The 144,179-nt window shown below is 40.3% G+C and overlaps 1 protein-coding gene across 1 annotated transcript; it reads left to right on the top strand.

Annotated features, from left to right (window-relative positions):
• Nucleotides 1-76,867: 76,867 nt before the first annotated feature.
• On the top strand, nucleotides 76,868-121,206 carry LOC137503267 (zinc finger and SCAN domain-containing protein 12-like). Its single transcript, XM_068230812.1, has 6 exons — nucleotides 76,868-76,974; nucleotides 81,411-81,571; nucleotides 86,213-86,305; nucleotides 89,062-89,157; nucleotides 109,993-110,075; nucleotides 120,969-121,206. The coding sequence occupies exons 2-6, from the start codon at nucleotides 81,476-81,478 to the stop codon at nucleotides 121,204-121,206; spliced, it is 606 nt and encodes a 201-aa protein (XP_068086913.1). The 5' UTR covers nucleotides 76,868-76,974; nucleotides 81,411-81,475.
• The last annotated feature ends 22,973 nt before the right edge of the window (nucleotides 121,207-144,179 follow it).

The raw sequence follows: 144,179 nt of genomic DNA, 5'->3' as shown, positions 1-144,179 counted from the left end.
GGAAGTAAAATATTATAATGTACGTGTTTTCAATTAAACTCTACCTTATGTAGTGACTAAAGACCTGAAGAACAGTCAATACCAAAAATATTGCCTCCTCAGTATAGCCTAGTCCCTATCAACCACTTTGTCGCTGAAAATCTATTGACATTACGGTGTTAATATACGCGGAGAGAAATTGTGAATTTTCACGTGAGTTCTGATACGCTCCACAGGAAACACACGACGGCCGGGTACAGATACATAACTTTCGGAAGAATCATTACTGCGAAGGTATTTTAACATCATGCCTTTTACAAAAGATTGACTGACGAAAGAACTGCAAGATCCGGTGTCCATCACGCGTGAACCACGAAGAACCTTGGCGCAGGGTGAAGTTGAAGGAAGTACGCAAATTTCACGATGCGAAAAATTACTAGGCACCAACGGTGAGCCATTACGTCGGTGCGAGGTTAGTTTCCCTGGTTGGTATTGCGCCGCGGGCATATGTGGCGGTAAACGCCTATCAAGCCACATGACTACACTTCCCAAACGATTTTGGCCTGCAATTACGAGAAACATGCCGGTCATTCCCACAATTCCTACATTTAGTAGTAATCGACACCCTACGGTGAGACCAGTCTGGACTCAAAAGGGCATTTGTGCGACGATCTGGGTGATGATGTGATTCTAAAATAAAGGCCAAAAGGCTTATTAGGATCTCAAACACGGGCAGGCGACCTGGCGAAGGAAACGGTTTTCGGCACAGTATGGCAAGCAGTATCAGGGATTTAGCAGCAGAAGGGGGAACTTGATGCAGGTTGTTAAGGTGCAGTGTTGATTGAAATCCACAACCAAGATAAATGATATCATAGACGCAGTTCACATCGGAATTCTTTATAAATAATTTGTATCGAGGGGCTAGATTTCAATATAAAATGTAAAATATTTCATATTCGTGGACATTAACGTCGAGCCGATTGAACGGGGTTAAAATACCCGTACCATATTCATCAATGGGCTCTTCCTGATCTTGCGGCCTTCTGAGTATGTATTGTTTGAGAATGAAATCCATATTCGAAAAACCAAACCTAGTCTTGAGTCCATTTGCAAAATCAGCTCAATGTCGAATTGTATATTTCCATAGATTGAACCATTTGCGGGCACAACCTTCTAACATTCCAGGAATGACGGAACAAACAGGTCTAAAGACACTGAGGCACATCCTGCTATATCTTAATCTATCCCTAAAAATTGTATGACTGAAGGCCCTTTCCTTTCATCCAGAAGAGTTCAAGTTCCATTAACGGGCGATGTCCAGAGCAAGACTAATAATAATAATAATGCTATTTGTTTTACGTCCCACTAACTACTTTTCAAGGTCTTCGGAGACGCCCAGAGCAAGACTAACATGGGGTGACCTATCCGTAACAAAATGTGGAATCTGGCCCTTTACATTCACATTGAGATCGGATACAAGTTCATTACCACCATTTCTAATCATTAATCTTGATTGTGAATATGAATCAACACTGCACCTTAACGGCCTGTGTCAAGTTCCCCCTTCTTCTCCTGAATCTTCTTTCCCTGATACTGTTTGCCATACTGTGCCGAAAACCGTTTCCTTCGCCAGGTCGCCTACTTGTGTTCGAGATCCTAATAAGCCTGTTGGCCATTTACAACCACATCATCACCCAGATCGTGAGATACGAAAGAGTCGTTATCATGTGTTACGTCGTTACCCTTGTTTGATTCATAACTGGGAGGGTTATCTGACGTTATTTCGTTATCACCGCATGCATTTCTATTAATTTCATGATCCATGGTATAATGATGGAGTAGATAACGTAAAGGAGAATATCTTAGAGCAATCATCAAAATCAAGAATGAAATCACCAAGATTTCGCCCTAAATGAAATTAATAAAACATAATAGGGAAGTCGATATTGACCGTAGAAGGATTAGAATGTCAAATAATGCATACAATGGCAAAGTGAAGTCAAAATATGGGGTTTAAACAAGTTCAGCTCTGTTCCACCAAAATGATGTTTTGATGAAACATTTCGATCAAACCACGCTCTGCCACTATTTGAAATCAATCCCCCCCCCCCACACACACAACTAGAGGTAGCAAAGTGACGCATAAAGGGCGATAAAAGTAGATAGTATTCGAAACTGAGAGGAAGCAGTCAGCAGCCGAACTTGGCTTCCGATACCAACAGACCAAGTACAGGAAACAACACTAAAATCGATACACAAACATTGAAACAGGGATAATCTTGAACAAAAGGAAGTTTATTCAAATGAAAAGGGAACACAAAATAAAAATTGTCTTAACCTCATAATAGTGAATAAAGGAATACAAAGGGATACATACATACAGGTACATCAGAATATGTACGATTGAGCCACGTCACGCTTTCTCTCCCCCCCCCCCCACCACTTTCTTGTTTTACAACATTATCAGAATGAAATGTAAATGCCACCAAATTAGGAAGTCGCCTCTCTCATCCAGAAAAAGGCTATTAGAACGCGATATTAAAGTATTCCCCTTTTATGTTCGAGTCAATGAATTGACCTCGAATCAAAAAGTGGCTTCCTCCTTTTTACCACATTACCTCTCCGTTTATGTGCGACAAAAATTTCCAAAGAGAAAATCTCTCATCCTTCAGGCACAAAGAAAACATTATCAAATAAGAAGTAAGGCGAGGGTAGGTGGGCGAGGCAAGGAAGTGTGCATAGAATACATACATGGAAATAATAAAAAATGCGAAATTTCCATGGTTACCTTCAAAATACATCAATGAAGTTAAAAGATGGCAGAGCCAAAAATAAAACGAGAGAATGGCTGGGGAAGCCAGAAACAAGAGTGAAATAACAAAAGATACTGGGAATTGGACATCCAAAAAAGCAATGTAGATCCAGATATCAAAATCATTCACACGAACACACGTAGAGACCAAAACACAGGAATGTAGGACAGAGGAACAAGCCGGTAAAGCATGTCGTAATAGTACAAAACAAGTATAATTAAAACAATCAATATGCTCATGAATCCTGTCTGGTAAAACAAACACAGAACCAGACCAAAGGGAAAACGTGCACCACACCAGTAACAACGAATCACGCAGGTAAAACCCTCGTTATCAGTACACATCCATAGCACATACCAAGAGTGGGCGAGCGAGAAAACACCAAAGGGTGTCGGAATCGAGCAGAATATACAGGTCTCCACACATGTATACATACACACCAACCAATCAAACTCAGCAGAAAGCATAACGGGATCTACACTACCCTTGGTTTCCGAACAGAACATTGGCAAACTTACGATAATATAAGGTCAATGAGAAACAAGTCTGCAATAGAATTAAAGTAGAAGAAATACATAACCCCAGAAAACACTCAAAAGCAACCACGACAAGTCTTAGGATTAACAAAAACTAGGAAAATAATAAGTAAAGGGAAAAATTACTTAATGAGTATTAAGAACAAGAAGTTTCTCGAAGGAACCCAGAGTTTCGAAGTACCATGTTTAAAACGGTTAAAGTCTCTTTTAAAGGATAGGAAAGCCATGTGAGAAAACTCAGTCGCCATTTTCCGTTTCAAAACTGAACAAGAATAAACGAGAGGGCAGATAAAAAGCACAAGACTAGGCATAAATAAAGACGAATCTGAGAGCGAGAGTCGCCATCTGTCTACATAGAGATGAGTCGCACGTCAAAGAAGGGAAGTAGTGTAATGAGTATTAAGGTGTGGTTGAGGCCACGGCCGGTTCCTTCGCACTCCTATCCCCTTGCTGCCCATCGTCGACAGTATTTCACATCATGAAATGAAAAATACACAACCATAGGACACTGATTCAGAAAATACAGTTATGAAGCACGTTCTGCTTTTCTCCGTTTACTTTCCATCGCTTCTGCTAACTCCGTACATAAGAAATTCTTTCGGAGTATGTATTTATGAATGAAGTTATATTTTTCTGTTTGTTTGAAATTATTATTGAAAACTGTGGACATAAGATTAGTGCGGAAAATGCATTCGAGAAACAAGTTCCATTACTAATATTGTTAACATATAGAAATGATTGTATTAATAGTCATTCATCATTCCACATGCCTGTCTTCATGTTCATCTTGCCCCACCCCTTCCCAATAATTACCCTAAATCGGCGCGCCTGCTGTCCTGTAGTCTAGAGCGATAATTTTAGCAGGATAATACGCTCTTTAGAGATAATTGACAAGCATTTGCGATGAACAGTTTGGAGATGATCACTGCAATTCTGAGACTACTTCTAGCAACTAGTGTGTGATTGGTGAGTATGAGCAGGTAGAAATTTTTTAAAGATGCTAGGTTATTTTTGGCACATTTAGAAAAAGCATTACCTTGATGTAAATACCATATTGCACACAGGAGCTCGTTTGGTAGCACCACATTTTAACACTTTATAGTACTTCCTTTTTTATCAGTGGTTATGTGATATAAAACCAGAATATTTTAAACGTTTTAAAATATTTTAAGAATTTTAGCATATAAAAATATTTTTTCGTATGTTTAACACATAAAAAGCCGCTCCTTAGTTGTACCATCGCTACCCTAACGATTAGCGGTGTTCGCCGTTGATGACCGCTTTGCTGGAACTCGTAGACTGGCAACTAGAGTTTCTTTAAACTTTTTAGGCATTATCGGACATATTTAGATTTCTGTGAAGAAATGTAGTAATCTGGAATATTTCATTTAATTTACCATTGATCTTGCTCGTGTGGCATTTGTTTACTTAAGAACGCATACTTGCCCATATTTGTCCTCCTGAATTATGGTTATTTGCACTGTTATTCGTCTACTCATGCCACCATCCCATCACCCCACTCACTTTCTTAGGAACACCAAGACCATGACGTCGGTGTGGGAGCTTGATCCCGAGGACTTACCTATGATGGATTGGCCTCAGACTCGAGTTCCTTGAGACATTCTGTACTCTTTCTCTTCATTTGCTTGTCTGACCTTCTTAAATTTTAGTTCTCTGTCTCTCCTCGGGTTGTAAGGTTGTACGGAGGTACCCTCCTCCCCCCGCGCGGCTACTGGGAGACTAGTCGCACCCGGCCGGCCGCCATAGAGCGGACGCCCTCTGCAGTATCCAGCACTACCTCGGCATGCGAGCGTTAGTCCTGGCATTGCTGCAACCTACTTGTGTAAGGCTCCTCATTTTCATCCGACCTCCCTTGGTCAACTCTTGTTCCTTTCCGAACCCGACGGTGTTAAAGCACTCGAGGGCTAGGCAGTCTTTCATTTTCATGCCTTTCGTGGCCCTTTCCTTCCTTTGCCCGATACCTTCATTTTCGAATTATCGGTTCCCTTCCATTATTTTCTCTCTGATTAATGTTATATAGAGCATGGTTGCCTACTTGTACTTCCCCTGATATGAATAATCACCACCACCACTCTCCTTCCCCTCAAGTGCTATAGAGTGCACTCGTGCTGTACAGGGACACAGCTCCTAGCCGGACAAATTTCGCAATCAAATGCTTAAACATTTGAGCGACTGATGTCTCAAGAATATCGTCACCTTATTCAACAGAATATGCAGTGAAGGAGTGTTTCCCTGTCAGTGGCTTGAGGGCATTGTTATATCAGTTCCCAAGCCAGGTAACGATCCAAAACTTATCGATAATTCTAGGCAAATATGACTTACAAATGGCCTCTGTAAGCTGTTTTAAACGATGGTGAACCGGCGACTTGTGTGAGTCATGTAAGAGAGACGTTTTCGGTCTTCTCGGTCTGCCACCGATTATTTCGTCAGACTGGATGAAGGAACACCTACTGCCGGATTCTTTTTATTATGGACACTCGTGTTTAGGCGGCAAATGAACCAACAGTCTTATTTCAAAAGTAGTTATGCCGATATTTTTCTTGTTTACGTCTGCATTAGAGCGTATAAGACAAACTGTTTTTGAATTTCATTAATTATTCTTATTTGTGGTTGTAAAAATACTGTGCGAGTTTTTGGCTTCTTCTCTAGGAACCGCAATTAAAAAATATATGCATGGAAACTACTTATCAGGTGGTAATGAAATTTTTATATGTTATGGCCACATGTGTTCGTAGTGTAATACTCAAGTTTCAATATTTTTTCAACTACCCCCAAAAGAGTTATTAACATTTTCCTAAATGAAGTTTTCCTAAGCCCAGTATAAACGTACAAGAGGAAACTTGGGCTTGCTTTGAAGTACTCAGTCGTCGTTATCAGACACCACAACCACTGTAACCGTATAGTGTGATACTGAATTTATGAAGAAGTTTTCTGTGCTCTGGATCGTGGGTGAAGGGTTGCCGTGTACACGCGCCCAGTGGAATGCCGGAGACTTCGATTTCTCCGCATGTTATGTCTGTGTTCTTCATATGAGGTACATCGCTTGAAGAGGCCTCCGAGGTCAGCGTTATCAGAGAGCGAATTTGGAGTGGTTCTGAGCGGTACTTGTTTCCTTCAAAGTGAGGGGGAAAATTAGGGGACACGGGTTCTGATAGTCTTTGATTATCGTCAGTGAAAACAGCTGGAGCCGTTTCAAAGGAGAATGGTAGAAAGATATTATGCAGGTCAGGAATGAAGCTGGGGCGTTGATTTGACCACTATACGAAGAAATATAAGCGATTGTTATATTTCCCCGCGACGCTACAGATGTGGGAAAAGCGGTGGGAGAAGGAGATACGCATAAGAAACACCCCGCAATCAAACTCCTCTGACTGAACTATTGGTATATATTGGGTATTTTACTTATATGTCAATTTCTACGCTTTTGAAGCTCTGGAAACTATGTAAAAAAAAACACGCTAAGAAAATCGAAGACCAACACTGGGAAAATGATGGACTGTGTAAAAATGTCCCTCGTTCCCAACCGGTCGCAATGAACATGAATGACAGCAGTTCTGATTCATCGTAACATAGTGATTTTTTCAGACATAATTCAATAATAAATAAAGTACATAGAAGTGTAAATAACACCTCTAACACTGCGGCAGTTCTGAATTAGGAAGAGAACCATTTCTAAACCTGCATTTGAATGCCCAAAGTCCGTATGAGAAAAGGTGATGGGAAGTGGAATTCGTACGAGGAAACAAAATCAAAGATTGAGAGTAAACAAAAATTCTGCATTCATTGCGTGCTGTGTTTACTACTGAGCGCCGCAACACCGTACGCGATTTCACCACCCCGTCTGCTGTTAATCGCACCGTCCAGTGCTCGTACGATTTCCCATCAATATTACTCTTCATAAATTCAGTATCACACTGTACGGTTACAGAGGTTATAGTTTCTGGTAACCACGACTGAGTGCTTCAAAACAAGCCCGAGTTTCCTGTTGTTCGTTTATCCTGGGCTGAGAAAACGTTGCTATAGAAAATTGATAAGAACATTCTTTGAGGCTACTGAAGAAAATGTAACTTCAGTATTAAACTGCGAATACAAGTGGCTATAACGTATGAAAGTGTTATTACCGTCACACAAGTAGCATCGCATGTATATATTTTTATGTAAGCGATTCCTAAGGAGAAGCCAAAAAATCCGACAGCAGTCGCCATGTTTTTAACCTGGATATGACCTGACGATATGGGGTTATACTAACACCAGTAGAGCCTTTCTAGTCCGAGTAGGGAATGCTTTTACTCAATATTACCACGGATCTGTACTGAGTGGCACACTGACGTCAATCGCCATCAACGGCATAGTTGCCGCTGCTGGGCCCGCAGTATGTTTCGGTTCCGGAAAGATGGTTTCTGCTGTGAGACAGCTACATCAGGTCATTAACAGAGTCCACTGATGGGCCCTGCAACATGGCGAAAACCTCAGTTGTACACTTCTGTCGACGTGCATCCTGAATCAGAGCTCGCCTTGTGTGATGCTGCGATCGTTTAACTCTGCTCGCCGAATCGGAAGTTCCACCGTTACGAATAAGATACCTCACACGTACGCTACCAACATTCCTGAAATGCCGCAGTAATCAAGCTATCAATGCATATTTAGTACCCAATACCACCAGAGGTACCAAAACCGGCCAATGGCCCACACCGGTTGCGATTCGAGCTGTTACCTTGGGTCGTGAGTTAGATGTGGCTGTCGGTGGTTGTCTTGAATGGACCCCTGGCGAGCTACTCTGTGGTTAATTCTGCGACTGGATATACTCAACTACGTCGAGACGTCTTGGCGTCCTGGGAATTGGAGTCCCATTGCAGGTGGGAGACGGTAGAATAACACCCACGGTATCCCCTGCCTGACGTAAGGGGCGACTAAAAAGGGCCCAAAAGCTCTGAACTTTGCAGCATGGGTTGGCGACCTCGGGACCCTTAGCTGAGTTCTGGCGTTGCTTCCACTTACTTTTGCGAGGCTCCTCACTTTCATCTACCCTATCTGACATCCCTTGGTCAACTCTTGTTCTTTTCCGTTCCCGACTCTATTAGGTTTTCCAAGGACCAGAGATTCTTTCATTGTACGCCCTTTGTTGTCTTTGTCGGTCTTTGACCGATACCATCATTTTTCGAAGTATCGGATTTCTTCCACTTTTCCCTCTGATTAGTGTTATATAGAGGATGGTTCCCAAGTTGTACTTCCTGTTAAAACAATAATCACAACCACCACCTTCTCTACCATTTGTTTATTTATCCGTTGCCACTGTTGAGTCTCACAGACCCATGACGTTATTAATTCTTGTTTTTGAACATGTTGGCAACAGTGGACACTCTAATCTAACATTATTATTAGTAACAGTTTGCTAGTGACTTTACACTCCAGCTTTGTTTTAATCGTTTAGGGGTCAGGTAAGTAAAACAGGGGTTCGCTAGACCCAGGGTAGGAATACTGGCGTTTTGTGTATCTCCACCGCAGTACGAACACAACCTCGGTCTATACAGGAAGCGTGCATGAAACGGAATGTCCACGTATTCTTGAGATGATAAGGATTCCTACCTTATGAAATCAGATGAAGATTCTGAAGCTGATCCTGAATTTTTAAATATGCACTGAACGTGAAACACAGAGAGGAGATATTGCAGCAGAAAGTAGTGCTACATTATTTCTTGGGAAGGACAGGGTAATGGAGTGGAAGAAAGAAATGCCCAGTCGTTCAGTTAGAACTAGATCACATAATAATTCCTGGCGTAAAAGGAATTTTAAAACAGTGAATTCCTCGTATGTCCCAAGAAACATGCCAAGTTCATTTGTAGAGAGCGCCTACCTACAGTAAGAATTCTGACAGTGATTCATTCTTCAGATTCTCATCAGTGATGTTATGTTTTCTGATGTCCTTGGGACTGAAAAGTTATAAAAAATCATAAACCAAAACAAAATATTTCTTAAGTGTAGGCTACATGGAACTTCAAGAAACGTTACAATGGACAACTGGTTTACGAGCTTCAAGTTAGGAAACACGTTGTTGACCGGCTAAACCATGACTGTAAAAAGGAACAAGAAATAAATCACACCCGAATTCAGCAACAATACACGTCGACAATATTTTAGTAGCACTTCTTGATTCCTAAAAGACTGCACAATAATCAGTTATATGCCGAAGAAGAGAACCATGCACCACGATGATAAATCTGGCGAGGCACAGACAGACAACGATCCGTGCTCGACCAAATGCGTACTTTATGTGACGTAGTGTGACATTTTCCTCAGATCGACGTCTTTGCTTCACGGAGAACGGAAACTGCATCTGTAATTATCTTTGAAACACGACGGAAAAACGACATTTCAGTATGGTAATGTATTTAAATGAAAGAATTAATTATACAACTTAAGAAAATGGAGCAATAATAGACGGCATGATTCATAAGGTAATAACGAGAAAGTGGGACACGACAGACGCGGCCCATCACTCGCTCTCTTGTCTTGGACGTGGAAGGAAGCAATCGTATAAGCTGAGCATTTATTAATATTACTATCGCCTCAGGATCGTCGCCGATGTTCACGACACACGCGACCGGTATTCTGTCGTACGGTCGGAGTTATGGAATTTAATACTAATCTGAACTGCTTGCTGTTAATTTCAAGATTGGAATTACAGTTTCTCGATCGTATAAATATTGATTTTATTAACTGTAATTTATGCTTGCTTGGCCAAGAAGCCCCAGCAGCTCTGAATTTTAGAGCGTGGATTGGCGATTACGGGGCCATTAGCTGAGTCCTGGAATTGCTTCCACTTACTTGTGTCAGGCTTCTCACTCTTATCTATTCTCTCCGACCTCTCTTGGTGAACTCTTGTTCTTTTCCGACCCCGACGCTATTAGGTTTGCGAGGGCTAGGGAGTCTTTCATTTTCATAACCTTCGGGGCCCTTGTCTTCCTTTGGCCGATACCTTCATTTTTCAAGTGTCGGATCCCTTCCATTTTTCCCTCTGATTAGTGTTATACAGTTGTTGCCCAGTTGTACTTCCTCTTATAACAATAATCACCACCACCACCATCACTCCACAGGCAATAAGGCGCACTCGTGAGAGCTCCACCATCTTCGGCTATGCTTGGACACAGTGTGACCAGACGTTCCCGACCACCGGTGGACTTCGGAATCATCTACAATGGCACCATGACCAACAAATTCGCAGTCAGAATAATGTGGTTCTCCCGAAGCCGGCCGCGAGGAAGACTCGCAGAACGAGGGGTGGTGGTCTTCAAAATTCAGATCTGGCTGAAGTCCTAGCCGTGCCTGCAACGGAACGGCTGTATTCCTAGTTGTGCCCGCACCAATCCCGAGCTCATCCTATCTTGTGGACATCGGGTTGGGTGACGTTCCTGTGGACTATCTAACACAGAAGGTCTGTGATAATGACAGCCATCCGGTGCCAACAACGTCTGGACTGGCCACGGCTCCCTCGAGTAACTCTGCTGACATCAATGTCGGTCAAGACGGCGATCTGATTCCAAATCAAACTCCTGACATTGACGTCATTTTCAATAATTCAGAAAATACCACCACTTCTGAAGATGACCTGACCTTGAGGGAGTTGCGTGGTACACCTCCCGATTCTCTGACTCTCCCATCTTCTAGCGCCCCCGAGGAGAACGCCTTACCTCGAGAGGGTTCAGACTCTATGGCTGCTAATGATGACATTCACGATCTTAACGGTGACAATCAGCCTGGCCAAGAAGATTTTTTCCTATTGGCGTGGATAACAAGTCACCTTTCTACGTCCATGTTCCTGCTTTGGATGCTGGAATCTTTGACACCAACTGGCAGAGATTTGAAGGGAATCTTCAAAAACGTCACCGAGGAAGCTCAGAACGTGGCCAAACCCCAGTCCACGAAGGCGACTCATCAGAAAATAAAAGGACCCAGAATACCCGAAGTATATTCAATCAGTATATAGGAACAACAGAAGGAAAGCTATGCGGTTTATCCTGAGAGACGAAGTGCGGAGGTGTAACATAGATAATGAGACTGTGACTCAGCACTTTAAAGAGACTGCTGAGGGAAAAACAAGCAACTTATCTGACTTCCATTCTCGACCACCATAGAGTACCCCATGCGTGAATACCACCAGAATTACGCCACATGAAGTACAAAGTCGCCTACAAACATGTGAAAACACAGCTCATGGGGACGACTGTATTACTTACAAACAATGGAAGGTGGTCGATCCTGCCTGTACACTGCTGGCCAGAATATTTAACAAATGACATCACCAACTGGCGACCCACTGCCATCATGCGGACCATTTATAAGCTATACTCAGGTGTGTTAGCCAAGAGAATAACCACCTGGATGATAGACAACAATGTTTCAGCGCCAGCACAGACAGGTTTTCTGCCACATTACGGAGTTTTTGAGCATAACTTCACACTCAAAACGAAATTTGATAAGGCAAGATGTGAGAAAGGCCAGTTCCTAGCAGCTTGGCTGAATTTTTCTAATGCCTTCTGCTACGTGCCGCATGACGCAATGTTTTGCGGCCCTTGGAAGAAGTGGAGCTGGCACTAAACTAAAGAAGATTAGTAAAGATATGTATACGGGTTCTTCCACCCGTACACAGACTGGAAATCGGGTCACAGAAAACATTTACACCTAATGTGGAGTAAGGCAAGGTTGTCCTTATGAATGGACTTCTCTTTAACCCTTTTATTGACCCCGAACATAGAGCTATTGAGAGAGGGAATACAGACCATCAGATTCTGGCCTATGCTGATGACATCGTGCTATTATCCGACGACTCGATAACGCTACAAAACAACATTAATGTCATCAATACTATGTCAAAGAAATCAACACAAGTCTTACAGGTTCAAAGTTCTTCAGCCTACATCTGTCTGGTGAGACCCCTGAAGGAAGGAGAAACTCCATTTTTAAAATTGACAATGAAGATCTAAAGGTTTTGAAAGATGGACAGCTTGAAAAGTTCCTTGGGAAGCCTGTTGGATTCCGCATCTCATCCGATACGAAAAAACTAGCTGACCTCATCTTTATGGCACAGAAGATCTTACATTCCAAGTTAGAGTTATACTATAAAGGCCGAGGTTAAGAAGTCCCTATACCTATCCCAGGAGGCCTCTAACGACTATTTATATGGTCCTACAAAGGCAGATTGTCTTGGATTACCTGTTGCAGAGAATGATTCAAATTATCACCTGATCGATAATGCCTTCAAGGTTCTGACTTCAACTTACATCTGTACTGCAGAGCCTTTGAGGACCTGAAGACCTTAGTCCAGAAGAGACTTTAAAGACTTGCCCTTTATGAAGACGTATCAGCCTTCCTGAAAGGCCATAACGAGGGCGAGTTCAGATGGAACTCTAATCCATTACAATATGTCTGAACTCAAGCTCGCAAGGCCTCGAGAAGAAATCAGATTATATGGAGAAAGGAGGACTTCGTACAATCGGTTACCATATATGAAAAGACCATGTTAAGCAATGATCGTCATAAGGCGCTAAAGACACTCAGAATGAACCTTCAGTCTAAGCACTTTAATAGATTGATCAGCCTGCCCAATCAAGGTAAAGTAATGGAATGCGAAGCCGCAGACACAGCTAGCTCCCACTTCTTGAGAACCGGTCCGCTTACCAGATTTGCAGACTGGAGATTTATCCACCGAGCTAGGCTGAATTTACTACCGCTCAATGGGAGTCGCCGTTCTGCATCTGATGGCAACAAGAAGTGTAGAAGATGCGGCTACGGGAATGAGACTCTGCCTCATGTAGCTAATCATTGCATGAGATACTCTGCATTTTATCTGCGGAGACACAATGTTGTAGTCTCCAGGGTCAGAAGGGTAGCTGCTACAAGATACAGTATCTTCAGTGATAACCAAGTCGTGCATGACAACCTACGCCCAGACCTGGTTAGTGTCAAGGATGGTAAAGCCTTAGTGCTGCACATTTCAATTCCATTTCAGAACAGTCAATATGCTTTCGAAGATGCCAGACTGGCCAAAAGAGAGAAGTACGCGACCTTGGCGACGGCTCTTCGTACACGTTTTACATCGGTGGAAGTCACTGCCATCTTAGTAGCACTTGCTACTTGTATACGGACAGTAAGTCTCAGCTTTCAAATGTTAAATGCAAGAAGTTCATATGTCTGCAAGGTCATTTGTAGAGAGCGCCTACAGTAAGAATTCTTACATCGTTTCACTCTTTACCTTGTTCTCACTGATATTTACTATGTTTCCTGATGTCCTTCGGAGTGGAAAGTGTGAGAGACTAAATTGCAGACGCAGTGTGACACTAAATTTGTAGAAACGTATACATAATATTTAGTAGTGTAGATTAGCAATTTTATTCTGTAAATTATAAATATAGTAATAATAAACGAGAAAACATATGTCTAAAGTACATTTAAATAGCCTACGTCATTTTAATATCCTGAACCGTAGTCCACAAGAAAGTTGGGGGGGGGTGCACCATGAGGGTCTCAGGGTAGCAATGGCGCCGGCAGGGGCTACCTAACCCACATCTACAGAGGGATCAGCTCTATAACACAAGGTAACTTATAACAAGTACTCACCAGCTCCTTTCGCTTCATTTTTCTTCCAACTGTACTCTTCCGTTTCTCAGCAACGATCGCAGATTGTTTTGCTACAGAAATATTTAGAGAATACGGTAATTCGGATGTTGTTTATTTGGTAATAAGTCCCTCGATGTTGTTTTCCAGGTATGAAGACGCTTCAAAATGAATTCTTTATGAAAAGTTCGATATCAAGATCATCGCAACTCGTAGAGGATGACAAATTGACTTCCTTCTTGAACTTCATTTTCCTGTCTTTCCCGATGCATGGGGACGTAGACTGATTCTTTCCCTCAATAGTTCATTATTTCTGTTCATTTTCTTGAGCGGACTCTATGTCATGCCACCTATACTACTTGAGCCTTCATTTCAGCTTCGAAATGTTAATAATGTGTAGATTGCTGCAGAAGTGTAAATTTGGGAGTTCTGACGCCACCTCCACGTCCGGCCCACTGTACGAGGCCTCCACCTCATTGACTGTGCTGACTTAGAGTCACATGACCTCACTAGAGGGGCTGGCTACGTGTCCAGGCTTAACCTTACAGACCTCGTTCTCGACCCTGGGCTTAATAGCATAAGACCCAAGTTCGATGCCAAAAAGTGCAAGCTTAACCTAACAACCACCGTGATTAGGGTTAAGAGGGGAGCTTAACCTAACAGGCATGACGTGTCCTAGACTTAAACTCGCAGATCCCTGGTTTGACTCCAGACCTAAGGGCGTTAACCGTACAGAGCCTAGTTCGAAGCATAAGAGTGCTAGCTTTAAAATAAGAACTCAAATATCAACACACGCGCTATCCGCATAAGAGAAGAAGCTTCACCTAACAGACTTCAAGTTCTATACGCAGGCTAACTGCAGGCTTAACGTTACGCTGACCACGCGTTAACCTATCTTAACCTCCTAAGACATGGAGTTGAAAGTGGATCAAGATGGCTGATCTAAGGCTTCATACGTATGATTTTAGACATCAAGTTCTATGCCCAGGCTAACTGCAGGCTTAACATCACGCTGACCATGCGTTAACCTAACTTAACCTCCTAGGACATGGAGTTGAACGTGGAACAAGATGGCTGCTCTAAGGCTTCATATGTATGATTTTAAACATCAAGTTCTATACCCAGGCTAACTGCAGGCTTAACGTCACGCTAACCATGCGTTAGCCTAACTTAACCTCCTAGGACATGGAGTTGAACGTGGAACAAGATGGAAGCTCTAAGGATTCATACGTATGATTCTAGACTGCTAGTTCTATATCCGGGCTAACTGCAGGCTTAACGTTATGCTGACCACGCGTTAACCTAACTTAACCCTTCCAGATCTTGGAGCTAAACTTGGAAATAATGGCGGCTATAAGGCTTAATAGCGTGCTTTATTCATAGGGGCGTAACATTGGAATACGACTTAAGGGAGCTTGGAGCTGAACTTAGAAAAAGATGGCGGCTATAAGATTTAATACATATGCTTCATTCATACGTGCCGAACCATTGGAGAGCGATTTATGGGAGCTTGGAGCTAAACGTGGAAGAGTATGGCTACTATAAAGCTTAATAGGTATGAGTTTATACTTCAAGATCGATACGCGGGCTAACTGCAGGCTTAAGGTTACGCTGAACGTGGAACAAGGTCGCTGCTATCAGGCTTAATACATATGCTTTATTCTTAGGAGCGTAACATTACAAAGCGACTTGAGGGAGCTTGTAGCTGAACTTCGAACAAGATGGCGGCTATAAGACTCAATGCATGTGCTTTATACATGGGGGCGTAACACTTGAAAGTGATTCAGTGGTGCTTGGATCTGAACTTTGAAAATTTTGGCGGCTATAAGGCTCAATAAATATGTATAAATCATAGCGGCGTAATATCGGAAGGTTACTTCGAGGGCTCAGATCTGGACTAAGAACAAGACGGCAGCTGCACGTGGTGTAATATTTAATATATGTACTTTATTGACAGTGGTGAAACACCTTTGGGACTCGAAGCTGAGCAACTGTATAATTATTCCTCCTCATGCTCCTCCTCCTCATAGCCTTACACATCCTCCTCCTCATACTTTTAGATTTCCTGATTCTCCTCCTTCTCGTCATAGACTTAATAGCGAATGACTATCTCGCCTCCTCCTCATAGACGTAACCACCTCCTCCTCCTCATAGTTTTAGATTTCCTGATTCTCCTGCTTCTCATCATAGACTTAATAGCGAATGACTATCACCCTTCCTCCTCATAGACATAGACTTCTTCCTCATCCTCCGCATAGACTTAGACTTCCTACTCCTCCTCCTCATCATCATCATCACAGACTTAATAGTGTATGACTATCTCCTCGACTTCCTCCTCCTCCTGAGTGCAAGCTTAACCTAACTGGGCTGAGCATGTAACATAATAAGGCCACACGGTTTTTGACACGCAGTGATCACGTGGTCATGGGTATGCATGTGTAAACTTGTCCGCTATTAGGCCCTCTCTCTTGCAAATTCATGTCTTTATGTATGCTATGAGTAGACATTGTTTTATTTAGTCGATAAGATACTGTAACATAGAGTTGATCGCTTTTAAGTTCATCATGACAAGGACATTGACAGTTGATGTTCAAGGCTTTAAAGTGAACGGAAACAAATTCGTGTACAGAGAGGTGGCTGTGTTGGACTGCACAGTGTTGTGGGCACCAAAAGTCGTGAGTTTAGTATTTAGCCCAGCTTCTTCTTACTGCTTGCAAAGGGTTGAAGATAAAAGGCTAACACAATGGGTGAAAAACATTTAGGACTTCCCTGGAAAGAAGAAGTAATTCATCGCTTTCTACCTATGATAATGAACGCTTATTTGTCAAAAGAGCCGACTTTGTTTTTCTACTGGTTGTGAAAAGAAGGAATGGTTGCGTGAGTATCCACCATCAAAATGTGAAATTATCGACATGCATGAATTAGGATGTCCACCATTTAAAACTTTTCTCAAGAAGCATAGTGGAGAAACAAGTAAACAGTCTTCACGACATGTGTGCTTGCTTTTGATTGGTTGTGTCGTAGTGCATGCCCGGAGGTGAACAACATATGTAAACTGCCGTTTTTTCGACTACGGTGACGTAGTATACAGTGGCATGAACGTCTCACTTTCCATCAAGCTCCTAAAGGCACATAACGCATGTGTTCGATTTATTTCAGATATACCAAGGTTAAGCCATATTTCTCCAGCATTTGATAGACTTTCATGGCTATGCTTAAGAGAGCGACGAAATTTACACACTGATTCCCTGTTACATCGTATCCTGAACCTGAACACCCCATCACCTTCTAGTATTCCTACCAGATCATCATCCACCTCAGTACTAAGCATTCCCATTCGCCGCTCAACTGGCTACAGTAGATCATTGGTAGTCGCCGCCAGCCGTCCCTACCTGCTGAAATTAGGAGCGTGTCAAACCACCTCCGCTGTCAAACCTGGTTAATAACTAATAATAATAATTATTCGTAACATAGTAGGATTAGATCATAGCTAAGTTATTAGGTTAATTAAAACATTTGATTGATACCTTAAGATATTAAATTATAGATGATTGAGTGTGTATTTAACTCTTCATGTAGGTGTATGTATGGTTGGACAGAATAGCAGGCTTCATAGCCTGAGTCCCGCCATATAAAACGAGACAATAAATAATAATACTAAGTGTAACGAAGTTGAAAAGGCAATCGTACAGCTTTGTGCTAGCAAAAGGTAACTAAACACTTTTACTGAAGAAGTTTTGAATGCATTAGCAAAGGCATTTTTGGTCAATGTAGCTGCGAATACTGTAAAGAAGATCTGGGATAAGGTGCCTGGTGAGTGAACTCAAGATCACGTTTTGTCAGAGATTCAAAAGTGTAGTTTACACCACGAATATGTGAGACTTTCAGTGAGACAGTGCCATAGCTGTCAACTGTATTACGGACCTAAAACAAACGACTTGGCTTCTCACAACTGCGGAAATATTAAGCAAGCAAAGGTGAAGAAACGTGATGGAAGAGATGTGAGGAAGCATGGACTCATCAATAAGGTGATTGATCTCCTCACTTTTGAGCTTCATTTTCCTAGTTACCACACTGTGGCCCTCGAACTCGACTTGACGTCTGCTTACCACGCGGTGGTCCTGGTACTAATATGTTAGATGCTGCCTACAAAGAGCATGGCATTGCTTATCGTCAAAATAAACATGAAATAAGACGTGTAACTGCTAAAAATCTGCTTCGTAAAGTTATGGAGCCTGTGACGTCAGCTAATGCTACAGTTGCTGAGAAGAAAGCAGCACTTGTCGTTGCCGTGGCAATGAAAGGGAAACTGTTGCTGGATAGAGGTCTTAAAAGACAAAAACGGCCGAGAAATATCTAAGGACTAAACAGGTTTACTTTGGTGAATGAAGAAATTGTACATATGCGCTGAATAAATAACATTTGTAAAACATAGTGCACGTGTTGCATGATTACTCTTTTAACTTCTCTCTTGTCCAGCACTATTCCAAGTCCTAACTTAACTAGTAGTAGTGATGTTGACCACTAAGTTTATGAAATAGTAGGGAGTAGAGGAGAGGTTCTACAGCAAAAAAGAATATTAAACAAACGTTTTAAAATACATCCTCTTTATTAATCCACGAATTGAGTGTGTTATAAAAACCAAGCCATTAGACATACAGTTTATTACCGCGACAACGAATAACACGTTCTATTGGATAGTGATTAGGACGTTTCGTTTCCTGAAGCTCTGCTATGTAGAATCCTCCTTTGGTAAGCTGTCGTGAAAGATCGTGTAGTAAGTTGGTCACTGGATTAGTAAGCTTAACTCTGCAGATTTGAAAATTTTCTGTGCTCCAGTTAGGGTTGTATGCTTTGGCGAAAACTGACTTATGTTTGCTGATGGGAACATAATCACCTTTTTGATAGCGATGGCGATGTGGATCAGCTGTTTTGATTATGAGATGAATAGCGTTTAACCGTTGTGTATTGTTGGTAACATGACGTGGCTTGCAGATAGTGCGATGAGGCGTATCGTTGTAAGTAGACACAAGTCTAGGTAGGAGATCAAATCCATCGATGAGAGCATTGAGGTATAAATTCTCGCCACATCATAGGCTTGATTGTCCGATTAAAGCGTTCCACAAGGCTAGCTTTGAGATTGTTGTGCGTAGAATCGTGATGAATGCCGATCAGTGGCGTATGCTGGTATTAAGACGTGGGCTACAGTAGTATAATACAGGGATTCGGCGGCCACCTCCACCTCAGGCTCCCAGAGGCCACCTCCACCTCCACCTCAGCCAGAGGCCTCCCAGATGCCTCCTCCACCTCAGCCAGAGGCCTCTTCCAGTGCTGCCAACTTAACCTAACTAGCGCGAAATTTGAATTTGTAAACAAAGCCACGTGCTTTTTGACAGCTGTCATCAACAACAACGCATCGCTAACCTCAGTACTGCCATCTTGACGGGCCTAAACCTCACTAGTGCCAACTTAACCTCACTAGCGTGAGGTAAACAAAGCCACGTGTTTTTTGACAGCCACGTGCTTTTTGACAGATTTGTAAACAAAGCCACGTGCTTTTTGACAGACAACAACGCATCGCTAACCTCAGTACTGCCATCTTGACGGGCCTAAACCTCAGTAGTACCAACTTAACCTCACTAGCGTGTAGTAAACAAAGCCACGTGCTTTTTGACAACCACGTGCTTTTTTGACAGCTGTCATCCGCCATCTTTGAGCACTGTGCTGCCCTCTTTCGTCACCTGTCATCGGCAGTGCTGCCATCTTGACGGGTCTAAACCTTAGTGCTACCAACTTAACCTAACTAGCGTGAGGTAAACAAAGCCACGTGTTTTTTGACAGCTGTCATCCACCATCTTTAATCTATAGAGCACAGTGCTGCCCTCTTTAGCTACTTACCTTTGAAATGTGGTGGTGGATAATTTGAAAAATGCTTTTTTGACAGCAGCCATCTTGCATCGCAAACCTCAGTGCTGCCCTCTTTAGCTAGATACCTGTGGTGGCAGACAATTCCACGTGACAGCAGCCATCTTTAATCAAGAGAGCACCGTGCTGCCCTCTATGTGGTGGTGGTAAATTCCACGTGGTCTTGTTTGGAAACAAACTCACGCGCTTTTTTGACAGCCGTCATCCGCCATCTTTAATCACAGTGCTGCACTCTATGTGGTGGTGGCAAATTCCACGTGCTCTTGTTGGGAAAGAAAGCCACGTGCTTTTTTGACAGCTGTCATCCGCCATCTTTGAGCACTGTGCTGCGGGCAATTTCGTCAGCTGTCATCCGCCATCTTTGAGAACAGTGCTGCACTCTATGTGGTGGCGGTAAATTCCACGTGCTTTACAAACCTATGCGCTTTTCTGACAGCTGTCATCCGCCATCTTTAATCCAGAGAGAACAGTGCTGCCCTCTATGTAGCGGTGGCAAATTCCAAGTGCTTTACAAACCTATGCGCTTTTCTGACAGCTGTCATCCGCCATCTTTGAGAACAGTGCTGCCCTCTATGTAGCGGTGGCAAATTCCAAGTGCTTTACAAACCTATGCGCTTTTCTGACAGCCGTCATCCGCCATCTTTGAGAACAGTGCTGCCCTCTATGTGGTGGTTGTAAATTCCACGTGCTTTACAAACCTATGCGCTTTTCTGACAGCTGTCATCCGCCATCTTTGAGAACAGTGCTGAACTCTATGTAGCGGTGGCAAATTCCAAGTGCTTTACAAACCTATGTGCTTTTCTGACAGCTGTCATCCGCCATCTTTAATCTTTAATCACCGTGCTGCCGGGTGACAGCAAATTCCACGTGCTCTTGTTTGGAAACAAAGCTTTTAATCCAGAGAGAACAGTGCTGCCCCGGTGGCGGCAAATTCGACGTGCTTTACAAACCTATGTGCTTTTTTGACAGCTGTCATCCGCCATCTTTAAGCTGTAAATCCCCGATTCTCATGTTAGAAGTTGTAAAACAGATTCTTAATCCGAGTTCTTTGACGTCAGGAAGGGCAACCGGTTGAAAACCATAGTGTATGAGGCTAGATACTGCCAGTTTTGCATCAGGAAGGGCGACTAGTCTTAAAACAAATTCTTGCGATTTAAAATCTTAGTTTTGCGTCAGGAAGGGCATCCGGCCGTAAAACAATAGTTCGTGATTTAAAATCTAAGAAGTGGATCTAGCTGTAAATCCCCGATTCCCCGTGTTAGACGTTGTAAAACAGATTCTTAATCCGACTTGTCAGGAAGGGCAACCGGTCGTAAAACTATAGTGTATGAGGTTAGATACTGCTAGTTTTGCATCAGGAAGGACAACTCAACACATTCATGCGATTTAAACACATTTTTATTCCCAAGAGAATCGAACCCGAGACTACCGGGTGAGAGGCATGCATACTGTAGGCTATAGATTTGTTCTACAGTCCTCGAAGTATCGGCACAGTCATTCTGAGCGAGTTGTGTGGAATGCGTGTGTTAGCTGAAATTGTACACGTATCTTCCGGCTCGACCTTGAACGAGGACACGGCATGCTGATCAGCGGCTTGTAACTCGCGAACGTCTTCTTAGCCGAGTAGCATGTAAGCTCTTAAAACACAGTTCCAATTAAGGTTGTAAAATATTCTGAAATAGTCCTCCTCTGTGGTGTAGTAGTTAGTGTGATTAGCTGCTACCCTCGGAGGTCCGAGTTCGATTCCCGGCTCTGCTACGGAATGTGTAGCATTATCCTATGTAAGTTCCTAACGTAAACTATCATGATTGTACGGAGAGGTTAAAACACATCAACAGCCCTTACTTATAGCTAGCTTTCTTGCACACCCCGCCTCACACCATAGTTTTACGACCGGCTGCCCTTCCTGACTAGGATTTTAAATCGCAGTATACGCGATAAATTTGTTGTAGCGGGTTTTATAACTAGATATCCCAGTACCAACACATAGCCTACTCCCGCTGAAGAAGCCTGCACAAGGCTTATTGCCTCCATCCGACAAATGAATCACCGTCAAGTCTTGTACTCAAAAAATCATTTTCGAAGGAGTCTGCACAAGTTTTAACGCTGCTAGCTTTCTCGCACACCCCGCCTCACACCATAGTTTTACGACCGGCTGCCCTTCCTGACTAGGATTTTAAATCGCAGTATACGTGATAAATTTGTTGTAGCGGGTTTTATAACTAGATATCCCGGTACCGACACATAGCCTACTCCCGCTGAAGAAGCCTGCACAAGGCTTATTGCCTCCATCCGACAAATGAATCACCGTCAAGTCTTGTACTCAAAAAATCATTTTCGAAGGAGTCTGCACAAGGTTTAACGCTGCTAGCTTTCTCGCACACCCCGCCTCACACCATAGTTTTACGACCGGCTGCCCTTCCTGACTAGGATTTTAAATCACAGTATACGTGATAAATTTGTTGTAGCGGGTTTTATAACTAGATATCCCGGTACCGACACATAGCCTACTCCCGCTGAAGAAGCCTGCACAAGGCTTATTGCCTCCATCCGACAAATGAATCACCGTCAAGTCTTGTACTCAAAAAATCATTTTCGAAGGAGTCTGCACAAGGTTTAACGCTGCTAGCTTTCTCGCACACCCCGCCTCACACCATAGTTTTACGACCGGCTGCCCTTCCTGACTAGGATTTTAAATCGCAGTATACGTGATAAATTTGTTGTAGCGGGTTTTATAACTAGATATCCCGGTACCGACACATAGCCTACTCCCGCTGAAGAAGCCTGCACAAGGTTTAACGTCCCCATCAACAGCCCTTACTTATAGCTAGCTTTTTTGCACACCCCACCTCACACCATAGTTTTACGACCGGCTGCCCTTCCTGACTAGGATTTTAAATCGCAGTATACGTGATAAATTTGTTGTAGCGGGTTTTATAACTAGATATCCCGGTACCGACACATAGCCTACTCCCGCTGAAGAAGCCAGCTTAACAACTCCATCCAACAAATGAATCACCCTCAAACACTCTTCAATCATTCTCGCTACTTCGGAAGATAGCGGGTTCGAACTAGAAGCCGTAAATGCTAGGCGAGGGGCCTGCGCGATCGTCATTACATGATCTAGCTTTAGCTCAATACCTACAGGTAAGGAATACCGCGGATGTACCCTCGAGAAGTCGAGGATCACACGCTAACTTTCCAAGGATCGAACTCTTAAATTCTAACACCTCGGCATCAACAGGAGGTTCGAATACGTCAGCCTGCGGGACTATAGGTGGGAGATCTTGTTGCATTCGTTCCGACTGTTCTGCAGTTGTCAGCTCAGCGATTTTTCCACATCCGCTTGGTAACAAGCAGAATATTTAGCCGCTGCAGTCTGCGCGAAGTGCTCACAGTTCTCTGTATGCGTTTATTACGTACACACACATCTCCCGTCTGCTGTGAATATTATTCTTCAGCCTTTATCTTAAGGTAAGGTAGAACTGTTAGTTACTTTTTTTTATTTGCACAGCAACTTCTACGCTAGACATCTACATTCATATATGTTTATTCTTTTTTTAGGTACCGTTCGAAAGTACGCAATTTTATTCATCCCAGTAACAGCCTGCAGCACGTGCATTTTTTTTAAAGGTATGTTTTCGAACTTTGAGTTGTAAAGATAATTAGGTTAGATGATGCACCCTACACTACATTCATATATGTTTCTTCTTTTTTTTAGGTACGACCAGAATATTATCATTCGAGTTTCAGGCTTGAACGCACGCATTTTATACATCCGAGTAACAGTTCGCAGCGCGAAGATTTTAAGGTATGTCTGACCTCTATTCGTTGAAACTTGGTTTCTTCTAAAACATCGTAACTTTAGTCTATTGAAAAATAGTTGTTCTCTTTAATCCTCACGCGAGGTACGTACATAGCTATGTCCGCCCTCAACAGGCTGAAACTTGGTTTCTTCCGTAACTTTAAGCTATTCATAAATAATTGTTCTCTTCAACCTACATACTATAGACGTGGTATAATTTCAAACACGCACACATAGCTATGTCCGTCCTCAACAGGCTTAAACTTGGTTTCTTCCGAACATCGTAACTTTAGTCTATTGATAAATAGTTGTTCTCTTTAATCAACATACTATAGACGTGGTATAATTTCAAACACGTACACATAGCTATGTCTGCCCTCAACAGGTTGAAAGTTGGTTTCTTCCGAACATCGTAACTTTAAGATAATCATAAATAGTTGTTCTCTTTAATCCTCACGCTATAGACGTGGTATAATTTCAAACACGCACACATAGCTATGTCTGACCTCAACGGGTTGAAACTTGGTTTCTTCCGAACATCGTAACTTAAGTCTATTGACAAATAGTTATTTTCTTTAATCTGCATGTCATAGAAGAGGTTAATCTTATAATTTCAAACATGCACGCATAGCTATGTCTGACCTCAGCAGGCTGAAACTTGGTTTCTTCCGAACATCGTAACTTTAAGCTAATCATAAATAGTTGTTCTCTATAATCAACATACTATAGACGTGGTATAATTTCAAACACGTACACATAGCTATGTCTGCCCTCAACGGGCTGAAACTTGGTTTCTTCTAAAACATCGTAACTTTAGTCTATTGACAAATAGTTATTTTCTTTAATCTGCATGTCATAGAAGAGGTTCATCTTATAATTTCAAACATGCACGCATAGCTATGTCTGACCTCAGCAGGCTGAAACTTGGTTTCTTCCGAACATCGTAACTTTAAGCTAATCATAAATAGTTGTTCTCTTTAATCAACATACTATAGACGTGGTATAATTTCAAACACGTACACATACCTATGTCCGCCCTCAACGGGTTGAAACTTGGTTTCTTCTAAAACATCGTAACTTTAGTCTATTGACAAATAGTTATTTTCTTTAATCTGCATGTCATAGAAGAGGTTAATCTTATAATTTCAAACACGCACGCATAGCTATGTCTGACCTCAGCAGGCTGAAACTTGGTTTCTTCTAAAACATCGTAACTTCAGTCTATTGACAAATAGTTATTTTCTTTAATCTACATACTATAGACGTAGTATAATTTCAAACACGCACACATAGCTATGTCTGCCCTCAACAGGTTGAAAGTTGGTTTCTTCCGAACATCGTAACTTTAAGCTAATCATAAATAGTTGTTCTCTTTAATCCTCATACTATAGACGTGGTATAATTTCAAACACGTACACGTAGCTATGTCTGTCCTCAACAGGTTGAAACTTGGTTTCTTCTAAAACATCGTAACTTTAGTCTATTGACAAATAGTTATTTTCTTTAATCTGCATGTCATAGAAGAGGTTAATCTTATAATTTCAAACACGCACGCATAGCTATGTCTGACCTCAGCAGGCTGAAACTTGGTTCCTTCTAAAACATCGTAACTTCAGTCTATTGACAAATAGTTATTTTCTTTAATCTGCATGTCATAGAAGAGGTTAATCTTATAATTTAAAACTCACAGCAATGTCTGACCTCTATTCGTTGAAACTTAGTTTCTTCTAAAACATCGTAACTTTAGTCTATTGATAAATAGTCATTTTCTTTAATCCTCATGCTATAGACGAGGTTAATTTTATAATTTCAAACACACACATAGCTATGTCTGACCTCAGCAGGCTGAAACTTGGTTTCTTCTAAAACATCGTAACTTTAGTATATTGACAAATAGTTATTTTCTTTAATCTGCATGTCATAGAAGAGGTTAATCTTATAATTTCAAACACGCACGCATAGCTATGTCTGACCTCAGCAGGCTGAAACTTGGTTTCTTCCGAACATCGTAACTTTAAGCTAATCATAAATAGTTGTTCTCTTTAATCAACATACTATAGACGTGGTATAATTTTAAACACGTACACATAGCTATGTCTGCCCTCAACGGGCTGAAACTTGGTTTCTTCTAAAACATCGTAACTTTAGTCTATTGACAAATAGTTATTTTCTTTAATCTGCATGTCATAGAAGAGGTTAATCTTATAATTTCAAACATGCACGCATAGCTATGTCTGACCTCAGCAGGCTGAAACTTGGTTTCTTCTAAAACATCGTAACTTAAGTCTATTGACAAATAGTTATTTTCTTTAATCCTCACGCTATAGACGAGGTGCGTACATAGCTATGTCTGACCTCAGCAGGCTGAAACTTGGTTTCTTCTAAAACATCGTAACTTTAGTCTATTGATAAATAGTTATTTTCTTTAATCCGCATGCCATAGGAGAGGTTAATCGTATAATTTCAAACTCACAGTCATGTCCGACCTCTATAGGTTGAACATCGCAACTTTAGGCTAATCTCTATTGGTTGTTCTCTTTTCAGATGTTTCCCTGCTCGCAGTGTGATATAACTTTTACAAGAAGAGATGCCCTTACACGGCATTTACAAATCAAACATGGAGAAGCGTCTACGTTCACCTGCGAGCAGTGTGAGACATCGTTTACAAGGCGAGATAACCATGCGCCATATGAAATCAAAACACCCTAGCATAACATCTGCTTTATGTGATGTTTGCGGGCTGTACTTCGCTAATGTAGAGCAATACCAGGCTCACTTAGCAGAGGTACATCAAATATCTACTTGCCCTCAGGTAGTAGTAGGGAAAAAGCGTGCAGCTACTGATGTAGCTGTAGAAAGTACTAGTAGTAAAAAACCTAGAAAAAATCATGAACTTCAAACTATTCACTGCGAGCACTGTAACACTGATGTACCATCTTCGCATTTTCAGGGGCACTTACGGAGTAATGCGCATAAAAATAATGCGTGTAGAAGTGGTAGTAACGCAAACATCGAGGAAATTAATACAGCATTTAAAAGTAGGATTGCTAGTTACCGAATTCGCACCAGTCAAAAGTTTCAGAGCACTTCAAACTTTTTAAATTGCGTTCAACCGGATGTACAACAGCTTCTTGCTAAATCTTTGTCCAATCATAGTTTATTTAAAGTTAATTTTGAACTTTTCGCCTTGTACATTAAAAGCACGGATGAATCCGAAATAACGGACATTAAATCATTTAATACGAAGAATTTTATCATAAGTCAGTCGACTAATTTTGGCGATGTACTTAGGGATGTCTCTAACATTGTTTCAACTAAGAGCGAGGAATTTCAGGAAAAGGAATCAGGGTGGGCTTTAGTTGAGATAATGTATCTAGAAGTTAACATCAATAAGTACAATCCTATGCGTGGATCTTCGCACATTGAGCTGCCGACATGGATTCAGCGAAAAGAAGCTGTTGTAAACATCCAAAACAATGACGAAGCATGTTTTGCATGGGCGGTGATGTCAGCTTTAAATCCTGCGAAATCAGACGTAGCTAAGAGAACATCATCGTATCCACACTATTCAACGCAGCTAAATTTCGATAGTATAGAATTTCCCGTACAGATAAAGGATATTAAGCACTTTGAGGAACTAAATAACATTAGTATCAATGTGTATGGTGTAGAGAAAAAGTCTGTAGTAGGTCCTCTGTATTATACATGTCATAAGAAGAGTACTCACGTTAATTTACTCTATATTGAAAACAGTGAGAATAGCCACTTTTGCTGGATTAAAAATCTGAGTAGACTTGTTGGCAGTCAGTTATCCAAAGAAAGGTGTAAAAAGTGGCTATGTGATGGATGCTTGCAGTATTTCAGAAATGAAGATCAGTTAACGAAGCATTCCAAGAATGACTGCAATCATGTACGTACAGAGATACCTACTACAAGCAATAATGTTTTAAAATTTACAAATTTTCACAAGCAGATGTGGGTACCGTTCGTGATTTATGCAGACATTGAAGCCATCCTCACGCCATGCAACACATGCTCACCTAATCCTGACAACTCTTTCACTAATACTACGCACATTCATGTCCCGTATAGCTTCGCGTATTACATCAAGTGTAGTTACGATAGTACGCTTAACAAGTTAGAGCTGTATCGAGGACATGATGCTGCTAAAGTATTTTTAGAAAGACTTGAAAGTGATGCAGTTCGTCTCGGTCGTATTCTGAATAGTAATATTCCTATGAAGCCACTCACCGACATTCAGTTAAATGATCATGAACGTGCTACAAAGTGTAGCATTTGTGATGGGGAATTTTCCGAAAATGACCCTAAAGTTTTTGATCATGATCATTTAACTGGTTTCTACAGATGTGCCGCTCATTATAGCTGTAATCTTAAGTATAGAGTTCCTAAATTCATCCCTGTAATTTTTCATAACTTATCTGGTTACGACTCTCATTTCATCATTTCACAATTTGGAGCTTCAGATGAAAAAGTAGATATAATCCCTCAGAATAAAGAGCGGTACATTGCGTTTGCAAAGTCTGTAAAAGTAGATGCTGAGCATTCTATAAAACTGAGATTCCTTGACTCGTTTCGCTTTATGGCGAGTAGCCTCGATAAACTTTCTAGTCATTTACAGCCTGAACAATTTACGGAAATTCGACGCGTTTTCCCCGAAGAAGCGCAGTTTAATTTACTTCGGCGTAAGGGTGTTTTTGTTATGAATATCTCGACTGCTAAGACCGCCTCGAAGAACGTGCCTTACCATCGAAACAATCCTTTTACAGCTCGCTGAATTCAGCAGATATTAGTGATGATGACTATTTACATGCACAACATATCTGGGAGCAGTTCCACATTCAAACGCTGGGTGAATACTCCGATTTATATTTAAAGACAGATGTACTTTTGTTAGCTGATATTTTTGAAAATTTTCGCTGTGTTTGCATGAACACCTACAGCCTTGACCCATGTCAGTATTTTACTGCACCTGGGTTAAGTTGGGACGCGATGTTAAAATACACGCGTGTGAATTTGGAACTGCTAACCGATATCGATATGGTGCACTTTATAAAAGCATCCATTCGAGGCGGTCTGAGTCAGTGCAGCGGCCGACATTCGAGGGCTAATAATAAGTACATGCCGAGTTTCGATTCTAGTCAGGAATCTCGGTATATCGTTTACCTCGATGCTAATAATCAGTATGGGTGGGCGATGAGTCAGCATCTACCGGTGAGTGGTTTCCGCTGGCTGACGCAGTGCGAAATTGATGCTTTACAGCTACACGCCCTAGGTGATGAAGCTGATAAAGGTTATTTCCTCGAAGTTGACTTACAGTATCCTAAAGAGTTACACACTTCTCATAATGACCTACCGTTCTGCCCTGAAAATATGAAGCCCCCGTACATTGCATCAACGACGAAAATGCTCATCGCTAATTTATGCGATAAATCTAAGTATATCATTCATTACCGAAATTTAAAACAGTGTTTGCAGCATGGTTTGAAGTTATCCAAAATTCATCGCGTACTAGAATTTAATCAGTCACCGTGGCTAAAGCCATATATCGATCTGAACAATAATTTAAGAACGAATGCGGTTAACGAGTTTGAAAAAGATTTCTACAAGCTCATGAATAACAGTGTGTTTGGTAAGACTATGGAGAATGTTGACAAACGCGTTGATGTAAAATTGATTACAAACTGGGATAATATTAAGAAAAGGTATGGTGCTAACTATTTAATAAGTAAACCAAATTTCCACAGCTGCACCATCATACACGAGAATTTATTTATTATACAGATGAATCGTGTCAAGGTTAAGTATGACAAACCTACCTACGTCGGCTTTGCAGTACTTGAATTGGCTAAAACACTCATGTATGAATTCCATTACGATTATATGATGAAGAAGTACGCGCATAATGCGCAATTGCTCTACACAGATACCGATTCGTTTATTTATCAAATCAAAACTGATGACTATTACAATGATATAAAGCCTGACTTGGGTAGGTTTGATACAAGTAACTATCCTGCAGATAATCAATATCATCTACCGCTAGTGAACAAAAAGGTTCTAGGTAAAATGAAAGATGAATGTGCTGGGAATATTATCGATTCATTTGTAGGTACTAAATCTAAGTCATATTGCATAAAACTCTTAAATGAATTACAAATAAAGAGATTGAAGGGGGTTAAAAAGAATGTCGTTCAGAATCAGCTAAGTTTTGAAAACTATAACAATTGCATTAAAAGTAATCCACCTGTTTTGCATAAGCAAATGTCTATCATTAGAAGCAAGAAGCACCAGTTGTACACTCATTTAATTAGTAAGGTAGCCCTTAATAGCGATGATTGTAAACGGTTTGTCATCCCAAATTCTACCAACACGCTAGCCTGGGGGCATAGTAGTATTGATAAGTACTACTTTACATAAACATTATGCTAGAGGTGTGTGTACTTACGTTACGCTGTCTTACATCACAAAGAGGTACGCTGAGAGTGTAGTACGGCAAGTTTAAACTTGTACATTCAAGAATTGCATCGAGAAGTACGCAAACATCACTGGGGTAAAATGATTCAAGATAAAACTTGTACATACAAGATGTAAATAAATAATGTAGAATTAGCATATTCTTTTATTTTAGGTTAGGTATCACCTTCCCCCCGCTCCTTATTTGCAAGATAGAGTTTTTGTTTATTACTCATAGAAGAAGAAAGAAGGTGATGAGCAGTTTCGTAAGTATAGTTCGGTAAGTATCTCGAGAGCAGAATTTTTTTTTGTCAAAAAAGCACATAGGTTTGTAAAGCACGTCGAATTTGCCGCCACCGGGGCAGCACTGTTCTCTCTGGATTAAAAGCTTTGTTTCCAAACAAGAGCACGTGGAATTTGCTGTCACCCGGCAGCACGGTGATTAAAGATGGCGGATGACAGCTGTCAGAAAAGCACATAGGTTTGTAAAGCACTTGGAATTTGCCACCGCTACATAGAGTTCAGCACTGTTCTCAAAGATGGCGGATGACAGCTGTCAGAAAAGCGCATAGGTTTGTAAAGCACGTGGAATTTACAACCACCACATAGAGGGCAGCACTGTTCTCAAAGATGGCGGATGACGGCTGTCAGAAAAGCGCATAGGTTTGTAAAGCACTTGGAATTTGCCACCGCTACATAGAGGGCAGCACTGTTCTCAAAGATGGCGGATGACAGCTGTCAGAAAAGCGCATAGGTTTGTAAAGCACTTGGAATTTGCCACCGCTACATAGAGGGCAGCACTGTTCTCTCTGGATTAAAGATGGCGGATGACAGCTGTCAGAAAAGCGCATAGGTTTGTAAAGCACGTGGAATTTACCGCCACCACATAGAGTGCAGCACTGTTCTCAAAGATGGCGGATGACAGCTGACGAAATTGCCCGCAGCACAGTGCTCAAAGATGGCGGATGACAGCTGTCAAAAAAGCACGTGGCTTTCTTTCCCAACAAGAGCACGTGGAATTTGCCACCACCACATAGAGTGCAGCACTGTGATTAAAGATGGCGGATGACGGCTGTTAAAAAAGCGCGTGAGTTTGTTTCCAAACAAGACCACGTGGAATTTACCACCACCACATAGAGGGTAGCACGGTGCTCTCTTGATTAAAGATGGCTGCTGTCACGTGGAATTGTCTGCCACCACAGGTATCTAGCTAAAGAGGGCAGCACTGAGGTTTGCGATGCAAGATGGCTGCTGTCAAAAAAGCATTTTTCAAATTATCCACCACCACATTTCAAAGGTAAGTAGCTAAAGAGGGCAGCACTGTGCTCTATAGATTAAAGATGGTGGATGACAGCTGTCAAAAAACACGTGGCTTTGTTTACCTCACGCTAGTTAGGTTAAGTTGGTAGCACTAAGGTTTAGACCCGTCAAGATGGCAGCACTGCCGATGACAGGTGACGAAAGAGGGCAGCACAGTGCTCAAAGATGGCGGATGACAGCTGTCAAAAAAGCACGTGGTTGTCAAAAAGCACGTGGCTTTGTTTACTACACGCTAGTGAGGTTAAGTTGGTACTACTGAGGTTTAGGCCCGTCAAGATGGCAGTACTGAGGTTAGCGATGCGTTGTTGTCTGTCAAAAAGCACGTGGCTTTGTTTACAAATCTGTCAAAAAGCACGTGGCTGTCAAAAAACACGTGGCTTTGTTTACCTCACGCTAGTGAGGTTAAGTTGGCACTAGTGAGGTTTAGGCCCGTCAAGATGGCAGTACTGAGGTTAGCGATGCGTTGTTGTTGATGACAGCTGTCAAAAAGCACGTGGCTTTGTTTACAAATTCAAATTTCGCGCTAGTTAGGTTAAGTTGGCAGCACTGGAAGAGGCCTCTGGCTGAGGTGGAGGAGGCATCTGGGAGGCCTCTGGCTGAGGTGGAGGTGGAGGTGGCCTCTGGGAGCCTGAGGTGGAGGTGGCCGCCGAATCCCTGTATTATACTACTGGCTACCACTGGACTTTTCGATAGTTGGTTTAGGGAACGTCAAGCCTTAAGCTTTCGCCCTCTCCTCTGCCACCGCCAATACTCACCCCTGATCAATCGAGTTAGTAGTCTAACATTTAGCAAGTTGAAGTCCAGCTTTGAGGCTAAATGGATAGAATGCTTGCCTTTCGTCCGACGGCACCGGTTCAATTTTCAGAATCAACCCCCTCATACTGTTAATTCCCCTGGCTTGGGGACTGGGTGTTTATGACGTCTTCGCCATTCATCCTTATCAGGTCACCACCAAGCCTATTCATATGCCATGCACCATTATTATTATTATTATTATTATTATTATTATTATTATTAATATTATTATTATTATTATTATTATTATTATTATTATTATTATTATTATTATTATTATTATTATTATTAAACACATCATCATAATCGTTAAATAGAAATGTTGAATTTTACAGTGGTCGCACCCATCGTTCACTGGTTAATTATCTTCCTCGGAAGATCAGTGGTGGTGTACGACCCAAGATCACGGGTTCAATTCCAACCATCAAAAGAGAACACTAAACCTAAAAGATTGCATTTCATTTTGGCAGATCCGCCTATAAAAATTAAACTATATTACTCGTATAACAGCAGGCCTGCAGTGTCTTCCTACAAGGATGTAGAAGTAAACGGGAGTGAAATACCAGCACTCAGTTATCTATATAATGAAGTCAGAAGGATGAGGTGAGGGAGTATATACGATGATTAACGCATCGTTGATTGTTAGCAGTGGCGATCTGACGGACCGAAGCCTAGCACACCCAGCCTCCGCCGGTCCCCGCGCTTATAGGCATACAGCAGCAAGCCGCGTGAGGCGTGTCGAGGGTCTGGGCTGCAATATCTGTCTCCGAAGCCTTGTTCTCAGAAATACGTGCGACGTCTTTTCTCATTGCTTTCAAGGTTTGCAAATGGAGCAATGTGTCGGATGCTTACGATATAATGCGCTTTAGATTTCCATCGCTCGCATTTGAGGTTTGGGCTTCACTGATAACCTTGGTAGCCCTCAGTATACGCCACTGATGCCGATTGACTTGAGATAAGTAGAAGAAACGTTGTTGTAAAACTCTTTACCATGATCAGTTTGGAGAAGCCGTTGGAAGCATTTTGATTGTTGAACAATACGTTGAAAGGCGTCTTTGACATGAGCTGCTGTCTTAGAACGCACCGGTTGTACGAAAGCGAACTTAGAGTAAACATAGATGACGGTAGGTAGGTACTTAAACTGTTTATTGCTAGAGGCATACGGAATTATTTCTACTAAGTCAGCTTGCCATAGGTCATACTTTCCACATGTGAAGACACGTCTGCGACGGTAGGCGCGACGAGCTGGTTTGTGTAACTCGTATGCGATGCTTAGTTTTAAAGGCGAGGTCTTGCTTTGCGGAGCCATTATTCGATAATGCCAGCATGACGTAATTCCTCTTCTACTTCTAGAATCTCTAATTCATGACCTGTGTGACCGGCATCTTGAGAAGTTGCAAACGTTGTACGAGTAAGTTAGGGTCGTTCCAGTACATTAGGTCTACACGGGGTAACAGAGGCTTGTAGACAACATTAAGACCATGTGCACACAGTTGATTCGAAAAAAACCGGCTTAGATGTAAAATCGCGATACTTGCGACTCTTATTTGCTTTTACAGCTTCTGTCCCCATTTAATTACGTTGAGTAGTGTTAGTAGCAAAAAGTATTTAGATAATCTTGCAAAATTATATCTTTGTCAGGTATCCGAGATAAAAGGTGTTCTAAAAGATCTTTAGTAGGTTTATAAGTTACACATTTTACGATGAGACTGTTAGCATTAATCTTGACATTTGCATTACCTATCCGAAAACAGTCGTTTTCATAGCGAACACCGTAGGTTGTATCGGTTTGTCTTGTAAGGAATTTTTTCTGTGTTAGGTGCAAAAAGTGTACCGTAGGTGTTTCGAATAAAAGTCACCAACTGATTATGATACTCCGGTGTGATTAGCACCTCAGATAAGGAAGGTAAATCGTGTTTTGATGTATTAGGTGTTTCAGCAACAACGTCTGTAGTTAAAACTTAACTCGCTTGCGTGGTAAAGAGACGTCAAGATCATAATCTTCGTCCTCCTCTTCCTCATCCTCACCCTGCTTCCCTTCATCCTCATCTTGCTTCTCTTCTTTTTATTGTTATTTTTATTCTTCAGGCTTTACTTCTGGCTTCTCGTTGTTTTTAAATATTTGCATAGTACCACAACTTGAAACAGACTCAGACGATGACGTAGAATTAAAAATTACTTTTAGTGTTGCACGGAATTGTGTTTTCAAAAAGAAATCAGTGTCAGCTTGAATACGTTTAAACTCTTTAAATGTTAGTCGAATATTGTTTCGCGCATGGATAATAGGTTGAGAAATCTCTTAACTTGATGTGGGGTTTAGATCAAGTGCAGTGTGTAGCCGCTCTCTTGATGCTTGTAAAATGATAATGCGATGTTCATTACTCTCTTTATCAATAACTAAGAAGCCGTAACGTTGCGATGACCAATATGTAGCCCACAGTCGTTTGAAGTAAATGAATGTAACATCAGTGTTAATATGATCGTCATACACATGATGTCGCATAGTGAGTTCATCTTGTCGAAAAAGCACAATAATATTAGCGTTGTCACGTATCAACTGCTTAGGGACACGAGAATAGGTTTGGCATAAATAAAAACAATCTACATATTTATGACGTCGTTCACTAATGTATACACGAAAAACATTCTGCCGTTCTCTAGTGACATCGTCAAAGTTCATAAGGGAATTTGGTAGCAAATCATCTGGTGGCAATACTTGCTCACGCGCATTTAATTGATAATATTTCAAACTAGCTTTTACGAGATCTTGCATAATAAGTTGTAGACTAGTAAAAGGTGTTTGATAGAGTGACTTTGCGAAATTGTAAATGTAAATGCCATTTAAAGAAGTAATAATTATAAGTAAAGCATTTGTCTAGCCGCATCCTGATGACCCAGTTATCAACATCGAACTCTAGAAGGAAATAATGCTCCATGACGATTTTGCATAGTTGTAATCCGTAGGAGATGTGACACTATGTCACTGACAGGTACGGTAATGTGTCTTGCTGCTTTATAATCTTCATGCTGACTGAATTAATAAGTGGCACATCACAAGAATACATAACGAATGACGTAACACAAGTAACTATCAGTTCATAAATCGCTCTTGGCAAGAGAAGTCGTGTCGAGAATGGTGAAACAAAGGTATCCTGATATTATGAAGAATAAAACTGAGACTGTTGGATGGAAAGAAGTTGTAAAGGCTGCGGGAAAAGCTACTCGAGTAAAACACAATCCACGAGTACCTGTTACTAAAGCACTACGTGCAGCTAGAGCGGGAAATTCTCCTAAGAGTAAAGCAATGTTTAGAAACCATGCTCGAATTATTCCTGCACCGAAACGAGGTGGATTCCTTCCAGGGCTGTTTTCTGGACTAGCAGCTTTAGGATTCCTGCTAGGTGGTGCCAGTGCTATAGCAACATCTGTTAAAGCTGTGAAAGACGTGAGGCAGAAATTGAAAGAAAGTGACCGTCATAATAAGACGATAGAAGCCGTTGCATTGGGAGGTAAATGTTTGCACATACGCTAGCGCCGTACAAGATAGGCTAGGTCTTGGTATCTACATATCGCCATATAACGCCTACTGAATGCACTGCCACATCGAGCTCAGTCCCAGGAAGTAGGTGCTACGTATACTAATCAACAAGGAATTCACGATTTTCGCTGTGTGTATATGCGTGATGACCTACCAGCATGCCCTAACGGAACCTTGAGATTGCTGTAATCAACTTAGATGACAGTCGTGGTCCCGGAACTCATTATGTTGCCTTCGTAAAACATAACTGTAAATTGTGGTATTTCGATAGTTATGGAGACTCACCCGCTCCATCTGAGATCATACAATATTTCGGAAGCAGTGCAGACATTGTTAACAATAAAGGCGTGTGCAAAAATTCAATACACGCATCTGTGTGCAGTAATGTCCAATGTTCTCGTATTAAACCCAGACTGCAGACGAAAGGCATTAGTGTGCACATGATGATAATCGTTGCAAGAACCTTTACTGTACCGGTACGTGGAGAAGGAGCGTAAACAACTGACTATTTTAAACCACCGATTGAACTCAATCATCGGCTACATAGTCTTGGGCTAGTATCATCTGAAAGCTACAATAATATCTATAACGTGCGACATGGCAGAAACAAGTTCTACTACGATGAGTAAGTCCTAAAACAAGTTCTACTACGATGAGTATGTCCTAACCCTACCGTCAGGCACTTATTCATGAATACATTGAAAGTGTGTTGATTGAACCGTTTGGTGATGAGAGTTTTAGTAACTGTTACGGGGATACCGTAGTTCACAGAGGTGCGGGCAAGAATGGGTGGATATAAGAAAATCGAAAGATCGATTTAAAACTTTAAAATTGGCAGTTTTATTTCATTCCATGACCTTTCCTTTTTAAATCTGTGATATTTACACCTTGCTGAGCGAATAACAGTAGACAAGGAACGAGGCTAGCTCGTAATCTTGCGTGACAAAATTGACAAAAAACCTATATTCAACATGAGCTTGAAGTTTCCATGCCGAACTAAAACTATTGCGGGCGTGTTAACCGTGCGTTTAGAGTCGCAGGAGGTAGTGTGTTCGAACCCCACTGTCGGCAGCCATGAAGATGGGTTTATTTTGCGTGACTCCCCTTTTCATATAAGGCAAATACAGAGTCTGTACCTGAATTAAAGCTACGACTATTTCCTTCTCAAGCCTAGGCCTTTCCTATCCCAGCGTCGCCAAAAACCCATCTGTGTTGCTACGACGTAAAGCACATAGTAAGTTGACAAGGCAAAATTGCTAACTATATATTGAAAGAGTTCACTAAAAACAGACTGGACCGATTTGGTTCATGTTTGTTGTATTCTCTCCGGAGTTACTTGCCGGATAATCATGAGACGTTGATAGGTTTCTAATATCAACCAACTATGGGTGGTCATAAAACCAAATCATTAAATGATCACTCCAGTAATTGCAGGGGGAGACTTACCCTAAACCGCAATAGAAATATTATAGGAAAATTAATCTCCACAATTGACAACTGTTTTCACAACACCAAGTATGTCATACTTTTTACAAGAATCCAATAAAGATTGCACAATTACATCTTCAGACAGGACACACTTACATTCATTGAATTCATCTATATCAGGAAGTGTATTTTCAGCTCCCGCAGTGGACTTCAACTCCGAAATCTGTGTCAATCAGCGGTAAAGGTCTAAGAGGTCCTTGTTCTTTTCCTTGGAAATCGCAAGTGCAGTGTTGTAAAAATATTCTGCTGTAGTTTATTCGATACAAACAGGTTTGTGTCATCATTCAGTGTGTATTCTGATTTCAGTCGAACTGAAGGATTCACCTGATGAAGGGAAATTTCATTTCTGATTGCTTTTTCTTCTTCATCCTTGGCTAGCTTCAGTTTCATTCGTAGAGTTCCACACTTGTGACATGTTTGAAAGATATTCCCTATAATATAGAGTGCGAGTACATAGTGTTCTTCTTGTGTAATGAGAACGAACCTCAGCCACACATCGCATCACCAGGTGACTTTAATATTGAAAACATTTCTTAGCTGACAATGTGGGGGTCCCCGGAAAAGTATGCAATTTCCTCAGTTGTGCCGGGAGTTGAGGGGCTAACGTGTTATGCTGTGAGCACTGTAGAGCTCTATGAAGCTAAAAAAGCAAATTTTGAAAATCACTTCTAGCCCAAAATCGCTTGGTTCGTTACTAGTTTTCTTTCTTATTCAAATCCTAGCCGAAATATTATTTCTGTAATGCGTTCCTTGGTTCAATACCCTCAGGGATTTCTGAAATATCCGCACCGAAGGCTTAAGTGAAACTGTGTATAGCCACCCATTAGCGCTCGTAGTGGTAGAAAAAGGCAAAATGCTAATCTAATCGATCGGATAACGATGATTAAACAAAGGGTTGCAGTTTTCAGGAATAAATATAGAATATATTCTCATAGTTTATTATATTTTCTTTACTTAAAATTCGTATCTCATATCCCTAGGATGATTTCACTATCGAGCTGCTTGCTTGAAGGCCCATAACTGTGGATTTTTCCTCTGTTATCTTCTTGCGTTATGTCAGATGTAGAAGTATTTGTGTTCATTACTACCAATGTGTTCATGAAACACCCCCTGGACACTTTTACTCATACCCTTTCTGTCTTAAGATATAAAGCATATGGCAGGATCACCTCTTCAGTATCAACACGTAGTGTTGTCTTATCTCTGCTGCCAAGAGACTAATATTCTTTCAATAATCATTCTCGTATGTCTTCACGAAGTCTCTCTTTACACTTTGCTCGACAGTCTCTACTGTAAGTAGTTCCATTACTCTGGCTCTAAAGTGGTATAAGATTTTCTCTTTCCGCTGATTTCAACCAGCGAGCAGCATTCTTCTGGCGAGAAAACAGATGGAAAACATTAACATTAACATATTCTCCACTTGAGCTTTCCACTTACACAGGCGAAAATGTGGATGGTTTCACTACTGTCATTCACTTCTTCACTTTCATCTCTGGCCATTGGCTGCAACACCGCCAAGCTCAAATGACCATTGTTATACTCCTGAGCACGTATGCCCATACACTAAGGGTACAATCTTACTCCTGCTCGCCTGTAATGTAAAGGTAGTAATTTGTAGTTACTTTTCTAACTGTTGGGTTTGTATGCAGTGTCGCTAACCACAACGATTAGGGACCCTACTTTCCGATACGACGTCTGGCACGTTGGCACTATACAGTCAGGATTGCCACTGCAGTTACTAGGGTATATTGTAAATCTGTTCGGCTAATACCAGGTGGCATTTGATAAACTACTTTGTGACAAATGGCGATCGCATTATTTTATTAATTTTGGTTTTATTTCGTCCAATACTTACGTACAGAATTCAATTAGGATGTCTGAGGAGCACGAAATGTCATCAAGGACTCCTACGAAATGAATGCAATGTTACCTTGTTCACAAAAAAAACTTCAGACCGTGCTACGGGGTATTGAAAAAGGAAGGCGATGAGTTGTCGCTATTAGTGATGTGGACCTTATGGCAAGAGTTTCCCAATTAATTAGGGAAAGTGTTAATTTTAACATTATTTCTGTGATTAGTTTCTGATATTGAGAATCAGTTGAAATGGAAAAATATATTTATGAACCTGACCTAAACATGTCTTGTCTCGACTTCGATACGGTTTGCAGTCCTAGCCTTTGTGCATTTTTATTGACTCACGGTATATATGTATGCAATATACTTGCTCATGTGTATTATTACATACATACATACATACATACATACATACATACATACATACATACATACATACATACATACATACATACATACATACATACATATCTTTATTACCCACCCTAGAATACACCATCGGCTTTACAGGTAATAAAGACAGACAGAGCGAAACCCAAAAACAAAAAGAACAAACAAACAAACACTAGGCACTACATCTCTCCTAAAACTACTTAGCTAAATTATTTACCTCTAAATCTAATCAGTGTCCTCCCACACGCACGCGGATAACCGGCAAACGTGCAGGAAGCACCGCACTACAAATTACCCTATTTCCCTATTCCCCTATTCCTACCAACCACCTAGAAAAAAAAGAAAAAAATAGTAGACTGGTCTCTGCATCAGCCCTGGTATGGAATACATGCCCACCAACCCCTTTGATCGCAGGGACCAGCCTCGCCACGTGAGAACTGATCTTATTTCTCACCTACACCTGCTGACAATGTATTCCTTACCTACCATGTGTGTCAAGCCAGCTTGGCGGAAACCAGACCCATCACATGGCTTATCACACACTTCCGCTATATACGTCACACCTTCTCTGTTCATTGTCAACTCACTACCTTCCCTCTTCTTTTTCTTTTCTTGCCGTGCAGACATGCTAAAGCCTAGCATCTTTGGGCTGGGTCAAGCCCTAACCCCTCCCTCTTCCTTTGATACGCCACCTTCTCCTCTCTAGCACTATTCCCGCCCACTACATCTCACCTTCTTGAACTTAAGACTTAAACATCAACAATTTTTTTTTTCACTTACACACAAACAGACAGTTTCCATTCCAAGTCCATCAGTTCACTCAGTCTTCACAATCTACAACACCACACTTGCCTCAAACTGTTAGACTTAATTGTTATACTTCCAACATTTTCTCCTTAACTACTGTCCCCCTTAATCTATCTAAATTACTATTACACATTAAACTTAATACATAAACATCAAGAATCCCTCAATTTTACACCCTTCATCAATGCATCTACACCATTTAAATTTTTTTTACCTACTTTCATAATTTCCATACTGCCAACATTTTCTCCTTAACTACATTCCCACTTAATCTATCTCAGTTCTATCACATATACCTTCTTTATACTTCCTCCTCACAAACAATCCATTTTTTTTCACTCCTCATTTACACACCAACAGACAGTACTCCATTCCAAGTCCATTAGTTCACTCAGTCAACTCGCCTTTTTTTTTACTAAGCTTTACACTACCCTCAAACCTACTCAACCTCCCCTTTTATCAACGCTTACCTAATTTTCTCGGGCTTTCCCTTTGCCCCAGGCGGATAACCTTTCCACAGGCCAAGGTGCTCTCCCCCTTTCCCTAACACTACAGCCCCCTCTTCTGATATCATGATTACCATGATACCCTTCCCGCATTTGCTCAGGGCGGATATCCATTCCTCTGAGCAGAATGCCTTCCCCCTTTCTCCCTCAGCACGAACCACATTATCTGCACAACCCCTGTTACTCCCTCAATTTCTTTATAAATATAGCTCTGGCCACATTTAAGAATTTCGTTATATTCGTTCCTTTCTCCCACTCTCTACATAACCAAGATGTTATCTTATAGCTTTCCCCTACCATATGCAGCTCCTTCTTATTTAGTAGTTTTATCTTTATCTCCGCCAAAGGTCGGCATTGATTAAAAATATGCAGGTCCTCCCACTTCTCTCCACATAACACACATCTATCCCTATTCTCACTACCTACCCATCCCCTATTCCTCGGAACACCCAATAACCACCAATACAAACCTCTCTTATACCTTCTACCCTCAAACTCCGTTTTCGGGTTTATTACTTCCACCAATTTATTTAATACTGATAAAGAGACTCTCTCTCTACATTCCCCTATTAAGCTCTGTCTTTCAATATCTAGTAGTCTTCCCTTTATCCTTTCCCATACCCATTTATTCCTACCATCCCCCAGACCTCTCCATATACCCCCAATCCAATCTTTTGTAACCATTTTTTGCACTTATTCACCCAGTAACCTTCATTCGTCATACCTTTCTGAAAATTAAACGTTTCTTGTACTAACGCCCCACCCTTCCCTTCCTCCAATCTAATCCAGTACTTGAACACCCTCTTAGCTATTTCAACCTCTATCGATTCTTTACAGACTAATCTGGCCCCGGCATTGGCTGTACAGTTCGGTAGGTCCATCATGATCTTGCTAAATTTCGCCACCACCTGGTTAAGTTCACCCCTGTCTTCCTCCATTCCCCATACTTCAACCCCAAATAGCATTTTGCCCATTACCAGTGATTTAAACACCGTTTTCTGAATTTTGTATTTAACGTCTGGAAATTTCTTTTTTAATACCCCTACTACCGCAAGCGCTAGTCTTCCTTTAAGTTTTGCCTTCTTACACTGATTTTTCCAAGAAGCATTCTTACTAATTATTACACCTAGGTACACAATTTTTCCCCCTGGTTTAATTTCTTCCTGCTCCAGCCTCCAAACTTCCTTATTCTTTCTCCCACCCCTTTTCCTACACACCAATATCTGAGTCTTTCTTACATTTACTCTGAGAGTATATTCAACTACCTTGTCCAACCCTTTTTGCAACCCATTTGCCGTCAAAGCCAAAATCAATAGGTCATCCGCGAATAGCAACCCCGGAACCTCCATTTTCCCTACCCAAGGGCATTGCCATGCGTCTCCACCATGACCCTCTAAAATATTATTTATAAATAATATAAATAATATCGGGGATAGCTTACATCCCTGTCTCACCCCGCTTTTCGATTCAAAACACTTACTCAACCTTCCATCCTGCAATTTAATCATCACAAACACTTCCTCATAAATAGTTTCAATTGCCACCCTCATTTTTTCGACATTCCAACCTCTCCTATTCTCAAAAATAGCGCCTCCCTACTGACCGTATCAAAGGCTTTTTCTAAGTCAATCGCTGCTATAAATAATTTACGCCCTGCTATCCTCACATACTTTGTAATCAAAGTGTCCAGAATCCAAACATTATCAACTGTATTACATCCTTTCCTATATCCATTTTGGAACTCAGATATCCTACCGTACTGTTCCGCCCAATTTGTTATCCTATTCGCCAAAACCCCTGTGTACACCTTTGACAGCGAGTCTAGGAGTGTAATTCCTCTATAGTTGTTTGGATCACTACTAGCTCCTTTATTTTTATAAATAGGGCATAATACCCCCATCCTCCATTCTCTAGGAAATTTCCCCGTTTCCAGCAACCTATTAAAGAATTTCACAATCCCTCTCAACATCGGTTCATTTGCCCCTACCTCTTTCCATACACTATTGGAAATACCATTCACACCTCCTGCAGCCTTGGGTCTAGCATTTTTTTAATACTGTAATTACCTCCTGCCTTGTTATCTCCCCATCCAATATTGTAATGCCTACTTCCAGTTCCCTTCCAATTTATGACTTGTCTATTTCTCTACCCAATTTCCTCTCCCCTTCTAAAAGCCTTTTAAAATGCCTAACCCACTCGTTTTCTCCTATTTTATCCCCCTTCCCCTCTGGTTTCGTTCTTCTGATCTTGTTTATTGACTCCCAAATCCTCTCAAATTTCTTCTCTCTACAATATATATTTATTTTTTCAGCTTCCGCCTCCTTCCATCCTCTTTTCTTCTCATTCAATACCTCCTTATATTCCCTTCTCAATTTACAATATTCCTTCCTTTTTTCTTGCATACCCTCCTTCCTAAACTCCGCTAGGGCTCTCATTACAACCTCACATTTTCTCGTACAGTCTTCATCAAACCATCCATTCATTTTATTCTTTTTTCCCTCTACCCTTCTCCTCACTTTCTTCCCCACCCTCCATACAGGGAGTTCAATTAATTTTAACACGTTATCCATATCATTCCCTTCTACCGCCCTTTCAATTCCTACCCTTAATATATCTCCCTCCTCTTTCAAATGCCGTCTTAATTTCTCTTTAGTATTATCATCCCATACATACTTCCATCCTCCATTCCTATACCTCTCCTTACTTTCCTCCATCTTTCCCTTCTCATCAACAACCAAAGTTCTCAATTTTATTTTGATAGGCATATGTTCTGTCAACCCATATTCTAACAGCTCAAAACTTATTATTCTCCTTAACGCTATCTCTGAGCTTATTCCTATGCCCACCACACTCCCTCCATTTGTTGTAATATACGTCAAATCACCCACACTACCCCCCTTCATCCACCCATTTAAAAAAAAATGTTCTAGAGCACATAACTCTAATAACCTTTCTCCATAACTATTTACAACATTATCCTTACTCTTCCTTTGCAGTATCTCGTCTACTTTTACTTCTTTCCCGTATACCGGTACTCTATTGCTCACTCTCGCATTCCAATCCCCCAATAAAATCATCCCATCTTCTACATATATTCCTTTAATTGTGTTTATTTCTTCAATCAGTTCGTCAAAAAATGTTTATTTGCATACACTGAATCGCTCGGATGGTTATATAGCAGTGCCAGACAAATTGCTTCCGCTGCCCCCTTCCCCATTTTTACTCTCAACCACACTACCCCTTCTACCCTAGTCTGTAACGTCTCCACCCATTCAGCTATCTCATTTCTTATTAAAATTACTATGCCCCCTGGGTTTCGGCCCCTCTTCCCTATTTTTTTCCTTAACACGTTAACTACTCTATAACCGTCCCATGTAATTTCAACCCCCTTCCCTAACCACGTCTCTACTAGAGCAATAATCTCAAAATCTTTCACTAAATCCACAATTTCCTTATTCCCTAACTTCCCCATCAACCCCTCAATATTCAGCATCCCTATCACCGTATCTAGTTATTTATTTCCTCCCCCTCCCTCCCGATACTTCTGCATTTCACCACTTCCCCCCTTACTTCTCGTGATTCTTTCTTTTGGCTCCACCCCATCCCTCTCTTTCTTCTCACCCCCATCCTTCCCCTTTTCCGTGCCAGAGCCTTTTTTCCCACCCCATAGATCTTTTAAACTTAAGGATCTCGCCTTATTTAACGCCTGCTTTCTCTCCAGGTTTATTTCTGCATTATTCCTATTTGGGGAGGTTAAGTCACTACCCTGACTCCTTTCCCTTCCCGTCACCTCTTCACTACCTGTATCCACTTCACTTCGGTCTAGTGTCCTACTTGTTGATTCACTCCTGCTTGGGCTGTTCTGACTCACCAAGGACTCTGCTGTCTTCGCTACCTGCCCGCTGACACCGCAGTCCCCTCTTTTCTCTTCCTTCTCCGTACTGATGTCGCCCTGCTCTCGATTTCTGTAACTCATTTGCTCCTCACATTTTTCCATCCTCAGCAGTTCCTCCTGTGTCCACGATCGCGACCAATTTCTGCCTGAAGTAACCAGACACCTCCCCACTATCTTGACTCGCAATCCCTCCGCTCTAGCACGCCACATATGCCGCTTATAGACATCCAACCGCATCCTATCTTCTTTCTCTATCTCAGCCTTCAAATAAATGTTCGATCCTTTCAAATTTCCAGCATTCCTCAGAAGTATATCAGCCATCAGGGTTAATATTAATCTTAACTTCACCGGCCTATGTACCTTGTTCCTTCCCACTCTATATATATCATCTATATCAACTTCAGAAAAGTTTATCTTCATTTTGTTCGAAACTATGTCCACCACTTTCAATACTAATTCCACTTTTGATTCTGTTCCTTCCTCAGGTACACCATACACAAACACATTTTTTCTTGCCGATTCGTTCCTCGCTAACCTCACTTCTCTCTTCATTGCTGTTAATTTCTCTTCCAGTACCACCACCTTCTTTTTCAAGCTCCCTACCTCATCTTCTATCTCCGCTAACTTGTCATTTACACCTCCAATTTCTTCTTTTATAAAACTTTTTAAGTCATTCATCTCCTTCATTTGGGTTGCCCGGTGTTCCTGCATCATTTCCTTAATTTCTTCTCCTTTGCTTGCTTCCTTCACCACTCTCTTGATCTCTTCTTGTTCCTCCCAGCCGAACGGTCCCTGGTTTGGACCCGGATTCTTTTCTATACCTCCTACCACCAGCAGCGTCGCAATAACCGTCGCACACAACATAATCTCCAACAGTCCTTTATAACCACTAATTTCTCTTCCTCTCTCAACTCCACCTTCCTTCCAACACTGCCTTGCACCATGCCATCTTCCAATTCTTAGCCTGTATTGCTGTATCGTTATTCCCATATTGCGCACCTCAGCTCATTCACACGTCCGCACTTCCCGATGTCTCGCTCGTGACTGTGATGTGTATTATTACAGCGAGGTTTCATTTAGATTCCTATTCTGTTCACTGGGTAACATCTGCCACTTGGGCGACTGTTCTAAATGCTTCCAGGAATGCTGGGTGGTTTGCATACCATTTCCAGAGGTGAAAACCTCCACTCTCTACTAAATTAATAGTTTCAGACTGCATCTGAAGATCATCCTGTATATTGTCACAGCCGCTTACTAGGTCATCAGCATAAAGATCTCTGCGAACAAATTATGCGTCTCTGGGGAAGCTCGATTCTTCATCTTCAGCAAGTTGCTTCTGCGATCTGGTAGCTAGGAAGGCTGCTGTTGCTGTATCATATGTTACAGTTGCCAGTTCATATTGACAGCGTTGGTCCCTAGGTGATTCCCTCCAGATAATTCGCTGATCGTTACTATCATCTGCATGAACCATGACTTGCCGATAAATTTCAGCAATAACTGCAGTGAAGGCAAAGGTATGCATTGAAATCTTAGAATAATAGTGTAAAGATCCTCTTGTATTTTCGCTCCAACTATTAATATATAATTAAATGAAATATTGTTAGAAGTTTTAGCAGGTGCATCAAATAAAAGAGTCGTTTTTGTAGTTGAGGTACTAATTTTAGAACCTGAATGATGGGGTAGATAATAGCTTCTACCTTGATTTCCTGAACTTGACCATATGCCCCGTGGCCTCATGCTCGTGATGAAGGTTACAGTACTCGTGCTGAACTGAGGGCTGCCTACTGAACGCCGTGCAAGTTTCTCAGAACCTCAGGTTTCTGCTTGAGGGATATCTACATGTAGCATTCCTAGTGGTATCCTCTGTAAAGTGCCTTTCTGTTCCTCTTTCTTCTCTTCTCTTCTCTTCTCTTCTCTTCTCTTCTCTTCTCTTCTCTTCCCTTCTCTTCTCTTCTCTTCTCATGACTGGGGACGTAAGCTCTTCTATTTCCCAGAACTGTTGTAGCTGGGTGTCTAATCTGTCCACTGCCTTCAAGAAACACCCTGATGGTAGAGTCCAGCAATAATCGATCCTAGTTCAGTGTCTTGAAGAATAGGATAATCTGGTGACCGAGTTCATAACATAATGAAAACAAATGTTCTGCGCCAATTAACAACTCAGTATCACCTGGCGGGAAGAACTTTAGGTCAGCGAGCTTCAAGTCAGTGAGCAACTTCCAACGTTCATGCTGAATGTTTTGTTTTTTTTTCGCTAGGGGCTTTACGTCGCACCGACACAGATAGGTCTTATGGCGACGATGGGATAGGAAAGGCCTAGGAGTTGGAAGGAAGCGGTCGTGGCCTTAATTAAGGTACAGCCCCAGCATTTGCCTGGTGTGAAAATGGGAAACTACGGAAAACCATCTTCAGGGCTGCCGATAGTGGGATTCGAACCTACTATCTCCCGGATGCAAGCTCACAGCCGCGCGCCTCTACGCGCACGGCCAACTCGGCCGGTCATGCTGAATGTAGAGCTAACCACTCTACCCCACCAAGTGCCAAAGTTACGGTTAGTGGAAGCCTTAACCTTTCACCCCTCCAATGGCCCTCATGGCTTGTATGGAGATGACTTGCTTTTTTGCTTTCTAAATACATGTTTATTATATTTGCTTATTCATACTCCCTGCTTTGTAATTCAGTGAGCATGGAATGGATCTTGATGTTGTAAATTACCGTATATTTATTTTTATTGCATACTTTTGTTGTTATTATTATTACTACACAACTCTAAAAAATGTATTCATACTACTTACTCACTTTTCGTTCATGGCTTTTATAATTGGTGCTTCACCTCTCCCTGCCTTCTTTTTTATCAATACATCTGAGACCCCTTACCATGGTACACTGACATATGCCTTCTAAATACCAAATAAATATCTTACTACTTCGCAAGCACTATCTAACCTACTTTACTTCAAGAAATAAACAAGAAAAGGCTCTCTATCTAGTGATACTCCAACTTACATGTTTTCTCATAAATTATACATGGCAAGATTCAAGATTTCAAAGCTGTTAATACCGTGTTAAAACCTTTGGGGGTGGTGGTCTGTACCGGGGGTAAACCTTCTCCGTCCAGTTAAGCTGCGTGTACGTGGCGAGGTGCAACTGTGAGCTCGCATCCGGGAAGTATTGGGTTCGAACCACGCTGTCTGCTACCCTGAAGGTGGTTTTTCGTGGTTTCCCAATTTCCCACCACACAAATGCTGGGGTGTACCTTAATTAATGCCATGGCTGCTTCCTTCCCATTTCTTGGGTATCCCTCTCCCATCATCGCCACAAGAACTATCTGTGTCGGTGCGAGGTAAAGCAAAAACAAAAAACGTAAATAAACAGCGTGCCTTCTGTAAGGCCATTTATGTAATTGAACTTTAAATAATGTTATGTAAGACAGTTGAATGTTCAATAATTAGATGTCTCTACCATCGGCCTAACTGTCCCCTCTGCCGGGATTAAGGGCAATTAATTCCTAAGAGAAAGCTAATTTTCAGAGGTGGCTAACTCTAGTTTTGAAGATCGTTTTGTTCTTGTGTTAAAGTTGTCAACACCTCTACTTCGCCTCTCAATCTCCTGAATCTATCAACCAATTATACATTTTGTGAATATTTTCTCTACCCAAATAAAATATGGGGCGTGTACAAGCATGCAGACTATGTGTAAATGTTTCTGGAATTTCCCCTCGAGGTACTATAAACCTGGGCGCTTTAAGGGCGTATTGTCTCCAGTTTATTGTGTGCAGCGTATACTAAAGTAGCACAGGTCGCAGATCGGCGTTTGAGAGGCCCCGCAACTCATGGTAATGGCAAAATTTTCTTAACGTGTGATAGCTCCGGCAGAGTGGAAGGTTTCAAAGCTTTTCATTTCATGTACATTTGTAAACCTGGTGTTTGAAAATTTAAATTTTTTTCCAGTCTAAGGACTCTGTTTCATTCCCTACTGGGAAATATGTAACGTAAGGGGACAAGAGTGATTACCCTCTGTTGACTACCATTCAACTCGGTATGAAATGACTAAAATTTCTTATCCTATAAAATTATTAACAGTTTTTGGTATTTAATGTTTATCATTTAGTCGCCCTGGCGCAGAATAGGTTTAGCCTCTATATATTTGGGCCATGAGCCCACTTAAGGTTTTAAGAGTTTTCTAGAAGGAGTGCAGGTTTTTCGCCTCCCTGCATTTTGTTTTCCCCGATCATTATCAACCTGTTCCTTTTTATATTATGGCCATTTATTATGAGCATTCATTGTCCCACTTTATGTTTCCGGCGAAGAAAATGAAACTAATTGAACTGAAGTGTCTCTAAATACCGGTACCTCATTTGAAGATTGCCATTGTGTGCTATAAGAAATGTATGTCTCTGAGAAGCCGGACTGTATTCGAGTATGGAGCTCAGACTTTTAGCTTATGGCAGTTAGTGGAGCAAACCTGCTTTTATAAAATAGTGTCCCGTTTCAGAAACATAATACTCATCCCGCGTGTATTATCATGCTGATGATTCTCTCTACTTTTGTACCTGATTTGGGACTTTAAGACGTTGTTGCTGGAGCTGATGAGATCATTATTGTATTTCTTGGCTCAATCAGATTTTCTATTTACCACATTTTAAACAAGAGAAACAAGAAGGAAGGAACAAAATTTTAAAATTTAATGCATTAAATTATGGTCTTGTAAAATATTTGTCCATCCATTTACCCCAACACCTTCTTATACCTCTGTGATCCACGATATTTCCGGAATAATAATAATAATAATAATACATACATACATTATCATTATAGACTGTTATGCCTTTCAGCGTTCAGTCTGCAAGCCTCTGAGAATTTACTAAACGTCGCCACAATCCTCGATTTGCAACTAGTGTTGTGGCCTCATTTAGTTCTATACCTCTTATCTTTAAATCGTTAGAAGCAGAGTCTAACCATCGTCGTCTTGGTCTCCCTCTATTTCTCTTACCCTCCATAACAGAGTCCATTATTCTCCTAGGTAACCTATCCTCCTCCATTCGCCTCACATGACCCCACCACCGAAGCCGGTTTATGCGTACAGCTTCATCCATCGAGTTCATTCCTAAATTAGTCTTTATCTCCTCATTCCGAGTTCTCTCCTGCCATTGTTCCCACCTGTTTGTACCAGCAATCATTCTTGCTACTTTCATGTCTGTTACTTCTAACTTATGAATAAGATATCCTGAGTCCACCCAGCTTTCGCTCCCATAAAGCAAAGTTGGTCTGAAAACAGACCGATGTAAAGATAGTTTCGTCTGGGAGCTGACTTCCTTCTTACAGAATACTGCTGATCGCAACTGCGAGCTCACTGCATTAGCTTTACTACACCTTGATTCAATCTCACTTACTATATTACCATCCTGGGAAAATACACAACCTAAATACTTGAAATTATCGACCTGTTCTAGCTTTGTATCACCAATCTCACATTCAATTCTGTTGGATTTCTTACCTACTGACATCAATTTAGTCTTCGAGAGGCTAATTTTCATACCATACTCATTGCACCTATTTTCAAGTTCCAAGATGTTAGACTGCAGGCTTTCGGCACAGTCTGCCATTAAGACCAAGTCGTCAGCATAGGCCAGGCTGCTTACTACATTTCCACCTAACTGAATCCCTCCCTGCCATTTTATACCTTTCAGCATATGATCCATGGTTCATGTTTGTGGGTTACTGTAGTCACGTCCTAGTTCGTGAACCATGGGCAACGGCTGAGTGGCCTAGTAAGTGGTCCTGAGAGTCGGGATACCAGTTGCTATGGAATGGGAGTGGGCATCTCGGACATATTCTGAGTCCTGGCCCTCCTTGTGCTCAGGCGGCTAGGACTACACAATTCACCGGTGGTCCATAACCCGTTAGAGGAGAGATCCTCACTTGGACTATGTGCAAGTAGGGCAGCATCCTGCTTCATGAATTTACCGAGCTCAGAACACTTTATAATAATAATAATAATAATAATAATAATAATAATAATAATAATAATAATAATAATAATAATAATAATAATAATAATAATAATAATAATAACTGATGCTTCACGGTGTGGGTTACCGTAGTCACGTTCTAGTTCGTGAACCATGGGTAACGGCTGAGTGGCCTAGTAAGTGGTCCTGAGGGTCAGGATACCAGTTGCTATGGAAAAGAAATGGGTTCTCGGACATATTCTGTGCAATGGCCCGTCTTGTGCCCGTTAAAGAAGAGATCCTCATTCTTACTATGTGAAAGTCGGGTAGCATCCTGCTTCATGAATTTACCGAGTTCAGAACGTTTTATGCAAACCTCGGACCTATAGCAGTAGTGGAGTCCCAGTCTGATTTGACAGGTGAGGGACTCCTTTCAAACAACTTGTCAAACGAAATGGAAGAAAGAAAGTAAAACTGGCTGATTCAAAAAGAGGATGCATCCGGATGTACTGGTGTACCCTAAATGATATTCGGGTAAGAAGAGATAACGAGGAATTGACAGGAGATTATAAAGGGTACTTGACGGCTGTTAAAAAGGCAAGGGCAGAGTACGTAGAAGGACTGTTTATGTGGAAAAACTATTGTACGCAGCATAGTTTCTTTTAGGCACGTAAATAAGCGAACGGTGTGGGTATATTTGACAGTTGGAAAAATTAGGACGAGAATTGTCTCAGTGTATCCACCATGTGCGGTTGCAGATGAGTATGAAGTTGACAAGTTTTATGAAAGATCGAGTGACACCGTAGTCAGGGTCAACAGCAAGGATGAGGAGGGTGCTAATAAGCGATATCAATGACTGAGTTACAAATAAAACTGAAGTATTCAAAAGGGTGATTGGTAAATGTGGGGTATACAAGGAAGCTAAGGGGAATGGGAAGCGTTTGTGGGACTTCTGTGCTAGTTTGTGTTTAGCAGTTACGAATACATTCTTCAAGCATAAGGCTATTCACATGGGGGCTAGGGGTACCAGGTCCACAAAATAGACTATATCTTAGCCGACATTAAATTCAGGAAGTCTATTAGGAGATTTCGGGGATTTTTCGGTGATACAGACCACTATCTGATCGGTAGTGAACTAAGAATCTCTAGGCCTAGGATAGAGAAAGTGAAATCTGTCTGCAAACGAATAAGAGTAGAAAATCTCCAGGATGAGGAAATTGGACAGAAGTACATGGATATGATTAGTGAGAAGTTTTGAACAGTGGGCAGTAAGGAGGTTAAGGATATAGAAAGAGAATAGGTGGCATACAGGGATGCTGTAGTAGAAACAGCAAGGGAATGCCTAGGAATGAATAAGATACGTGTAATGGCGGGGAAATGTGAGCATCTTGGTGGAATGATGAAGTGGCAGCGGCTTGTCAACGTAAAAAGAAGACTTATCAGAAATGGCTCCAAACAAGGGCCGATGCAGACAGGGAATTGTACGTAAATGAATGAAACAGAGCCAAACAAATAGTTGTTGAATCCAAAAAGATACCATGGGAAGATTTTGGTAATAACCTGGAAAGGCTTTGTCAAGCACCAGCGAAAACTTTCTGGGCAGTAATAAAGAATCTTAGGAAGTAAAGGAGAAAGGAAATAAACAGTGTTTTGGGTAATTCAGGTGAACTCATAATAGATCCCAGGGAATCACTGGAGAGGTGAAGGGAATATTTTTAAAATCTTCTCGTTTTAAAAGGAAATCTTCCCTGGTGGTGTCGCTAACAACCAAGCTAATGGGTAGGAAGAAAGTGATGTTGGTGAAATTACGCTTGAGGAAGTTGAAAGGATGGTGAATAAACTCCATTGAAATAAAGCAGCAGGAATAGATGAAATTACACTCGAAATGGTGAAGTATAATGGGAATGCAGGGATGAAGGATTGCAACAACTATCGAAGTATCTCATTCATTAGCATAGCAGCAAAGTATTCACTGGCATCTTGGAAGGGAGGGTGCGATCAGTGGTTGAGAGGAAGTTTGATGAAAACCAGTGTGGTTACAGAACACGGAGGGGCTGTCAGAACGCACCAGGTAAATGTAAAATATTACGATATGAATGGATAGTTGTGTTTATGTTTCGTAGATCTAGGAGAAAGCATATGACAGGGTACCGAGAGAAATGATGTTCACCATACTGGGGGGGGTTTATGATATTAAGGGTAGGTTATTAAAATCAATCAAAAGCATTCATGATGACAATTGGGCTGCAGTGAGAATTGATGATAGAATGAGTTCTTGGTTCAGGATACTTACAGGAATTAGACAAGGCTGTAATATTTCACCTTTGTTCTTCGTAGTTTACGTGGATCATCTGAAGAAAGGTATAATTTGGCAGGGAGTGATTCAGTTAGGTGGAAATGTAGTAAGCAGTCTGGCCTCTGCTGACGACTTCGTCTTAATGGCAGATTGTGCCGAAAGCCTCCAGTCTAATGTCTTGGAACTTGAAAATAGGTGCAATGAGTATGGAATAACAATTAGCACCTCCAAGATTATTGATGTCAGTAGGTAAGCAAGTCAACAGAACTGAATGTCAGATTGGTGATACAAAGCTGCAAAAGGTAGATAAGTTTAAGTATTTTTGATATGTGTTCTCCCAGGATTACATGCCAATGTATATAATCAAAGACAAGACTTATTGTATTGATTAGGTGGTCAAATTAATAAATTAACTTATTGTTATTATTTTCCCCCCAGGATGGTAATATAGTAAGTGAGATTGAATCAAGATGTAGTCAAATACCGCAGAGGCAATACGCGACACTTCCCGATTTAGCCTTGTTTAAATGGGAGACAATTCGACGGTGGCGCTCCTAGTGGCGTGACCTGAAAATTTGAGCTAAATTCAAATATCAATGGAAATTTATATACGGAAATGGACAAATAAATTACGTCCTGAAAGAAAGTGTTACTAAGATATTAACTTCAAAGTTGCTAAAGCAATTCTGGATAAATGAATGAAGAATTATTTAATAGGTTATTATTTAAAGACTGAAATTAGACATATAATCAAGGTGCGAAATGGACTGCTGTCAAAGGGCTTGATCTTTCATTTATGCATTACTTTTTTAGCTTTAGCATTCCTGCCTGAACGTTCACGGCTAGATTTGTCGTTTTTCTCATTTATCACATTTATCTCATGATCACATTAACATTATTATGCGCACATTCCTTACACACATTATTCAATTAATTTACATTTAAGAGCTGGACAATTTTCCTTTTAACTTGAAGCCTACTAACAGAAAGAAAATCTATAAATTTAGCCTCAAGACATTATAATTTTCACTATAAGCAATACTTGCCACAATACCTGTTCATTAGGAGTAGTATAATTGGACAGTTCGGCCGCCTCCTCCTCCTCCCGCCGCCTCCTCCGCCTCCTCCTCCGCCGCCGCCGCCGCCTCCGCCGCCCGCGGGAAATTTGAATTTTGGCGGGAAATTTGAATTTTGGCGCGAGATTTGAATTTGTAAACAAAGCCACGTGCTTTTTGACAGCTGTCATCGACAACAACGCAACGGTAACCTCACTGCTGCCATCTTGACGGGCCTAAACCTCACTAGTGCCAACTTAACCTCACTAGCGCGAGGTAAACAAAGCCACGTGTTTTTTGACAGCCACGTGCTTTTTGACAGACAACAACGCATCGCTAACCTCAGTACTGCCATCTTGACGGGCCTAAACCTCAGTAGTGCCAACTTAACCTCACTAGCGCGAGGTAAACAAAGCCACGTGCTTTTTGACAGCCACGTGCTTTTTGACAGATTTGTAAACAAAGCCACGTGCTTTTTGACAGACAACAACGCATCGCTAACCTCAGTACTGCCATCTTGACGGGCCTAAACCTTAGTGGTACCAACTTAACCTAACTAGCGCGTGGTAAACAAAGCCACGTGTTTTTTGACAGCCACGTGCTTTTTTGACAGCTGTCATCCGCCATCTTTAAACCACAAAGCACTGTGCTGCCCTCTATATCGCAGTAGCCGCAAAATTCGTCACCTGTCATCAGCAGTGCTGCCATCTTGACTGGTCCAAACCTTAGTGCTACCAACTTAACCTAACTAGCGCGAGGTAAACAAAGCCACGTGCAGATGTCATCTGCTATCTTTAATCCAGAGAGCATCGTGCAGCCCTCTTTAGCTACTTACCTTTGAAATGTGGTACGTCACAGCTGTCATCCGCCATCTTGCATCGCAAACCTCAGTGCTGCACTCTATGTAGTGGCGGTAAATTCCACGTGCTCTTGTTTGGAAACAAAGCCACGTGCAGCTGTCATCCGCCATCTTTAATCCAGAGAGCACCGTGCTGCCCTCTTTAGCTACTTACCTTTGAAATGTGGTACGTCACAGCTGTCATCCGCCATCTTGCATCGCAAACCTCAGTGCTGCCCGGTGGCGGCAAATTCCACGTGCTCTTATTTGGAAACAAACCTATGCGCTTTTTTGTCAGCTATCATCCGCCATCTTTAATCTAGAGAGCACCGTGCTGCCCTCTATGTGGTAGTGGTAAATTCTACACGCTTTACAAACCTATGTGCTTTTCTGACAGCTGTCAACCGCCAGAGAGCACCGTGCTGCCCTCTTTATGCCGGTGGCAAATTCTACATGCTTTTTGACAGCTGTCACCCGCAAGAGAGCACCGTGCTGCCATCTTTAGCTAGATACCTGTGGTAGCGGTAAATTCCACGTGCTCTTGTTTAGTAAACAAAGCTACATGCTTTTTTGACAGCTGTCGTCCGCTATCTTTAATCAATAGAGCACTGTGCTGCGGGTAATTTCATCAGCTGTCATCCGCCATCTTTAATCTACACAACACCATGCTGCTCTCTGTAGTAGCGGGCAATTTGAAAAGTTCTGTTAGCTATCATCCGCCATCTTTAATCAAGAGAGCACCGTGCTGCCATCTATGTGGTGGCGGCAAATTCCACGTGCTCTTGTTTAGTAAACAAAGCCACGTGCAGCTGTCATCCGCCATCTTTGAGCACCGTGCTGCGGGCAATTTCGTCAGCTGTCATCCGCCATCTTTAATCTACAGAACACCGTGCTACCCTCTGTAGTAGCGGGCAATTTGAAAAGTTCTGTTAGCTATCATCCGCCATCTTCGAGCACCGTGCTGCCCTCTATGTGGTGGCGGCAAATTCCACGTGCTTTACAAACTCACGTGCTTTTTTGACAGCTACCATCCGCCCTGCTCTCTGTAGTAGCGGGTAATTTGAAAAGTTCTGTTAGCTGTCATCCGCCATCTTTGAGCACCGTGCTGCCCGGTGGCGGTAAATTCCACGTGCTTTACAAACTCACGCGCAGCTGTTATCCGCCATCTTACATCGCAAACCTCAGTGCTACACTCTTTAGTTGAAAAATGGTGGCGGATAATTTAAAAAAGGAAAATTCTACAGCGGCCATCTCTCGACGCTAATTGCACAAGATGGTGGCTATACATGACTCCTTAAAGGTGCTTATGCGAGATGATCGCTATACATAGACGCCCTTGGGATGCTTGCGCAAGATGGCGGTTATACATGGCTCCTTATGAGGGATGCTTGCGCGAGATGGCGGTTGCTCTTATGAGGCGGCTTAAGGATCCTTGGCTAGAGCCTCCCTAAGGATGCTTGCGCAAGATGGCGCATGCAAGATGGTGGCTATACATAGCTCCTTATGAGACAGCCAGTACAACATGTGATCAGAACATTGATTGATGTGTTCAGAACACAAAATAAGTAGAATCGAACACTGTACTCGATACAACATGTGATTAAAACATTGTTTGGTGTGTTCAGAACACTAATCGAACGCTGTACAACATGTTAGGGGATACCTTTGTTTAGATTGAAACATAACAAGACTAGAATTGAACACTGCACATTGATTGATGTGTTCAGAACACAAAATAAGTAGAATCGAACACTGTACTCGATACAACATGTGATTAAAACATAGTTTGGTGTGTTCAGAACACTAATCGAACGCTGTACAACATGTTAGGGGATACCTTTGTTTAGATTGAAACATAACAAGACTAGAATTGAACACTGCACATTGATTGATGTGTTCAGAACACAAAATAAGTAGAATCGAACACTGTACTCGATACAACATGTGATTAAAACATTGTTTGGTGTGTTCAGAAGACTAATCGAACGCTGTACAACATGTTAGGGGATACCTTTGTTTAGATTGAAACATAACAAGACTAGAATTGAACACTGCACTCGATGTCGTTACATATGTTCAGAACAATGATTGATGTGTTCAGATCACTAAACAAGTAGAATCGAACGCTGTACAACATGTTAGGGGATACCTTTGTTTAGATTGAAACATAACAAGACTAGAATCGAACACTGCACTCGATGTCGTTAACCTTAACATGTGATCCGATACAACATGTTAGGGGATACCTTTGTCCTAAGAACCGAACACTGTACAACATGTTAGGGGATACCTTTGTTTAGATTGAAACTAACAAGACTAGAATCGAACACTGCACTCGATGTCGTTACATGTGATCCGATACAACATGTTAGGGGATACCTTTGTTCTAAGAAAATTAGATTGAAACATAGCAAGCCTAGAATCGAACATTGTTTGATGTTTTCAGTACAACTTCAATGATTAACACACACACACACTGTGCACATATCGCATAGCTATCTCGCCTAGTGTGAAAATAAAAAAACACACTGTGCACATATCGCATAGCTAACACTTCAAATGATTTGCTTAGTACGAAAAAAAAATCTATACCGCGTAGCTAACTCGTTCATCACACTGCTCAGACGCTTAGTAATTGTGAATACACTCATACGAAAATCAAGAAAGCACACTGCGTAGCCAACTCGCTCGGCTCACTCGCTTAGTAATTACAACACTGATACACACACGGATAAGAATGTTCCGAGATACTACATACTTACATGTTTTTTAAGGGGGGTGAAAGATCATAAATTATATGTACACATGTTGTCTCCTCCAAGTTGTAAGATGAAATAGACGCAGTACTGCGAGTTTCCGCTCTAGCTGGCGAACGGAAGTAGCATGATATCTCAGCAAAAAATAAAAATACGCGTGAGCTTGCAAGTCAGACACAATGATGGATACCGCGATTCAAATCCTGGTAACTTATGCCGTCGGGAAGGGCATCTAGCTAGATCATGTAATGACGATCGCGCAGGCCCCTCGCCTAGCATTTACAGCTTCTAGTTCGAACCCGCTATCTTCCGAAGTAGTGTGAATGATTGAAGAGTGTTGAGGGTGATTCATTCGTCGGATGGAGGCGTTAAGCTGGCTTCTTCGGTAGGAGTAGGCTATGTCGGGACATCGATTTAAAATCCTAGTCAGGAGGGGTAACCGGTCGTATAAAACTATGGTGTGAGGCGGGGTGTGCAAGAAAGCCAGCATTAAGTAAGGGCTGTTGATGGGGGCGTTAAACCTTGTGCTGACTCCTTCGAAAATGATTTTTTGAGTACAAGACTTGACGGTGATTCATTTGTCGGATGGAGGCAATAAGCCTTGTGCAGGCTTCTTCAGCGGGAGTAGGCTATGTGTCGGTACCGGGATATCTAGTTATAAAACCCGCTACAACAAATTTATCGCGTATACTGCGATTTAAAATCCTAGTCAGGAAGGGCAGCCGGTCGTAAAACTACGGTGTGAGGCGGGGTGTGCAAGAAAGCCAGCATTAAGTAAGGGCTGTTGATGTGTTTTAACCTCTCCGTACAATCATAATAGTTTACGTTAGGAACTTACATAGGCTAAATGCTACACATCCCGTAGCAGAGCCGGGAATCGAACTCGGACCTCCGAGGGTAGCAGCTAATCACACTAACTACTACAGCACAGAGGAGGACTATTTCAGAATATTTTACAACCTTAATTAGTACTGTGTTTTAAGAGCTTGAATGGTACTCAGCTAAGAAGACCTTCGCGAGTTACAAGCCGCTTATCAGTGTCCTCGTTCAAGGTTACTACTACAGCAGGAAGATACGTGTACAATTTCAGCTAACACACGCATTCCGCGGCTCGCTCTGATACAACTTCAAGGACTGTAGAACAAACCCATAGCCTACAGTATGCATGCCTCTCACCCGGTAGTCACGGGTTCGATTCTCTTGGGAATAAAAATGTGTTTAAATCGCAAGAATGTGTTGAGTTGTCCTTCCTGATGCAAAACTAGCAGTATCTAACCTCTCACACTATAGTTTTCAACCGGTTGCCCTTCCTGACAACTCGGATTAAGAATCTGTTTTGTTTTAAGACTAGTTATCCTTCCTGACGCAAAACTGGTAGTATCTAAGCTCTTACATCATACGCTATTGTTTTCAACCGGTTACCCTTCCTGACGTCAAAGAACTCGGATTAAGAATCTGTCGAGAATCGGGGGTTTTACAGCTAGATGCTCTTCTTAGATTTTAAATCGCTGTATCACTACTGCCGGTTGCCCTTCCTGAATAAGATTTTAAATCGCAAGAATTCGTTTTAAGACTCAAGTCTTGTTATGTTTCTTTCGTAATCTGCAAGTCTAAACAAGCATATCGCTGCACACTGTTGCCTTCGCGATGCGTGTTCGATAATTGTTTTCAACCGGTTGCCCTTCCTGACGTCAAAGAACTCGGATTAAGAATCTGTCGAGAATCGGGGGTTTTACTGCTAGATTTTAAATCACGAACTATTGTTTTACTGCCGGATGCCCTTCCTGACTAAGATTTTAAATCGCAAGAATTTTGTTTTAAGACTCAAGTCTTGTTATGTTTCTTTCGTAATCTGCAAGTCTAAACATGCATATCGCTGCACACTCCTGCCTTCGCGATGCGTGTTCGATAATTGTTTCCAACCGGTTGCCCTTCCTGACGTCAAAGAACTCGGATTAAGAATCTATCGATAATCGGGGGTTTTACAGCTAGATTTTAAATCACGAACTATTGTTTTACTGCCGGATGCCCTTCCTGACTAAGATTTTAAATCGCAAGAATTTGTTTTAAGACTCAAGTCTTGTTATGTTTCTTTCGTAATCTGCAAGTCTAAACAAGCATATCGCTGCACACTCTTGCCTCCACGATGTGTGTTCGATAATTGTTTTCAACTAGTTGCCCTTCCTGACGTCAAAGAACTCGGATTAAGAATCTGTCGAGAATCGGGGGATATTCAGCTAGATGCACTTCTTAGATTTTAAATCACGAACTATTGTTTTACTGCTGGATGCCCTTCCTGACTAAGATTTTAAATCGCAAGAATTTGTTTTAAGACTCAAGTCTTGTTATGTTTCTTTCGTAATCTGCAAGTCTAAACAAGCATATCGCTGCACACTCTTGCCTTCACGATGCGTGTTCGATAATTGTTTTCAACCGGTTGCCCTTCCTGACGTCAAAGAACTCGGATTAAGAATCTGTCGAGAATCGGGGGTTTTACAGCTAGATTTTAAATCACGAACTATTGTTTTACTGCTGGATGCCCTTCCTGACTAAGATTTTAAATCGCAAGAATTTGTTTTAAGACTCAAGTCTTGTTATGTTTCTTTCGTATTCTGCAAGTCTAAACAAGCATATCGCTGCACACTCTTGCCTCCACGATGTGTGTTCGATAATTGTTTTCAACTAGTTGCCCTTCCTGACGTCAAAGAACTCGGATTAAGAATCTGTCGAGAATCGGGGGATATACAGCTAGATGCACTTCTTAGATTTTAAATCACGAACTATTGTTTTACTGCTGGATGCCCTTCCTGACTAAGATTTTAAATCGCAAGAATTTGTTTTAAGACTCAAGTCTTGTTATGTTTCTTTCGTAATCTGCAAGTCTAAACAAGCATATCGCTGCACACTCTTGCCTTCACGATGCGTGTTCGATAATTGTTTTCAACCGGTTGCCCTTCCTGACGTCAAAGAACTCGGATTAAGAATCTGTCGAGAATCGGGGGTTTTACAGCTAGATTTTAAATCGCAGTATCACGAACTATTGTTTTACTGCTGGATGCCCTTCCTGACTAAGATTTTAAATCGCAAGAATTTGTTTTAAGACTCAAGTCTTGTTATGCTTCTTTCGTAATCTGCAAGTCTAAACAAGCATATCGCCGCACACTCTTGCCTCCACGATGTGTGTTCGATAATTGTTTTCAACCGGTTGCCCTTCCTGACGTCAAAGAACTCGGATTAAGAATCTGTCGAGAATCGGGGGTTTTACTGCTAGATTTTAAATCGCAGTATCACGAACTATTGTTTTACTACCGGATGCCCTTCCTGACTAAGATTTTAAATCGCAAGAATTTGTTTTAAGACTCAAGTCTTGTTATGTTTCTTTCGTAATCTGCAAGTCTAAACAAGCATATCGCTGCACACTCTTGCCTTCACGATGCGTGTTCGATAATTGTTTTCAACTAGTTGCCCTTCCTGGCGTCAAAGAACTCGGATTAAGAATCTGTCGAGAATCGGGGGATATACAGCTAGATGCACTTCTTAGATTTTAAATCACGAACTATTGTTTTACTGCTGGATGCCCTTCCTGACTAAGATTTTAAATCGATGTCCCGACATAGCCTACTCCTACCGAAGGATCCAGCTTAACGCCTCCATCCGACGAATGAATCACCCTCAACACTCTTCAATCATTCACACTACTTCGGAAGATAGCGGGTTCGAACTAGAAGCTGTAAATGCTAGGCGAGGGGCCTGCGCGATCGTCATTACATGATCTAGCTAGATGCCCTTCCCGACGGCATAAGTTACCAGGATTTGAATCGCGGTATCCATCATTGTGTCTGACTTGCAAGCTCACGCGTATTTTTATTTTTTGCTGAGATATCATGCTACTTCCGTTCGCCAGCTAGAGCGGAAACTCGCAGTACTGCGTCTATTTCATCTTACAACTTGGAGGAGACAACATGTGTACATATAATTTATGATCTTTCACCCCCCTTAAAAAACATGTAAGTATGTAGTATCTCGGAACATTCTTATCCGTGTGTGTATCAGTGTTGTAATTACTAAGCGAGTGAGCCGAGCGAGTTGGCTACGCAGTGTGCTTTCTTGATTTTCGTATGAGTGTATTCACAATTACTAAGCGTCTGAGCAGTGTGATGAACGAGTTAGCTACGCGGTATAGATTTTTTTTCGTACTAAGCAAATCATTTGAAGTGTTAGCTATGCGATATGTGCACAGTGTGTTTTTTGATTTTCACACTAGGCGAGATAGCTATGCGATATGTGCACAGTGTGTGTGTGTGTTAATCATTGAAGTTGTACTGAAAACATCAAACAATGTTCGATTCTAGGCTTGCTATGTTCCAATCTAATTTTCTTAGAACAAAGGTATCCCCTAACATGTTGTATCGGATCACATGTAACGACATCGAGTGCAGTGTTCGATTCTAGTCTTGTTAGTTTCAATCTAAACAAAGGTATCCCCTAACATGTTGTACAGTGTTCGGTTCTTAGGACAAAGGTATCCCCTAACATGTTGTATCGGATCACATGTTAAGGTTAACGACATCGAGTGCAGTGTTCGATTCTAGTCTTGTTATGTTTCAATCTAAACAAAGGTATCCCCTAACATGTTGTACAGCGTTCGATTCTACTTGTTTAGTGATCTGAACACATCAATCATTGTTCTGAACATATGTAACGACATCGAGTGCAGTGTTCAATTCTAGTCTTGTTATGTTTCAATCTAAACAAAGGTATCCCCTAACATGTTGTACAGCGTTCGATTAGTCTTCTGAACACACCAAACAATGTTTTAATCACATGTTGTATCGAGTACAGTGTTCGATTCTACTTATTTTGTGTTCTGAACACATCAATCAATGTGCAGTGTTCAATTCTAGTCTTGCTATGTTTCAATCTAAACAAAGGTATCCCCTAACATGTTGTAAAGCGTTCGATTAGTGTTCTGAACACACCAAACAATGTTTTAATCACATGTTGTATCGAGTACAGTGTTCGATTCTACTTATTTTGTGTTCTGAACACATCAATCAATGTGCAGTGTTCAATTCTAGTCTTGTTATGTTTCAATCTAAACAAAGGTATCCCCTAACATGTTGTACAGCGTTCGATTAGTGTTCTGAACACACCAAACAATGTTTTAATCTCATGTTGTATCGAGTACAGTGTTCGATTCTACTTATTTTGTGTTCTGAACACATCAATCAATGTTCTGATCACATGTTGTACTGGCTGTCTCATAAGGAGCTATGTATAGCCACCATCTTGCATGCGCCATCTTGCGCAAGCATCCTTAGGGAGGCTCTAGCCAAGGATCCTTAAGCCGCCTCATAAGAGCAACCACCATCTCGCGCAAGCATCCCTCATAAGGAGCCATGTATAACCGCCATCTTGCGCAAGCATCCCAAGGGCGTCTATGTATAGCGATCATCTCGCATAAGCACCTTTAAGGAGTCATGTATAGCCACCATCTTGTGCAATTAGCGTCGAGAGATGGCCGCTGTAGAATTTTTCTTTTTTAAATTATCCGCCACCATTTTTCAACTAAAGAGTGTAGCACTGAGGTTTGCGATGTAAGATGGCGGATGACAGCTGCGCGTGAGTTTGTAAAGCACGTGGAATTTACCGCCACCGGGCAGCACGGTGCTCAAAGATGGCGGATGACAGCTAACAGAACTTTTCAAATTACCCGCTACTACAGAGAGCAGGGCGGATGGTAGCTGTCAAAAAAGCACGTGAGTTTGTAAAGCACGTGGAATTTGCCGCCACCACATAGAGGGCAGCACGGTGCTCGAAGATGGCGGATGATAGCTAACAGAACTTTTCAAATTGCCCGCTACTACAGAGGGTAGCACGGTGTTCTGTAGATTAAAGATGGCGGATGACAGCTGACGAAATTGCCCGCAGCACGGTGCTCAAAGATGGCGGATGACAGCTGCACGTGGCTTTGTTTACTAAACAAGAGCACGTGGAATTTGCCGCCACCACATAGATGGCAGCACGGTGCTCTCTTGATTAAAGATGGCGGATGATAGCTAACAGAACTTTTCAAATTGCCCGCTACTACAGAGAGCAGCATGGTGTTGTGTAGATTAAAGATGGCGGATGACAGCTGATGAAATTACCCGCAGCACAGTGCTCTATTGATTAAAGATAGCGGACGACAGCTGTCAAAAAAGCATGTAGCTTTGTTTACTAAACAAGAGCACGTGGAATTTACCGCTACCACAGGTATCTAGCTAAAGATGGCAGCACGGTGCTCTCTTGCGGGTGACAGCTGTCAAAAAGCATGTAGAATTTGCCACCGGCATAAAGAGGGCAGCACGGTGCTCTCTGGCGGTTGACAGCTGTCAGAAAAGCACATAGGTTTGTAAAGCGTGTAGAATTTACCACCACCACATAGAGGGCAGCACGGTGCTCTCTAGATTAAAGATGGCGGATGATAGCTGACAAAAAAGCGCATAGGTTTGTTTCCAAACAAGAGCACGTGGAATTTGCCGCCACCGGGCAGCACTGAGGTTTGCGATGCAAGATGGCGGATGACAGCTGTGACGTACCACATTTCAAAGGTAAGTAGCTAAAGAGGGCAGCACGGTGCTCTCTGGATTAAAGATGGCGGATGACAGCTGCACGTGGCTTTGTTTCCAAACAAGAGCACGTGGAATTTACCGCCACTACATAGAGTGCAGCACTGAGGTTTGCGATGCAAGATGGCGGATGACAGCTGTGACGTACCACATTTCAAAGGTAAGTAGCTAAAGAGGGCTGCACGATGCTCTCTGGATTAAAGATAGCAGATGACATCTGCACGTGGCTTTGTTTACCTCGCGCTAGTTAGGTTAAGTTGGTAGCACTAAGGTTTGGACCAGTCAAGATGGCAGCACTGCTGATGACAGGTGACGAATTTTGCGGCTACTGCGATATAGAGGGCAGCACAGTGCTTTGTGGTTTAAAGATGGCGGATGACAGCTGTCAAAAAAGCACGTGGCTGTCAAAAAACACGTGGCTTTGTTTACCACGCGCTAGTTAGGTTAAGTTGGTACCACTAAGGTTTAGGCCCGTCAAGATGGCAGTACTGAGGTTAGCGATGCGTTGTTGTCTGTCAAAAAGCACGTGGCTTTGTTTACAAATCTGTCAAAAAGCACGTGGCTGTCAAAAAGCACGTGGCTTTGTTTACCTCGCGCTAGTGAGGTTAAGTTGGCACTACTGAGGTTTAGGCCCGTCAAGATGGCAGTACTGAGGTTAGCGATGCGTTGTTGTCTGTCAAAAAGCACGTGGCTGTCAAAAAACACGTGGCTTTGTTTACCTCGCGCTAGTGAGGTTAAGTTGGCACTAGTGAGGTTTAGGCCCGTCAAGATGGCAGCAGTGAGGTTAGCGTTGCGTTGTTGTCGATGACAGCTGTCAAAAAGCACGTGGCTTTGTTTACAAATTCAAATCTTGCGCCAAAATTCAAATTTCCCGCCAAAATTCAAATTTCCCGCGGGCGGCGGCGGAGGCGGCGGCGGCGGCGGAGGAGGAGGCGGTGGTGGCGGCGGGAGGAGGAGGAGGCGGCCGAACTGTCCAATTATACTACTATTAGGGTAAAGCAAATTTTCATCATCATATTGTTTCAACAAAATATTTACATTTCTTAAATCACCCATATTTTCTGCAGTGCTTAACAACGCATTATGGCATTCCCAATGGGGTAACTTGAAACACAACTAGCCACACTCCTATGCATATGTATTTTCCTGAATTAAATCGAACCCACAGATCACACCTACAACTACACATCGGTATTTAAGGTTAACTGCTGCACTATACAGTAAAATAATTTATTATATTTTTTTAGTCAGTTCAAATGTGGGTCGCGCAGGTCTCAAATTTAAGAAGTACTATAAAAATCTCTTTTTAACTGGAAGAATATATATGCAAACACAATATTTTCTTAAATTTTCTTGTCACGAGGGAATTGGAAGAATGACTGCGAATCCTTCCGCACTTGATAGTTATTGCAGCCAAAGACAGTACATATCTTTCCACTCGTACTGAGAGGAGATATAAAGGAATGACACACACTACTATTTACTTATGTCAACTTAATACAAACGCATAAATAACGCCAAAAACTTCACAAACAAATACACGTGCTCTTATGACAGAATCAGTAACTCTCAGGTCACCCCTCTAGAGGGAGCTCAAATCGCTGTCCCTCGATATCTCGCAGAGTATCGCGTATCGTCTCCACTGCATTTGGTGCATTAAAGCTAATGCATTGAGCTGGCATTTGCAATAAAGAGTGTTCTGTAGGAAGGAAGTCAGCTTCCGGACGAAACTTCCTCTACATCGGTGTGTTTTCAGACCATTTCTTCACGAGAAATATATCTTATTCATGAGTTAGGAGTAACAAACATGAAAATAGCGAGAATTATTGCTTTTACAAATAGGTGGGAACAATGGGAGGAGAGTACTGGAAACAAGCAGATAAAGGCTAAGTTAGGAATTAACTCGATGTATGAAGCTCTACGCGTAAACCATCTTCGGGTGTGGGGATATATGCGACGAATGGAGGAGGATAGGTTACTTAGGAGAATTTTTTTTTTTTTTTGCTATTTGCATTACGTCGCACCGACACGGATAAGTCTTATGGCGTCGATGGTATAGGAAAGGCCTAGGAATTGGAAGGAAGTGACCGTCGCCTTAATTAAGGTACAGCCCCGGCATTTGCCTGGTGTAAAAATGGGAAACCACGGAAAACTATCTTCAGGGCTGCCGACAGTGCGGCTCGAACGCACTATCTCCCGATTACTGGATATTGGCCGCACTTAAGCTACTGCAGCTATCGAGCTCGGTACTTAGGAGAATAATAGTCTATATTATGGAGGGTAAGAGGAGTAGAAGGAGACCAAGATGACAATGGGTTGACTCAGCTTCTAACGATTTAAAGATAGGAGGTATAGAACTAAATGAGGCCACGGCACTGGTTGGAAATAAAGGATTGTCGCGACGTGCCGTTTTGGTAAACCCACAGAGGCTTGCAGACTGAACACTGAAAGGCATAGCGGGGCTATATGTATTGCCGTTAGTGTACGAAGAATTGGATCGTAAAGTTCAGTACATGGCTGTCCACGGTACGTCCAGACCTACCGTCAGTCGGGGTGACAACGGTCCCAGGGGTGACTGTGGTCAAAACTGAGGGAAAATCTTATTGAGGCATATTTATATATTATATATTTTTAAAATCTCAATTTTCAAATTTCCCTCCAATGTAAGCACATTTTTCTTTCCATAAAGGGGAAACTTGTGATTCTAACCTTAAATGCGTTTTTCTGACTATCATTTGTTTCAACACTTATTTTTTTTACAAAAACAACACCCCAATTGCTTTACGTCGCACCGACACAGATAGGTCTTATGGCGACGATGGAACAGGGAAGGGCTAGGAGTGGGAAGGAAGCGACCGTGGCCTTAATTAAGGTACAGCCCCAGCATTTGCCTGGTGTGAAAATGGGAAACCACGGAAAACCATTTTCAGGGCTGCAGACAGTGGGGTTCGAACCTACTATCTCCCGAATACTGGATACTGGCCGCATTTAAGCGACTGCAGCTATCGAGCTCGGTGACAAAAACAACAGTTGGCTAAACTGTTCATTGTTGCTCCTAGGTCATCACTTCTAAATGTCATCTGGAAGTGTTGTTTACCTTTGTTTACTCCTTGTGAGGTATGTATGTAATTTTATCTTTATAAGAAATTGTTTTGTACCTTAAAAGTGCAAATTTATAAACAATAGTACAATTGTCTTGTTTTTTGGGGTTACTATGGTCATGAGTATCAACTCATTGCAATTGTCTTATGGGTTATATTAGATTACTCTTGTTAAATATTGTATACAATTAATGTATTAATTTTATGTTTTATTATTCACTTGTTTGTTTCATAATCATGTTTGTGTCCTTTTTATTTCAGTATTAGTGGCAAAATGGTGAGATCTGTCCTAGAAACTGACAGTAATTCTTCAGTTGTTAGTGACATTGCTGAGTCAGTTTTAAGTTTCTTGGAAGAAATGCGCTATTCAAAGTAGATAAATGGCCCCACAAGAAATGAGAGATGTTTTGTTGAGCCAGGAAAAAGTGTCTCTTTGGAGGATACTGAACCTTGTCCAACTCTTCAAGATCAGTTTCAAGCAGGAACAAGTGGTGAAACATCAGTGCTACCAGTCTTCAGAAAGAAGCAGAAAGGCATACAAGAGAAGATTCATCGGACTCTGAAAATGATGTTGAAATTCATTTAAATGGAAGTGATGAAGAAACTTGGGAAGAGATGAAAGTAGGCATGATGCCAGAAGAAGGAGAAGAAGAAGAAGATAATGATGAATGCTGTAGGAAACCAACAGCAGGAGACTATGTTCTGGTTGAGTTTAGTACCAAAAAAGCATAACTGCATTACATAGTAAAGTGATAGATGATGATGGTACTTGGCAAGAAGATGAAGTGAAAGTTACATTTCTTAGAAGATGTCATGAATATTTTGTGTGACCAAAGGAAACATACATTTCTGTTATCAAAGTGAATGAAATTCTTAAAATACTATTGCCTCCAGTTGAGCAAATGTGGGGGTAAGCTAAGCTTCTATATACAGTTTACCAGTGGCGAAACTACTTGGAGTCATTTGAGGCAATGCCTACCCCTGAGAAATACGATTAAACATAACTATCGTAACAAATGTATCTGCCGTTGTTATTGTGTTAAATCAACAATAATATCTTTTTGATATGTGTTACATGATGACAGCAGATGATGTGCTTCGCTGATCGCCCCGCTAGATGGCGACAGCAGACTACTTGTTCTGACAGGGAGGCAGTCTCTAACTTGTCTCACCCAGGACTTTTTGTTTTATTTCCCTTCCGTCAGCTTGTGAAAGGCGCGGGGGTGGTGGAGGAAGGGTACGTTTACTGCCCGCACTCCTCCCACCGCTAGGCAAGCCTCTTTGCTATTTGAGAGCGTAGTAACTCCCCGCGCGAAGTTGACAATGTAAGTACCCTGTAGTTAAGTGTGTGCTTTTCTTTTGAATTAGTAGACAATCCATGCATTATTGGCTGTATTTGTGACAATTCAGCCATAGACTGTTAATTGTGTAAAACGAGACAATAATATCAGGCAGGCTCTTAATTCACAATCTGAGAGCGTTTCATTCATTTTTAGTAGATCCTCAAAAAGAGCTCATCCTCTGGAATCCAAAGGATTCAGACTTCCACAAGCATGCGCTACCCGTTGGAGCTTTCACTCGAGAGCAGTCCACACAATATTTTCACACTATGATGATCTAAAACAGGTTTATGAAGACATTGCAGAGAATGATGAGGGTTGGGACAGGGAGTCGTAAAATTCTGCTGTAGGGTTGTTCAACATACTCAAGAAGGCCCAATTCATTTATTTGCTCTCTCTCCGTAGATCGTTTTTTTTTTTTAATACAGACCATATTATCGTTGCTCTACTGCAACATAAAAGCACACCTGATGTAATTCTATGCAATACTGAAATTAGAAAAACCACTGTATCCTCAAGGTCCTGCGATCAGAATATCCAGTATCATCTTGCGTTGTAAAATGTCGCAAAATAAATAACGAGATAAATGTAGACGACAGGACATTCCAAAAGCTCAAAATGTTAACATATGAATTTTTGACACCTTAATTATGCAAATGGAAATACGGTTTGGCGATTTTGAAAGCATCCAGTTTGAGTTGTTGGATCCAACTCAGTTCATAGTTTACAAAGAGAGCTTCCCTGCTATTAAACTGAACAGTCTTATGAACATTTACCGCTGTTTTAATAGGAAAGGACTAGAAAGTGAATTGATTAAGATTTATTTCGATATAGAAAAACATTTGTCCCCTAAAACGTTTACATTACATTGTCCTCAATGACCTCGAACCAGTGTATGTGGAGATGTCTTATTATTATTATTATTATTATTATTATTATTATTATTATTATTATTATTATTATTATTATTATTGCTCTCTCTTTGTTTTACGTCGCACCGACACAGATAGATCTTATGGCGACGATGGGACAGGAAAGGCCAAGGAATGGGAAGGAAGCGGCCGTGGCCTTAATTAAGGTAGATTTGCCTGGTGTGAAAGTGGGAAACCACGGAAAACCATCTTCAGGGCTGCCGACAGTGGGGTTCGAACCCACTATCTCCCGGATACGAGCTCACAGCTGCGTGCTTCTAACCGCACGGCCAACTCGCCCGGTTGTGGAAATGTCGAAATTGATTCCTTTAATATTAACATTTCCTGTGACTACTGAAGGGAGTATGAGCACTCTGAAGAGGATAAAAACATAATTGCGTAATTCAATGAACAACAGTGGCGTATGATGGGATCAAGACGTGGGCTACCACTAGACTTAGGTTACCCCCTTTTCGATGGTTGGTTTAGTGAATGTCAAGTCTTCTGCGCTTTTGAGCTGCAGCCAGTAGCCACCGGAAGTTGCCTGCTGTGTTGTCAAGGCTGCTTCACAAGCTAATGCCCAGGCTTCTGCTACTGCCAATGCTCAACCCCTGATCAGTTGGAGATGGTAGCCTAAGGTTTAGCAATTTCAGGTCCGGCTTTTGTGGCTAAATGTGTAGAATGCTTGCCTTTGGTCCGATGGCCCCGGTTCAATTTTCAGGATCAACCCCCTCATACTGTTTATTACCCTGGCTGGGGGGCTGGGTATTTATGACGTCTTCGCCATTCATGTTATCCTCTTTAGGTCACCACCAAGCCTATACAGATGCCATTCACCATTGCTATTATTATTATTATTATTATTATTATTATTATTATTATTATTATTATTATTATTATTATTATTATTATTATTATTATTATTATTAAATAAAAATGTTGAATTTTACAGTGGTCGTGCCCATCGTTCACTGGTTAATTAGCTTCATCGGGAGGTCTGTGGTGGTGTCCGATCCATGATCACGGGTTCGACTCCAACCAACGAAAGAGAACACTAAACCTGAAAGATTGCATTTCATTTTAGCAGATCTACGAATAAACAGAAAACTACATTACTCTTATAACAACAGCCCTGCAGTGTCTTCCAGCTTCCTACAAAGATGTAGAAGTAAACGGAAGTGAAATATCAGCACTCTGTTATCTATATAATTAAGTCAGAAGTATGAGGTGAGGAAGTATATACGATGAGTAACGCATGGTTGATAGTTAGCAGTGGCAATCTGACGGACCGAAGCCTAGCACACCTATCCGCCCTAGTCCCCGCTCCTGGCTGATATACAGTACATGGTTGATAGTTAGCAGTGGCAATCTGACGGACCGAAGCCCAGCACACCTATCCGCCCTAGTCCCTGCTCCTGGCTGATATACAGCGCATGGTTGATAGTTAGCAGTGGCAATCTGACGGACCGAAGCCTAGCACACCAATCCGCCCTAGTCCCCGCTCCTGGCTGATATACAGTACATGGTTGATAGTTAGCAGTGGCAATCTAACGGACAGAAGCCCAGCACACCTATCCGCCCTAGTCCCTGCTCCTGGCTGATATACAGCAGCAAGCCGCGCGGGGCGAGTCGAGGCGAGAGAGGCGAGAGTCTGGGCTGCGATATCAATCCCCGATGCCTTGTTATGAGAAACGTGCGACGTTTTTTCTCACTGGTTTCAAGTTTTATACACTGACTGACAGAGCAAATGCAACACCAAGAAGGAGTGGTCAGAACTTTATGCCAATTGCAGGGTAGACTGACGTCACTGAGGTATGCCCATGATGTGAAATGCGCCGCTGTGCTGCGCACGTAGCAAACGATAAATGGGACACGGCGTTGGCGAATGGCCCACTTCGTACCGTGATTTCTCAGCCGACAGTCATTGTAGAACGTGTTGTCGCGTGCCACAGGACACGTGTATAGCTAAGAATGCCAGGCCGCCGTCAACGGAGGCATTTCCAGCAGACAGACGACTTTACGAGGTGTATGGTGATCGGGCTGAGAAGGGCAGGTTGGTCGCTTCGTCAAATCGCAGCCGATACCCATAGGGATGTGTCCACGGTGCAGCGCCTGTGGCGAAGATGGTTGGCGCAGGGACATGTGGCACGTGCGAGGGGTCCAGGCGCAGCCCGAGTGACGTCAGCACGCGAGGATCGGCGCATCCGTCGCCAAGCGGTGGCAGCCTCGCATGCCACGTCAACCGCCATTCTTCAGCATGTGCAAGACACCCTGGCTGTTCCAATATCGACCAGAACAATTTCCCGTCGATTGGTTGAAGGAGGCCTGCACTCCCGGCGTCCGCTCAGAAGACTACCATTGACTCCACAGCATAGACGTGCACGCCTGGCATGGTGCCGGGCTAGAGCGACTTGGATGAGGGAATGGCGGAACGTCGTGTTCTCCGATGAGTCACGCTTCTGTTCTGTCAGTGATAGTCACCCCAGACGAGTGTGGCGTCGGCGTGGAGAAAGGTCAAATCCGGCAGTAACTGTGGAGCGCCCTACCGCTAGACAACGCGGCATCATGGTTTGGGGCGCTATTTATTTTATTTATTTATTTATTTATTGTGAACATAACAGGTCATTAGTCCCAATTACAATGTTCACGACAATTGTTACTTACGTGTTAAAAATACATATTAAGAACAAAAACCACTACCTAGTTAGAGTAATCCTAAAACTAATTACTCTGACACACAAGTCACATTACTAAAATAAAATAAAAAAAATAAAAAAAATAAAAAAGAATAATTATGGTTAATATTACTAATAATACATTACATTACTAATACATTCTAATTAAAATCAGTATAATATTTAAAACAATTATTTTAACAGGATTTCCACTTGGAATGTAATACATTTAAAAAACAAGGTTTACAACATTTATACTAGTTTATGCTATTTTCCCTTTTTTTAATCTTCATAATCTATTAAATTATGTTCAGAAGTACAGTGTTACATGTCGAAATGAATGTAGCTTCAGCCATACTAAAAATATCAACATAAGGATGAATATTGTTGTAGAGCCTCATTGCTCTGTTAATTGGGGAGTTCTTATGTATTTCGGTCTTAGCCTTTGATAGAAAGAATATATTTCTAGGACGACTTAGTTTATGTGGCACATAAAATGTTATTGATTTCAATATGTTTGAGTCATCAATTACAGAATTAACTATTTTATACAGGAAAGTCAAATCTTTGCAACTTCGTCTGTGGCGTAAGCTATTTACACCATGTTCCTTCAGTATACCTGAGTAATTTATGAAGGTTGGGTAATTTCCTGTGATTTTATAAGTCATGAATTTTAAAAGCTTGTTTTGAGTACTCTCGATAAGATTGATATTTTTTGTGGTCACTGGGTTCCAAACAACTGAGCCATACTCAAGTCTGGACCTTACAAATGAATTAAACAAGGTTAATAGTGTCTTTGGACGAAATGATAATTAATTCCGTATAATGAAGCCTAACATTTTAAGAGCATTATTGGTAATTTTTTGAATATGGTCGTTGAATCTTAAATCTTCATTGAATGTTATTCCTAAATCCGTTTTTGTCTTGACACGAGTTAATATGTCAGTATCCATTGCATAGTTATATTTAATCTTCTGTTTCTTCCGAGTAAATGTCATGGCTACACATTTATCTATATTAAAATTTAACTTATTCTGTTTGCTCCAGTCTACAAGAGAATCTAAATCGTTTTGAAGTAGTTGACAATCAGATACTCTTTTAATAGATTTGTATATTTTAATATCATCAGCAAAAATAAGAATTTCAGAAGATGTTATAGTTTCCGGTATGTCATTAACAAAGATTAGAAATAGCAAAGGCCCCAAGTTAGAACCTTGTGGAACTCCCGAATTTACATCAAATTTGGAAGATATATGACCTTTGTAACTTACAACCTGAGTTCTATCCTTTAAATATGATATCAGTAAGTTTTGTAATGTAGTAGAAAATCCAAAGGAAGAAAATTTATTTATTAAGCAATCATGATTAACCTTATCGAAAGCTTTTTGAAAATCCGTGTAAATTACATCAGCCTGAGCATGATCATCTAAACTAGCGGATATATATTCAGTAAAGTTGCAAAGATTTGTTTCAGTGGATCTTCTCGCCATGAATCCATGTTGTCTCGGTGAGATACTATTTCTAACATGATCATAAATTTGTTTGTACAATATAATTTCAAAAATTTTGGCTGGGGCACAAACAATAGTAACAGGTCTATAATTACTGAACAATTTGATATCTCCAGTTTTATATGCAGGAGTAACCTTGGTATGTTTCCACAAGTCAGGGAATGTCTCTGTTTTTACAATTAGGTTGAAGAGAATGGTTAAAGGATATACTAACACTTCTCTACAACCTTTCAAAATATATGGGGGAATATCATCAGGTCCTACTGATTTCTTCGGTTTTAGGCGGTCAATTGCTTTAAGCACTTCTTCTATAGTTATATGCTGTATATTAAGTACACCTATTTCATTTGGTTGATCATTATTCCTAAATTCCAAATTATATTTAGACTTTTCCTGAGAGTATATAGTTTTGAAATAGTCTGCAAATCCATTAGCTATGTCATCTGGTGATTGTAACAGACAACCTTGAAATTCGAACTGTGGGTTACTTTTTAAGCATCTCCTCTTATTATTAATAAAGTTCCAGAATGCCTTACAATCATTACTCAAGTTATTTTCAATCTTCTCGACATATTGGTTGTATGCAATAGTTATATCTCTTTTTATTTTTGCTCTGAGAGTTTTAAATAAATGCATGTAATACTCAGAATTTTTCTTCTTTCTAATTTTTTCTTTTAATTTAATATTACTTATAATATCCTTTGTAAACCAGATGGGATATTTTTTCTTGTAGTTTTTCGTTTTCGGAACACACTGATCCAATACAGCATACATTTTATCATAGAAAAGTTGTGTGGCTAAGTTAACATCTCTGCATTCTTTAATATTAATCCAGTCCGTTTCCTTCAACAGACTGTAAAGTTTCTCAAAATCTGCCTTTGTGAAATTATACCTTCTATGATGATTATTTTCTTTTCTCCTATTTCGGTTAACTTTAAGTATTATCTGAAGAGGAGGATGATACCCGTCTTTTGGAATGATTGGATCAATTTCCTCAACAATACGTATGCCTAATAAATTTGTTAACACAAGATCAAGTGTCTTATTATTACTATTCTGTACATTGTTAACAGAGTGGAGATTCGAAAAATGTAATACCCTACTTAATTCTTGACTTATATTACTTCCTTTGTTCAAATCATACGTACTGTCAACTATTTCAGAGATATTAAAGTCGCCAACTATAATAATGTTATTTCCAAGTAAATTAATATATTGTTCTAACTTACTAAAAAATTCTACGTAGGCATCTAAGTGTGAATTTGGGGGAAAGTAAACTGTGCAGATATAGTACTTCTTCGTATGATTCCACGTCACCTCTAGTGCGTATTCAAGGCACGTTAAATGCCCACCGCTACGTGCAGCACGTGCTGCGGCCGGTGGCACTCCCGTACCTTCAGGGGCTGTCCAATGCTCTGTTTCAGCAGGATAATGCCCGCCCACACACTGCTCGCATCTCCCAACAGGCTCTACGAGGTGTACAGTTGCTTCCGTGGCCAGTGTACTCTCCGGATCTCTCACCAATCGAACACGTGTGGGATCTCATTGGACGCCGTTTGCAAACTCTGCCCCAGCCTCGTACGGACGACCAACTGTGGCAAATGGTTGACAGAGAATGGAGAACCATCCCTCAGGACACCATCCGCACTCTTATTGACTCTGTACCTCGACGTGTTTCTGCGTGCATCGCCGCTCGCGGTGGTCCTACATCCTACTGAGTCGATGCCGTGCGCATTGTGTAACCTGCATATCGGTTTGAAATAAACATCAATTATTCGTCCGTGCCGTCTCTGTTTTTTCCCCAACTTTCATCCCTTTCGAACCACTCCTTCTTGGTGTTGCATTTGCTCTGTCAGTCAGTGTAAATGGAACAATGTGTCAGATGCTTACCTGATAATGTGCTTTAGACTTCCATCATTCTCAATTGAGGTTTGGGCTTCACTGATAGCCTTGGTAGCCCTCAGTATACGCCACTGATGAACAATGAAAGACTCGACAGTCTTCGTACCATTTCTATCGAGAAAATGCTTGTGAAGAAATTGGTGAGTGATCAAGTATTGAAGGACCAAGTGATTGACCATTTTGCAACCAAGACAACTCGACGTTTTGAACTACTGTACAAGAAACTTTAAGGTAAGATTTACTGCCTACCCGTTAATAAACTAATAGCTTCGCCACTGCAGTTTACTGGCTTCAACTTGAAATGAGACAATTATAAATGAAAAGGACATATTAAACACATTTTGCAAATTTTGCTTTAATGTTTGTCATAATTGTAATTTTTTAGCTTTAGACTATAGTTAAATATAAGATTCTTACATTAATATGCTTGTAAAACATGTCCTGTGTGACCATAGTCACCCTCTACTAATTCCTGCATAGGCTATTTAATAACAATTCTTGAGTGATTGTAATATATGGCCATAGTGCCCCACCCCATGGGGTTACTATGATCACTACATTTTCAGATGTGAGATAATTACCGGATGTTCGAAAAATTTATTTTAGTAAGGAGATGATACCCAACACTTTATACTAAATCATATTTCATTTTTACATGGATATCTCATACAATGTGCAAGATATTCACAAAAACTGAAAAAAAGTGACCATAGTAACTCCAGTTGACGGTATGGACTTGCTTTCGAGTTCTTTATTTATTTATTTATTTATTTATTTATTTATTTATTTATTTATTTATTTATTTTTTCCACCCGGAGAGACTCCTCTCTCATACATCCATTACGGATATGTTAAACTACAACTCTACCCACAGTTTTTTTTTTTTGTTTTTTTTTTTTTGTATATAAGAGTGTTACAGCGTGATTTATTACAAGTTTGAAACTGGGTGATATAACAAGCCCATTCACATTTCAAGAGAAGAAGAAGTGGCGTATACTCTGCAGTTATCACTAGTAATACATCCTTTCCTAAATTCAGCCTGTTTTACTGACTGTTACAAATCAAATTTGTTCTTCAAGAGTTTGTTTTAAGTGATTAAACAACATTCAAATATGTGGTTTTGTTTCGAAGTGGCTGGTATGTTGTTATAGAAGGCGCATATTAGCCTATTCTACAGCACATTCCGTTCAGTGATTTACGGATTTTCTTCATTGAGGAATTGTGATTTCTATCATTTTACACTGTGTCCACAACCTGTAACATATTGTCGGGTATGTTCAAATTCAATGCTTCAATTTTGCGAAATGTATAGATCTCAATTGAGAATATAAAAGTTAATACTGATCTTTCTCAGTTTCAGCATTCTACACATTTTTAATATTTAATGTTATTAATTTTCTTAAATTTTATTTTTAATTAAGCATGAGAAATGAATACGCATATAACTAGCTTGCTTCTTAGAAAACTCCCTACCGAGCTCGATAGTTGCAGGCGTTAAGTGCGGCCAGTATCCAGTATTCGAAAGATAGTAGGTTCGAACCCCACTATCGGCAGCACTGAAGATGGTTTTCCGTGAAGATGGTTTTCCGTGGTTTTCCATTTTCACACGAGGCGAATGCTGGGGCTGTACCTTAATTAAGGCCACGGCCGCTTCCTTCCCATTCCTAGCCCTTTCCTGTCCCATCGTCGCCATAAGACCTACCTGTGTCGGTGCGACGTAAAGCAACTAGCAAAAAAAAAAAAAAAAAAAAAAGATAAAAAAGAAAACTCCCAGCCTTTGCGTTGCAAGTGCCTGCAGGTTGTGTGTACTAGCCAGGGTGCGAAATCGCGGGGGGGGGGGAAAGGGAAGGATGTCTCCCCCACCGATGATTTTATCTCGGAGGTTCCCCCAACTAAAATTGCCCGGGGGGTTTCTTTCATTATAAAATAAACAGGAAAATTTAGAACCGATAATTTATTACTGAAATTAATGATTTTTACTGGGCATATTTTACTAAAAACATCAGAAATAATTCAAATGTCTGCCACACCTTGAGCAATTAAACAACGCAGCAGTGGCAACTCCACACCTGTAGCCTGTTGTTGATGTTTCGCGCTGGCGAGTCCATCCTCTCTTGTCATTGCTATAAGTAGCTCGAGTTTACACCACTCCTGTACTTTTTGGAGTGGGTGTGTTTCCTATAGGTATCAATAGGACAATATTAACTTGAGCAGGGTACAAACTGACAAATTTGTTCATTCAGCACATAGCCCTGGTAGAGGAGAGTTCCATTAAAAAAGCAATAAACCATGGAAACTCGCACCTCGTCTGGACTTTCTTAAGATAGCGAGTGTCTCTTAAACTTCTCAGCTGATTGGAATAACGTTCTAATGTTTATCATTCTCCTTTTAACAGCAAAATTCGAACAAAAAGATCTCAAATTTACATTTTTCTGGGTGGAGAGGGTAATTAAAATACAGGGGAATATACCCCCCCCCCCAGGTACTGCCTGAAAAAAATTAGTAGTTAAGCCCTATGTTCCTTCTCCCCCCCCACTTCTTTCTGATTTCACACTCTGGTAGTGGCAATATATCCTATATCTAAATTTCGTGGAATGAGGATTTTTTTTCCGAAGAGCAACGCAGATGAAGAAATGCAGATGGTAGTTTCAGAAAGAAATTGCGAAATGTAGTATGTAATTTTAATTATTATTTTGCTGTGTTACTTACCTTTTTGTGCAATTTAATAGTGATGCTATGAACATTGAGTTGTTCTTTACTGTGTATGCCGCGACATATGTTAGTAGGATTCAAAATCTTTAGAGGTTTCTATTTAGGATATCTGTGTCTTGTTACATCAGTGTTGTTATGGAGATTCTCCTGTATCTCATCATTACCCCACAGCACCTATATCCGGTATTTATTCGTGACGATTTAGGTAACAGTAGGCTGCCTCTCTGATTTATTGGTGTGTAAAAGATTTTCAGGGGTGAGTGACGGTGAGTTTGCATGGGGTCGAATCCTATGATCTGCAGTCCTGAAATACTTTCCTGTGGTTTCCCCATTTTATCATTAATTAACCTTAATTAATGCTGCTGCATACCTAATCTTATCCCTTTCCCTTGTAGTTGTTAGTGCTACATTAAACTACTAGCAGGAATGGAAGAACAATCTTCAGGAATAAATTCTGGCTGTTGGAAGAATAAAAGGTAGTTGCTTGAAAGGAAATTCAGTAACATATTATTAGAATAAACTGTGATGGCCAGAACAAGTAAACATGGCACTCTTCAGTATTGTCCCCTCCGATGAAATATACAAAATACAATTGATCATAGTTGCCTGAATAGATATGTGTTTACATAGAAATCGGTTCCCTGGCATTGCATAAGAATCAACTCAATTAGCCACAGGAACGAAGCTTGTATTACCTGTAGGAGAAATTTTTGTATTCATTGTTAGTGCAGTATGTTTACATTTACAGAAAAATATAACAAAGTGACTAGTGAACACTGCTATTGGGTGAAATGAATTCTCTGAGGCACTACTCGAGGTATTCAACATAGATAATTTTTTGCCACCCGGGGAAAAATAAAAACTGCTAAACATTTAAACCACTCGTTTGACATGGAACTCCCTACAAGGGGCACTCTGGTAAACACCACTCGGTTGTGTCATTAGACAAGACATGCATAGAAAAATAAAGAAAAGGCACTTAAGTAAAGGTTGGTGGCATTGTTCAATGAAATGAGCTGATAGCAGTATTGTATAAATTTTTGTCTTTATTTCAACAGAATTTTCTTCATTTTCCATTTCCAGTCTTCTGGGTAGAAATGTGATTCAAGAACCTCCTCAGTTTTCCTCTCTCCACCACTCCCTTCCTACCTCAAATTTTTTGTCTACTTTTACTCTACTCTTCTCAGTACTCTCCTTACCGTAGCCATTCACCCCTTTCTGGCCAATCCTCGATGTCTTTCTCCTATGACTTCCTCTGTAAATACTTACTGTGGAACTCTATCCTCTTCCATTCTCATCATTTGTCCATACCATTTCAGTTTATGGGTCTCTATTTTGCCTTTCAGTTCAGGGTATCTTATTCACTCCCTCATTTCTATGTTTTTGACTTTATCCCTTTATGCCCTCCCTATATTTCTCTAAGGAATTTCATCTTGGCCTCTTGCATTCTGCGTTATCATGTTTTTTTTTTTTTGTTGTCCATGTGCCTGGTGCATGTGTCAAAATAGGTTTGTAATACATTGGGTGCAAAATTTTCTTGCATTCCATTGGATGTCCCAGTTACAGACTATACATTTCACACATTGGTAAAACTCATTGGCTTGTTCAAGTCCCTATCCAATTTCTTATTTTAATCACCCATCTTCTTCAATTATTCTCTCCAAATACTTGAAGCTTTCCACAACTTCTAATGGTCTTCCATTTACTTCAATATTCCCACTTCCTTCTCTATTACCTCTCGTCACCACTACTATCATACTCTTTTCCACACTTATTTTCATTCCATATTCCTCCATCTCCTGATTCCTTGCATTATCTTGTTCTTGTGCTTCCATTTCATCTTCTCCACATATTACTGTCTCATCTGCAAAGTGTGAGGCCTTTGCCTCCTTGGTTCCCATTTTTTGTTGTATACTTGTGTGGATTTCATCCATGATTGTAATGAAGATTGGCGGGAATAAAACACATACTTTTTGAAGTCCTGTTTCTTCTTTGAACCAGTTTGTTTGTCCTATCGCAGTATTCATACTACTTACTTTTCGTTCATGGCTTTTATAATTGGCTCTTCACCTCTTCCTGCCTTCTTTTTAATCAATGCATCTGAGACCACTTTCCATGGTACACTGACATATGCCTTCTCAGTATCGATAAATATCATCACTGAATCCATCTTAAATTCCCATCTGTTCTCCATCACGTTCTTTAGGTTCAACAGATTGAAAAAGTTTAAAATTATGTTTACACTGAGTAAGGAGTATGATACCGTATGGAAGTGAAACACAGATAATAACTGGTGCCAAGAAAAAACAGAGTTGAAGCCATTTAGATGCCATGTTATCTGAAGTTCTTGAAGATGAGATTGATAGAACATGCCTCAAATAAAGAAATAGTGAATAAGCTTAATGAGAGGAGAATGGTTTGAGCTAATTTGCTAATTTGATCCTGGGAAGGAAAATTTTGATAGAACATATCTCAAAGAACTGTGAACTTGTTCAGTTAGTTTTGAAGCTGATTACAAAAGATAAAAGTGGTAGGAAGATTCCAGTATATGGACCCGGGTGATCGGAGTGATATGCAAACCATACAGTCACTGAATTTTCAAGAAAGGTCATCTTGTTGCGGTTTCAGTTCCATATAAAACTGTATGTTAGATAGCTATTAATATGATATAAGGTGTCATGTAATACTAGGGGTCCTATGACTATGGTCTTGATATTGACAGATAAGTTAAATTATATTATGGATGTGATCACTGTTTTAGAAATCATGTAAAACTGCAGGTCCTTAGCTTTGATCGAAGTATTAGTCATAGAAAACTTGAGGTCCTATAGGTATGACCACAATATCAACAGTCATGTAAAATTTTGGGTTTTTTGGTATGATCATAATATTGATGGTCATTTAAAATGACAAGGTTGTTGCTTAGTCTGTTAACAAACACCGTAAGTATCAATGACATTAATAAGGTAATATATTTTTCTGGCTTATGTTTCAGTGTAAGGTCAGTAGAAGTAATCAACCATCCCAGTACCTTCTAACTACTTCAGTTTGCAGTGCAGAATGGACCTGGAAGCAAAAATCAAAGAGGAACCAGGCTGGATTGAAGGAGAAACAACGGCATCGCTTGAAAGTCTCATACCAGATAACTTTATAGGGGTCAGAAATTAACACTTAATATCTGAATAAGTTTGGCAGGGGCATAATTTTCTATGTGCTTCCTCAGTATTAACACCAGCAGTCACCAATTGCTGAATGAGCATCTATGCATAGTACAACTCTGTTTTTTTTTATTTGTCCGGGAATACACCACAATGCGCTACACAAAGCTGCCAACTCTTAGGAACTTAAGGTTAGGCTTGGATTAGTCTGTACTTTTTACTGTCAGTATTGAAATTACTTTGGTTTAGGGGTTGCACCATTTTCATTTTTCCCCTTTGATTATAATAGATGATGGTTGGCCGATCGTACTTTAAAAAAAAACTAATATCCTCCTACAGTACTGCATCACCATTAGCACCACATGTTAAGAATTATAACTCCTGCCATAATTAGTGTAGAAGAAGTTAAATCACAAATCTTTCATTAGTGTTTTTGAGCCTTGATACACCAGACTGCTAAACAAAGTGTTAACACGGATGTGATAAATGTGGGTTACCCTCACATCCACAAGATATTATGTGTTTTAAGGAACTAGCAGATTTGCCTATGACATACGAGGGATGAAATACCATAAAATTTGAATGTACGTTCTCTTAAATAAATATTTTGCTCACATGTTGAATTCTTCTAGAAAGACAGAATAGTGATTAGCTCATTTTATTCCTCAAATACAGGTCAGATTCTGTGATATATTCAGTAGAGAACCATGTCTAAGGGCTCTAGAATGTATGATTTCTGAGAATAATTTCTTTTATATGCCCCTTCTTAGTGGGCTCTGACACTTTAAGGACTTCAGGCACATTAAACTGAATTTTTTCTTCTTCATTGTCATTATTTCCTTGTCCTTTTTGTGCATCCTTTTCATCCATTCCTTAGTTCAGCCACTGTTCTCTTCTGTATTGAATGTGTTAAGTTGGTATATTCTAGAACTTGTTACTTTAATTCACTTTTATTAGTTACTTAACTTACATTAGAATATGAGCTTTTAACCTCTTCAGTCCCAGGAGACAAAAATTTGGATTTTGACAGTGATATTCACTAGAGTGGATAATAGGGAATCAGAGATGTTGAGAAAAATTCCAGAAAAAATATTCTACTGATAGGGTGTCCAAAATTGATGGTGCACATATGTACACCTCAGGTTTTTATTACATAAATATATTTAACAAAATTATACATATACCTTATTAATGTTGAAAAGTATGGTACATTTACACCCAGATTAAATCACCAAATTACATAAATGCCTTAAACTAAAAATAGAAGGTATAAATCTGACTTGAGAACTTTATGTAATAATAAGCAAGATGTTCCTCAATAACCATGACGCCAGTGTCCAAACCAAGCTATAACTCTAAAAATACTTGAAAAATGCAAGCATACTGTACATATTACATTGTAATTACATGCTCAATCATTACATTACATGGTATTTCATGAAACAGTTGTTCTTGAAGACACTCAAGTACATATTGCATTTTACACACATGATTCTTGATTTGGACTTGCATCCTGGGAACCTACACTTGGATGGAAAGCTGTCATTTGAATACTTGGGAAAATGCCCGTACACATCAAATCTGACCTCCGGAATAGGCTTTGATATCACTTTACGGTATTTAGAGGCTGGTTCTTGTTCTTCCTGTTCCCTTTGTGCATCATCCTCAATGCCAACAGTGTGCAGTCCTCTCGGTGAGTGTCTGACAGACTGTGAAATTGTTTCAGATCTAATAAGGGCATTAGCTGCATGGAGAGGGTATTGTAGGAGGCTCATTTGTTTTATCTGAGGGATATCTGATTTCCAGCAGGCCCTTCTGTACATTAACCAGCCGTTTACAAGGACAAGGTCTACAAAATGGTTGAAGACTCATACTGTCCATCTTTTTGTTTGTACAGTACATCTATAGTATGCCAACAATCTGTTTGGATTATAACTGCTGGTTACTGCTGGCTGTGGTACCTCAATTTTCTTTTTTTGTCCTGTTTGGACCAACGCATGCATGTGGCCTGTGGCTCACTTCCAACACAAGTTGACAAAAATGTAACATATTTGTTGTCTTTCCATTTCAGAACACAAACTTTTCCATCTTCCCTAACTTTCTCATCCCACTCCCCTCTTTGCAACTGTTTGTCATCTTTCAGCTTACCAACCACAGGCCCAATTCTGTTTTTCAAGACAGTTCCTGTTTGATGAATGCCATTACTCATCACTTCATGCTGGTAAAGAAACAGTCAGTGTAAATGACATGATGTCCATCCTTTGGCTCTGTCACACTTAACAGTTTCACAATGCTGCCACCCGAACCAAGCTCTTTCAAGTCATTTTCAAAAACAGTTCCTCTCCCCTGATGTATACAAAACTCTAATACTAATCCATCTCTAGCTGCCAAAACAACATTTTTAAGTCCAAGTGGGTTAGGTTTTGAGAAGATGAATTGGCAAAAACTACACCTTCCTGAAAAGGGTATCATCTGTTCATCAATCGACAGGTGTGCAGGCCTTGGCAACGTCAGACACTTATCCCTAACAATATTTATCATTGGCCTGATTTTCCAGTTTATCAGACAGGTCATGTTCAGCTAGGTTGTCTGTGAAATGCAGGTAAATCCATAGTTCAAAATACCTCTCTCGAGGCATACATTCTGAAATTAAAGGCACTTTCAATTCCCTGTTCCAGTATAGTTTCCCCTGTGGTAGCTTCAGAGTACCCATCAAAATCTGAATCCCTGTAAACTGTAGTAATTCTACAGCTGTGGTCTGAACAGAGCGCAAGTCATGTTTCTGCACTGAATACAGGTTTGTTTGCTCAGCCAACAATTCCCAAAAAGGAGTTGGCAGATATTCATGAAAGGCCTCTTGTACTCGTTTAGGACCATTTTCATGGACCTCCAGTTCCTCTTCAAATTCAGGCCCCTTTCTCTCCATTCTGTAAAGCATTCCAAATTAGTGTGAATTAACATCCATTTATGAAACGTAAATTAGGCCTACACTCATTTTGTATTTACAAGTACATGCACATGCTTTACATAGTGGGAAGAGAAGTTCCTTCAATATAGAATATTTTGAACATATCTTGTTGTTTTCCACTTCATCAAACGGGTGTTTACTTGCAGTGGTGTAGTAGCAGCTGTCAAATGTACATTATCTTCATTTTCTGATTCAGGTTCTGTGGATGAGTTTTCTAAAATTGCTGTCTCAAATAACACATCATCTGTGTCCGACAGTTCGGCATCACTGTTATTCAGTAAATCTACTAATGCATCTGTAGTAAATATGCCTGTAAATGTAAAACACTAGTTAATGATGCAGAAAACATAGGAAAAATTCATAACCTCAAAGAGGGAGAATATTGTTGTAGGAACCTGAGGTGCACAAATGTACACCTCACTTTAACCGGATAAAAACATACCGAAATATTAATTACAACACATTAAATACTATGTGTTTTCAATAATTAAATATAACTGAACGTATTCCAATAGTTATTTCATTTTTATGCCGTTAAATATAATATTTACTGGTACTTACTTCTCTTGCTGTGCTCTCTAGCAGCCATCTTGGTCAAATGTAAAATTCCATGTGATCTGGCTCACAGCTGAACAGGTATATAGTGCTCCTAGTGGTTTTATTTGGAACTAATAAGGTAAACATACGTGTGACACATGGAACAAACATAAAATCTAACCTCAATGTGTCAAAATAAAATAAAAATTGAAGGTGTACATATGTACACTTCTGGACTCAAGAGGTTAATCCCAGTCCCTCCCCCCTTTAATGCTGACAAGGTTTTATGAATCAAAGAGTGAAATTTAAATGTCTCATAGTAGATCATAAAAGATCTTCCGAAACTGCAGATATTAACTCCAACACTGCTGATTCTCCACTGACGGTGTCCTCATCCCCTCAGCTCCTCACAGAACAAGCTATATAGTAGTAAAATATTTCATTTCTAGCTGCTTTGACTTTGGGCTAAATCACATCTTTCACTGTTATATGACTGTGATACGTCTGCTTCTTTCATGTTCATGTTTTTTATTTTACACTTTGAATCATTGAAATATGCTGTTTGAAACAGAACTGTATTAATGTTTTATGTAGCCCTTGTGATCTCAGTAAAACCATAGTAGAGAATGTGATTCCATTATTTCAAGTAATTTTAATCTGTCTATAAACAAACTCTATGCTGAGAACAAAAAATAATTTAGAAATGTTGTAATGGTTCTAATTGGTTCAAACAACTGTTATGATTTGACTGATATGATTGAACATATGAAAACAGTTCATACAATTTAGTGTTTATGCCTATGGCTGCTTCCTTCCAAATTCTGTGTGAGATAGCCCCAATTCCATCCCTGGTAGTGTATCTTCTGATATGTCTAGAAAATATTTCGCATTTTATATTTTGTTCTCAGTCTCATCCTTTCTCTGACATAAGGAGTGAGCAAGAATAGCAACACCTTTCTCAGTACAGCCTTTGGTTATAACAATCCTCTGTTGGTAGAAATCTTCCTTAAACATTAGTGAAATTCCAAAAGTAACTGTAATACTGGAGATTAATGAATTAACATGCTCATTTGTTAATGACTGTATTTGTGGATGTGTGTTATGAGCATACCTAATATATCGTATTTTCCACAGGAAAATTTCGAACATGTATCAGAAGTGATAGCTCTGAAAGAAGTTAAATCAGAGTTAACTGAGCCAGAGTCATCGCAGGAAAACTCTCTTGAGGTAATTTATATAATTTACGTTTTTATGAGATTGACTGTTTACATACCTAGTTTTCACTTTTCCTTCAGTTTGTTCCGCGATCTTGCGTTATGAATTGTGCAGCAGTTAGGATTATTCCAAAGACCTCTATTGTATGTCATTTGGTAGCTGGTATCATTCCTACTAATACTTTTGAATTCGTTAATTAGTTTTGAACACCAAGTAGCTGAAAAGTACATTCTTTTTTTACTGTTACAGGATATTTTACTAGTTGATTCCAAATGAAACACCTTTGTTATCTTATTGATTATATTAATTATTGTTTTCTAAATAATACAGTAATTTGTTGATACAAGTTGCAGGTGATATGCTTGTTTACTCTGTTTGTTCGCTTGTATACTACACACATTGTAGCTGTCTCTTGGCAAGTGAAAAATATTATTTTTCTCCGTAATGTGGTCTGTGATGGTACTAGTCCATTGTGACTTATAATATTTGTACTGGGAGGTGCACCTCAACCCCGCACATGTAAAAGAAGAGCCTTAAGGAACACTATCTATCGAACAAAACTTGAAACAGCTAATGCATAATGTTGGGACATTGATCAGAAGATGTCACTACTGAATAACTGAGTAATATGTTATTTTCAAGTTTCCTAAACTGACTGGATATCTTTGTTTTGTTTTGGTGTACATCAAGAAGTTTGAATATTTCTCCATAGATGTCCCTACAAAAAGCTCTGGTGCAAGGTGGAATGATTAATGATTTAAAAAAGTTTTGGGTTTATAAATTTCCTCAACTAAATTGACTTTCATTTATTTTGATACTTCAGTGTTTTGCAACACTTCCTTCTCATCCTGCCAGCTTTGAAGTCTGGCCAATCACAAAGTTTCTGTATTTACTTTTCAGCCAATCATAAGCTTCTTGTAACTTTTTGAGTACCAAATAAAATGGGAGGGTGTGGTCGGATTTAGCCCAGAGCCTTCTTGAACCCACCCCTTGGGTATAAAAGCCGTGGCCTTTTCTAATTACCTTGTCTTATTCTTGTCAAATTTCTGAGTGTGTGTGTTATGACAGGAGGAGGGGTGCCCAATTCTTTGGCAGGCAGAACGTCAGGCCAGGTAATGGCCACCAGTTTGCTATATCTGTAGCTGTCTCCTTATACTCACAGCTGTAAGGGATAGTGTTTGTGAATAGGCCTTGTAAGTTCACCATTACTCACCTGCACATTCGTTACATGTATGAATTCTTCTTTACCAGGATGCACATTTGATCACTGTCATCATCCACTTCATAGCATGCGTGTCATCTTCTTTCAGTATGACTATGTTGCTATGGGGTATTTCATTGCCCATTTATTGAGATATTCATTTCACCATCTCTTGCAGGAGTTCTGGGTTAGCTGCTGAAAATATAGCTATGTGGGCAAGGTTGTGATGAGTGGGGAAGTATAATCATGATCAGGGAGTGTAGTAATTGGCTCTCCTATAAGGAAATGGGGTGTAGTTAGGTAAGAAGTGTCAAAAGGGTTTAGGCAGTTTGGTCTTGTTCAATTTCATACAATTTATTTATTAGAACTGGGCCAGCACAGTCTATTCTAGTTTTAAGGAATGGGCATGTCGGGGTTAAAGGCACCATTTGTGTATTTCTCATTAATTATTCCTCTATGTAACAATTTGACTAGAGTAATCCGGATCCTGATTTTTATCCCTCAGGCATGAGATCACGGCTGATGATGCCCATGCAATGGGCGAAACATAAATTAGTATGACACAATGTAACGCCTGAGACATGTATGAGTGTGGCTTCTTTCGGTTCCCCTTTCTGAAGAGATCCTAAACTTGTCTCTCAGAGTGTTGACTGGCAGGATGAAGTAGTCCAAGGTGTTCTGCCATCATAATTATACTTGTGAGGTGATACAGAATTTCTAATGTTTCCTGTGCACTAGTGTTGGAGTATTGTGCAGTCATCCACTGACAAGAAGATGGCCTTCGTGATCTATGATTGGATTAATAGTCTTTATACGAGTTGTTAGTTTCCTGCACAATATTAATATAATATTTGTGTACAGGGTTCAACTCCGATACAAACAGTGGACTTTAATTTCCGTATTGAAATGTAGATTAATTCAACAATGTTACAAAAGTTTATTGAAATCCACGTATTCAATATGCATTGGGGTCTTAAAATTAAGATTTATATATTGTAATACTAATTTAAGGGGACATGTTTCGCCCATTGTTTGGGCATCATCAGCCGTGATCTCATGCCTAAGGGATTAAAATCACGATCCTGATTACTCTAGTCAAAGTGTTACATAGAGGACCATGCGTTATAAAAGGAGGAAACTTGTAAGTTCACAAACGACAATTTACACAATAAAGACACATCTAAAAAATATTTAATGAGAGGATGTGAGTATGTGTTATAAGTGTGGTCCATTCTTTGTTGGTGAATTGATAAGTATCCATCACTCTTCTGAGGTGATATATCAGACTCTTGACAGCTGCTTCCCTGATTCTACCAAAGTGTGGTGCTCTCAGGAGGGGTGAAATGCCATGTCAGTCCCATGCCTGCGGTTGTGTGAAGTGTTGGTTTTCTGAGGGTTGTTTTACAGAAAGTCCTTGATTTCTTTAGCTACTCCGAAGAAGTTTGTGCTATTATCGGTGTAAAGCAACTATAATACTGGAAATTAATGAAATAACATGCTTATCTGTTAGTGACTGTATTTGTAGATGTGTGTTATGAGCATACCTAATATATCTTATTTTCCACAGGAATATTTTGAACATATATCAGAAGTGATAGCTCTGAAAGAAGAAGTTAAATCAGAGTTAACCGAGCCAGGTTCGATCCAGGAAAACTCTCTTGAGGTAATATACATAATTTGATAAGCCATCGTCAGGTAATTGAAATGGTTAGAAAATGGCTCAACAGATATCAGTGTTTGACCCTTCATTTCAGTGCACATGATTGATAGTCCTACAGAAAATATACTTTTTTATGAGATTGACTGTTTACTTACCTATTTTCACTATTCCCTTGAGTTGTTCATTAATCTTGTGTTATGAATTGTACAGCAGTTAGGATTATTTCAAAGACCTCTACTCTCTATCATTTGAGAGCTGGTATCAATCCTACTAATATTTTAGAATTCGTAAATAGTTTTGAACACAAAGTATTTATAAGGTACATTGTTTTGTTACTGTTACAGGATATTTTACTAGTTGCTTCCAAATGAAACACCTTTGTTATCTTATTGATTATATTAATTATTGATTTCTAGATAATACAGTAATTTGTTGATACAAGTTGCTGGTGATATGCTTGTTTACTGTGGGTGTTCGCTTAATATACTACACACATTGTAGCCATCTCATGGCAAGTGACCTAATGTTGTCTGTGCTGTTACTTGTCCATTGTGACTGATAATTTTACTTAACCCTTTCTCATACCATTTAACTGAACTTATTTATGCCTTGGTGTACCATTTATTTTCATTACTTTACATGATATTTTCACCAACACTGAAAAAGCATGCTTTACAGCAAAATAATGAGAGGAAATATCCAAACTGCCAGTCTGAGTGGCTCAGATGGTTAAGGCGCTGGCCTTCTAGATCCTGGCTCATCCCGGTGGTATTTGAAGGTGCTCAAATACGACAGCCCCGTGTCGGTAGATTTACTGGCACGTAAAAGAACTCCTGCAGGACAAAATTCCGGCACTTCGATGTCTCCGAAGACCTTAAAAAGTAGTTAGTGGGACGTAAAGCAAATAACATTATTATTATTTGAAATATCCAAACTACTGTCAGATGTACTTTGTGAAGTCTTTATGAATATGGTAGATCATAAAACAGTCACATTCATGCATCGCCACCTTGCACCAGTGGCATTCAAATGAAGATTCCTTCCTCAGATCCCGTGTCACACACTTTGCATCTCTGTGATGGGATAACCTTCTTCGTTGTTGGGGGTATTTTGGTCGGAATGTGCCCCAGTGACTCTCTTGAAGCCTCAGTGGTGTGTCCCCAGGGCTTGGGTGCCTTATTTTGGATAGTCAGGCAGGTCTCACTTGCCAACAGCTGTTCGGCCAAATTGATCCGGAAGGTGGTAAAGCCTACTCGGTTCTTTTCAGGGTTGACATACTTATTCATCAAGGGGAATGATGCAAGTCTCTGGTCATGGGAATCAACACCACCCTTTCCACAGTTGTAGTCAACAACAAGATTGGGTCTGAATTTCTTCTTGCCATCATACTTTACCACTTCTAGGTAATCTGGCCTTCATTTCATCCACAGATACAGGAAACCAAAGTTCCTTTCCAAATGACATAACCCCATTTATATCCTCGGCAGCCGATACAAGACATTTAGTTGCATAAGCATTTACCTCATTGGTTAGATGTTCCCGAAAAGTCTGTTGTTAGAAATTCGTTCACAACTTTTAGTTCGTTCGGGTATTGTCCTAGGTGCCTGTGGAAAACACTATTTCACCACTTGCGATGCATGAATGATACTCTGGAGTATTACTTATGTGCTCCCAGTTCGATTCCCTATCTTGTAAAACATGATTAGAAGCCGCTGGTGCGGCATCAGTTGTAGGCCTAATATTAAGTGACATATTTGACGGCAAAACAGCACTTTGTTCACTCCTACGAGCGCTAAAGTTTCTATCACACGAACTACTTTCACTACTTTCCATATCCACTAAATTCTTCGTCGCTTATTTCTATATCAATGTCATTCTCTTCTAAAAATTCCCATATAATCACTTCGTCACTCAACATGGAGGCAGCCATGATTTCGCTTATGATGAGGTTGCTAAGATACTGGTTATTCTTTCCGTGTAATAAATGCACAGACATGTTTATCGAATACATCAATGGAATAAAACAGTGATTCCATCTGTCAAGAGGTTACCTTACTAATATCAAATCCTTCACAAAGGAAACCGGCTTGGAGTGGGTCCGGAAATAAACACTACGCGTGGACGGAGCAATCCGTCTTTGTACCGGAGTGCAGTCGAGAGCCAGGACGGAGAGATCCGTCAAAGTACGTCAAGTGGTTAAACATACAATGGAATAAATAAGCCATTCAAGAGTTATCTTGCTTTCCTGTTTCATACTTCATAAGAGATAGCGTTTGTGATAGGCCTTATAATTTCACCTGAAAATTCGTTGCATGAATGAATTCGTCATTACCAGGATGCACATTTGATCACTGTCATCATCCACTTCATAGCATGAGTGTCATCTTCTTTCAGTATGACTTATGTCGCTGTGGGGTATTTCATTGCCCATTTATTGAGATATTCATTTCACCACATCTTCCAGGAGTTCTGGGTTAGCTGCTGAAAATATAGCTATGTGAGCAAGGTTGTGATGAGAGGGGAAGTATAATCAATATCAGGGAGTGTAGTAATTGGCTCTCCTATAAGGAAATGGGATGTAGTTAGGTAAGAAGTGTCAAAAGGGTCATCATTTAGTTTTGGTGATAGGATGTGAGAGTATGTGTTGTAAGAATGGTCCATTCTTTTTTGGTGAAGTGATAAGAATCCATCACTCATCTGAGTTGTTATATCAGAATCTTGACAGCTGCTTCCTAGATTCCACCAAAGTGTGATGCTGCCCAAGGGATGAAATGCCACATCAGTCTCATGTCTGCAGTTGTGTGAAAAGATGGTTTCTGAGGGTGGTTTTGCAGAAAGGCCTTGATTTCTGTAGCTGCTCCGAAGAACTTTGTGCTGTAATTACTCTAAATGTTCAGGGGTTGACTTCTATGAGAACTAAGTCTATAAAGTGCAGAGAGAAATGTGGTGAGGTCAGGTATCATGTCTATGTAGAGAGCCTTGGTAGCTAGGCAGTCTGGTCTTGTTCGATTTCACACAATTTTTCATTAGAATTTGGCCAGCAGTTTTAAGGAATGGGTAATTCTGGGTTACAGGCACCATTTGTGTATTACACGTTAATAGTTGTAAGGTATCTGCATTCATCATAGAACACTTGAGACGTGTATGAGTGTCGCTTCTTTCTGTCCCCCTTGCTGATGAGATCCTAAACTTGTCTCTCAGAGAGTTGAGTGTCAGGATGAAATAGTCAATGGTGTTCCGCCATCATAATTATATTTGTGAGATGATACAGAAATTCTAAATATTTTACTCCACTAGTATTGGAGTTTTCCGCCAACAAGAAGATGGCCTACTTGATTTATGATAGGATTTATAGTCTTTATACTGTATGAGTTGATAGTTTCCTACACAACATTAATCTAACATTTGTGTAGAGGGTTCAACTCCTGTACGAACAGTGGACCTTATTTTCACTCCGTGGATAGTTTACAACAATCTCAGATAATTATATGTTACAAATCTCATGACTGGTCCGTATTGAAATGTACATTAATTCAACAATGTTATAAAAGTTTATTGAAATCCACGTATTCAATATGCATTGGGGTCTTAAAATTAAGATTTATATATTGTAATAAGCGGAAAGGAACTGGCCACCCCACCGCACGTAAACTCCGGCTCAGGAACACCTCTGCGGAGGTTCGGACCTGCCTTCGGGGAGAACAACCCCTTAATATTGTAATACTAATTTAAGGAGACATGTTTCGCCCATTGTTTGGGCATCATCAGCCATGATCTCATACCTAAGGGATAAAAATCAGGATCCTGATTATTCTAGTCAAAGTGTTACATAGAGGAATGTGTGTTATAAAAATGAGGAAACTTGTAAGTTTACAAACGACAATTTACACAATTAAGACACGTTAAAAAATTATTTGGTGAGAGGATGTATGTGTTATAAGAGTGGTACCTTCTTTGTTGGTGAAGCGATAAGAATCCATCACTCTTCTCAGGTGATATATCAGACTCTTGACAGCTGCTTCCCAGATTCCACCAAAGTGTGGTGCTGCAGGAGGGTTGAAATGCCATGTCAGTCGCATGCCTGCAGTTGTGTGAAGAGTTGGTTTTCTGAGGGTTGTTTTGCAGAAAGGCCTTGATTTCTTTTGCTGCTTCAAACAAATTTGTGCCATTATCACTCTAAATGTTCAGCCTACAGCCAGCAGCGCATAAGCTCAATGTTCCAGCCATCTCCTCTCCTCCGCCACACCCCCTTCTATCAATTACACACAGATACAATACAAGAAGTGCAACTGTCATTGGTTCTAATGCTGCAGAGGCAACTAGTTCCCACCACAAAGGTCAACGGGGTGAGTAATTTCATACACAGCATTTTTAGTCAAATTTTAGCCTTTTTGCTCTAATCTTAAAAATCCTTCTAGCCTCCTCTCATTACAGATTCTTCACCACACATCCCTCAATATTCAATTTCAACAATGAAGCTGTAGCCAACTTCTAGCACAAGCATCCCCATTTGAATAATAGGACAAGAGGAGGCTATCGCATCAGCTAGTAAAGACACACACGGCAACACACAGTCGTGAACCTTTTTTCACGTTTTCAACAAAAATAAGAAGACTGTGGCCTCACCAAACAAATATGGGATTAACAGGGTGTCCACCCATATGGAATACTGCTAACCGGAGAATGTCAGAGAATTCCAGAAATAGTGGGAAAACCAGGAAATGTCAGGAAATTCAGAAAATAATCTGGAAATTCGTTCTTCTGCCAGATAAAATGGACATACCCTATTTGTCCATTAATAGAAGCACATTTTTCAATTTTTGTAAGAATAATCTTGGGCATGTCTTTTATGCCAGGAATAAATTGTAGAGAAACCTGAATAAACATTAACAAAACCAAGTGTGATTGCGAATATGAAGTAACTGATATCTTCAATAGCTATATGAATAGCATATAGCAAGCAGTAGCGACTATGTTCGATCGAATTTTCAATGTTTTGATCTGCTTACTATTGTATATTCTGTGTTGTTGGGGAATGGTGAGGCCTATATTGCGTTCTCAGTTTTCTAATCGCTTAATTGTATGGCTTCCACAGCAAAATATGCATATAGACAAAATTCCACTACCCAACAAATGACTGTGTTTGTTTACTATGTAATGACATGTGCGATAGTCACTACCTCATAAAATGTAAAAAGAGAAAAGACACTGACTCAATGCAGGAAAGTGTGAAATTCGCTTAAACTTAATACTCCTTCAAGTGCTCATTATTATTATTATTATTATTATTATTATGATTATTATTATTATTATTATTACAATTATTAAATGTGCTGATGTAGGTAAACCTTGTGTAAATGTGTAATGCAACGTGACACTGTTCGAGTCGTGCCATGTTGAGTTTCTAACCTGTCTGATGAAATGGTTGGTGATGGACGTCATTGAGTGAGGCTCCACAGTAATCGAGTGATTTGAAGGTATTGTACATCAGTGGAAGTGATAGAAACTTGCGGAAGTGTTACGTTTGTATTTACGAATCGATATACCCATATGTTTTGTCGGTGTTGATCTTTTTCTTCCAAATTTGCAATCTAAAGAAAATGGAGAAACAATGGAGTTGGAAGCCCAGCCACTACCAGTGCTGCCAACGTAGACTGCCTCGTGAAGTGTGTGCTGGAGGAATTCATTAACTCGGACAGCTTCTTTGAAAAAATTGTGCAGGCCATTTCGCCCCACATGACACAAGTGGTTATAAAAGAATTTGAAAGGAGTTTAAATTTTAACATCGAAGTATTTTCAGAGTTAACTGAAAAACATGATAGGAAGGAGGCAGAAATCCGCAAAGTGAAGGAGGATATGGATGCCAAGTTCAATTCATTGTAGTAGTACAGAAGGAGAAATAATGTAAGAAATTTCGGCATCCCTGAATGTTCGAACGAAAACTGTGATGAACTAGTGCTCAACGTGTGCAAAGTAGTATGTGCAGATGTTAGACTTAATGACATTGATAGGTGTCACAGAGTAGGACCTTGATTACCAGAGAAAACAAGGCATATACTAGTGAAATTTATGTCTTATCAGTCACAGCAGGATGTCTTCACTAGGAAAACTAATCTGAAGGGCTTATCGACAACAATCCATGAACATCTTACGCCTATCAGAATGTCCATCTTGAAGCAGCAATCCAGTGTTTTGTTCTTACAAACACTTGGACTGACTCAGGAGACATCGTAATCAAGAAGGCGGACAGGATGGAATTAAGAGTGTGCCAGTTAAAGGAACTTCCTATGGCATAAGCTTCTGTTGCAGTGCTGCCTTATCACTTGACAATGTGAGTCACCTCCCATCCTTTACTGTAAGTCGCAGCTGAGAAGCTAGCTTTTTTTATTTTTTTCATGTAACCTTATCTATCTATCTAGGTATCTATCATCTCTGTACGTTTACCAAATTTATTTATCTATTTATCTAAATATCTATTTGCTTATCTGTTTTCTTATCCTACCACCTGTCCATCCACTTACTCTTTAATAAAATTTTCCTATCTGGATCTAATTTAAGTCAGGCCTCTGTATTACGTCTACATAGATCTAACATCAACACTACATAGAATAAGCTCCTACTTGAGTATTCTGTACGCCTAATCTGCTGTTGCACGTTATCACTATTATTATTATTATTGTTATTTATATTATTATTATTATTAATTATTATTTAATTATCTAAAATACATTAATTGCTGACCGTTCTTAGGATGTAGTCGCATGCTGTGTTCTAGTTAATTTCATTTTAGCAGTTGGTAATGCATACCACAAACAGCCATAATCCCTTTGACCATAGCAATACTTACCTTGTCGCACTTCCCCTTCTGCACCCATCCCTTCAACCTGTCTACCTGCTAGTCCATTGACCCAAACTCAGCCCCTTGAAGCTACAACACACATTCTCCAGTGAGCCCTAAATAGACATAAAAGCACACTTGACATATGTCACCTTAATGCCCAGAGTTTAGTCTCTCAAACTCGTATGGATGAACTAAAAGCGATTTTCATATCACTGTCCTTTCATATAATCTTATGCAGTGAAAGTTGGTTGAAAGTCAAATATCAGGCTAAGAATCTGGAATTACCTGCCTACTGCCTTCTGAGGAATGACAGACTTGGCACAGGGGTAGGTGGGGTCTGTGCTTTTGTCTCTTCGCGTTTGAAACTTCAGATTATCTGCCAGTCTCCTCAACAGTATGAGCGAAAACCGTAGTACATGTTCATAGTGATGCAGGTCTCCACTGTGAAATGCTTAGCAGGTGCTGTATACAAGCCGCATAAAGCTCATCATCTGAATGACTTAGAGACTGATCTTAACAGACTGTTACCTTTATGAGAACATGTTATAATGATGGGCGACTTCAATACAAACCTTCTATATCCAGATTCATCTGAAACCACCCATCTATTGAATACGTTTCAGGCATGCAGTATGTCGATCCTGCCACTTTCCCCAACTCGGCACACTAAAACCACACACATTACTGGACCTGATAGTAACGAACCACCCTGACGTCTGCTCCCAGACTGTCAGCCCATGACACTATCTTTATGTCTTACGCACGGCAGTGCCCCAGACATAAACCTAAGTACGTGACTTACAGAGACTATAGCCTTATTGACAATGAAAACTTATTGGAAGACTCTTTCTCAGTGCCGTGGCAGGACATAACTCATAAAACTAACATTGATGACATGGTCACGACTTTCAATAACATGATACTACATACTTTTGACAAACACGCCCTTCTATGAACAGCATGCACCTGTAAAAGACTCTCTCCATGGCTAAATGATGATATTAGAGCAATGATGCCTAAGCAGGATGCCGCTCATAGGAAATATAAACATTACCCGAAGGAGGAATCCTTATCTCTTACAAACGACTACATAATAAAACGACTCAGACAGTAAGAAACGCTCGACTACATTGCGCCCATGACCTCATAAAACCCTAGTAAGACCCGCTATCTTATGGAAGTCAACGCGAATATTTGGCTTAAATAAACCGTACGAAGTAGACAATTTGGAGATTTCTCTTGATGAATAGAATGATCACTTTGTATCCTCCTATGTTCAATTAATCGAAGAAGCAAAAGAAAATCTTTTGAGGGCAAATAACAACACACCACCCATAGGCAGAGACAAATTTTATTGTAGTTATGTCTCACCCCTGCAAGTGAAAGCGGCTATCTTGCGAATTAAAACTGAATCCACAGGGGTGGACAATCTATGTATTACAAAGCTAAAGGAAATTCGATGCCATTATTACAGTATTGACATTCATATTCAACTTCTCCCTTCAAAACAGTGTATTTCCAAATGTCTGGAAAATGGCCCTGGTACATCCTTTACTGAAAATAATATCTCCTACCCTAAACTGTAATTTCAGACCTATTAATATACTGTCTATAACAGCCAAGAGACTTGAACACATGGTGCATAATCAAATCACGAACTATCTCAACGTCCATGACATACTGGACCCACACCAGTGAGGCTTCCGCCGAAATCACAGTTCATGTTCTACCTTCCTAAGCATGACTGAAAGACTGGCTACTGATGAGCAAAAAGTGACAATTCTAGTCTTATTGGACTTCAGCAAAGCATTTGACTCTGTAGACCATGAGTTGCTCCTATCCAAACTTTATCGCCTAGGGTTCTCCTACAGTACTCTGAGATGGATGGGAGCCTATTTACATGAACGTCAAATTGTCGTCAATCAAGGTACCTTTTCGTCATGGCCATATGTGAAAACAGGTGTCCCGCAAGGGTCAACCCTAGCAACCTTACTATTTTCTGTCTGTCAATGACTTAGCTAAAGAGCTGACACATTGTAAATGTCACATTTATGCTGACGACGTACAATTGTACATCCATGCAAAACCAACAGATGTTTTGAAAGCAATTGAGCAAATTAACATGGATCTAGGGGCCATAAGCAAAGGGTCTTTCCAGCATGGACTTATTATAAACCCCCAAAAATCCCAAATCATAGCATTTGCCCATCCAAGACTTATTTCCAGTAATTACCACATGTCCATCCCTGATGTATGACTTCAGTATGAAGCCTTACCCTCTTGCAAGAGGTAAACAATCTCAGAGTGATCATTAACCAGCGCTTCTCTTGGACGGATCAGACAATATCTCTGAGTAGACGATTTTTGGCAATGCTGCACATATTAAACAATTTCAAATTTACTTTCCCGTTCAGTTTAAAGATGAAACTAGTTGAAACCCTCGTTCTTCCAATATTCAGTTATTGTGATTTAGTTTACAAAGACATCAAAACTGACCTTCGAGATAAACTACAATTGCACAGAATGCCTGTGTAAGATTTATATGTAATCTGAAAATATCATATCATGTTACCCAGTCTTACGTCGACCTCAGATGGCTACGCTTTGAAAACAGATGCAAGCTGCATACCCTGACTTCATTGCACCAAATCTTTACCTTACAATCCCCATCCTACCTGTATGAACGATTCCATAGTTTCCTGAACACCATGTTAAAAACATCAGAGCGCTGAGCTCGACATTGCTCGCTATTCCTAAGCATGAATCCTCAACCTACAACAATTTCTTCACTGTTGTGGCCAGCTGTGAATGGAACTTCCTTCCGCATGAGGGCAGAGGGATATCACACCTGGGAAGATTTAAAAGTATGTGCTCAAAATATCTCTATGAAACGAGCTCGTAATGTGACAGATTTCTTTTTTCTTCATCTTCTTCTTCTCCTTCTCATCCTGGCCTTTAATCTTCGTCTTCTTCTTATTATAAGATCATTCATCAGTAGCATTAGAGAGTACTCATCTGTGGTTCCCTGCATAGTTAACCTTATCCCGATCCCAATTTTGCAATGTTTTTTGCCGACAATAAAAACCCGAAAATTGTAACATTTGACAGTGTAATATATTTCTGGAATTGGACAAATTAATTGCAAATATTAGGTTTGTCTGTATTATTATTATTATTATTATTATTATTATTATTATTATTATTATTATTGCAATTCATTGTATGTTTATTTTTTAGCAGTTATTATATTATTATACTTAGGAAATGTAAATTTATATTGTGTTTTATAATAGATATTTTATGTACAGTAGCATAGTAATTTGTTTGTCTCTTTTTAATTCAGTATTCAGAAATTTTTATTTTATATTATTTATGTATTTCACTGGTTAAGTGTACAAGTGTCCCTAACTTTGCCAGTATAAATAAACCATATCTATCTATCTATCTATCTATCTATCTATCTATCTATCTATATATATATATATATATATTTATCTCTCTATCATGCAAGGTGTTCGAAAGCTTGAGGCATGAGTAGTGGCTTGTGATATCACGTGTAATTTTGTGAATACAAAACAAGATTTATAATAATGTGACATCACATTGTAAGGTGAAGGTTGTTTTTTGGTTTGGAGTTTTTGAAGCATGATTCTGTGTATTCAGTCTTGATCCAACCAATTCCAAGCTGCCATTCATATCGATTTATATAGTTAAAGTGCAATCTCGAAACCTGGCTGCCAACTATATTGTCTACAGTACATCGCCATGTGGTTAAGCTACCTGGTTTGGCGTTTACGGTATAGGTTTAATAGTCTTCAATGTAGATGTAATTTTATTTACGTCCGTGTGTTGGTTAGTGTATTGTTCGTCTGTGTACCATACCTGAGTATGGTTCATCAAAGACAAGTGAGAAGAATGTCACTCCGCTAAGATTGGCACCATGGCCTCAATCAGCCAAAACATCCTATGCCAGTCATTAGCTGCAAATAATTTATTTCTTTTATTTGTAATAATAATGCACGTATTCTTATTTTAGTGTCAGATATTGTTAGGAAGTGCACACACTATGTTAGTGATAGTGAAGTAGATACTATTTTGAAGCTGTTACAGTTTGGGATTTTTTTGCCTCTGGTTTTCCATTCCACATATTTGTCAACATTAGGTAGGTTATCTATTGCACGTTCAGTGACTTTCGAATTTTCAAGCCATCTTATAGCACAGTATTTCAAAGGAAGTACGTTTGAACCTGAATAATGTCTTGCAGGAAGTATCAAAACAAGAAGTGAAGTGCACGAAGAAACTCTGCAAATTTCTACTGGGTTTCTTTTACTGGCATTTTATATGAATTGTGCACAGTATGCAAGCCAGAAGGTCCAATGTTCACTAAAATAGGAGCATCTGGATCATCATTTAATAAATTACCGATATCCTGAAGGAACGTTTTATTAACATTTGGACCATCCATTGAAATTTGTTAGAGTTCTTTAGATTGAGTCCTTGCAGGGCTTGCAAAAAAAATTTAACAAATTCTAGGAGGTAGAGTGACCAAGAAACACAGAATCAAAATAAGATGTGCATACCTCATTAGTATCAGCATTGAAACAACGAGCTAGTAGATCCATTTGGCCCATCTGAGAAACTTTATTCAGTGACTCGTCAAAACCAATGGCGAAACGTATGCACTTACTACACATCTCAAGAACTTGTTTATGAAAATAGGGAGCCAAACCATGAGTGATTGTATATACAAATTTCGTTCTGTGCAGTTGAACTTTTGAAGCGATTTCAGAGTATGGAAACATTACAGGGAACATACATACACTAGCTTCACTTTCTCATAAATAATGGTGTTGCATGACAGTATGCATGCACCATATAATCTCAGCTTTGGTTACTTGCTCTCTTGAAAGGTAATTCTGTAGACATCTTGCCTCTGGTGAACCTTCTGTAGTGGAAGTAGAAGAAGAAGGGGAGTCATATGTGATAGAGTTCATTGTGATAGCTGTGGTAGGCAGAGGACAATTTGTGTTTGCAGCCAGGGTATTATGGCCACTTTGTTGCTGAAAGAATTAGAAGAACAGAAGCTCAACAGTCTTTGGTGTCTATAGACAAAGGAATTTCTTCACTGCAGCAGTAATGGTAATCAATTCTTTTAAAATCTTAAATTGAATTTAATTAGAATAAATTCATCTTCCAAGTTATAAAATTTAATTTTCACATTAATTGCTCATTTATTTTTTGGATGTTAAGCTTTCAAAATGTATTTTAATATTGCTGTCATAGCTGGAAACTTCCTTTAAAATTTTTTTGTCATTGTGTGTCAGGGAAAAAACTGTTTTTTTTGTCTGGAAAACAGATAAATGTCAGGGAATTTCAAAATCTGGATTTGGTGGACACTCTGTTTAATAACATTAACAACTCAATCAGTCACACAGCTGTACACTCTCTGATAACACTACAAGATTCTTACAAGAATATTCAATGTCATCTTTCAATGATAAAACAACTTAAGGTCCATAGTAACCATTCTATGACTTCAAATTGAGTTGCCTTAAACCAGGTTCCATTTATATTTTAAACTTGTAACCTGAGGCCATAATTTTAGCCATAGACATTCTTATTGTTCATGTAAATGTAGACAGATTGGCAATTTTTTAAATTGTTTTAAAGATATCAATGTTAAACTCCACCAACATTAACCATTATTCTCACACATTTTTTAGAAATGCATTAATTGTGTAAATTGTCATTTGTGAACTTACAACAAGTTTGCTCGTTTTTATAACACACATGTTTCTCTATGTAACACTTTGACTAGAGTAATCAGGATCCTGATTTTTATATTTAGGCATGAGATCACGGGTGATGATGCCCATGCAATGTGCGAAACATATCCCATTAAATTGGTAAGACAAGATGTAAATCTTAATTATAAGAACGCTATGTGTACTGAATAGGTGGATCTCCAATAAACTTTTGTACCATTGTTGAATTAATGTGAGATAATTTGCAAACAATGTACAGCTACTCTCTATACCTTGTTTAATCTTGCAACTTTTATTATGAACAGATCACCATGCATGGCTGTAAGAAGCATTAGTGGCATTTTCTCCTGCAGGACTACATTCCGGTACTAGATTTCTTTTTCTTATTAGGTATGCGTGTAGATTATTCAGTACAAAGGTGGGTTGGATCCTCTAAATTCATACTTGTGTGTGTGTGTGTGTGTGTGTGTGTGTGTGTAATGCAGGCTACTTTAAGTTTATTAAATTTGTTAATTCGCAGCTGGGACAGGGATTCTATTATTTATTACCAGGTAGGTGATTCTGATAAGACGCAGACTCCTGCAGGACTAAATTCCGTCACCAGCTTTTTTTCTTATTGGGTATGCATCTTGAGTATTCAGTATGAAGTTGAGTTGGATCCCCAGAAATTATTATTATTATTATTATTATTGTCGCCGAGTTTTCGTGGATCACGGAGAGGTGAAAGAAGGTGCTGGTTTGAATGCGTCTATCTACGATAGTCAAGGATTAATTTAAAACTTTAAAATAAAGGTTATATTTCTTTTCAGATATTAAATTTTAACAAACAACAAATTTTCATGTACAGAGGTAGTTTATACAAAATATAAAAACAGAAAAACCTACAAAAGGTTAATTACAAAATTCGAGCTTCCAGCTCCCTATTTACAAGGTCCCCACGGCACTACTGTTGCTTTTAGTAAAATAGGCAAGCAGACGAATCTCCCAGTTTGATTTAGAGGAAATTTTAAATCACAATTTTCAAGAGCACTTTGCTCTTCCAAAGGCACCATTCAATATCACATAAATATGTATACATTTGAATAAAAGAGCCTTAATGCCCTACAATTCTACTGAGGAGACTACGCTCCCAAAGCCTTACAGCCCTTAACTTTTACACTAGTGATAAGAGCGTCTTGCTCAATCATATTTACACTTTCTGGCCTCTCTAGGCACAACCTACATTTAACAAGACCATTTCAATTGATTATACAAGCCCAAAAAAAAAGTATGGAGGCGGAAATTTGTGCTCCTTGAAATCAAAGATTACAACTCTACTTGGGCTAGTGGCACGACGATGCAGAGGCTAATCCCACACAACTGAGGTGACTATATAGAGGAAACTCAAGTTACAAGGCTACAGATAGAATGTGGCTACAAAAACATAGTCACCTCAAAAACAAGTTGATGGGGAACTCAGGAGGGTGTCACACTCCCTATTCCCGAATTTTAGTTAAGTACACTTGATTTACTCAAACTTTTACATGAGAAGAAAGAGAAGTATACATAACTGCTGAAATGGAAAATGGTGGCCGTTACCTTAGCTGATATTCTGCCTGCCGATGGATGAGACCCCCGCCTCCTCTCTTAGTACACACACTCAATAGCACGACGATCAGTAAAACAAGTTAATTCGGAAAAGCGTAAGCTTTTTTACCCGAGAGGAAGGTTCGAGGAGGCTCTGGGCTATGATCAGACACACCCCATCATTTTATTGGACAGTCGAAAAGTTACAAAAAGCCTATGATTGGCAGAAAAATAAATGCACAAAATTTTTGATTTGCCAGACTCCAAGGCTGGTGCGATGAGTAAGAAGTGTTGAAAACCTAGTAGTATCAAAAGCAAAGAAAGTCCGTTCAGTTCAGGAAACCTATAAACACAAAATTTCTCTAAATTTCTAGTTGTTCCACTTTACACCAGAGTGCATGACATCAGTTGTTTAATAGAGACATCTGTGGAGAAATATCCGAACTTCTTGAAATAGCTGTTGCCAACTATGATACATCAAAAAAGGAACAAAAGAAATGCAGTCTGTTTAGGACACCTAAATATATCACGTTACTCTATCACTTTAGTAGCGATATCTGTTGACCAACGTCCCAACTTCCTGCACTAGTAATTTCAATTTTTATGTGATAGGTAGCGTTCTTCTATGCGCTTCATATAAATGCACGGGGTTGAGGTGTACCTCCCGGTACAATTATCATTATTAGCGTGTGTGTGTTTTGGCACTTAATAGTTTAATTGTCTAGCTGAGTAGCTCAGGCGGTTAAAGTGCTAGCCTTATCTTTCTTATTGTGCATGAAAGTTGAGTATTCAGTACGACAGCAGCTTGGATCTTCAAAATTATTATTTCAAACTTTTCCAACGTTCGAGATTTTTTTTTTGTCAACCACCCCCACCACCCCGTGAAAGGAAGTCGAACTTGATTGTTTCAATTAAACACACAAGTTTTTAATGTACAGTCATTTAGTTAGCATGCTCGTTTCATGCACGTGTAAAGAAGCCATTGGTTCGATTCCTAGTCTGGTCGGTGGTTTTTCAATTTCTTTTAGCTCGAAGGTTGTGGGTTTTGATTCCTTTAGCTGTTATGTTAGTTTGATTCCCAGGCGGCCTGGTGATTTTTTATTTGCTCGCTTCTCTAATGTTAGTTACCAAGTGATGTAAACATTACAGCAGGCAATTACACGTCTCCATGGTTCATATCTGTAGCCTAGAGCTCAATGCGCGAACAATAAACTTTGTATTCCCTGTCTTACCAAATAAGTTACTTCGAAGTGTAGTCAACTTGCTCGTACCACCAATGTTCTTTCGCTGAGATGTGCATACTGGGCTAATTGCAAAAACAATGAACTTTGTATTTCAGCAGATATTTCCAAGTCTAATCAGAAAGTTCTTGGAATCTATCTTTTTATTTTTTTGCTAAGACGCACGTATGTCACGACCTCACTTAGTACAGAAGTTGTTGCATTCTCTTTCCACATTCAATTGACATAGTTTGTGCTAATCGTTCACACTTAGTCTTCAGTGAATGAAAAGCCCGTCATCGATTCCGGGTCGGGTTGAGGACTTTTAACATTTTTTCTTCTTGTGAACTTAAGATCTTTAGTTCTGAGTCGAAGTTAGCTCCGAGTTTGAGAACCCAATTCAGCGATTGTTTCATTGCTCAGAATTTTTGTGCTAATCGTTCACACTTAGTCTTCAGTGAATGAAAAGCCCGTCATCGATTCCGGGTCGGGTTGAGGACTTTTAACATTTTTTCTTCTTGTGAACTTAAGATCTTTAGTTCTGAGTCGAAGTTAGCTCCGAGTTTGAGAACCCAATTCAGCGATTGTTTCATTGCTCAGAATTAAAAGTTTTAATTTTTGGTGTTAGATATTTGAATAGCACTTCAGCTTTGGGTCCAAGTGAGCTCCATGTTCAAATCCTAGTTCTGTTGGTGATTTTTACCTTTGAATCTTGCAACGCTAAAGCTAGGTGTTTTAGTTGACTGAGCACAGAGATTGATTATTACCTTAAACTGCGCTTGTCGCCTCATGTGCTCAATAATATACTCTCCATAATGCAGTTTTCGGTTCTACTTCCTCACCGTGCTCGATAGCTGCATGCAGCTATGAGCATAAAGGCGACGTGCTCTAAGGTTATCAGATCCTGGCCCTCACCACAGGTGTTATAAATAGCCGAATTAAATTTGGCTTTTGTGGCAATCTCAGTGTTAACTATAATTATGCCATATTCGGATACAATATGTTGTAGATGAAGAATTTCTTTCCACAGTATATACTACTGTATAAATTATACAGAAATATTAAAAGTGTATTATTTTGATATTTTGTAGAAATCCTATGTGTGATGTGATAATTGTATTTTTTGATTAAATTGTTGTGTAGAACTTTAAAGTGAAACTATCTGTAGGTTCGTACAGTGCTCACGCAGTGTCATTCTACATTATTAACAGTTTTCTGATATGCCTAGCTATCTTTTAGCTGTTAATTTTAATACTGTAACTGGTTTTAATGTAAAATAGTGATAATCATTTCATTTACTATTTGTTAATTGATAATTCATCCAAGTGTCATTGAAATGTTTTTGATCCAACCCGATCTCTTCCCTTTGGAGATAAACTGACCCATGAGAGAAACACTTCTCTGAGTGTTAACTTCCAAATATTCCATGGAATAATTACCACCTCACCCTATTCCTCATGTTAAGTCCCGTCTTATGCATCACATCAAAGGAAGTAGAGGGTGCCATTAGGATTGTGAAGAACCAATAAGCGCTAGGACAAGATGACTTTCCTACAAACTTCTGGAAATTATTGATATATCTAAGGATTTTCATGGGGTAGATTTCGGTAAACTACTGACAAAAATTAGTGTGGTTGGGATAGACAAAATTGTGGCTAATGGGTGACTATAAAGACGTGGCCAAATTATTAAACATTAAAAAATGAGAATTGAAAACGTAAGATGTTACCAATTTTTAAGTTGATGACCTTAATACTTGGTATGCACCCCCTTAGCTTTCATGAGTGACTTGATTAGACTGGGTATACCCTCAAACAGTATTTTACACTGACTCTTTAAATCGTCATCTTGGCACCAGATCTGAACGAGCTTCTCAGTAAAGACAATTTTTGTCGTTATATTAGTTTTTTGGACTTTTCTTTTCTATCGCTCAAGGATGTTCTATGGCATAAAAATAAATTCACTTTGGCCGAACCACTCTTGCACCTGAGGTATCAAACGGGTTCTTAATGCTATATTGTTCACGTCTCATAGTTCCTTCTACAATATATAATCGTCCACAGTCGTACCAAGAAAACACACTCCAGACCATCACTGAAGATGGATGCTTCACCCAGTCTGGATGGAATGCTTCTCCTCCACTTCTTCTGACACATTGACTTGTCTCTTCTTCGAGAGGAATTACAGATTCGTCACTAAAACAAACCTGAAATAAATAAAACAATTAAGCCTAGCATTAAATGCAATAAGCTGTACAGTTTGAAAGGAAAATTTTATACATTTACTGTACTGTACAGTTACACCACTTAGATTGGGTTAAAAATGGAATAATGAATGATAATTTAGGAATTACAGTAATTGTCATGGACTTGCCTGTTTCTATTCATCAGATGACCAACTCTGGAGAGTCTTGGCCCACTGGTTCCTCTTGGCAGTCATAGTAGGAGTAATCTTCGCTTTTCGTTAAGGTTGTCTTGCTCTCATTGTAGCATTAAAAAGCTCTCGTCTCACAGTTCTGGCTGGTACAAATGACCCATACTCTTCTAACTTCTTACTTAAATACAAACTAGTAACCTTGAGGTTGTTTACTGGCAAATTAATCAGTTTTGCTTCCTCCGTGGGGTTAGTTTCTTCTTTCGCCCACATTTTCCAACATGTTGTTGACAATTTGTCTTCCCCTTATCTTCACATTTTAAAAATCTACTTACAGATTGCTGTGATGGATGCAATCTAGAATCTATATCTTGCTGTGAATAACGTTTCTCAACAAGTAGCTCTCTGATAATGCCTTTCTTGGCGAAAGGTCCTTTCGTCTCCCCATAACCTCAAAATTTGACCGTTCTCAAGAATCACTCTTAAGAAATATCAACTGATCTCGTGAATAGTATCAATAATGTATGTAACTTACAGAACGCGCAGTATTAATAATAGGTCACATTATTTACTTTCATACAGCAACAATATGCAGATATAGACGATAATCAACAGAACATGTTCACTAACATAAATGGCACAAAACCATATGAATAATGAAATTACATTGTGGTTCTCACTGTAGCCACTGTATGAAAAAATACAATAGTGTGGTCAGGGATATCCCAAGTGGTAACTTTACCACCAAAGGCTATAAAGATCAATAATTTACATAAAGATAGAAATATACGTTTTACCATTAAAATGTGGCCTCGTTTGGCGTATTTCTAAAAAATAGAACTCAGAGCATTAGAGTAGATTAAGCTTTATTTGATCCTATAACAATTATGGGATTGGGTCCCACAGGGCGGTTTTATGAGACCTTTATTTTCTGATATATATAAACAATATCAATAATGAACTGAAAAGAGTGATGAGGCTCTTTGTAATAAATAAGTTTCAGGATTGTGAGTAACTGCAAGAAGGACCTTGTAGGTTCGAATCCCACTATCGGCAGCCCTGAAAATGGTTTTCCGTGGTTTCCCATTTTCACACCAGGCAAATGCTGGGGCTGTACCTTAATTAAGGACACGGCCGCTTCCTTCCAACTCCTAGGCCTTTCCTATCCCATCGTCGCCATAAGACCTATCTGTGTCGGTGCGACGTAAAGCCCATAGCAAAAAAAAAAGAAGGACCTTGACAATAATTTAAGAAGGACATCGGGCAATGCTATATTGGTAAACGGGGTAAAAGGCAGGTTATGTGTTTCACAAATAGAAAGAGACCACTCTGGTTTAATTATTGTGTTGATGGGGTGAAATTTATTCATGGGGACCTCTGTAAGTACCTAGTTATTCATAATAAGTATATATCTTCATTGTGGTAATCATATAAACATATTGAAAATAAAATTTACAGGTCCCTTAATATGTTTATGAGGTTATTTAGGGGTTTTAAAGGAGAGGGCATATAAATTTCCAGCAAAACCACAATGAGAGTATGAGACCATCAGCAGTATATTACTTAAGTCGAGAACAGGAAATAATCCACAGAAATAGTTCCATTTCTTGTGGGTGATTTGTAACAAAAAGTTGTGTTACAGAGAAGTTGCAAAGTTTCAGCTGGGAAGACTTGGAGAAAGGAGACAAGCTGTTCGATTAAGCAGTATATTCTGAGATGTCATTGGAGAGATGGCTTGGAATGACATTATTTGATGAATACATTTAAGTCATGTTCTTTAAGTGTAGGAAAGTTCACAACATGAAGATAAGTTGGAATTCATGGGGACAAATGTTGGCAAATGTTCACTTATATGAAGATGATTTAGTGATTGAAATAATCTACCTTGGGAGTTGTTTCATATATTTCCACAATCTTTCTCTATATAAACAACCAACAGCCCTAAATGCTGTTGTTTGATTCATTCATTGATTGGGACATTGACTGATTTATATTTTTGGTCCTAATGTGATGTACAGAGAGGGATGATGGATATTTCTATGCTTATGATTTAAGCATTGTCCACTTGTTGGGAAAGTAGTGGGAATAATGTGGGATTATTTGATATTACGGTGAAGTGTTTTCGGAAAGAAAGTGTATAAGAACATGGAAATGAACAAAGAAGTTATAAGTCAAGTCGGTATAGAAGGATGGGAACAGGGGAATGTGAACATAAAAGGATGAAGAAAATAGCTAGTCATTGTGGAAATAAGGATCAACAGAAAGAGAAACACAAGCACGGGATGTTATTGGGTAATGATTTGGAGATAGTGTTTATTATTATTTATTTTCCTTAAATTGTACATGTACACATACACGGAACTGCCTCCACTCACACATGTATATGTACACATACTCTGGTGAATATCACAAATATGTAGGTAATTTTAAATTTACATATTTGCAAATGATCCTCCTTTTCTATGCTACCTTGTCTACTGCTATCCTACACAGTGTTCCTCTTCATGTTCTTATCTCTCTTATCATTTGTATGAAAAGCAGTGGCAAAAGGGACCGGGTTAAAACGCAGCAGGTCATTATGCAAGTTAGGTTCCAAAAAGGGTAAAAAATAAAATAAATAAATGCAATTCAAATTTTAATCTAATAGAAGTTGTACTACTGTTATTTGACGTAGTTGAACAAGTAGTACATGTGTTGATTATGTTTGTAATACAGAAGGTATTATGAGTAAACTTTTGTAAATTATATACATGCTTAATAGAAAAGAAAGTGTAAATTTTATAATACTGTATTTTGTGAAGTTGTCTTCTTCTCTGTTCTTTTAAAATTTAGTGCTTGAAAATAATGTATTTTTGTGTACCATTTGCCACCAAGGTAGACTCCTTTCTTGTATTTACATTGATTTTGAATTGATTGTTCTTTTCCATTGTTATATTTTTAAAATGAGAGGTATATTAATTTTAATCCTTATTGTGCCACTGTGAAATTTATTTTCTCAGCTGTTTCTTGTTTAGGCCTATATATTTGTATTCCTTTACTTCTTTATTCTACTTTTCTTATTTCTTACTTATAGCCTTCCGAAGATACTAAGGAAGAAATATTCATAGAAAAACATACTGATGATCAGCTGTTGCCATACATCAAAGAAGAAACAAAGTAAGTACACTATAAATCCTATATAATATAGATATGTTGTACCTATTCACAGTTGTGTTCAGTGTTGGTTGGTTTATCTTCAAAAACTGGGCATTTTCGTCAGTTGAATCATTTCTTTACAAGGTTTCATTTAAATGCAAATATCTTAAAATTCTATAGGTTAAAATCATCTTAAATATTTAAGAACTTTAAGATCATATTTAATGTACCATCATGTAGTTTTATTGAATATATATCTACAAAAAGAATCTCTGATAAAGCTAGATATTTTGAAGTGTATTTGTTTACAATACCTTTAAGCAACTATGAAGAAAGTGTTCTTTCTTTCACTGTCTCTGCATCATTTATTCATCTTATTCTTATCGTCTGAAGTGCCATCTGAAACTATTGCCTCCAGATATTCTGAGTAAGTTTTTGTACGTTCACACCAACAGTGACACACAGAAAAAGTGACGTTTGTAGGTTATAAATTAAATCTACAAATTCAAAATTGTTAAGTTTTATGTACATTGTAATATATCGAACTAACATAATCATTTTCATTAATCAATATAATTATGGCTGAGTTCAATAATGTTATAACTCAAAGAATGTCATTTTAAACTATCTTGTTAGATTCCTTTTTTATGATCATTTTTGTTCTCTTATGTGTTAAGTCAGATTTCTCCATTTGTGGACGCCAAAGCAGATAATGTGTTGTAGAAATGAAATGTTCAGGTCAGTAATGCCACATCTTCGATATCATAGTTTTCAAATAAAACTTGTGCATTATTGTAGGCGCAAAAATATGTGGTATTGAATTTATGTTCGTTCCAGTTTTGTGGTCATACTTGTTGATTCATTTTAGTCTTCATTGTCAGTCAGGTGCTTGTTGTGTGTTTATTGCAAACATACATACACAATTAGTATAAAGAAATAAAATGGACAGGTACAAGTGGAGTTTTAAATTTGTGCAGCTTGCCTAAAAAATTCAGAATTCTTTACGTAAGTGAATTTATTATCTCATACAATTAGATTAATAGGGGGTACATTATTACTTCACGTCCGTAGGTTTACCCTCAAAGTGCCCTACACGTGACCCCCGGGTGGTGCTAAGAAAGCAATAACTGTGGCTGCTGGACCTGCCTCTTTTAAGATCTCCCAACAATGACAAAGTTAGTTCATGGAAATGGCTCTTCTCATAGCTACCAGACAAGAAACATTGGACCTTTCATCCATGTCTTCCAGCTTAATGTAGAAAGCAACAGCAGAGCAAAATATGACTACCTATCCAAGGTTATCCTGGATAATAATATAGATGTTGTGGCTATACAGGAAACCCATACAGCCAATGAAGAAGAGTTTCGGAAAAGGGGCCGCATTAATGGTTACACAGCACTTGGTGCAACATTTCACAGTGCACATGGTATAGCTACTTATGTTCATAATAATATCCAAGATGCCTCACTGCTCTTTCAAAACGAAGACGAAGACATCCATTGTGTTGCTGTGTGAGTGGCAGATGTTACTATTTTTAACATTTATAAACCCCCAAACGCACAGTGGCCAAGTACAGTACTACCTAATGCTCAACACCCTGCAGTTTATATAGGCGACTTCAACAGCCATCACGAACTATGGAAGTACTCGAATAACAGTGAATGTGGAACGAAACTCGTAGAATGGACAGAGATGAACAATCTCCATCTGATGTTTGACCCAAAAGATCTTGGTACTTTCCAATCAGCTGCATGGAATGGGGATTCCAATCTTGACCTGTGTTTTGTTAGCTGCAATGAGGGAGGACAACCCTTACATACCAGTCGTAAAGTGTTAAGGTATTTTCCCTACAGTCAACATCGCCCCATTATAGCGGATATTGGCATCAAAATTCCTGTTGTACGGTCAATACCACATGCTCGGTGGAACTTCAGAAAAGCAAATTGGTCAACATTCACCACTGAACTGGATAAATGCGTTCGGTGGATTGTTCCCAAGCACAACAATTACAAGCGTTTCGTAGGTGCAGTTATGATGGCGGCTAAGAAGAGTATGCCTGGAGGCCATGAAAAGGAATACATTCCTGGTTGGAATGTTGAGACTGATGCGCTCTATAACGAATATCTGCAGACTGGTGATGAAGACATAGCTGATGAACTTCTTTCCAGCAAGGATACTACCCGGAGAGAACGGTGAATTGAAACAGTGGAGAATATCGACTTAACTCATTCCAGGAGAAGTGCGTAGGGTCTCCTCAGAAAACTTGAAGGAAGGACACCTTTAGTGAAGAAAGAGCCTGCAGTTATTCCGGATGAAGTAGCATCTCACATTGTCAAAACTTCCCAAACTCCATCAGATAAGAAACATACCAAACACATACGGCGCCAGCTCTAAACTCTGAAATCAAGAACACCACGCTCATCAAGGTATTCACAACCGCTTACGGTGCAAGACATCAATGCTGCTCTCAAAGACGTTAAAGCAAATGAAGCTCCAGATTTTGATGACATTCATCCAGAATTTCGCATTAATTTAAGGAAGAATGGAAGAAGTTGGCTGGCAAGTTTTTTTACCGACCTTCTACAGAACAGACAACTCCCGGTAGAATTCAAACGAACGATAGTGATTTCCATCTTGAAACCAGGTAAGCCTGCCAATGACCCAAGCAGTTATAGACCAATTGCCCTTCTTTTAGACAGGCTAATCTACAACGGAATCAGCGCAACTATTTTCCAGCATATTCCAGTTGATCAAGCCGGATTCAGGCCCAATCGCAGTTGCTGCGATCAAGTGCTTTCCTTGACATTCCACATGGAAGCAGGTTTCCAGAAACAACTCAAGACCTCAACTGTATTCATTGATCTCACAGCAGCATATGACACAGTCTGGAGGGAAGTATTAATTTACAAGCTTCTCCGAATTGTACCCTGTAGGACCATCGTGCAGGTTATAAGCAATATGCTCAATGACAGAAGATTTTGAGTGTGTATGGAAAATAGTATGAGTAGAGAAAGGAAGCTCGAAAATGGATTACCTCAAGGATCGGTACTGTCTCCCCTACTGTTCAATTTGTATATCTCCGATCTCCCAGAAACATCATCACAAAAAATGTGTTATTCTGATATCATAACACTAACCACTCAACATCGAGACCTTAGTGTGACAGAACAAGTGCTACAAAGAGACCTGATTTAACATGAAACGTACTTCAAGAAATGGCAACCCAATCCGAACCCTAACAAAACAGAAGTGTCATGTTTTCACCTGAATAATCGCCAAGCTGGCATTAAACTTCACATACGTTTTTTTCACCATGAACTTCGGCACAGCAATTATCTCAAATATTTGGGGATTACACCTGATCGTACACTATCTTACAAACAACATCTTATGAAAATGTCCGAAAAGCTCAAAACACGTAATATTATCCTTCAGAAATTATATGGCTTAAGTTGGGGTTCATCAGCAAAGACTTTAAGGTCTTCTGCTATGGGACTGTTTTCCTCGTGTGCTGAGTACTGTGCACCAGTTTGGCTGGATAGTCCATATACAAAACTCACTGATACTCAACAGAATGCTAGCGTGCGGTTAATATCTGGTACTATCCAGTCCACACCCCTTTATTGGCTCCCAAATCTGTCCGGTATAATGCCGCCTGATTTAAGAAGATCAAATGCTCCCATTTGAGAGTTCAAGAAGATAGAAATGAACCCTCAAGTGCCTGTTTTGAATGATATTCCTGTTCTCAAGATAACGAGGTTGAAGCCACTACATCCATCTTTGCATGATGCTGTCACATTGGCTGACGGGAATTTTCACCCTTTAGAAGAATGGAGAAGTCGCTGGAAAGTTGCCACAGACAGTTCCTTACACAACATATTTTCTGGTGAACATCATCTACCGCGTAAGATTTTGACCACTCTAAATCGGATGAGAACAAATTATGGACGATGCAGGGATGCCCTTGATAAGTGGAAATATATCTCATCACCAGAGGGCGAGTGTGGTGCATCTCGGCAGATGATCCCCATATTGTAAGTGAATGTACACGACGTTCCTACACAGGTAGCCCGAGTGACTTTGTGGAACCAACAGGGGAAGCCATACAGTGGATCACTCAACTGGACATTCTGCTATAAAACATGTTTCTTGTCTGTGTATATTTGTAAATACTATATATTTGTATATATGTATCTAACTTGTTGCCCTATGCTAATAATAATAATAATAGGTAAATAACGTAATGATATAGTATTCTTTCACAATAGTAATTATTGTCACTGACCTTACCACAAGTGTATTTCCTGTTTTAAAACATTTAATGCAGTAGTGTTTTTGAACTGTAGTTGTGACATTGCTAATTAATTTTTTGTTGTCATGCAATTATTGGTTACTGTGTGAAATTATCTTTGATAATCCCTGGGAAATGATTGTATAGTTTGGGTTTGGTGCTCTTAACCAAGCCCTTGTATCGGCAAGTCATGCAATGGCTAGTCATATCCTAAGGTTTGACTTCGAACCAGATTTGTGACGGAAACTACAAATTCTGAATGGTTTATTTGATTTTGTGTGTGGTTAGAGTCTTCTCGGCTCTTATGTGATGCACTGACTTGTTCCTACTGTACTTTCACAACTAGTGGCAAGAAATATCCATGTCGGTCCTCAGAACTACCAAGTACCAGCTCACACTCTCTGTTTCTTTGTAATTCATGTGTAACAGGACACAATAGGCTACATTAGAGAACAATCTTGTATTATGACCATCAGTAAAATGTTGCTTATGAATGCTTTTCACACATAAAAGGCATATTCCTATTTTTTGATGGAGTCTAAATTAGCTTTCTACTCTCTAAACATATTTTGTGCAGTGGCACTCTCGGACCAGCAAAGCGACATGCATTTTATGTGTCTTCTTTTTCCTTGGTATTTATGGCAGAGGACAGTCCATTGTCTACGTAGCTTAGTCCATTTTACAACATAGATTTTAGATCCTTCTGAAGCTTCAGTCGACGGATATTATCTGCTACTTCCCACTTTGTTTTATATCTCACCTCAGGCGCTATTGTTTTCTCACTCTCATTTCAGCAGTCTACAAGTGTCATGCCACAACTTAAATGACTTCCTTTAAAATGTCTAAACTATTTGCCATGCCAGTTGGGTATTGAATTACATAAGAACACATTTTAAGATTCATAAAATTTCCTAATTGCTGACTTGTGGACATACACGTATTTGTGGGGTTACCAATTATTGATGAGATTACCTTCCATCTGTGGTGACACACATCGCCGTGAGCTAAATAGTAATGAGGCTTACTTCCGTTTGTGTAGACACACATGGTCCTGAACTTAGTTATGTGGTTTCCTTCCAGCTTTAGAGCGTCTAGTGTCACATGGCCCTGAGCTGACCACTTTGTGCCACTTCTCCACGGTTCATATTTATAGGCGTGATCGGAGTGAAAATAACAAACTGATTAACATGATCGTCTCCTGTCTATGACGTATGCAAGCAGACATATGAATTGCAAAATTCTATCCAGGCTAGAATACACTGACGGACTCCCCTCTTTTTGGTACTCATAGAATTTCACCGGATATTCAAAATGTCCTTCCCATTTAACACAGATATACCCATTTTTTATTTTTTTCAGTTATAAGTTTTTCTTCACAATGCATTTATAGGAGTCACTTAAACACGAAATCCAGAAGCGTTCAGCCATTCGAACACTATTTTGTGAAAATAAATTTTTATAGATATCGGACATAGGCTTCAGGGGAGAAAATTTGAACATACAATAAACTAATTTGAATGTTAAGGATGTGTAAAATATCCATTGCATTCCATTTTTGTAACAGAATATTCATCAGTCTGCTTCTGGTGGCAGGGTCCGGTGTTGTGATTCATTGACTCCAGTTAATTCGGTCTCGGGCCATGTCTGCATATAGTCTTCCAACTTTCAGGCCGTTGTGCACTTTATCAGTCTATGTTGTCTGGTTCGTCCCTAGCGCCTCTCTTTTCACCGACTTTCGGTGTATACTCTGACTTTCCCAATATATCGTCCTCTACACACAACACATGCCCAAACCATCGCACACACCTTTCCCCAATTTTTTTCTGGATCGGTGCAATGCCAAAACGTTTTCTAATAACATCATTTGAAATGTGATCTCGTCTAGTTATGCCAGCCTTCCACCTAAGCAACTTCGTATGCATGATGCTTAGTTGGCGTTCTACCTCTAGAACTGGGCAGTATTCGTTGCCGTAGAAAAGGACAGGATGGATAACGATAGGACAGATATCAGTTCGGTAGAACCTAGTTTAGAGATGGCCCTTCGTCCAAAGTTGGGAAGGGCGCCTGTTGTCATTCTCCACTTCAGTCAGGCTTTGTATATCCTTAAGTTGACTTCTTCAGTAAGTCGGCCATCATCAGAGATTGTGGAGACATTATGCTTAAATTTCCCTACTCGTGTTATATCTCCAACGTCAACATGCATGGTTCCAACTTCTCGACGATGTAATGCAATGTCTTCTGTCTTGTACTTGTTGAGGCGCGGGGCTTATTGCGCTAGTCGATTGTTACAGTCTTCTGTTTAACGCTGCAGGTCAAGCTTATTCTCTTCAGCCAAAATTATATCATTTGCTTAGAGAAGTGTCCATGGTATTGGACTGCGCAGGTTTGTGGTAATTATGTCCATCACAAGAATGAACAGCATTGGTGATAGGCCGGGGCTTTGATGGACTCCTACAGTTATACGGAAGTCATCAGACGCTCCTGCGGTAACTTGAACAGAACTCATTTGTTCTTTGTAGAGCAATTATACCCTCTCAACAAGGTGCTCTGGACTGCCTTGTACTTGTAGGGCTGACTGATTAGGTCATGAAGTACCCGATGGAAGGCCTTCTCAGGGTCCAGAAATTTGTGATGAACCCTCTTATTCTTTTTACAGTGTCTCTCAAGTAACAGTCCGGCAGCGTGGGTTTCTCCTATTGCGCCACAATTTTACACAAATCCAGCTTGGCTTGTTATATATTTGGCTAAATCGATAATCCTTTTGTCGAAGATTTGTTCTAAGTCTCTCATTGCGTGGTTCAGAAGTATGATCGCGCCGTGATTAGATAAATCGGCAGGGCTTCCCTTATTTCTGAATTGATACTCCGTCGCCAGTCTGTTTGTTTTTGAACTTCATTGCTGATATTGTTGAAAAGTTTGCTTTAGTCACACTGCTGCATTCCCCTCACTGAGAGAAACAAAACTCTGCCGGAAGATAATCGGGACAGATGGCTTTTCCTGGTTTCATTTCCTTCAGCACAGCCTGGACTTTAGTGACGTTATTTTCCTACATTGGACCTTCAACAGCGGAGGTGATTAAGATTCGTTGATACGGAAATTCCATGATTGAAATTTATTCAAAATAGTTCCGCCAGTCCAGTAGCAAATCGTCTGTTTGCTCGTTGATGTCGTAAAAACGTTGGACTTCTGCCGTTTTGCGATGGTTCGATTGGACTAGCCGTTAAAAATTCCGCTCGAATTCGCGCATGTCAAGCTTCACATATAGACCTGCCTACCGGTTTGATTTTGTTACGGCAAAGATCCCCTTCACTTACTAGTGGCTGCTTTGTAGGCATTCCAACGAGCAAGAAACTCGTGGTTCAGAAGCTTCTTCAACCGTGCTGCATATTTAACATCTTCATTCCTTAGCCATATGTCATGTTTAATCCTTCGTTGTCGTCGCCCTGACTTAATTGTTGCAGAATAGAGCGAACGGCGTCTTTCAGTTTAGTCCGGCTCACTTCAACTGTGGTGATTTGTGACTCTGTAACTTTTGCAACAACGGTAGTCTCCTTCTTCAGGGGCCACTATTTGATCCCAATTTGTCTATTTCCTGTGAGGTATAGGGCTCATGGTGACTTTATCCGCAGCTTAGATGACTGGTCGTTGTTGCATAGCAAGGATTTAATAAGGGACATCTGTTATCTCTGGAACATCTTTGAGATTTCATTCTCTCAGGAGGATGTAGTCAATGCGAATTGGATGGGAGCCACTGTAGTACTGAGTAGATGAATATCACTCTTTTTGAACCGTGTGTTTGCGATGATCAGTTTCTGCATAATCGCGAATTTGTTGGGCATCGTCGTCCTTTTCTCCATGTCCATGAACGCCATGGACTGTTTGTTCTTCTTTCCTCCATCCGGCACGTCCATTCAGATCATCGACAGCGATGAGAGAGTCAGCGGTCTTCTTGTAGGCAATGCCCAGAACGCATCTTTGGTTTCCGTGCTCACGTCAGTTTGTGGAGCGTTGCGCTGAAAAATTAGAATTTCTTTCTCTCCCCAATGCGGACGAGTTACATCAAGCGATTTTCAAACTTTTGCACCTCGGAGACTGAACAGTCAAATTTTGTTGATATGACATTTTCAACACTATGAGCTGTTCTTCGGTTTCTGTTGTGCATCAGTTAGTAGCCACACCTCTTTTCCCATGACTTTTCTCCACTCCATCTTTTTTCCCGCACCTCTCAGATGCCTACAAGCCTTCTCTCAAGTGCAGTGGCTTATTTGCTACTTCATCCAGGCGTAATTCAATGATGGGAGATAAAATGGGGGTACTAGCATGGTTAGCCGTCACAGCCCGTGCGACGGTAACCCCAGCGTACTTTTCATGCTGACTGGGCCCTGCCAATGCGCGTCCCTTCCAGAGGCTACACTAACCTTGATTCCGATACCATGAGAGATATTTCTGTAATGATGTGACGGTATTATTTTACGGCCGGCTTGTCTTGAAGCATTTTAGATTTTATGAGAGCAGGTAGTTACGCCGCTCCGGACATGAGGAACAGATGCCTTTTGCAGCCACTCCTCTAGAGAAGAAACGCTACCCTCTTTCCTGCATTAACTTCCAGAAATTTAGTGTACCTCTTCCGCCATCTACTTCGTACTGAAAGTTTCCATCCCCACCAAAGATGCCATTAAAGACTTTGTACGTGTTTGGTAAGCGAGAGCTATTATATTTTGCTCAAGTTCAACGGCAGGCCAGTGGGGAACCCGTATCCGTCACCTGGGACGCGCCACGTGTTACAGCAATATAGCTGGTTCGTGTAGAATATTTATCAATGCAAAATGAAACATTATTTTACTGAAGAACTAATTGTGAACCTGATAAATTACTTGTCACAGTAATCACGTATTCATGTAAAGAAGAAGGGTTACAGACTTTTGCACCTTTGCTTGGCGTGATATGCCACAAAATGCATGACATACAATCCAGTGTCGTATTTTCTTTCCCCTCTAGTCTAGTGGTGTCAACATCATTATCTTGTGAGATGAATAACAGGTTTAGTCTGTCATATCTGGAATCAATGTCCCCCTTTTATTTGTCCACTTATTTTCTCCAAAGAGTGCAGTAACAATACGTGGTCGAGCCTCCCATTACTTTGCTTGTGAGCCAGTCATGCATTCGATTGGGCCATATGAATTCAATTCATACAGCATGAATTGGGAAGTACCAGTTCATGTTACGATATATTTTAGCCTGCGTGATCGATTTTCCCATGTGCCAGTTGTTAAGCGGATCTCACCTTTATCCAAGAAATTTGTGGATCCCGCTCTTCTTTCGTAGAATATGTAGAACTACTGTGCGGTGAGGAGACAGGCACAGAATTGGATGCAATACGACTATGTTATCAATCCACAAAAAATAATCACGTTGCCCGTGATGTTTTGTTATAACTGGAATATCATTCCTTCCTTTACATAGCAGCAATATCCACTACGGTGCAATTCAACGTCTTGTCATCTCGAATTTTGGCTCAAGCCTTGATTTTCATGCTCCTTCTATCCGTAGTGTTAAAGTGATACTTGTAAGAATATTCTAGGGTATGATAGGCTGCGTTTGGTTTCAAAGTCAGGATATTAGAACATTGTAATAAAACGCTACCACCAAAGCCATATTCTGTGTGGCCTTCATAATGTCTATAACAGCAGTATATGGAGGAGAAAAGACAGTATCAATGCTAGGGAGAGAGCCGACGTAAACTTCTTATATTTCAGATATTCCAGGTTTTCATCAGGATTAGTGGTATATGTTTTGCATACGGCTTGTGTTAAATACAGCAATTAAGACGTAGACTGATGTGTTACATGGTAGTAAGTATGAACGTCCTTGTATAAACCTACCGTCCTATATATAGGTTGGCTCTGTTTGATTGCACATCAAAGCTACATATTTCGGAAAAGCGACACCGTGATATAATAAAATGCTATAGTGATATGATAACAATGTACAAATACAATATGTATATTTGTGTGACAAAATAACATTCATAAAAGATTAGCCATTGTTCAGCAGATCATGCTGACTGTCGGCAAACGATGTTCTCAACTTTATTAATATCTACAACACTGACATTCTCTCAAACAACCTCAAGAATAAGGTCTTTTACAAAAATTATTACTTGCCGGCCACAAAGCGCAGAGTGGTTCAACAAGATCAAAACTCCAACGCATATGCCACCCTTTATGTAGGAGAATACACTACGGATTTCAAGAGAATAATGTGTGCTGGATTAAAGAGCTTGTATTTCTCCTTTTAGGTTGGACCACTTCTCATGCATTCTTTAAATGAGGTCTGTTAACTCGTACATTTCCAAATCGTGACAAGTTTCTTGCGCGTGATATCGTGATTAAGAAACGACGGAACACATCCTCGTAATAAGTGAGAGCTTTCGAAATTTAGCAGTGAACTCTGAATTTGACCTCAGATGATGTTTACTCTCAGGAATGTAATGTTTATGAGTAACGAGCTCTCTGCACTCGATATCAGTGATTGGAATGTCCAGTAACAAATCGCTTGTGTGAGAGTTGTAGTGGAGTTGGCTGTTGAACTATTGGTCATATGGTTTTAATTTGTCATTGTAGATCGAGACCCAAGATGAGCTATAGAGATCATCAACCTCTGGATTGCGGATCACCTAGTGTTAGGTGTAGTTTGTGCAGTGAAGTCCTGGCTGGGAAGATGGGCCTCTTGCGACATCTGAAGAGCCACAAGGATGATCGACCCTTCAAATGCGATCACTGCGGAAAGGCGTTCTGTAGTCGAAGCACCTTTTCGGAACACCTAAGTATGCACCCGCTGCAGGTGTGCGGATTTTATTGATAAATGCTTTACAAAGAAGAAAATGCTGACAGAGGGCACGCGTTTGAATACAGGTGGGATTATAAAGGAATGCTCAGTAGGTCATGAAAAGTTCAGGAGAACTCCATACATGCGGTCTCTAACGGGTGAGAAGCCATACTGCTGCAACGTCTGTGGAAAATCCTTCATCCGGAGATATCATCTAGCAGAGCACACGCGTATTCACACAGGCGATAGGCCTTACTGTTGCACAGTATGTGGCAAGTCATACGTCCAGAAAAGCGGATTATCTTATCACCAACTGACTCATACAGGGGAGTGACCGTACAATTGCAATGTCTGTGGCAAATCATTCATTCAGAAAGGCGCTCTAACTTATCATATGCGGACCCATTCAGGTGAGAAGCCATTCAGATGCAATATCTGTGGCAAGTTATACAGCAGAAAATCCGACCAAGCTAATCACGTGCGGACACACACAGACGAGAAGCCATACTGTTGCAACGTCTGTGGGAAATCCTTCGGCCAGAAGGCCCATTTAAGATATCACATTCGTACTCACACAGAATTTAAGCCCCACTACTGCAAAGAATGTGGTAAATCATTCAACCGAAAAGGCACTCTAACTTATCATATTTGGACCCATACAGGCGTTCTCACACAGGCGAGAAGCCATACCTCTGCAATGTCTGTGGAAAGTTATTCAGCAGTAAATCCGTCCAAGCTATTCATTTGCGGACACATACAGACGCGAAGCCGTACTGCTGTAACTTCTGTGGGAGATCTTTTAGCCAGAGGGCTTGTTTAACAGACCATATTCATACTCACACAGGCGATAAGCCATACCGTTGCAATGTGTGTGGTAAGTCATTCATCCGGAACGCAGCTTAGCAGTTCACATGCGGAATCACACAGACGTGAAGCCAAAAAACTGCAACGTCTGTGGGGAAATCTTTCAGCCAGAAAGTCCATCTAACAAATCTTATGCTTACTCACACAGGAGATAAGTCATACTACTGCAAAGTCTGTGGAAAATCGTTCATGTAGAAAAGTGCTTTGACTTATTACATGTCGTTTCACACAGGGAGAAGCCTACAGCTGGAATGTCTGTATTTTAGCAGGGAAGCCTACCAATCTATTCACGTGAGGACACACACACACAGATGAGAAGCCATAATGCTGCAGTTTGCACCAAGTAATTTATGAATAAATCCGTCCAAGCATGTCACGGACGGACACACACGCAGATGAGAAGCCTTACTGCTGCAACGTCTGTGGGAATTCCTTCAGCCAGAAAACCATCTAACAGGTCACAGGCGATAAGCCACACTGATGCAATGTGTTCGGCAAGTCATTCTTCGATAAACGCGACTTGGGAGTTCAATTGCCGACACACACAGGCGAGAAGCCATACTGCTGCAATATCTGTGGCATATTCTTCAGAATCAAAGTCAGCATAGTAGTTCACATGCTGACTGAGACAGGCAAGAAGCCAATCTCATGCAATGTCTGATGCAGGGTATTCAGCAGGAGATCCCACCCAGCACGTCGTATGCGGACTCACACGGGCGTAAGGCGCACTGGCAAATCCCTCCTCCAGAAAAGTTACCTACCAGTTCACATGCGGACTCACACAAGCGAGAAGCAATTCTGATGTTATGTCTGCGACAAATCCTCAGCCAAGGAAGTCACTCTAACAGTTCAGATCAGAACACACACGAGTACTCAGTAGTGCGATAAAATATTCAGAGAATCATGTAAGTTAACCATGCACTTGTAAACCACACTGGAGAGATGCCGCACTGCTCCGTGTTTCTTGGCAAATCGTTCGCAAGCAGCACCATGCTGTCGGTTCACACGGGCTAGATGGCGCACGAGCGTTACCTCACGTCGTCATTAAGCCGCACGTCATATAATAATACTTTTATTTTGCTTAACGTCCCACTAATTACTACACAAGTGCCCGGAGTTCCACAAGACCTTCTCCACTTCCGGAGATGTAGCGAGGCACATGCGATCGCAAACAGCAGGGAAGTAATAAGTTCTTCAGCTAGAACGGCACCTTTTTGCACACCTCATAATGTACACCGGGGAGCGGTCCATCCCTTTGTGTCATTTTCCCTGAGGGAAAATGTTAAGGTAACATAATGCTAGGTCCGTGTGAGAAAAGAGCAAAGGTCATTTCATGAATTATCTCTTCATCAACCACAGATATATACAACCGCTTTTTCTTTCTCAAACATGGACGACAATTTTTATGTTTTCGGACCAACGTAGAAGTGTACTCATTAACAATCGTTTGGGAGCCGTCCAGATGCGAGGATAAGAAGTAATTCGGATGAACACAGAAGGATCATACGGCAAGGAAAACTGGTAAAAGACTAGAAGCGCAGGATAGAAGTATTCAATGTTTTGAATAAACAATTCAAGGGAATAAGTAAGTGCCGAATCAAGTCACAATATGACGCAGTTGAAGAAATTGTTGCTGAAACCTGAGTATACCTGTGCTCCCCCTTCCTACATGTTGTGTTATCTTTTATTAGGCCAGTAGCTCAAAACTCTCGGCACTTGTACGATAATATTGTGTCTTAGCCGGTTCTGAATGCAAATTGAACGTTCTACTTCAGTGCCCGTAGCTATTCGTGAAGATCACGCAGTTCTCGAGGGGAGTCTTTAAGTAGGGAATACGTATGTCGACAGCTGTAGTATACTTTCCTCCATTTTTGTTTACCTGGTTGCAGAGATTGCCCTCTTTCTTTTCTCTAGTGGAGCCTTAAGGATGTCACTAAAAATCTCTTATATCTCAACGTTGCAATTGTTGAAGAGATATAATGAGTAATGAACCTTTTTCGTCATGTCAAAATAATGTTAGCCTGTTCCAGGTCTTCAGCATGAATTGTTAACTCTTGTTTCTCAGGGGGTGTTAATGGCTCTTCGTCACTTCCAGACATGACTATTGGGGTATCAAGGAAGGCCTACATATATTAAAAGCCTACATAATCTAACGATGTTTATTCAATAAGAGACAATGAAATATGATGGCGGGTGTGTATACAAATATGGCATAAACAGTGGTCTGCGGTCAGTGATATTAATGTAACGCCGCGGCTGGACGATTTCGAGTTGAAATCAATATCCACCAGAAAAGAAAGGCTGAAGGGGTATTCACTGAAAACCAGTTTACGGTTAACTAGAAAACAACATGAGATTTAATCTCCTCAGCATCCTAAACAACAGTGCGTTATGCATCCGATTTCTCGATCATCTGAATATCAGGAAGTGTTTTCGATACCATTTTAATTTAGGCTATCCACTTACTGTCCGTTAGCATAGGACGAGACACCTGGACCCTCAACGGAATCTGAGTAACATCGAATTCACATCACTGGGCTATCATGGTCACCCACTATATTAATGCTTAAGGTGGAGGACCAAAGTGACCTCTCGTTGAAGTTAATTGAACGTGCGTATGACCACAGTGACCCTCCAAAACAAGTGGACTTCAAGTGCCAGTGAATAATAGCGTAAAATTACACAACATAAAATAGTGTTATTTGTATTGAGTGAATGATGTTTCATGAACCGAACCAACAGGTTGAAGTCATTGGAATAAATTCATCTAAACCTGTGAAAATAAATCCTGTTAACATTTAGTTATAACTTTCAGTCAAACCCCAAAATAAACTCGACTCATGCGTAACCCTTATATATTATAGGTCACGGAGTTCAACTACATCCACTTACATAGTCCTACTAAAATATAAACACACAAAATATTACAACTCCTTTATGAACAACATAGCCAAAAATCATGGGTATCCCATGGACTAATGGCAGGGTGCTACTACATCCTATGGAATACCATGTGGTACCGACTCTTTGTGTCAAACAGGAATACTCACCTCTCATATAGGAGCAGTTGGCTGGCCACATAATTTCACGATCCTAGCATGGGCGAGCAATCCCAAGAATCCCTTCCATGCAGTTCAACCACCATCCTGCTTTCCACTGAAGGACATGCCATCGGCAGTCCTTAACACCTAGCTAAACCACGAATATATCATGGAATGGAAATCTTAATATCTAAGGACAACCTTCTGACAACAAAGTAATTATTTAAATGCTCAGTGGCAATACGAATTATGGCTGTGTTTAGGAAACATCGAAAGTAGCATACATAGTCAAGTGTTCGGGAATGTTACTGAGAATCCACTCTGTCATTTGCCTACACAGTAGAATTGAAATTCGAATTACTCCCCATTTATTTTAACAACAATAATGTTGTAACACGGCCCTCTATATCCAAAGAGGTTCCACCTCATATAAATGTGAACACCTGTTATCTCGCCAAACAGATTTATACATGCCGCTCTCCACTGGCTTACAAGTGAGCAAACAAATCTCACCACGGACGGCCTTTTACTACAGCACAAATCTTCGTCCAAATCCTTGTATTATCAGAATTTTTCGGTCGACATTATTGCCATCACGAATTATTTCAAGTCTAATGGGATCTGTAGAATTTGATATGCATTTCACTGGTACTAATGGAGTTGTTGGATGAACAAAGAATCCATCTGGATATATGATCCTGTTCAGTGTTCAAACAATGGACCGTACCATATTTCAAAACACTCTGTCCTGATTATTTCCCTCAAGCATTTTTACAAAGAAACCTTGTCATTATCTACACCATTACCTCTGGAGTATCTACTAGGAGCATGTCTCACAAACTGAGTCACTTGGTTTCATAACTACATGGACAAATAGAACTTATCCACCACCGACACTTAATGACAGTTACGAAGTTTCTCACTTCGCTTGGAAGTACTATACTCAGACGCAAATGACACTGATTTCAACATAGATCCCAAACCGCAATAGACCGAACCCCGAGTTATCACCTCCTGACAAATGTACCGCAGTCTGGCCCTTCACAAAAAGTATACCTCGTGGATTGTGACTATTACTCATTCCATTACTTATTATTATTATTTCAAAATGTTTTGCCCAACTAAGGAGCGCGATTGTACTTACTTTTTGATGGGTGTACTTTCTTCTCCTGCCAGAGTTTCTTTCCTCTTTGTGTTTATCATCTGTTGTTCCTTCTGTGTAACTGTGTACTCATCTTCGGTTTTCAGCAAAATGATGCTTGTTCACCAACGTTCTAAAGCTAGACGTGTCCCATATAATTTCATCTGGTATGTTGATTTCTTGAAGGTCTTTTGCAATTTCGATTATCCAGTTATTCTGTCTTTTAGCGAGGAGGCATTATAAAATATCTTTTTAGTGAGTCTTTCATCATCTATTCTTTGAATATGGCAATCAAACTTCAATCACCTTTTTCAGATATTGTATCTGATATTTCCTCAGTATGTTGATGTAATTCCGGAGACCTCCTATTCATCCACACACCTTTGCATACTGGGCCATGGTTTCCCTGAGGACTTCTCTTTCTTGTTTTTCGATCATCTTAGATAATGATCTTTCTCCACTGATCAATGTTTCTGACGTGTGTAATGTTTGAGGCTTAATTACAGTGTTATAATGTTTTAATTTAGCGTTCCGGGATACTGATTTTTTGTCGTACCTTTTCCATGTGATTCCATGGCCTACTTGTAATATGGAAATCTCTCTCTGTTTGCCTCATGATTTAATGCAGATTGATGGATGATTTCCCCAAGCATTCGAAATTATTTACCTGAGTAATTTTGCCAAACTGAGTTACCAGATTTTTTTGTAATTATCGAGTAGATCGTTCCATGTATTGGATTTTCTTATACGAGTCTTAGATTCGTTTTAGATGCAATTGCATGAAGTTTACCAGGGACTGAATTCGTTCCTGCCTATTGTTGGATAAAATAATGAGACCTTTTGTGAAGGGCAAGCATTTGATAATAATTTTATGATTAACTAGCTTCCCAGAAAATGTCTTGAGGCAACCTCAAATGCCAAATATCTTAGTTATACGGCTGAGATAGATTAATATCGAACTCTCCCCTGTCTTAAACTTATTAGCGTGATAGAATCAATTATTGTTATTAGTATGAGATAATATTTGTAAATATTATTTGTTTTTAGTGATGTAGCCACACGCCAAACAAATAAATATTGTAATTACTGACATTTACGAATTAGAAGTTTACCAGAACTTTCCAATTTGCATACACAACTGATTCTACGTATGTGGGCATAAAATCTCACAAATTAACATACTTAAAATTCCTCTAAATTTCACTGCTATACTGCAAACATGTTCGTCATTGCGTCTGAACAAATTTTATGAGAAATGCACTCAATCTAACGTCCCATCCTTAAGAAAAATGTGACTAAATGTCGGTTATAACACAGTGATACTTATACCAAACGCAAGCATTGTAAATTTCTACTTGTGTCTTTTCAGCACAAACATCAATAGCTGAAATTAAGATAAACTTCCACTAAAATATTACAAGGTCAAATCAGACCTACACATAGCAAAATACACCGGACTACGTTGTAAGAGTTACTATAAAATAATTTCCTGTGGCTATTTCTAGCCGAGTGCAGCCCTTGTAAGGCACACCGTCCGATGAGGGTGGGCGGCATCTGCCATGTGTAGGGAACTGCGTGCTATTGTGGTGGAGGATAGTGTTATGTGAGGTGTGTGAGTTGCAGGGATGTTGTGGACAGCACAAACACCCAGCCCCAGGGCCATTGGAATTAACCAATGAAGGTTAAAATCCCCCACCCGTCCGAGAATCGAACCCGAAACTCTCTGATCTGAAGGCCAGTACGCAGACCATTCAGCCAACAAGTTACTGGAATACATGAACTATATTTTACTATTATCAGCTTCCACTTTCTGCTCAACGTCGTCCTCTGTATGTACGGGTTTACTGGTTTATTTTACGCAAGTTTTCGTAATAATATTTTGCACTTTGATTATTATATTTCTATTATTCACTTAATTTTAAGAATCTGAAAGACAACACAAAATATATAGCCTTGAAATTTACTCCACACACTAATAATATGTATTCAGGAAAGTCGCGGAGACTAAAATCTTCGCCGTCCAAAAATCAAGGTCATGCGCTTAGTGGTTGAACACCCTCAGTGCTATCCAACATCCAGATCATCTCCCGTGATAACATTGAGACTCTCACTGTAGAGCTCAATTAATAAGCCACCAAGTGCTGTATTTAGACTTGTGGAGCCTTGCAGCATCGATATGTGAAGTTTGTGGTTGGTGACATCAACAGCCATAATACAACATGGGGCTACCTAGGTACCGATGAAAGAGGAGAGTCTGGCATAGAATGGACAGATTTGTGCAATCTATTTCCACAGCATGATAACAAACATCCAGTATCATTCAACAGTGCGAGATGGAGGATAGATATTATCCAGATATTAAATTACAGTATCTGCGTATGCAAACACATATCTCGGTTTTCAGGGAAATTAGTGAGGCAAACAATGCCTCATCGTCCTGTTATATGCCAGACATATGCTGCAATCTGACCACAGACAGTTCCTTTCCATACATACATCTTCATTACAGAATTTTATGCCTTTGATCGTTCAGTCTGCGAACCTCTATGAATATACAAAACGCCACCACAATCCTGTATTTGCAACTAGTTCTGTGGCCTCGTCTTAGTTCAATACATCTTGCCTTTATTTCGTTAGAATCTGAGTGCCTTTTCGAAGATGATGTCATTTTAAGAAGGCTAATTGGGGGAAATGTACTATTTCACTGCACGAGAACATTCTAAATATGGAGCATTTTCCTTAATCATGTGATGATTATGTAAATATCGTGAAATTTTTCTCGTATCTCAATTCGCTGACGGTGAACACTATATACAAAAAGTATTGAAATATTGAGAAACTTTCGTGGTCTCTTTGACAACGATCATTTCAGATCCGATACCGTCCAAGCTGGGGAAGTTTTCTTAAAAGCGGTATCTAATAATAGGAGCAATGGGGGAGACTGGTTTAAGGAAGGATAGCCAGAAAGGCTGGAGGTTTCTTAAACGTCTGAGTTATAACCAACCAGTTACAGAGGGTCATGCGAATGTAACAGATAAACAGATTGCCCACCAGCTCGTGGAAAATGGTAATCCTCACCAACAGACTACAAATTGTAACGGTCAGAAGAATTAGAGTCTAGTCATCTAATGCGGCTTTTCTGTATGGCAGCCATTGGCAGTTGTAAGAGCGGTAAGGGAGTGGGGACACACGACATCAAGTAACAGCAGATTATCCACGAACTTACTACGCTGTCGTAGTATGGGGAGAGGTGTTACCCCACGTGCTGCGTCCCAGGTGGCGTGTAGAGGGGTCTTACCTGGCTTTCATGTCGACATGAGCGAAATAATATAGCTCTCGCGGACCAAACACACAGATCTCTGTGCGTGGAAGACGAGACCAAGGGATGCTGAATTTTGAACCGAATTACTTGTGCTTAGTTCCACTATCCTTGTGATTAGTACCACAAACTGAGGAATACCATGGGTCTGTTGGAGGATCACTGTACCCATCACTATGACGGAGGCTAACCCTTTGCCTAAATTCGGTTAGAGAATTCCAGGGAGATAAAAGAAGCTAACCTCGCTCGGGTGTTTCAGCATCTGGTTTTGGAAACCATGGGCGTGCGTTCCGAGGAACATCACGGGATAGTACGAGTCCCAGAGATTTGTACAACTATGTGAGGAACACCACAGGTTAGTACCGGTCCCAGAGATTTGTACAAGTATGTGAGGATCACCACGCGATATTACGGGTCCCTGTGATTAGTACCACCATATGAGGAACACCGCGGTTTGCGTTCCGAGAAACACCACAAGTCTAGGTTTTTGCCTCTACTACCCCTATATGAGGAACACCATGGGATTGCGTTCTAAGAAACACCACGGGTCTCGGTTTTACCTGTCATTAGTACCCACTGTGTGAGGAAAACCACGAAATAGTACGGTTCCATCAGCTTTGCATACCTATTTAACGAACATGCGATTCCATTCCGAGGAACACCACGGGTCTTAGTTTTACCGGTAATTGATGATGATGATGATGATGATGATGCTTGTCGTTTTAAGGGGCCTAACATCTAGGTCATCGGCTACCGGTAATTAGTACCCGTATGTGAGGAACACAACGAGACAGTACACGTCCCTGAGATTTGTACAACTATATGACGAACACCATGGGTTGCGTTCCAAGGAACATCTAAAGTCTAGGTTTTATCTTTCATTAGTACCCACTATGTGAGGAAAACCACGGGATAGTACGGGTCCCTCAGATTTGCACAACTATGTGACGAACACCATGGGATTGCGTTACGAGGAACAGCACGGGTATGGGATTTTCCTGTCATTCGTACCCACTATGTGGGGAAGACCACGGGATAGTACGGGAGCTGAGACTTGTTCAACTACTGTATATGACGAACACCATGGTTTTGCGTTCCGAGGAATGTCACAAGTCTAGGTTTTACCCGTCATTAGTACACACTATGTGAGGAACACCTCGGGATAGAACGGGTCCCTGAGACTTCTAAAACTATGTGATGAACAACATGGGTTTTCGTCCCAAGGAACAGTATGGGTCTGGAATGTACCTGTGATAAGCACGCACTATCAGGAACACCACAGTATAGTACGGGTCCCTGTGATTAGTTCCCACTCTGTGAGGAACACCGTGGGATAGGACGGGTCCCTGAGATTAGTTCCCACTCTGTGAGGAACACCACGAGATAGTACGGGTCCCAGAGATATGCACGACTTTGTAAGAAACACCATGGGTTTGCATTCCTAGGAACACCACGGGTCTGAGGTCCACCTGTCACTTGTACCCACTATGTGACGAACACCACGGTATAGTTCGTGTCCCTGTGATTAGTTACGCTATGTGAGGAACATCATGGGTCCGCGTTCCATGTAACACCACTGGTCTAGGATTTACCTGAAATTAGTACGCACTAAGTGAGGAACACCACGGGATAGTACGGGTCCATGTGATTAGTACCACTATGTGATGAATTCCAGGGGTTTGCGTTTTAAGGAAAACCACGGGTCTCCCGTTTACCTGTCATTAGTACCACAATGTGAGGAACACCATGGGTCCGCGTTGCATGTAACACCACTGGTCTAGGATTTGCCTGTGATTAGTACCCACTATGTGAGGAATATCACGTGCTTCGTTCCGAGGAGTACCACAGTATAGTACGGGTCCCTGTGATTAGTTACGCTATGTGAGGAACATCATGGGTCCGCGTTGCATGTAACACCACTGGTCTAGTATTTACCTGTGATGAGTACCCACTTTGTGAGGAGCACCCCCGTATAGTTCGTGTCACTGAGATTTGTACAACTATGTGAGGAACACCATGGGTTTTCATTCCGAGGAAAACCGCGGGATAGAACGGGTCCCTGTGATCACTACCAGTATGTGATGAATACCATGGGTTTGCGTTCCTAGGAAAACCACGGGTCTGGTGTTCAACATTCAATGGTACCACTATATGAGGAACACCACGCGATAGTACGGGTCACTGTGATTATTACCACTATGTGATGAATTCCATGGTTTGCGTTTTGAGGAAAAGCACGGGTCTGCCGTTTACCTGTCATTAGTACCACAATGTGAGGAACACCATTGAGCATCACGGCTCTGGGATATATCTGTCATTAGTACCCACTATGTGAGGAACACCACGGGAAATAACGGGTTCCTGGGATTAATTCTCACTCTATGAGGAACCCCACGGCATACTACGGGTCCCAGAGATATACACAGTTTCGTAAGGAAAACCATGGGTTTTTATTTCTAGGGTCGCCACGTGTCTGGGTTTTACCTGTCATTAGTACCCACTATTTGAGGAACACCACGGGATAGTATGGGTCCCTGAGATTTGTACAACTATGTGACGAACACCGCGGGTTCGCGTTCCCAGGAACACCATGGGTCTGGGGTTCACCTGTCATTAGTACCCACTATGTGAGGAACACCCCGGGATAGTGCGGGTCCCTATGAATAGCACCACAATATGAGGAACACCACGGGATTGTACTGGACCCTGTGATTAGTGCGCAAAATGTGAGGAACACCACGGGATAGTATGGATCACTGAAACTTGTACAACTATGTGACGAACACCATGGGTTTGCGTTCCGAGGAACACCACGGATCTGTGGTTTACCTGTGATTAGTACCCAGTATGTGAGGAACACAACGGGATAGTACGGATCCCTGTGATTAGTACCACAATGTGAGGTACACCACGGGATATTACGGGTCCCTGTAATTAGTTTCCATTGTTTCATAAACACCACGCAATACTACGGTTCGTTGTGGTTAGTAACACTATATGATGAACACTAAGGTATAGTGCGGGTCCCTGTGATTATTACCACTATGAGAGGAACACCACGGTATAGTACGCGTCCCTGAGATTTGTACAATTATGTGAGGAACACCATGCTTCTCCTTCCGAGGATACCACGGTGTATTACGGGTCCCTGTGATTAGTAACGCTATATAAGGAACGTCATTGACCCGCGTTCCATGGAACACCACGGGTGTAGGTTTTACCTGTGATTAGTACCCACTGTGTGAGGAACAACACGGTATAGTTCGTGTCACTGATATTTGTACAGCTATGTGAGGAACACCATGGGTTTGCATTCCGAGGAACACCACGGGATAGTACGGGTCCATGTGATTATTACCACTATGTGATGAATAACATGGGTTTGCGTTTCGAGGAACACCACGGGATTGTACGAGACCCTGTGATTAGTACTGCTATGTGAGGAACACTACGGTATAGTTCGTGCCATAGATATTTGTACAGCTATGTGAGGAACACCATGGGTTTGCATTCCGAGGAACACCACGGGATAGTACGGGTCCTGTGATTAGTACCATGTGAGGAACGTAATTGATCCGCGTTCCATGGAACACCACGGGTCTGGGTTTTACCTGTCATTAGTGTTACCGTGGTTTGGTGGAACAGCAGAGGTGAAAGAAGGTGCCGGGGTGAATGGGTCTAACTACAAAGCCGAGAAATGAATTAAAATTATCATTAAAAGTTATATTTTCGAAAATGTCAAAACTTAACCATTTTCACAAAGAATTTCAAAATTGAACAAATACCCTACAATCGGTACAAGACCAGGAAAAGCTAAGTTTCCAAAACTTTAACACTTTCAGGCGACACGCCCCTAGTTTTACAATATCACAATTTGCTCAAAGGGGCAGGAAACCCCTACCATATGGAGCACTTGCTCCCAACTATTAACCTTAAGCCTCCCAGAGACATTCTTACAACATCACAAAAAGAGCCGACGTCCTCTCAGTTTTTCAAGCCTATTAAAGGCCATAACAGTTTTTACCATTAATTGCCCTCAGGGCACAACTTACAAAATGAAACGGGGTTATCTTGTACCCAACCTACTGGGCCCTAGCATAAAAGAACAGGTTAAGCAAATGGCCCGACAGACAAAAGGAATGGAGGCGTGAATTAGCATTCCTACACGAAACTTCTTAAAACCTAAAAGGCACTAGGCTGATTAAACAGGGGCTATTCCCAAACTATGGAGGTGACCCGTATAAGAAAGAAATCAGAACATTACGGAAGAAAAAGAATTTCCGTTATAAAAACGGAGTTACCTCAAATCAAAATGCAGGGGAGCTCGAGAGGGTAAGGCACAATCTATCCCCAATTTACAGTTAAAGATATCTACATCTAGCAAAATTTACATTACAGCAAAGTAGGTTGCATGGTAAATGTTTCGGATCTTTCCCGCGGGTTAAACTGCTGAGGTAGCAAGAAATAAAGATGATAAACGGCCATTACGTTACTGAAGAGCTGCTGCCTGATGAAAGAGGCGCTTCCCGCCTCCTGCTACACGTCCATACACTAGATTAGATTTTGATGAAGTGGCCCGGAGACGTGAAAATCAGCAGTTTTTATACTCTCGGGGAATGTTCGATACCATTCATGAATCAAACAGCCACACACACTTACTTTATTGGTCAGTCTAGAAGGTACACTCATAATCGAAGAAGAAAGACACGATTGGTCAAAAATTATTTACAGACATTCTGGATTGGCTAAGTTCAAAACCACAAATGAAAGAACGAAATTTAGTAAAGACAAAACTCATGAGTACAAAATTTCTTCTAATAAAGTTCCTTCACTTCGCACCAGGGTGCATGATCACAGTTTTTTTAATAGAGACATCTATGAGAGAATGTCCACACTTCTTGATAAACAGAAAACAAGAACAAGTCGAAATTCACAGAGTGACATCTTCGGAGCAAATGTTTAAGTAGGTCCAGTTTTAAGTTGAGTGTTTGTCCAGTAGAGGAGTACTTTAAGGCGGAAAATTCGAATGTGCGGCGTAGAGGTGTACCACCCGGTACAGACCTCCGCCCCCCAAATGTCCTTCCACGGTGTTACACAGAAGAAGTTTTTTAACAAAAAATAATCATCAATTGAAGAATATTTCTGCTTCCTTGCAAATAGGTTTGTGGAAAACATGGAAGAGACATTAAGAATTTCCCAAGTCTTTTAGCGTTGATTTGTAGAAGAATTTTGAAGAACAAGTAAGGTTTCAAGGTGTGGTTTTGAAGTAGATAGGTAGGAGTTAGTTGAACTCCGGCTGGAGATGTCTTAGTTGCAGTATACATTTGAAATACATGCTGCTCATTTTGACGGCAAGTCCTGCCGCCCCTGCCGGTATCCAGTCGAGGTCGCCCGGACCCCTCAAGTACCCTGAGATACACCTCTCCCGCTATTATGAGAGGGGTGGTCGTGGTGAAGGACGCCGCAGATCAAAGGTATATGTACAGACCTCAGATGAGTTGGCGGTCCGTGCGCCGCATTTAAGCCTTTACCGGGAGATGGGCTCCGGCGCGTCGTACACAGGAAGACATCATGGGAGGGGAGTGGGCCCATACCTCACCTCGGTGGCTGTACTGCGACGAACGGCTGCGGGGCACTGAAACAGTTAGATCTCGGCGGCAGAATTTGTTGATGACTTTTAATTTTAGGGTACGATCTTTGTTAGTGTGGCTGAGGGGCCAGCAGCGTGGAAACTTTTAGCCACAGGAGTTATTTTGCAGGAGGCGGGGGCTTGGTAATGGCCGCAAGGTAAAGGGACAGCAGAAAAACCGGAGAGAAAGATCGTACAATTAACACATAGTCACAGGGAAATTAATCCAAGGGCAGAAGGCCTTAAAACAATAATATAACCTTCTAAACTCTTACAAAATGTTAATGACTAAGTTAACAAGGATATTACACCGGTTTCACCTGCGATAGGTGAACTCTATATATCCTCTCTGTGGCTGGATTGCTCAACAACAACGTTACTGGAGTCAGGAAATCCAAAATGGTGCACGGCCCATGAAATCTGGGGGCAAGCTTGCCCGCGGGAACAAAGTTTTCTACCATGACTTGATCTCCTACCTTTAGATTTTTGGGCCTCCGTCCACGATCATATCTTTCCCTAACCTTTTCATGAGAAACTTTAAGATCGGCCTTAGCCTTCTTCCATGTATCTCTAATATTATCGCGATCTATTGTCTCAGGTAGAATATTATGAAGAGTCCACAGGTTAGAGAGCGGCGTGTTGGGTACGAACTTAAACATCAACGAAGCTGGAGTGAACTTATGAGTTTCATGAACCGCCGAATTCAAAGCGAAGGCCAACCAATGGAGGGATGTATCCCACCTGGAATGATCATCATGATGATAGGCAATAAGAGCCGATCTCAGCTTACGATTGACCCGCTCAGCCAGAGATGGTTGAGGATAATACGCTGAAGTGGTTACGTGTGATATGGACAGGTCAAAACAGAATTTTCGGAAGAGATTGGAGGTAAAAGCTTTAGCATTATCAGAAACAATATATTGACACGGACCAAACGAAACAAAGATGGAATTTAAACCAGAAATGGTGGACTGAGTGGTAGCCAGCTTAGTCTGAAATAACCACGAAAATCTTGTGAAACCATCTACACACACAAGGATGAATTTGTTGGCATTCCCCTTTGATTGGGGGAAGGGTCCTACGTAGTCGATATAGAGACGTTCCATGGGGCGCGACGCTTGATGAGAAGACAATAGACCTAGCTTAGTGGACATGGTGGGTTTACTAAGCAAACAAGATTTACAAGTCCTTACCAATTCACGAATTTCACCGTCCATACCATTCCAATGAACATCTCTCGGATCTTTTCTCGGGTTTTGAAGATGCCTAAATGCTCCCCTAATGGGGTCTCATGGTAGTATTTGAAGATCATAGGTACAAGAACGGCTGGAACCACAACTTTCGTCTTCTGATCATGTCGCGACGGGCAACATAAAACCCCATTCCTCAACACATAAGGGACGATATGTTCCCCAGAAGAAAGGGTTTCCATGATAGGGGCCAGCGTCGGATCTTCACGTTGATATTTTTCAATATCCCTAAACAGTATGGGAGCATCAGTTAGAATGGCATTTACACCAGGAGGTGTGGATTCGGGAAGTGAAGAACTGTCTTCCTGTTCAGAGATCTCTGCGTTTTGACGTGAAAATGGAAACTAATATTTATTTGGCATAATGGGATTCTAACATGAAAGCGTCTAAGAGTATTTATTTATCTGGCATGTCTGCTTGTGTATCGAGACGTTATCTACATTATCGGCCATTGTTGTAACTGTTGCCTAACTGTGGAAGTTACCAGGCAAATTTAATTCAAATACCTTATCTACGATTACAGCTTTTAAATCTGATATTTATCCCGCATTGGCTGAACACAACTAAGGTTAAGTTATGAGTAGGTTCCCACCTTCCAATATTATACAGAAATTGATAAGTATTGACGGGTGGGAACCATCTCATAACTTAACCTTAGTTATCTCCGATTGTTACGCATTTGCTGGATCAATATGATTCGCGGGATTATAGTTTGATTGCTGCGCGCCTTACGCGGTGTGCGCTTTGAATCATGGGAACTTGCTTCTTCCGCCTGTTCGGTATGAGCAAGGACAGTGTGTTCGCTGCCACGGTCCAAGATGGCTATGTTAAGTGAAGCTCGCAAGTGGACACCTTGACGCAAAGATAGAGTGCTAATAATGGAGAGTGAATCGCCAGGATAAGTGCGAGGATGTTAGGGCTATGCCCTTTGTTCCTTTTTTATATTAATGTGAGCTCCAACCATATTATTATTATTATTATTATTATTATTATTATTATTATTATTATTATTATTATTATTATTATTATTACTTGAAGAGGAAAACTTCGTATTGTGTGTTAATAGTACCGGCATGGCAAGTTGTAAGTGTGTTGTATGTTGGATACCCCAACTCCAAGTAAGTTCTGAAAATTATAATTAGTTGAAGCGATTTGGTAAGACCAGGCGTTAAAAGCGAGTAATTCATCGTGGATTTGACCAACATCATAAACGCACCCTTTCGGCATCGCATAACTTTTGTACGCAAAATCTTGTGTATCACCTTTGGACTGAACCCGTAGGAAAGGCAAACAATAAGTAATGTAGGGAGTTTGGAATCACTAGTTATGAGTCTATGAGGTTGTATTTTGTGTGAGTTGTTTAAAACTTATTGATTTGTCGTCGTGCATTGTTGCCAACTATTCTTCATGATGTGGATTATTATTATTATTATTATTATTATTATTATTATTATTATTATTATTATTATTATTATTATTATTATTATTATTATTGCTGTTATTATTATTGTTATTATTATTATTAATTTTTGTATTTCATTTTCATGTGTATTTTTCTCCCTAATTTTCCTTCGTCGCTTGTATTTGCCGTCTGGTTGTGTTGCTATTGCCTTCGTGGTTGATTATTTGTATGTGATCGTTATTTGCATTGCTCGGGACGTTAATTAATGACACCTCATGTACGTATCCCAGCGTAATCCAAAGCCCCCTTCATTCTAAATTATGTAAGCTGTAGGCAAACTGTTTACTAAAGCTCATGTAAAATGGTACTATCACCTCTTGTATATATTATTATTAATTTTAGTAACGTGAGGTTGGTTAAAATTGAGATTTGCTAATCGAAATTTAACTTAACGTTTTCTGGTCACATACTACTCATTGTTTAGGGTTCCTTGTCCTTGATTATTATTATTATTATTATTATTATTATTATTATTATTATTATTATTATTATTATTATTATTATTATTATTATTATTATTATTATTATTATTATTATTATTATTATGTAATGGGTCATCCTTTCTTATCTAATCTGATGGACCCGTTGTAATTTTGGTGGCCTTGATGATTATTACGGGACTTTGGCTTGGCGTCGGTACTGGTAGCTCCTATTCTTATTTCTATTCTATTATTATTATGTGCCGAATGTTAATTGTATTTTTCCTTTGATATACTTCATTTAGTTGGGATTGCTGCCCGCTATAATTTCATTGTGTTTTCACCTTGTTCGGTTATTTTGTGTAATTTTTATTCGCGGTTGGAGCCACTATTTTTCCTTATGCGTGTGTCCTAGTGTGCGACTTGTAATTAACTATTTTAGTAGTGTAGCAAATTTCAATTTTAAGCTATATTTGTAGTTGCGGGCCCGTATACTGATGATCATCAGTCTAAAATAATAATGAATTTCCATATACTAATTACCCAGTGTTCATCGTTTAAATTATATGAAAAGGTGCAACCAATTTTTATATTTATCTTTCCATATCTTAAGTAAATGTTATTGAGAACTTTATTCAATGAGTCAGGTTGTGAGTTTCACATATAGGAAAAGTCCTCTCAGTTTTAATTACTGCGTTGATGGGGTGAAAGTTCCTTTTGAGGATCAATGTAGGTATCTGGGTGTTAATATACGGAATGATCTTCATTGGGGTAATCACATAAATGGGATTGTAAATAAAGGGTAGAGATCTCTGCACATGGTTATGAGGGTGTTTAGGGGTTGTAGTAAGGATCTAACGGAGAGGGCATATAAGTCTCTGGTAAGACCCCAACTAGAGTATGGTTCCAGTGTATGGGATCCTCACCAGGATTACCTGATTCAAGAACTTGAAAAAATCCAAAGAAAAGCAGCTCGATTTGTTCTGGGTGATTTCCGACAAAAGAGTAGCGTTACCAAAATATTGCAAAGTTTGGGTTGGGAAGAATTGAGAGAATGAAGAAGATCTGCTCGACTAAGTGGTATGTTCCGAGCTGTCAGCGGAGAGATGGCGTGGAATGACATTAGTAGACGGATAAGTTTCCAATTTCTTTGAAATCATTTAGGAAAAGGCTAGGAAAGCAACAGATAGGAAATCTGCCACCTGAGCGACTGCCCTAAATGCAGATCAGTATTCATTCATTCATTCATTCATTCAATGATATCTCATTTGAGTTTTTCAGTATTCATTTGAGGAAGCCTATCTTGCTGGCAGATTCATTTTAGCTTAATTTAAAATTCATTATAAAATAGTGTTTCACCTTTGAGTTTTAATTCCGTTATGGTTTTAAAAAATGGAATATATGTAAAATTTAACTGTTTTTAAGCTATCTTAAATTTTCATATTTATTAAGTAAAATTTCTTCATTTTAAAATTAATCTGGTCTCTTATTTGGTAGTTAGTAATATTGACCTGGCAACCTGTCAACCGTTAATGATAAGATCCTGCCCTTTCATTCATGCCTTGCCCTCCACGCTTCATATATTGTGCTACTGCCCCTACGGTAAGTATTGTGTTTGTGTTCATTTGGTTCTTTGTTCGTGCATTTGTGTTGTTTTGTGTACTACTTTGTAAGGTTGCAGCGCCATTAGAAAACATACGGCTTTATCCGTCCGCTACAACATTTTCAGATCCTCTTATATGCCTAACATCAAACTGGAAGGCAGAAATTCTGATGGCCCAGCGGGCTATACGACCCGTACGACGTGGCCTAGCTATAACCCAACTCAAGGCTTGGTTATTTGTTTCTAAGTCGAACTTGACGTGTTCCAGATAGAGGCGGAACTTCTCCAGTGCAAATAAGACTGCCAAACCTTCAACTTCATAGATTGAATACTTGGCTTTTTGAGCCGATAGAGTCCTAGATACATAGGCGATGGGTCGCCTCCCTAGTGCAGTCTCTTGAAGAAGGACTGCAGCCACCGCCGACGACGACGCGTTGGTTTGAACAATGAATTTCTTCGGGAAATCAGGCATAACAAGGACAGGGGCATTACAAAGAGCTAGTTTCACGTCTTCGAAAGCGGCTTGTTGAGAAGGCCTCCACTCGAATTTGACCCGTTTCCTACGGAGTAAGTTCAAGAGCGCCGCTCTCTTAGCTAAGTTAGGAATACATTTTCTGAACAAATTCACCATGCCGATGAACCTGACAATACTTTTTATGTTTTTGGCAGGTTTGAAATCACGGATGGCCTGTGTTCTGGAATGATCGAATGACGGAATGATGACATGGAAGGCTTAGCGAAAGCGACCTTAGATAACTTTACAGTCAACCCTGCCTTACGAAGGCGATTAAGGACCTCTTTTAGATGTTCAAGGTGTTCTTCAAATGTCTCAGAAAGTACGACGACATCATCAAGATACTGGTATAAGCATTCAAACTTGATGTCGGAGAAGACCCTATCTAGCAGTCTGGTAAGCACAGCTCCTCCCGTAGGGAGCCCAAAAGGCACGCGGTTGTACTCATACAAGTTCCAATCCGTGGCAAAAGCTGTCAGATGTTTGGATTCATCAGCTAGAGGGATCTGGTTATACGCCTGATTAAGGTCTAAGATATTAAAGAACTTAGCTTTTCGAAACCATGAAAAACAAGAGTGAATGTCGCGAAGGGGCACAGATTGTACCACCCCTTTTAAGCCCTATAGTCAATCACAGGCCTGAAGCCACCTTGGGGTTTCGGAACTAAGAAAATAGGCGATGAATATGCCGACTTAGAGGGCCGAATTATACCATCCTTCAGCATTTGATCAATGATCTCCTTAAGAGCCTTCATTTTAGGTGGAGATAACCTATAGGGTGGAAACCTAACGGGTATCGAATCCGTAACCTCAATCTTATATTCGATAATGTCAGTAACACCAAGAGTATCGGAGAACACATCTTGAAACGACTGACACAACCTACGAATACTTTCAGCCTGCTCCTCAGGTAGATGTCCAAGGTCTAACAACATCTCATACTGGGTAGGCGAAACAAATGAACATGACACAGAACTACATTTAAGCAAAGGAATTTTACAATTATTGGCAAACTTGAAGGTGCACGACTTGCTCTGAATGTCGAGCGCTAGACTGGTAAAAGACATGAAATCCGCTCCCAATATAATGGGCCAAGACAAATGCTTAGCCACAAACAGTCTAATTTTCCAAGTGAATTTCGAAATGCGAATTTTGGCATATAGGAAGCCTAAAATTTCTACTGGAGAAAGGTTGGTCGAAATGCATTGAACTGAAGACGAACAATAGCTGCAAATTTACAGATAGACTTTAATTTGGAATACCATTCAGCCGAAATAATGGAACACGCACTCCCAGAGTCTAATAGAGCAGTAATCGGTTCATTATTCAACTCAATTTTCAGGAAAGGTACCGGTGCGGAGGTCTCCGCCGCAATCTTTAGTCATTCTTTAGGGCATTCGAATGCGTTGTTGGAAGACTTTCTACCATGTTCCGAGCCTGAAATTTCGGATGGTTTACTTGGGGCTGAGCCTTGAAAAGATGAATTTGCCGACTCAGCCGAAGCCACTAGTCACTTTTGATTATTTGCGTTGGTGGAAGTTGTACCAGAAGTTGAACAAGAGGGGGTGCTATTAGCATTAGCGCAATTCTTGGCGATATGGGAAAACGAGCCGCATTTAAAACAGCCTTGGGATGACCCTACTCCGTTCTTTGTCCCATTGGATTTGATCAAAGGGCACTTGTTCCGGAGATGACCTGCCGACCCACAAGCATAACATTTGCGGGTTGTGAAGGTTCGGCGATGTGGAGACCGAAAATTACCTGAGGACGGAGGGGGCTCCTTAGCGACACGTAATGTGTCGGCATACCTAACTCCTTCGGCTCAGACCGCCATAGCTTCTAACTCAGCAAAGGTTTGCGGACGCGACGCAAGACACAAGTATGACCTGTAGGTTGGTGAAATCCCTTCCACAATCGCCTGCACTATTTGGTCTTCTGGGAAATGAAGAGCAAACACCCTAGTGTAAAACTTAATGTCTTGGATGAAATCGGCGAGGTTTTCATCCAGACGCTGTACTCGGTAATAGTACTTTTGTATTAGAGAGGACCTTGCCCTAGCCGGAATGAAATTTGCTACCAAATGGGCGTGGAAATATTCTATAGATGACTGTTCAGCAATTGCTCTTACTATTTTGTCTGAGAGGACACCAACGGAATAAGGGTAAATAATCTGAAGGATTTTACACGGGGAAAGCGAAAACGCAAGAGCATGATCCTGAAACTCGACAAGAAATCTTAAAAATAAATTGACATCACTAGCAGAGTTATCGGAGAACTTACAAATACCTCTAAGCAACACGGCTAAAGGATGAGGCAAACTACTGAACCCGGGTGACATAGTAGGTAACGGCCTAAGGGGCGGAGAAGCTGTTTCAGAGACTGCATTATTCAACACAAATGGTGGGGTGGAGGTACGACGCTCAGATTCATTTTCTAATGGGGCAGAAGTTTGTTGAGTAGCCACAGATTTTCTACCTTCTTCACCCTTGGAAGAATCCTCCTCATTAGCTATGTTTACCACAGTGGGCTGGTCGGTTTTGGGAGTCGCTGCCCCAGTTAACAATTGACTAACCTTACCGGACATTGTAGAAGGGTGTTGAAGAAGAGCACCAGCCTCCTTCCCCTGAACGTCGTTTAATTTAAGAGACAATAGATCACTCACCCTATTATAAAAATGGTACAATCTAGCCTGTAATCTTTTAAGTTGATTTGGAGAAGGATCACTTACTTCAAAGAAACTAATTACCGATGCCAGCTCAGTAGTATTGTCAGTGATCGTGGAGAGAGCGTCGTCAATATCTTTTTCTCCCAAGGTTGGGATACTAATCGGCAAATCAAGGGAATCCTTAAGCTTGGTGGTATCGGCCGCAACCGTTCCTCCAGATTGAACATTTCTAATGGTTAGTTCATAAATCAATTCCTCCTTGCGCAAATAGCCGGGATGGAGGTCTTCGAGAGGGCCGGACATGATGACAAAAACAGACAAATTTGGAAAAGAAAATTCCAGCGACTGAGAAAATCGTGAGAGTACGTTTAGCCGTCAAAAGGGGCTAAATTGCGACCCATTCAGCCACGCTCTGCTACCACTTGTTACCGTGGTTTGGTGGAACAGCAGAGGTGAAAGAAGGTACCGGGATGAATGGGGCTAAGTACAAAGCCAAGAAATGAATTAAAATTTCATTAAAGGTTATATTTTCGAAAATGACAAAACTTAACAATTTTCACAAAGATTTTCAAAATTTGACAAATAACAACAAGTCAACAAATACCATACAATCAGGTACAAGACCAGGAAAAGCTAAGATTCCAAAATTTTAACACTCTCAAGTGACACGCCCATAGTTTTACAAAAACACATTTGTTCAAAGAGGCAGAAAACCCCTACCACATAGAGCACTTGCTCCCAACTATTAACCTTAAGCCTCCTAGAGACATTCTTACAACATCACAAAAAGAGCCGACGTGCTCTCAGTTTTTCAAGCCTATTAAAGGCCATAACAGTTTTTATCATTAATTGCCCTCAAGGCACAACATACAAAATGAAACGGCGGTATCTTGTACCCAACCTACTGAGCCTTAGCAGAAAAGAACAGGTTAAGCAAATGGCCCGACATACAAAAGGAATGGAGGCGTGAATTAGCATTCCTACACGAAACTTCTTAAAACCTAAAAGGCACTAGGCCAATGAAACAGGGGCTATTCCCAAACTATGGAGGTGACCCGTATAAGAAAGAAATCAGAACATTACGGAAGAAAAGAATTTCA

This window comes from Anabrus simplex, chromosome X, assembly GCF_040414725.1.
Source record: "Anabrus simplex isolate iqAnaSimp1 chromosome X, ASM4041472v1, whole genome shotgun sequence".
Taxonomy (NCBI): domain Eukaryota; kingdom Metazoa; phylum Arthropoda; class Insecta; order Orthoptera; family Tettigoniidae; genus Anabrus; species Anabrus simplex.
This window is presented reverse-complemented; position numbering and strand designations above follow the sequence as displayed.

What these genes read in the sequence shown, in the direction of transcription:
- LOC137503267 (XM_068230812.1), top strand. Translation starts at nt 81,476, where the DNA reads ATGGACCTGGAAGCAAAAATCAAAGAGGAACCAGGCTGGATTGAAGGA. An exon ending in TCCAGGAAAACTCTCTTGAG is followed by an intron (nt 89,158 to 109,992) that starts GTAATATACATA and finishes TCTTACTTATAG; the next exon opens with CCTTCCGAAGATACTAAGGA. An exon ending in TACATCAAAGAAGAAACAAA is followed by an intron (nt 110,076 to 120,968) that starts GTAAGTACACTA and finishes TTGTCATTGTAG; the next exon opens with ATCGAGACCCAAGATGAGCT.